Raw genomic sequence first — 138827 nt, 5'->3', positions numbered from 1 at the left:
TTCTGTTTCTCACTACACCCAGTACCTGCGCATAATAGGTCCTCAAGTAAGGGCAAAGAGATACTGGGAGTTGTGATGTAACCCATAATCCTAACTTCTGGGAAGCCGAGGCAGAGGGATCACCATGAGTTTGAGGCCAGTTTGGGAGTGAGACCGTGTCTCAAAAAAAAAGCAGAAACCGGAGGAGAGGATGGCCCAGTGGTTAAGAGCAACACTCACCACACTTGTGGAGGGGGCCTAGTTAAATTCCCAGCATTCAGATAGCAGCTCAGGATGTGTGTTACTTCAGTTCTAGGGAATACAGTAGTGGCACACAAATTGTGCACAGAAATACACATAGGAGAAACACCCGTATACATAAAATTTAAAAATAAAAAGCTGGGCAGTGGTGGCGCATGTCTTTAATCTCAGCACTTGGGAGACAGAGGCAGGCAGATTTCTGAGTTCAAGGACAGCCTGGTCTACAGAGTAAGTTCCAGGACAGCCAGGGCTACACAGAGAAACCCTGTCTCAAAAAAAAAAAACCAAAAATAAACAAACAAACAAATAAATAAATAATAAAAATAAAGATAAGATAAATGAGCGGTGAGCAAAAGTTACAGGAGACATTGGTGTCACAGCTCCCAAGTGACAACGTGCTTGCTCAGAATTGTAAGCGAACCCTGCACTAGACTCCAGTGACGCAGAGCGTCGATAGTCATTACTGCTTCCTCTGGGTTATCATAGATCCCACTTTTTCCTCTACTTTTCAGAACTTATGGAGAGGCTCAAGTGGACGAGGGAAGAAAGGCTTGCCGGCTTGCGCAGGTTGCTTTTTACTTAAGAACGAAGGGGAGCTCTGTGGACACTGGAGGGGAGGGGACAGCCAGCCGGGGTCATTCCCTGCATCCCCCGGCTCACCTGTAACAGCAGCCTTGGGCTTCTCTCACTGCCTGGCAGCTAGAGTTGTGAGTCTGGGCCCAGGGAGGTTGTTATGGCAACGCCAAAGCTGACTGGCAGTGCCCGCCTCTTCCTGCAGTGGCCGGGTAGCGGGAAATTTTAAGGGCAGGGAAAGTCCCATTTGTTCTTAATCCTAGGACTGCTTTGAGCTCTTCGGGAAGCTCTGGAGATCGGAGACTGTCTCCGTGGAAGTCGCGCGGTGTACATATTACAGATGCAAATTCTTGCTCTGCTCACAACGCCTTGAAGATCCTGGAAGACCTGCCTGGCCCCCTCACGGTTCACTTCGTCCTGTCCCCCTCAAGCTTCCCATTTAGCTTTTTGTCGGAGCTAGGGTACACTTGCTCCTCTGCTGTTCCTGGAAAGTGCGCCATGTTCCCGCCTCAGGCATTGGGCTCTTCTGGGACAGCTGCCAGGACATCTCTTCCTCTACGGGAGAGCATGGACCGTGCCTTCCTTTCCTTCAGAGGTTTGCTCAGACGTCAGCCCCTCACCCAGGCGTTCTCAGAACTGCCCTATTTAAAATTGGAATCTCAGTGTTTCATTCCTGTCTATTCTTTTTTTTTTTAAAGATTTATTTATTTATTATATGTAAGTTAAGTAAGTACACTGTAGCTGTCTTCCAACACCAGAAAAGGGTGTCAGATATCTTTATGGATGGTTGTGAGCCACCATGTGGGTGCTGGGAATTGAACTCAGGACCTCTGGAAGAGCAGTCAGTGCTCTTAACCGCTGAGCCTTCTCTCCAGCCCCCTCCTGTCTATTCTTAATACGACTTCCATCTGAGCCTTCTCTTTCCTGCCCATCCCACAGCCTTCGATAATGTCCACCTCTAAAGGCAAAGATTTGGGTTTTTTGTTTGTTTGTTTTCATTCTCAGGGTTGTTTTGTTTGGTTTAGAGACAGGGTCTCACTCTGTAGCCCGGGCTGTCTAGAACTCACTGTGTAGATCTGATTGACCTCACCAGAGATCTGCCCACCTCTGCCTGTCAAGTGTTGGTATTAAAGGCAATGTCACCTTCAAAAACAAAGAAACAAACAACAACAAACCTCTCAAACATAAAAAGAAAGTAAAAGGGAAGCCGGTGGTGAGATGGCTCAGTGGATAAAGGCACCCACTGCCAAGCCTGGTGACCTGAGCTAGATCACTGGTGCACACTGTGGGAGGAGAGAGCTGACGCCTGCCGCGTGTGTCTGACCTCCACGTGGCGCGCACGCACACGCACGCGCACGCGCACGCGCACGCGCACGCGCACGCACAGGCAGAATAAAAATTTATTCGGCTGTTACAAACACCTGCGACTTCCTCTTCCTGCACTTAACAGGCGCTGCCACTCTGCCTAATCTGAAAACAGAGGATCTGTAGGCTTTTATTGTTGGAACCCTGAGAGATCTACCTGCCTCTGCCTCCATGTGTTGGGATCATAGGATGATCCCATGAGCCACAAAGCCTCTCTCCTTCCACCATCAGCCATTAGATGTTCTTAGTGAAGAAAACAACCCCCTCCTTATGTGGGTTACTACGTCGTTTTGTTTGTTTGTGTGTTTTTGCTTTTCAAGACAGGGATTCTCTGTATCATCTTGACTGTCCCAGAACTCACTTTGTAGGCTGGCCTCGAACTCACAGAGCTCCACTCACCTCTGTCTCCCAAGAAATAGGATGAAAGGAGTGTGACACCACTGCCTGACATCACTGTGATTTTAATTAACTGCAGAAATTAACTGTTTCCAAATTCCTATCTCAAGTACTCAGTAGGCCCAGCTAGTTTCTAGAGCCTTCCTTGGCTGACTCTGGCTCTCCTTACAACATTCTGCTTTTCCCTTCAGGCACCTGGCCAGCAGCTGCAGCCAGCCTTTACCCTGGGTACAAACTGTCCTTTGGCCGGCGGCCCTGTCCTGAGCCTCCTTGCCACCTGCAGAGCTGCGGCTTTGTGTCCTTGTCCTTTCTAGGCTAGACTACATTCCAACATGCTGCGTCTCAGTTCCACACGGTGAGTGACACAGCTGTACAGTTTTAATAAAATTTGGAGGAAGGGGCTGGAGAGATGCCTCAGTGGTTAAGAGCACTGACTGCTCTTCTGAAGGTCCTGAGTTCAAATCCCAACAACCACATGGTGGCTCACAACCATCTGTAATGAAATCTGATGCTCTCTTCTGGTGTGTCTGAAGATAATTACAGTGTACTTACATGTAGTAATAGATAAGTTATTTATAAAAAAAAATTGGAGGAAGCTAGGTCTGTCTGGAAGAGAAAGATCTGAACTGTGGTTTATCTGTAGTACAGTCCAGCCACGGGGGCAGGTTGTAAGCACACGAGTCTGTTCTCCTGACTGTATGTCTGTGTACCACGTGACGTGAGTCAGTGTCCATAGAAGCCAGAAGAGAATGTCAGACCCCCCACACCCAGAGCTGCATGTAGACAGTTGTGAGCCACCACGTGGGTTCTGGGAATGGAACCCTGGTCCTCTGGAAGAGCAGCCACAGCACTTTACCTGTTTGTTTGTTTAATTTTTTGGTTTTTCGAGACAGGGTTTCTCTGTGTAGCCCTGGCTGTCCTGGAACTTACTCTGGAGACCAGGCTGGCCTCGAACTCAGAAATCCACCTGCCCCTGCCTCCCAAGTGCTGGGATTAAAGGTGTGTGCCACCACTGCCCAGCTGTTAAAGACTTTTAAATTTTTTATTTTATGTGCTCGGGTGGTTTGCCTGCCTATATAAAATTCACTGTAGTCCTGTCTGCTGACTGCAGAGGCCAGAAGAGGGCGCCAGATGCCCTGGAACTGGAGTTATACCCCATTGTAAACCTCCATATTGGTGCTGGGAACCAAACCTCAGTCCTCCGTAAGAACAGCAAATGCTCTTCACCTGTAAGCCCTCTCTCCAGCCCTTAAATACCTTTATAACAATCACTTGCCAGATCTGCAAGGTCAGGATTTGCCTAGACTCTTCTGAAAGACTTCATTTACAGCTTGAGAGAAGGGTGTTCCCATGGGATGCAAAGTGAGAGAGGCTCCCACACACACCACTCGTAAATAAATGTTTCCTTGGGGAGGTGTGGTCCTGTAGACATTAACCCACTCTGAAGCTTTGGCTTAAGGCTGGATGATCTGTCCTAGCAAAGAAAGACCTCATTCAGAATTGTCCAGGTTCAGTAGGTGCCCTCATACTAAGTATGCAGCCCAAAATGACATGGAACGTGGGGTTTCCTGTATCAGAATAACCTGGGTCTCAGCCTTCCCAGAAGGACCAGGAAAGAAAGACCTACCTGTCTGGACCAGCCAGTCTCATTGAATACAAAGGACAGATGGTGGAAACAGCCCAAGTATCCATCAATGGATGAACACATAAACAAAACACGGTTTATCTGTACAATGGAATATTATTTGGCTATACAATGAATGCAGTCGTGACGCTACACATGTTGCAACCTGATGAAACTTAAAGACTAGATGCCGGGCAAAAGCGGCTGGTCACCATAGGACACATTATGTCATCCCATTCATTTGAAGAGGCCATGGTGGGCCAATCCACCCAAACAGAAAGTAGATTCGTGGGATCAGGGAGTAACACCTAGTGAGCATAAGTTGTTTTGTTTGTTTATTTTGACAGAGTCTCATTGTGCAGCCTCGGAACTTGATATGTAGACCAGGTTAGCCTCAATCTCATGACATCAGCCTACCTCTGCCCTCTGAGTGCTGGAATTAAACACATGTTCCTCAAGCTCTCTATGTAGCTGCAGATGACCTTGGATTTCTTTTTTTTTTTTTTTAAGATTTTTTTTAAATATTTATTTATTTATTATATGTAAGTACACTGTAGGTGTCAGATCTCTTTATGGATGGTTGTGAGCCACCATGTGGATGCTGGGATTCGAACTCATGACCTTTGGAAGAGCAGTCAGTGCTCTTAATCCGCTGAGCCATCTCTCCAGCCCTTTTTTTAAGATTTATTTATTTATTTTATGTATGTGAGTACACTGTAGCTGTCTTCAGACACACCAGAAGAGGGCATCTGATTCCATTACAGATGGTTGTGAGCCACCATGTGGTTGCTGAGATTTGAACTCAGGACCTCTGGAAGAGCAGTCAGTGCTCTTAACTGCCAAGCCATCTCTCCAGCCCAACCTTGGATTTCTGATCCTCCTGTCTCAGCTTCCAGGGTGCTGGGATCAGAAGTATGTAGCAGGCCAGGCTTATTGGGACTTCCCTTGTGGGGGAGGTAAAATTGTTCTAAAATTGACCCTGGTAACAGTTTCACAACTCTGTGAGAAGACTGAAAACCAACTGTTTGCTTTAAATGAGTGAGTGCCCTTAGTGATATATGAGTTGTAGCTCAAGAAAGCTGTTTCCTGAGTCTTCAGTGTGGAAGGAACGCCCTCTAGGGGTTCTCAGAATTTAGAGGTTTTGTTTTATTTCTTTTGGAACAGGAACTCACTATGTCGCTCTAGCTGGCCTAGAAGCTATACAGGCCAGGCTGATATTAAACAGAAATAGATTTGATTGCCTTTCCCTCCTGAGTTCTGGGATTAAAGCATGCACCACTATGCCCTGTCAATTTTTTTTTTAATGGTGCTAAGCATAGAAGCCAAGCCCTTCACAGGTTAAGACAGCTACAACTGAGCTGTATCACTGGATCTTCCCCCTTCCCTTTTTTTGGAGATTTATTACTAAAAAGAAATCACAGAAATATTGAAAGAGAGCAATATAGTAGTTTCTGGGCCAGGCAGTGGTGGCGCACACCTTTAGTTCCATCGAGCACTTCAGAGTCAGAGGTAAGTGGATCTCTGAGTTCGAGGCCAGCCTGATCTACAGTGAGTTCCAGGACAGCCAGGACTCCACAGAGAAACCCTGTCTCAAAACAAAACAAAGCAAAACAATACAAATCCAGTGTAGACTTGGTTTTATTTTTGAGACACTTGCTTTGTAGCCCAGGCTGGCCCAGAACTCATGAGTCTACTGAACGCTAGGGTTACAAGTGTAGGCTGCCCCTGGTAACTGTCTTTCTTTTAATGCTGGGGATGGACTCCAGGACCTTGGACATGCAAAGTACACATTCTAGCAATGAATTCCAGTCCAAGCCCTTGTCGACCATTCTACTGAATATGAGAGATTTATTTTTCCTAACAAGGTCTCATATAGTTCACAGTAGGCTCAAACTTGTTTTGTAGTTGAGGATTTCTTTTTAATTTTTTTTTTTTTATTTTTGGTTTTTCGAGACATGGTTTCTCTATATAGCCCTGGCTAGCCTGGAACTCAGAAATCTGCCTGCCTCTGCCTCTCAAGTGCTGTCATTAAAGGCATGCACCACCACTGCCCCCCCCCCCCCTTTTTTTAAATTTTTTGTATATGAGTACACTGTAGCTGTCTTCAGACACACCAGAAGAGGGCATCGGATCCCATTACAGATAGTTGTGAGCCACCATGTGGTTGCTGGGAATTGAACTTCGGACCTCTGTAAGAGCAGTCAGTGCTCTTAACTGCAGAGCCATCTCTCCAGTTCGAGGATGAGCTTAAACTCCTGACTCTCCTGTCTCTGCCTCCCAAGTGTTTGGATTGCAGCTGTGCACCAACATGCACTTCAGCTCCTTACCTCCTGGGAAAACCTACGCCCTCTGCGACGTTCTCCTTCAGGATCAATGTCAGAAGTCATTATTCTGAGTTCCTTTGCAGCTACGTGCGACACCTCCTAGTAAGACTGTAGATTCTTTCTTCTCCCCTGCGTCCCATTCTTTCCTCTGTTACTAATCTCTATGGTGCTGGGTGCTATGGGAGAAGGCAGGCTCAGAACTTTCCTTCTTCTTGGAAAGTTCTACTTTGCAGAACTGCTTTAGAGGGATGGGGGATGGGCTTGGTCTGCTAGCCTCCACCCCTTTTCCATGTTTGCTTCTCTTTGTCTCCCTCTCCCTCTCAAGATAGGATCTCACATAGCCTAGGATGGTCTTGAATTCTACATAACCAAAGATGAATTGGAACTCCTGGTTCCTCTGGGCTCTAACTCCTATGTGCTGGGATGTCAAAAGACTGCCAACACCATGCCTGGTCTCTTCCACATTCTGGAAAAAAAATAGCAAAGCCAGTGAAAGCCAAGAATGATTGTCTACAGGAAGAAGCCACTGGAGAGTCCAGTGTCCAAAAATAGTCATAAGGCAAAGCAATAAAACTAATAAGGTATCCCAAGGGAGAAAAATGCATGGCCCCAATAGCAATTAAAAGAAAGTTAAAGTAACCCTGCCCTGCGATTACATACTGTCTAGACTGGAGAACCTACATAAAAAGAATGGACCATAACGATGGCTGCCCTATGGACTGAGAGACCATGACACACCGGGCCATTCTTGCAATTAGGTAAACCCTTTTGAGGAACTTTCTGGAAGCCTGCAGCTGGAAGAGTACTACTTCTGGGACAGAGCCAGGCAGGAGATCTGCCTGGGACGATGTGAGGAAACAGACGAATAAGACCTGAGCACAGGTAAACCAGCATGTGGTAGAATATACATTAAAATAAGTGGGTTATCTTAAATTATTATTCTAGTCAGAGGAAAAGCTTAGCTACATGGCCAAGGTATTTGTAAGTCTGTTTTGAGTCTGAGTCTTATTTCTGGGAACATGGGACTGGGAGGAAGAACCGACAGTTCAGTGGTTAAGAGCACTGGCTGCTCTTCCAGACAACCTGGGTTCTGTTCCCAGCACCCACGTGGCAGCCAACACCCGTCTGGTACTCTAGTCCCAGGGGCTCTGACACCCTCTCCTGGACACCTCTGGCACAAGGAACACACGTGGTTCATAGTGCATACCCCCCAAACAGCCATACACATAAAGATAAATATTAAACAAAACAGTTTGTTGTATTTAGCCAACCACACTATGCGAACTTACAATTTTACCAAGAATCATAGTGAATTTTGAATCACAATAAAATAAAATTGTAAGTCGAAACCACAATCCGGTAGAGCTAGGCTCTACCTCTTTAAAAGCCAGACTGTGGGGAAACGGGTTACAAACAACAGGACGGTGTGGCTGACGTCATAAACTCCGGCGGCTTTAAATGAGCATGCGTAAAGCTCGCCTCAACCACGCGACATTCCTGCACTCAGCGCGCGTGCGCATAGTGGAGCAGCTCCGCCTGCTTATTTAATTAGGTGGGAGGAGCCAGTCGCCAGTTCTCGAGACCCACCTGCTCCCGCGTAATCACCGGGCCTAGCCCCTCTGCACATGCGCATTCACCAACACTAGCCCGGGAGGTCTCCGAAAGGCGGCCCGACGTTGCGCCTGCGCTCTGGGTGCTCTTCGCGGAAGTGGATGGGAGAAGGGAGGTAATCGCGTTCCTACGCTGATCCTATGGAGGGCGGGCCAGACAGCAAGGCAGAGGTTCGGGACTCCGCCTATGCCGCACTCCCAGGTCACGTGAAGACCGGAAATTGGACTCAGAAATGTATTAATCCAGGCAATTCTCGAACTCCATATCTTCCCCCTTCAGCTTCCCAAACGCAGGGATCCTCAGTCGGAAAAATTTTAGTTTTGTACTTATCCCTAATAATTCCTTAAGATTTTTAGAATGCTGAAACATCACGAAGCCACATCTTAGGAAGCAAGCACGGTAGCTCAGGCTAGTAATCGCAGCACCTGGGAGGTAGAGGGAGGAGGATCACTCAGGAGTTCAAAATCCTCTGCTACACAGGGATCTGAGAGGCCACGCGACACGTGAAGCCAGGTCTCAAAGCAGAACTCACTTCGGATGCCTCCGAGTGTTCAAAGAGATGAACAAGTATTATTAGTAAGTGGAAGTCTGGTTCTTGTCTGTTAGGCAGATTTATTGCAGAAAGGCTAGCAAAGAGGTCTGCAGAGAATTATGTGTGGCTTTTTTGTCCTGAAGGTTGTCGGTTCATTAATATGTTTCCATAAACAAGTATGGGAAGTAGATAATGTTCAGTGTGTGAATGAATACTGCTCTGATGGCCGGAGACACTAAGAAGTCTGTGATTCGGCCGCTGTTCTTTTTTTTTTTTTTTCCCCCCCCGAGACAGGGTTTCTCTGTACAGCCCTGGCTGTCCTGGAACTCACTTTGTAGACCAACCAGGCTGGACTCGAACTCAGAAATCCGCCTGTCTCTCCCTCCCAAGTGCTGGGATTACAGGCGTGTGCCACCACTGCCTGGCGGTTCTTGGGGGGGGGGCTGGAGAGATGGCTCAGTGGTTAAGATCACTGTCTCATCTTCCAAAGGTCCTGAGTTCAAATCCCAGCAACCACATGGTGGCTCACAACCATCCATAACGATCTGACTCCTTGTTCTGGAGTTTCTGAAGATAGCCACAGTGTACTTACATATAACAATAAATAAATCTTTAAAAAAAAAAAAGGTTCTTGGGAGAAGGTCATGGATCCGGTTCAGCTGTAGAGGTGGTTTTGGAGGTAGGTGTGGGAGCATCTTGACATCTGCGAATATCAGAGACTGTCCAGGAAGTACGATGGTGCTGGACTTGGGGAGAGGAAGTCCAGATGCCAGGAGAGCGTATTGGGACCAATGTGAAGGGTGAGAAAGCATGTTTGTTCCCGAACATTCAGTGGCGATAGGGAATGAGGCAGGGAGTGACTGCTAGACCAAGATCACCTACTTAAAAAGGGAGAAATTAGTAAAACTGCCTAAGAAAGATCATTTTCATGTTTATGTTTACATGTATTCGTCTGTGTGTGTGTGTGTGTATATGTGTGTGTATACACATGCGTGTTGCACCCGTGCCGAGGTATGAACATGGCATTTAGAAGACAACTTTCCAGAGCTGTCTCTCTCCAGTCATGGAAGTCTCAGTGTTTGAACTCTGCAACTCCACGCCTCAGCGTGGTGGCAAATCCTCTCTACACACTGAGCCTTCTCTCTGCTCACACATTCTTGGGCCCTTCAGGCTGATGAGACCTGTGAATCCTTTTTTTTTTTTTTTTTTTTTTTTTTTTTGGAGCAGGGGAGGTTTTGGAGGTTTTGAAATAGGGTTTCTCTGTATAGCCCTGGCTGTCCTGGCACTCAGTCTGTAGACCAGGCTGGCCTTGAACTCAGAAATCTGCCTGCCTCTGCCTCCCGTCTGAATCCTAATCACTCTCCTAAAAAGCTAGAAGGTTAGGGATTCATGGGCATCCTGAAGAAGTTGCCCAGGCAGGCAGTGTGTGGAAGAAAAGACTTTCTTGGTATAGGTCCCATCTCCCTAAATTGTATTCGCCTTGAGGAAGAGGGGTTTATAAGAGTCTAGGACAAGAGAATGAACTTTAAAAGTACTTCAAACATTGCACAGAAAAATAATTAAAAACTCATTAAAAGGAAACTCTTAAATGTATCAACAAAATATAATCCACTATGTAGTATAATACAAACTGTTTTTTTTTTTTTTTTTTTTTAAGCAAATTTTATTCCTCCCAACCCAGTGATATTCAAGTGTCGGATGGAGGTGGCTCAGGTGCACATGTAGCTACATTTGCACACACGTACACATACACAACAGACAATGGCGTCGAACAAACTGGTTTTACGGACTTGCTCTCAGCCATTTTGCCTTGGACCCTGACAAATTATGTAATAAGTATTGTTTCTTATCTAACAAAGGCTGTCTACATTATACCACCACAACCCTGAGGGATTTAGGGTTGTAAAATGTTGGGGGACACAAAGATTCAGATCTTGATACAAGATATCTAAGTGAGAGGCTGGAGAGTTGGCTCCGCAGCTGTAGATATAGACTGTCCTTGCATAGGTCCCCGGGTTAGGGTCTAGCATCCACCTCGGGCTATTTACAACGGTCTGTAACTTCTGTTTCAGGGGATCTAGTGCCCCCTTCTGGTCACCACTGGCATCTATATGAGCTTGTCTCAAAAATCAAACACGGAAAAATAGAATTTTCCGTGCGGGAAGATTGTATCTCAGGTTCCTAGCGAAGGTGTGATAAAGTGAAATGATCTACAACCAGGGAGGGGGAAAAAGGGGAGAGAAAAATAAAATAACGTTGTGTACAAACCACAACATTGCAGCGTGGCTGACTCTCACGGCCACTAGACAGCCGCTATACTATTATTACTATTTTTCATGCTAAAAATACACAGTGACCACTCTGACCTGTCTGACCAGCTACAGGGATTAAGTGAATTCGTGTGTGGAGCGTGTTGTAAACAGCTAGCGGTTATTCACAGGGAGGTGTGTGGGAAGTGTACCGGTAATGGTGTTTACCCTGTTGTCAAACACAGGGCTGAGCTGCAAGGCCTGAGTTCCCTCAAGTCTTCCAAGTGCTTTTCTTCTGGCAAGTGGTACTTCTCCACTTTAGTGCAAATTAGTCCACCGGCAGCTTTCAGGAAAACACACTTGGATGTTTTTAAAAACCACTAACCAAAATGTAACATGCTCTTGGAAGGTAATTAGAACAGGAGGCTGGGATCCTCTGCGGAGCGTGAATCACCATGACAGACAGGTTAATGTCAAAAGGTTGGAGACCGGAGAGAAGCCTGTCTCCAATTAGGGATCCAGTGAAAGGGACACTGTAGTAAGTTCTTTAAATCCTTAACCGGAAACCACCCGACTGTGTCAGAAATTGCGGAGAATGTCAGCTGTGGGAGAGGTGGGCTGTCCTATGCAGTAGGCCTGCTAGTGCAAAAGGAAAACGGAAGCCTGGTGTGTTACTGCATGCCTGTGAGCCCAGCGAGATTCAAGCAGGCTGACCGAAGAGATGGCTCAGCAGTAGAGAACATGCTACATTTGCAGAGGACCCACATTCTGTTTCCAAAGCCCATACGTACTGGGCAGCTCCCAGCTTCCTGGACCTTCTGCTCCAGGGGATCCAACACACGCACATGACGTAGTCTTCCCTCATATAAATCAAGACAAACTTTAGAGAGTCTCGCTTATGAGGAAAATTCTTGGGCCACATAGGGAGATCTGGGTGGCTCAGTGGGGTAGGGGCACGTGCACACAGCCTGTCCTTCATTTACTGTAACACTGTCAAGTTTTCCAGTGGGGCAGTACGTATATCACCGGGTTCCACTTAATGATGGAGAGGCCCGGAGAGAGCGCTGGATCTCCTAGAGCGGCAGTTGTAGACCGCTGTGAACCTTCGGACTCGGGTTTGGGGAAGTGAGCTCAGGTCCACTCATGAGCAGCGAGTGCTTTGGACTTCTGAGTCATCTCTGCATCCAGCACTTGTTTCCTCTTTCTGGTGATCATAAAAGATAATTCTGGGGGCTGGGGAGATGGCTCAGAGGCTAAGAACACTAACGGTTCTTCCAGAGGTCCTGAGTTCAAATCCTAGCAACCATGCATGAGTTCAAATCCTTACAACCATCTGTTATGGGATCTTATGTTCTCTTTGCTGTGTCTCAGCACTTGGGAAGCAGAGACAGGAGGATCTTTGAGTTCAAGGCTTAGCCTCTTCTATGGAGCGAGTTCTAGGACAGCCAGGATACCCTGTCTCGAAAAACAAACATGTTTTTATAGCATACACGGGTTTTCATGGGGATATATGCATTCTTTTTTCTTGGTCGCACACTTACAGCTACAAGTGGAGTTTATGTGTCCTATATTTAAATTTGTCAAATTGTTTTCTAAAATGTAATGGTTTTCATTTTTGGTTTTTATTTTTTTATTTATTTATTTTTTTGGGATTTGGTTTTTTCGAGACAGGGTTTCTCTGTATAGCCCTGGCTGTCCTGGAACTCACTCTGTAGACCAGGCTGGCCTTGACATCAGAAATCCGCCTGCCTCTGCCTCCCAGAGTGCTGGGATTACAGGCGTGTGCCACCACCGCCAGGCTAGTTTTCATTTTTATGTGCCTTTAAAAATGTATCATTTTACTGCGCAGTGGTGGCGCATGCCTTTAGTCCCAGCACTTAGGAGGCAGAGGCAGGTGGATTTCTGAATTCGAGGCCAGCATGGTCTACAGAGTGAGTTCCTGGACAGCCAGGGCTACACAGAGAAACCCTGTCTCGAAAAATAGAAAAAAAAGTATTATTTTATATATATGGGTGTTTTACCTGAGCTCTCAATGCATGTCTGGTGCCTGTTGCGAGCTCCCATGTGGCGCTGGGCATTGATCTTGGGTCCTTTAGGAAGAACAGCCAGGGGCACAGCTCTTAACCACAGGGCACTTCCCAGCTCCCCTCCGCGTCTTTCACGGTTGGCCTTGCCGTTCTCCTTTGTGACCTAGCATCTCACTGCAGTTTGGTTTTGTGTTTTCCAGATGCCTGTTGATGCTGACTTCAGATTGCCTTTGTGATTGTTTGCTTTGTTTCGTTTAAGGTGGGGTCTCAGCATGTCCTTAACTCACAGAGATCCTCCTGCCTCTGCCTCCTGAGTGCTGGGATTAAAGGCCCAGCCAGAAAGTTTGTTGAATGCAGGATTAACTGTGGAAATTTACAAAGTAAATAGCCACACTAAATTTTTAAAATTTGTATTTATCGCTGGGTATGGCAGTACACACTGTTAATCCCAGCACTAAGAGGGTGTGGGCTGGCAGATCTTTGAGTTAAGGCAAACCTGGTCTACACTGTGAGTTCCAGAACAATCAGGGCTACACAGACTTTTTTTGTCTTGTTGTTGATGTTGTATTGTTTTTCTTTTTCTTTTTAAGATTTATTTATTTTATGTATGTGAGTACACTGTTACTGTCTTCAGACTGGAAGGGGGTATCATATCCCATTACAGATGGTTGTGAGCCACCATGTGGGTGCTGGGAATAGAACTCAGGATCTCTGGAAGAGCAGTCAGTTCTCTGAACCACTGAGCCATCTCTCCAGCCCTGTTTTATTTTTCAGTACAGAGTTTGGGTACCAAACCTCTGCTTTCCTCTTTGGCTTCAAGGGTACCAGCACATACACTTACACGGACATGTCCGCAGAAATAAAAAGTAAATAAGTCCCTTTTTAAAAAGCCAGGTGTGATGACATATTTGGTAATCACAGTGCTCCGGAGTTGGGGCGAGGAGGAACCCTTGGGTTTGCTGGTCAGCCAGGGTAGCTGCGCCTGCAAGCTCCAGTTCAGTTAGCAACCTTGTCTGAGAAAATGAACTGGAGTGGAATTGAGAATGCCCAGGGTTGAGCTCTGGCATGACACATGTGCATGTACACACACACACACACACAACCTAAAGCATAATTGAAACTAGAGAGATGGCTCAGACACTAAGGGAACACAAGGTCTGTTCCCAGCACCTAGATTTGGCATCTCACATCTGCCTGTAACTCCAGCTCCAGAGGAATCCTGTCCCTCTGTGGGCATCTGCACACATATGCACACAAATACATAATTTAAAAAAGCTTTTAAAAAGATATACTTGGGAGTTGCATGCATTGAGGACATGAAAATATAATAAAACATAATAAAATTCATTATGTTGTAGGCTAACTGAAATAACTTTTCAAAAGGAATAAGAAATGAATTCATGCCGGATGGTGGTGGCACACGCCTTTAATCCCAGCACTTGGGAAGCAGAGGCAGTCAGATTTCTGAGTTCGAGGCTAGCCTGGTCTGCAAAGTGAGTTCCAGGACAACCAGGGTTACACAGAGAAACCATGTCTCGAAAAAACAACAAAAAAGAATTCATTTTTCTTATCGTTTTTTTCTTTTTCTTTTTCTGGTGTTGTGTCTCAATCTCAGCCTTATTCAGTATTCAGGAATAAATTTGTGTTGAACATTTATACTTTTTGTTGGTAGGAAATAAATTCTACAAAATTGCCGGCAGGGGGCGCAATGAAACAAGATTTAAGCTTGTATCCTTAATTTAAAACAAAAAACAAAAAACAAAAAAACGGAGCCTAGCCAAAACTGTACCTTGTTTTTGTTTGCCTGTTTTTGATACAAGGTTTCATGTAGCCTGACCCAGGGTGGCCAGGGACCACTCCTGATCTTCCTGCCTTCTAGTGCCGAGATTACAAGTGTCAGCCATAACCCCCAGCCTTGGCCTTGTGTTTGGAAAACATTTCTCTTGAATTTCCCTTTCTTCTTTTTTGTAGTCCTGATGGTGGGACCCCAGGCAAGCTCTGTACCACTGAGTCAGCATTAATTTACTATTATTTTACGTGTGTGTGTGTGTGTGCGCGTGTGCGTGTGCGTGTGTGTGTGTGTGTGTACCATTGCACATGTGCTGAGGTCAGAAGACAGCTTGCAGAAGTTGGCGCATGCCTTTTCCCATGTGCATCCCGGGAACTCAGGTTCCCAGGCTTAGAGGCAAGCATCTTTATCCATTGAGTAATCTTTTCTTAATTTCTTGCCAATTTGACACAAACTAGAGTCACCTGGGAAGAGAGACGTTTTACTGAAGAATTGCCTCCATCACCTGGCCGGGGCATTTCCTTGATTAGTGATTGATGTGGGAGGGCCCAGCCCTCTGTGGACAAAGCCACGCCTGGACAGGTGGTCCTGGGTTGTATAAGAAGGCAAGTTGATCTAGATGGAAGGAGCGGGCTTGTGAGGGGTTTCCCTCCACACCCTCTGCTTCAGCGAAAGTTTGTGTCTTAGCTTCCCTCAGTGATGAAGTAACCTGTAAGATGAAATTGTTTCTTCTCCTAGCTGTGCTTAATTTATAAAAATATTTTATTTTATGTGTATGGGCACTTTGCATGTATGTCTGTGCACCACGTCAGTGCCCACTGGACGCTAGAAGAGGACATTGGATCATGTGGGATTGGAGTCACATGGGGTTATGTGATGTTGTCTGGGTGCCAGGCACCAGAGGGTTCTAGGTCAGAACTTACACACATAATGTGCACAGACAATAAGTTTTTGGGTTTTTTTTTTAAAGATTTATTTATTTTATGTAAGTACACTTTTTATTATTTATTTATTTTATGTAGTTGTCTTCAGACACCAGAAGAAGGCATCAGATCTCTTTATGGATGGTTGTGAGCCACTATGTGGGCGCTGGGATTTGAACTCATGACCTTTGGAAGAGCAGTCAATGCTCTTACCAGCTGAGCCATCTCTCCAGCCCCTTGTTTTTGTTTTTTTGCATTGGTTTTTTTAAAAAATTTTTTAAATTTAATTTATTTATTTATTTTTTCTGAGACAGGGTTTCTCTGTATAGCCCTGGCTGTTCTGGAACTCACTCTGTAGACTAGGCTGGCCTCAAACTCAGAAATCTGCCTGCCTCTGCCTCCCAGAGTGCTGGGATTACAGGTGTGCGCCACCACTGCCCGGCGACAATAAGTTTTTTTAATGGAGTATTAGTGGGTATGAGTTTGTTTAGAGTGATAAAACTGTTATAGAATGGGGAACCAGTGGGGGCTGCCGGGGGAGGTCTGTGAATGCTCTGAACAGCTGTGAAGTGTGGATTTTAAAACTACTTTCAGGGTTCAATTCCCAGCACCCATATGGTAGCTCCCAACTATCTGTGTCTCCTGCTAGAGGGCATCTGACAGCCCCTCATGCAGACATACATGCAGTCAAATCACCAATGTACATTCAAAACAAAACAAAAAACTGGTGCTAGGGAGATGGATCAGTGGTTAAGAGCACTGACTGCTCTTCTGAGGATCCTGAGTTCAAATCCCAGCAACCACATGGTGGCTCACAACCATCTGTAATGGGATCTGATGCCCTCTTCTGGGGACAGCTACAGCGTACTTACATATAGTAAATAAATAAATCTTAAAAAAAAAAAAAAAAAAAAAAAAAAAAAAAACCGACCTTAAGGCAGGGTGGTGGCGGCACACACATTTAACCCCAGGAGGCAGAGGCAGATGGATTTCTGTGAGTTTGAGGCCAGCCTCATTGACATAGTGAGTTCCAGGACAGACAGGGCTACAGAGAGAAACCCTGTCTCAAAAAACCAAACCAAACCAACAAAAACCTCTACCTTAAGGACAGGATTTTATGCCACATGAATAATATTTGATAGAGCTGTTATTTAGATACCCATATATACCTTCAAAGGTGTCGTGGCCATGATGAAAGAGAGAAAATGCTTTCTCAAATCAAAAAGGACATGATGTCTGATGTCACGTCTGTCACGTCTGCACCTGGGACAGAAAATGACACCAATGAAAAGGAGCAGTCACATCCAAGTAAACACTGAGATTTAGTTCATAGCAATCTACCAGTGTGAATTTCTTTTTTTTTTTCTTTTTCCGTCATGGTCCCATGTAGTCCAGTCTAGCCATCAACTTGCTGATGTCTGTCCAGATGTTTCCTAGCCCTGAGGCATCCATTGTTCCCCCTGGAGCATAAGACTAGACTCCTCTGGTATGAAGAAGGCCGGAAGATCTAGCCACCGGGTGAATCGGAACATTTTTTAATGGCCAGCACCAAGACAGAAGGACCATGGAAGTTGTGTTAGTATATCATATAGTTAAAAAGTCCTAAACTGGGTTGGAGAGATGGCTCAGCAGTTAAGAGGACTCTTATGAAGGTCCTGAGTTCAAATCCCAGCAACCACATGGTGGCTCACAACCATCTGTAATGGGATCCGATGCCCTCTTCTGGAGTGTCTGAAGACAGCTTCAGTGTACTCACATATAATAAATAAATTAATTAAAAAAGAGTCCTAAATTAGCTGGACATTTATGCCTGTAATTCCAGTACTTGGGAGGTAGCAGAAGGGTCAAGAATTCAATGCTGGAATGGTTTAGTAGTGCAAGCCTTTAATCCCAGCACTCAGAAAACGGTGGAAGCCAACTCTGAGTTTAAAGCTAGTCATCTCTATAGCAAGTCCCATGCCGGCCAGGACTACACAGTAAAACCAGCAAGCTTCCCTAAAATGGGACTTTTAATTTCAACCAAACTACTGAGTAATTTTGAAGAAAAAAAATCCATAAATTGATAAAATAGACCACTTATGTTACATTAAATTTACCTGACCTTTTTCAGGGTATATGACTGTCATATATCTTTAATCAGTGTTATTTTGGGTTCTACTACTTTCGGGGTCAGGGGAGCATGGTGTTTTGAGACGAGGTCTCCGTATCTATCCCAGGCCTGCCTCCAAGCTCACAGAGATCTGCTTGCCCCTGTCTCTTGGATTCTGGAATAAAAGGTGTGCACCATCGCACTGGACTCAGACTCTACTTTGCATTTAACTGTTTCCCTAGCATGGGGGTATTTGGGACGGTTCTAGTTTGTGCTGCTATAAATATCTTTGCAAAAAGGCTTGGTGTCGTCTGTGGGACTATTTTGAGCAAGCGTGCTTGTGGAAAATGGACAAAGAGAGAGTCCCTGGAATTTTAACTTGACCCCAGCCAGACACTTGTGCTCCCAGAAAGGACTCTGGCAGTTTTGCAATGTGAGCTCCTGGGTAAGTTTTAGCACCGGGCTATGCTTAGCCTGAAGCACTATTTGGGAGCCTATAGGATGATAGGATTTTGAGTGTTGAAACAGAGTCTGCATTTTAACAAGATTCCCACTAGGGGGATTCAGGGTACACTGGAGGTTGAGAAGCCACAGGTTTGTGGAGGTTAGAGCTGGACTGCCATACATTCAAGGTCATCCTGGACTACATATATCTTTTTTTTTTGACAATACAATGAATTATTATTATTTCGGTATGCACCCATATTTCAACATTCTATGCCAGGCCAGGCCCACAGATCTAAAAATGCAAGGACATTTTGGCCCCTGGGCCTCCTGGTCCCCTGAGGAGCCCCAGCAATACCGAAACCCGAGTCTCCAGGGTCCAGGCCTAGTATTCCAGCTGCCAGGCTCGACATCAGACCAGATGGGTGGTCACAGAGAGGCTCACAGAGAGCCCTGTCGAGACCCATTCAATGTGTAGAATCAAAACGATTTTTGGGAAGAGGAACCGACTCAGAACTGTGTGTGTTTAGGACTCTCCAAATGCCCTTTAAACGGAACCCTGAGATTGGCCAGTCTTAGCCGCCCGCCCTCTTCAGTTGGAGATCCGAGGTCAAAGCACAGAGATTGATGGCAGTAGTGGAGAGGACCCGGCACGCCCTTCCTAGGCTGTTCGAAAATGAACAGATAATCCGGAGCTAAGTAAGGGAGGCCAGATTCTCCCAACTTCATCTGATGGCTTCTTGCCACAGCGAGTGTTGTGTGGGCAACAAGAGGGTAGAGTAAGGGCGCTTGCTGCAGCACTGCTTGGTAAAGGCGGGGAGATGGGATCCCTGAATCTCACCCACGGTGGATTTCAGAGTGGGTGGGGTTTACATTTTAAGCTTTGGCTGAGGGTAGGAGTGGAAGAGTGGGGACGATGGCTTAGATGGGACATCACTTAAGACTTAAGAAAGCAGGGGTAGGGCTGGTGAGATGGCTCAGCGGTTAAGAGCACCGACTGCTCTTCCGGAGTGGGAGAAGGGAAGGGGAAAAAAAGCAGGGGTACAGCCAAAGCACCCCCAAAGCCAGCAGTTGTCCCAGGGCAGCCACCTGAATCCTTTCTATTCAGTCTAAGGGCTGTGGCACAGTCTAGTGGGAGGGTGGGGCAGGCAAAGACATAGGGCATTGTGTCTGCCACAGGTGATTGTGGGAAGGTTGACAGCCGCCTGAGCTGTGCCCACCCGGAGGAAAATGATCTCAACACGATTACTTTTTGTTTTTGTTTTGTTTTGTTTTTGTTTTTTAGAGACAGGGTTTCTCTGTATAGCCCTGGCTGTCCTGGAACTCATTCCGTAGACCAGGCTGGCCTCGAACTCAGAAATCCTCCTGCATCTGCCTCCCAAGTGCTGGGATTAAAGGCATGTGACACCACTGCCCAGCTCAACACACTTTCTTGATCACTGAAATGTAACCAGGCAGAACGTGGCTATACACCACAGATGCTGTTACTTCTGTTACACGGTACAACCTGGGTATTCAAATGGCCAAGAACACTCTCAGGGTCAAGTCTGACTGGGTCTCCCTCTCCAGTCCTTGAGGTCTTCAGATGTATCCAGAAAATTCACTACTGTGGCAATGAAGACTTGGGTTGGATTCGGGAGGGGAAACTGGGGCCAGGTGACAGATTGCTGTAACTCTCCTTCTGGTGGCTGTGGCAGCTTCACCAAGGGCCAAAGCTCCCGCAGGACAATTTTGATGCTGTGGGACATCTGTCACTTGACGGGCACTGCCGTGGCTCCTGGATCTGCCGATTCCTTTGAACTAACCATGCCGCTCATACTGACTCTTGGTAGGCATCTCACAGGTGAGGGGTGCTGCTGGGGAATTAAGCTCGCCCACAGTCTATTTTAAGGCTGTCTATTCCCTTTGCTTAAATGGTTACTGGAGGCCCAGTTACCATCCCTGCCTGTCTTGTAAACATCATGTCTTTGTTACCCTCTAGATCCCAGCTAACTGTGCCCTTGCCTGCTGCTTTCTGGCCTTCTTCCAACAGTGGAAATTTTGAGAAACTTTACCCCTGAGCCTGTGGTGGCTGCATCTTGCATCGCTGTCTTTTTTGTTGTTTTTCAAGACGAGAGTTTCCCTATGTAGCCCTGGCTGTCCTGGAACTCACTCTGTAGACCAGTCTGGCCTTCAACTCAGAGATCCACCCATCTCTGCCTCCGGAATGTGGCAGTAAAGGCGTGCGCCACTATGCCCGGCCCCAAGACCCTTCACGTTTGATTTTTGTCTCAGTTAATTCTGTTAATTAAATCTTTCCCTCTTTTTTTTTTAATCTTTCATTTTCTTTTCTCACTTTTTTTCCCTTTCTCTTAAAAAAAAAACAAAATCAGTCAAGTGTAGTGACATGCATTCGGCACCTAGGAGACTTAGATAGGCAGATCTAGGGCCTGCCTGCTCCGCAGTGTTTTGCTTACATGTATGTGTTTGCACCATGTGTGTGCCTGGTGCCCTTAGAGATCAGAAGAGGCCATTGGAATCCCTGGAACTGGAGTTATAGATGGCTGTGAGCCCCTGAGGACCAGGTGGATCTTTTGCAAGAATTGCTACTGAGCCATCTCTCCAGCCCTTCAACTGATTATTTTTTTATTAACTAAAGGATTATTCCTCTTCAATTACTTGGGGTTTTTCAAAAAGATTTTATGTATTTAAGTATGAGTACCCTGTAGCTGTCTTCAGACACATCAGAAGAGGGCATCAGATCCCTTAGAACTGAAGTTATAGATGGTTGTGAGCCACCATGTGGATGCTGGGAATTGAACTCAGGACCTCTGAAAAAGCAGACAGTGCTCTTAACTGCTGAGCCATCTCTCTGGCCCCCAATTACTTATTTTGTTTTGTTTTGTTTTTTTTAAACTTATTTTAGTGTGTGTGTATGTGTGAACTTACAACACACATGTAGGGCTCAGAGGACTTTGGGGGCCGGTGTTCTTTTCCACTTTGTTTTGAGGCAGGGTCCCTCCTTATGCTGGTGCTGCCCCGTGAGTGCTCCAGGCTGTGTGGCCTGAGGGCTTTCAGCCTATTCCTTCTTAGCTATCCATCTCATCACCCTAGGAATGCTGGGATGGCTGTGGGATGCTCACCCCTCCAGGATTTATGTGAGTCTGTGGGTTCTGAGGGCTAAAATCAGGTTGTTAAGCCTGCTTGGCAAGCACTTCTATTCACTGAGCCCATCCATCCATCCATCCATCCACCTATCCATCTGTCCATCCATCCATCCATCCACCTATCCATCTATCCATCCACTCACCCACCCATCCACCCATCCATCCATCCATCCACCCACCCATCCATCCATCCATCCATCCACTCACCCATGCATCCATGCATCTGTCTGTCTATCTGCAAGTCTCATGGTGTACCCAGGTTGGTCTTGACCTTGAGATCCTTCCTCCCATGGTCTCTGCCTCTTCTGTGCAAGAATTACAGGTGTTTTCCACCATAATCAACTCCTATTCAAACTTTCACTTCCAGCATTAGACCATCTGAAGAAAAAACAATCTTCACGGCCCCGCGTGCCTTCCTACCTTCCCGTCCCTCAGGAAGGGACTCACACTCGCTTGCAATGCAATAAGTGGTTTCTGGACTTGTTTGCAGCCCACTCCTGAGTCATAGGGACCTCATTCACTGATGGAGCACCAGGTTAGGACTCAGAACCCAATTCAAAGTGGGTGATGTATTTGCATTTTGAATAGAGAGCACACTCCTCTTCTGCTCTCAAGTAAGAACTGAAATACACCTGAGGTGGTGGCTGGCCTTTAATCCCAGCACTCTGGAAGATCTCTTACTTTCTTACTCTCCAACTCTCTTACCCTCTCTGTCTCTTCTCTCTCCATTCCCCTCCCTCCTTTCTCTCCACATGTCCCTGGCTGGCCTCTACCCCCTCCTCTCTCTGTCTCTCTCTCTGCCTTTTTCTGTCTCTCCTCCCTTCTCTGCTTCCCTCCCCATGTCATAAATAAACTCCATTTCATACTAAAAAACACAAACAAAATGAGTTGCAAGTTAGGAGCCAGTTGTAGCATCATGTTGTGTAAATTTTTTTTTCCTGAGAGACATGGCCAAACCTCTCCTCATCCTAGTTAGAGCACCAAGGCAGACCAAGGAAAGGATTCCATGCAAGTCTATCTTGGCGAAGAAGCAGTGACTTTACTGACGCTGTTCGCAGGAGTACGGGAGAGAGGTTACTTGAGAGTGCAGATGACTCCACCCCAGCACAGGTGAAGACCCATCCGCATCCCCGGAGCACCTGGGAGCCTGGCAGGCAGCTGGGCTCTGTGGGAAACCTTTTTTCCCAGCGGCTATTGCTATTCTATAACGCTGATATGGGGGTGGGAGGTGCCTTGTGAATCTTGTAAGTTTCCGGATCTTCCTGAGGTCTGTAAATGCCTTAGAAGTCTCATTTCAGGCCAGAGGGAATAGCTACATAAACACTGGAGCATGCTGGTAATCACAGTGGGAGGTGGAGGCAGGAGGATTAGGAGTTCAAAGTCATGCAAGTTTGAGGCTAGCCTGGGCTACACAAATCCCTGTCTCAACCCCCTTTCACACTTCCTAAAAATAATCATACATTCCTTCACACTTGTGGGAGTTTTTCCTGGGTTCTAAGAGTGATTGATCTGTGAACTCCAAACATCGTGAGCCTCCACAGTAGATGATTCTATAATTCATTCCTTGTAGGCTTTCAGCGAATAGTTACTGAGACTCAGTTATTCTCCAAGCTCTTGGGATCTAATGACAATGAAGACGAAGACAAGTTCTTTGCTGTCTCAGAGAGATCACTTCCCCCTGGAGAGAAACCTACACTCGACAGGACAAAACACTTCAAAAAATGACAACTTGCATGAAGGAAATAAAGCGGGTGGTGTGTTTGTAAGTAATTGAGACGGGTGTGGCTTGGTGTTTTGAGAAAGATTTTTTTTTTTCTGTGTATCCTTGGCTGTCCTGAATCTCACCCTGTAGACCAGGCTGGCCTTGAACTCGCAGCGATCCACCTGCCTCTATCTCCTGAGTGTATTTAGGGCATATGTCACTACCACCTGACTTTGACTTATTCTTTTAATTAAAATTTTATTTTATGTCTATATGCATTCGCCTGTATGTATGTCTGTGCACCACATGCATGGGCACATGTCTGGTACCTGAGGATTCAGAAGAGGCCATCCGATCCCTTGGAACTGGACTTACAGATGGTTGTGAGCTGCCATGTAAATGCTGGGATTTGAACCTGGGTCCCCTGGAAGGGAAGCCAGTGCTCTTCACTGTTGAGCCATTCTGTCCTGCCTGTTTTGTGGCTATTTTTGGAGAGTCATTGCTACACAGAGGAAAATGTGTTGATGTGCAAATATTCTGCCCCTCACAATATGACCTTATATGGAAATAGGGTATGTGCAGGTGTGATTAGGGGCAATGAGGTTGTCCATTTAGAAACACAGCTCACACAGGACCTCAGGAAGTTCCTGAAATTTACAAGATTCACAAGAGATAAGAGAGAGTTAAGGGCACTTGCTGCTCTTGTAGGACCTAGGTTTCATTCTCAGCACCTACAGAATGGCTTACAGTTAGTTCCAGTTCTAGGTGGTTCTATACCCTCTTCTGGTTTTTTTGCGTGTCAGACATACACATTGTGCACAGGCAAGCAGGCAAAGCATTCATATACATAATATAGAACAGTAAACTTTTTAAAAAAAAGAGATATATTATTTTGGAGCCAAAAATCTGAATGCCCATGGCACAGGAACATAGGTTTAGTACCTCAAAGTCCATGTTCCAGAGAAGTCATAGTTTGATGAAATTTTTACAGTAACTGAACAAAGAAAATCTTAAATCAAGACATGTGAGAATACACTGTAAAAATCATCAAGTTACACCCAAACAGAGACATCCCAGCTCTAGGCCTGAGCTGTTATCTGACAACACTTTTAGTCTTTTTTGTTTTTGTTTTTTGTTTTTTTCAAGACAGGGTTTCTCTGTGTAGCCCTGGCTGTCCTGGCCTCGAACTCAGAAATCTGCCTGCCTCTGCCTCCCAAGTGCTGGGATTAAAGGCGTGCGCCACCACTGCCTGACTAATTAATTTTATAGGGTCTTACTGTGGAGCTGGCCCTGAACTCATTATGTAGACCAGGCCAGTCTTGAACCTTCAGAGATCTGCCTCTGCCTCTTGTGTGTGTCAATGAAAGGCACGTGACACCCAAACCCTGCCCGCGGAACACGCCCTTAACCATTGAAGTTTTCCTCCAGCCCAACAGGCATCATTTGCTGTTTTATTTGTTTTTGGAGACAAGTCTTACTACGTGGTCATGGCCGGTATGCAATGTCGCACCCAGCTGCAGGTGTCATTTGAATGAGGTTCCAGGGATGATCATCGAGAAGTCACCGCATGATGATTCAGAGGGAAGAATGCCAACACAGGATGAAAACAATGGCCGGGGAGCTGGATTTAGGGCAGTGAGATAGGAGGTGTTCTTGGAACAGCCAGGTTGGTGCAACTCTTTTCAGACTTTGCAGGGAAAGGGAGGGAACTGTATTCCATAAACTCGGTGGTTGTTATCCTTTGACTGACAGCACCAGCTGTCAAGAGTCGCCCCGTGTCTTAGAGGACAGGGATCTAGGTTGTATTGGTTGCAATAAATATCAACACCAGCGTGAGATGACAGAGCCAAGTCTGCATTTTCCCATCCTGCCCTTGACCTTTACTACAGGGTCACAGTCAAATCTGTCATTCCAGGGCTTTGGCCTAGGTCAGACAATGTTAAGGAGTACAAGAATTCTCCTTTACCTCCCCCAAAATCATTTCCACCTTACTCTCCCACAAGGACAATCTAAGTAACACAAGCTGTAAATGCAGCTTACAGATAAACCCTCTACCCACTCCGAAGAGAAACGTACAACACAACGAAGAGTGAAGACAGAGATCCAAGAGTTGCGCCCTCCACGCAGCCGGAGCCGGGGGAACTCGTGCGCATGCGCGGCCCCCACCCTCGGGCGAGGGGGTGAGGCTGGCGCCGGGGCGGGGCCCGTGACGTCAGGGTGCGCGCGTGGCTCCGGCTGCGCAGGAACAGCTGGTGCCTCGGGAGGCGGCTAGTGAGCGGGCGGGCGTGGGTTGCCGGTGGCCGGACGGGCCACGCTGCGGGAGCCGCCGCCGCCTTGCACCATTGCACCATGTCCGACCAGCTGGAGCGTTGCGAGCGCGAGTGGCATGAACTGGAGGGAGAATTTCAGGAGCTGCAGGTAGGACCGGGCCACCTGGTCCCGCAACTCTGCTACCTGCGGTGCGGTGCCTTCCCCTTCTAGCCATCCCAGAGCGGGAGGTGGGGCGATAGGACCCAGAGGGTGGCCCAGGCCATGCGTCCGATGGGCTGGTGGGTGGCCTGGCACAGCCCCTTCCTATCTTCCAGCGCTCCAGCTCCTCAGCCTCATGGGGCGCCCCTATTCTCGCGCCCTCTCACCCGCTCTTTGCTTCACGTTTTCCCTTCGCTGCAGAAAGTTGGTCTCTGGCCCCCGAGGCAAGTTGCAGGTGTGTTCACGAGGAAACAGTGACACTCAAAGGACACCAGACCAACCCCCACACAGGGATCGCCCCCCAACCCTGCTACTTCTCCAGCTGCAGTTAGTTGGCTTTCAACTACTACTCGCTCTGTGCTGGCGGGGCAGCCCTCGCCTGCAGCTGCAGTTTGAGAGTTGTAACTTGGCTGCTTTCATCTTGGCCCCTTAAGCAGTTCTTAAGTCTCAGGGACCCCTTGTCTTTGGGGGCCCTGATGGGGTTCTGCGTGTAAGCTGCTGCAGGCTTGAGTTTGCCATCGTGAATGGCAGGCACCTGTCAGTTCTGACAGCTGGCCGCCTTACCCAGTGATAGAGGGCTGCACTCAACCCTCACCCGTTTGGCTCAGAGCGTTTCCACCTGGTGGGTCGAAGGTGGATGTTAAGAGCTGGCTCTTGAGAGGATGGCGTCGTCACCAGGTCCTATCAGGAGGGTCCAGAGAAGCCTCAGCTGTATGCTCTAGGGACTAGAGACTCAGGAAACCTTGGGGACGGCCAAGAGGAACAACACATGGCTCCCTCGCATGCCCCTGGGTGGCTTCGCATCATTCACACCCTCCTGCTGTCCACGGATACATTGTTACTCCCCTCGTCCCTGTGGCTTTCCCAGTAGGGCTGCTCTCCTATGATGTCCAGAGGAGGATGTGGTCAAAGGGTGTCTGTGATGGATCTTTGTAAAGCGAGGCTGTCGGTCCTGACGGAGTTGCAGAAGGATGCTGGTGTACCCGAGCAGGAAGGCATGGGCAGAGACTTAAAGGACCCAGGGCTGTCTGTCGTCCCTTCGTGGTCCCTCCAGCATATGTGGATAGGTTGGTGCCTTCTCTTTCAGATCAAGGTCCTGGGTCCCCATAGTTCCCAGAGGATCCTTTTGGTTCTGCCCACTGAGCCACATCTTAACAATTTGTCCCACTGGGCTGGCTGTGAGGCCATGCCCAGCCACAGAGGCAGTGAATGGGTCTTAGAGTTGGGAGCTGGACAAGAGATTTTCCTGTGTGGGGCTTTTGCCCGTGTTTCCTTCCTTCATCTTGCTTTAAACTCCGAGGAGGAGGAGGAGCCTAACACTGCAGAACTATGCAATTAATGCAATTATCAGCGATTAGGTAGCGAGTCTTGGCAAGCAGGTGTTGCAAAGGAGTTCTTTGATTTGTTATGATCCGGCTTGGACAGGAAGATGTCATGATGTGTCAGGCAGGTGCCGGGGTGGTCAGGGGTTCTGGAGCTCATCATCTGGTGGTGAGCAGCAAGGGCTACTAGAAGGACCTGGTTCTTTAGGTCCTCCTTTGAGGAAGGGGAACCTGATCGGTGTAGGCTTGACGGTCAGCCTCTGGGTCTGAGTACATAGTGGGTGGCTTCCTAGGGGTTAAGATCATAGGCTGAGCCGGGCGGTGGTGGCGCTCGCCTGTAATCCCAGCACTTGGGAGGCAGAGGCAGGCAGATTTCTGAGTTCAAGGCCAGCCTGGTCTACAGAGTGCGTTCCAGGGCAGCCAGGACTACACAGAGAAACCCTGTCTCGAAAAACCAAAAAAAAAAAAAAAAAAAAGGCTGGAGCAAAATATATCTTTATAACATACACTTATAACATATTTAACATATATGATGTTTATATGTAAATATATGCTTATAAATGTATATTTAAAGGTTTATTGTTTTTATTGTTTTTATTTATGTGTATGGATGTTTTACGCGAATGTATCTCCATGTACCACATCCATGCCTGGTGCTAGAGGAATCCAGAAGAGACCGTCATCAGATCCTCTGGAATCTGAGTTATAGACAGCTGTGAGGCACATGTGGGTTCTGGGTTAGAACCCACAAGAGTAGCCAGTGCCTGAAACCACTAAGACATTTCTCCTGCCCATTTATTTATTTACTTGTTAGGTTTTTTTTTTTTTTTTTTTTAATGTGTGTCTCTGTGTGGGTGCCCGTGGAGGACAGAAGAGGAAGAAGGTTTCAGATCCCTTGGAATTGGAATTACACCATCTAATGTTTGTGAGACAGTGTTTCACTGTAGCCCTGGCTGGCTGTGTATACCATACTGAAGTCAGACTCAGGGATAAGCTTCCTTCTGCCTCCCAAGTGCTGAGATCAAAGCTGTGTGCCACCCACGCTGGCCAGGAGGTCCGTCCACAATTTTTATTCTAAGATGAGGAAGTTGAAGCTTAGAAATGTTGATTGTTCTGGTTGTGATCACCAGCTGTTCCGTGCTGAGAATTGGTGCTAGATTTATTCTGGAAATGTCTATAGAGTCCTGTCCATTCTTCGTATACATGGGAATTCTGAACTCCTGGTAAAAAAGTGTACAAGTCCTGGGTGTATGCTGTGTATATGTTGGACAGAGACTCTGACATTTGTGGGGAAACAAGGAGATGATGTAGCCAGCCTGGTCTACAAACTGAGTTCCAGGACAGCCAGGGCTATACAAAGAGACCCTGTCTCAAAAAATCCACAAAAAAAAGAGAGAGAGAGAATGTGTGTGTGTGTGTGTGTGGTGTAGGTGTGTGAGTTTGTGTGTTTATGTGTGTGTGTGTGGTGTAGGTGTGTGAGTTTGTGTGTTTATATGTGTGTGAATGTGTGTGGTGCGTATGTGAGCTTGTGTGTGAATGTGTGTACACAAATGTGTGGGTAAATGTGTGTGGTGTGTTTGTGTCTATGTGTTTGTGTGTCTGTGTGTGGTGTGTGTATGTGAGTTTGTGTGCACAAGTGTGAGTATGTGTGTTTCTGTATGTGTGTGTGAATGTATGTGGTGTGTATGTGAGCTTGTGTGTGAATGTGTGTACACAAATGTGTGGGTAAATCTGAGTATGTGGTGTGTTTGTGTCTATGTGTTTGTGTGTCTGTGTGTGGTGTATGTATGTGAGTTTGTGTGTGTGTACAAGTGTGAGTGTGTGTGTGTGTGTGTGTGTATGTGTGGTCTGACTGCAACTGGAAAACTTAATAGGAGGGACTTTTTTTTTAATGTCATCAGGAAATCCTGATTAGCCAGTTCTCCTACAACTGCCTAAGAATCTGGGATGTGGGTTTCAGCTTTGCTGGGTTTCTTCATTTCTGGGAAGATGAATTGGGTCCACATTTTACCTTTCCTTCCCTTTTTGGAATGGAAGAAAGAGGAAGCCTGCGTCCTTTGAAAAGGTCTTTGGAATCCCCCTTCACCTACAGAGAGCCGCAGAGTAATGCCTGAGCCTTGAGGAAAAATCTTTGTGCCGTGATTTACATTTCCTGGATTCTGGGGGAAGCTGAGCCTCCGGGAGGACTTGGTGTTTAAGTGACTGAAGTGAGTGTCCGTTGAGATCAGCATGTACCTGGCCCCTTGGCCTGTGGGTGGATCACAGAAGGTCACTTACAGACACTGGGGCTGAGGATTTAATAATGATCAGTTCTGCCTTACGTCACTGGAAACCTGACCCCTCTAGCACAGGAAGCAGTCTTTTTCAATGCCTGGGCTTCCCGGATCACTGCGGTCTTGTCTACCATTGTAAAAAGTGGGAGTTTTTAACTGCCAATGAAATGGCATGACTCTGGCTCCAGCACCCCAAAACATAAAAAGGAGGGGTAGACCGAGAAACAAAGTCAGTGTTTTCTCAGCAAGACCCCATGAAATAGAGCTAGGGTCTTGTGACTTAGGAATAACTAATGTCAGAATTTAAGCATTTGGCGGGGTACATTCCTCTCCCTGCAAAGGTTTATGTTTTTGTGCTGATATATATATGTGTGTGTGTGTGTGAGAGAGAGAGAGAGAGAGAGAGAGAGAGAGAGATAGAGAGAGTGAGAGAGAGTGAGTAGGGGGTCATCAAGTCTACCAGAGGGTGTTAGGTCTTCCGGAGCTGGTGTTGAGTCACCCCGCATGGATACTAGGATCTGAATTCGGGTCCCCTGGAGGAGTAGCAAGCACTATAAATGGCTGAAATGTCTCCCGATCCCCATTTAATTATGAAAATGTACATCTGTTCGTATGTGTGTATGTGGGTCTCACAGCACATGTGTAGAGGTCAGGGGACAGCTGTGGGACTTAGAGTGTGTCTTTAAAACCCCGAGGATTGCATTCAGGTCAACCTCTCTTCTGGAGTCTGTTTCTGTCCCTGCGCGCCTCCCTTTCTCCCTGGCATGGTCTCTGGGTAGCCTTAGGTGTCATGCAACTGTCTAGGGAGATCAGACTGGCCTCAAACACACAGAGATCTCCCGCCTCTGCCTTCTGAGTGCTAAGGTTAAAGGCGTGCGCCGCTATGTCCAGCCAATTGTGTACTCTTAACCACCACCCAAGGAAGATTCCTGTGGAAGAGTTCTTTTACTGGTCCTGGTTGCGCTTTCATTTTGGTTGCCCTGGGAACCTCTCGCTTTAGAAGCAGGTAAAGTAGAATGAACCCCAGCTGGGGGAGTCAGGATTCCTGAGCTCAGGTCCTTGCTATGTGTTTGTCTAGTATCTGGCCCGCTGTAAGCCAGCTTAACCAACACTGACAGTGATGTTACTCAGTTACGTTACTGTGTAGCAGTAATGTTACACAGCGAATTGATTGACACGTGGCCTCCGAGAAGGAGCTTGAAACAGAGGAAGCTGAAAATCATCAAGTTGGCATGGGTATGGTGATACACGCCAATCTCAGCTCTCTGGAGGCAGAGGCAGGAGGACCGCTGTGAGTTTGAGAGGTCAGCCTGGTCAACTTAGCGAGTTCTGGGACAGCTAGGGCTACACAGATAGAGAATTTGTGTCTTTAAAATTTGAAAAAAAAGGGGGGGGGGGCTAGAGAGATGGCTCACGAGAGGTCCTGAGTTCAAACCCAGCACCCACATGGTGGCTAACCACCATCTGTAATGGGATCCGATGCCCTCTTCTGGGGTGTCTGAAGACAGCTATTCACTCTGTAGACCAGGCTGGCCTTGAACTCAGAAATCTGCCTGCCTTTGCCTTCCAAGTGCTGGGATTACAGGCGTGGGCTACCACTGCCCGGCTTTTTTTCACATTTATTTATGTGTGAGAGGGCTTGTGTGCCATGGCAGGCATGTGGAGGTCAGGACAACTTGCAGGGGTCAGTTTTCTCTACCACATGGGTTCCTGGGGTTGGTGGCAAGTGCTTGTTCTCACTGGTCCCTAGAAGAAAAGTTTTGAATTTGCAGAGTCTCCTTTCAGCGTCCCCATGCCTGGCTACGACTCAGTCATGACTCTCAGTGACCAAACCCAGCTCTACTGGTTTTAAGCCAAAATGGGAGTTCATGGACTCCTGAATTAGGAAGTCCAGGTAAAATGACTTTAAACAAGGCGGCATCCAGGGGCTCAGGCTAGCTTTGTCTGTGTTTCTCTTCAGTTACCAGCCCCTGTCCTTCTTGGTGTGATCAACGCAGGTAACTAAGGAGAGTTTTGGTGGCACACACTTCTCCTCTCCTAGGAGGCTGAGGCAGGAGGATCATGAGTTTCTGGGAGAGCTCTGAGTGAATGAGACAGACAGACAGACAGACACACACACACACACACAGATCCCAGCTTGTTTCATGTGATTATTCCAGGTATTGATCCTATGTCTGTCTGTCTACCTCTGGAACCTCTGAGTGGGGTTAGTGGAATAAGAGGGAGGGGTGATCCTGTGAAGGGAAACCAAAATAATAGAGCATTTAAAAAAACCAAAATCAAACCAAAAACCAGAAAGGGATGATGGACAAGCCTTTTTTTTTTTTTTCTTTTTTGCTAAAGCCTTGTAATATAAATTGTCTTTATCTGTGATTCTCACCTGTAATAAGGATAATTAAAAATACCCAGGGAAACAGTGAAATGTCAGATCCGGGGTAACGTACCATTCATTTTGATGATGTCATATCTTGGTATCAGCCAAGAAACCATTTTGCACAGACCTCACCTGTTCAGCCTTATCTCCAGCTGAGGATACTGAGGCAGGAGCGGTGACATAAACTCAGCTTGTAAGGGCAGGCACAGATCTGAACTCCGCTCGTCTGATTGCAAAATGGTATCACTTAATCATGTTCTGACCCCACCTCCCTTCAGAGCACCTACGCATGCAGTCGCATGCAGTCCCGTGGCAGACAGCACCTGTCAACCTTGACACATGACTCAGAATGTTTCCCCGTAAGGGAACGACACACTTGAGGTGGAAAGGAACTTGTCATGTTTGGTTCTGTTTTCATGGTGATAGGTCCTCCTTAGGGACAGCAAGAAAAAGTCTACTTGAAGATACTCTCTTGGACAGCAAGCTGTATGAAAGTAATCTCTTAAAAGTTGACTACCGGCTGGGCAGCAGAGGCTCACGCCTGTAATCCCAACACTTGGAAGGCAGAGGCTGGTGGATTTCTGAGTTCGAGGCCAGCCTGGTCTACAGAGTGAAGCTGACCTGCTACTGGCACTGATATATGTACGGCAGTCTGCAGCCTGGTGGTGGCCCTGGCTCTGATGCGGTTGGCTGGATTGCCACCAAGTTCCAATGCCTCTGAGCCAGGGCTTGTGAAGAGTGCTGTGAGAGTCATCTGCTGAGGTCTGACTCCCTGTTCTGGATCTTGGGCTGCCGATGTGCTGAGAAGGCGGTTCCAGATGTTTCACATCTTCTGGGACCTGGAGTCATAAGCTCACGTTCCCACTGGGGTGGAGCATGGAGCCTCAGAGGATGAGAGACGTGGCCTGGATTTGTGCTTCACTTGTTTGTGTCTTGTCCCTGTGGCAGGTGGTAATTAGGCAGGACGGAAAGATGCTGGCGGCATCCTGGCCCTCAGAGGAATGTCATTGGCCTTTTGGTTTCTTTCATTTTTTGTTTTGTTTTTGTTTGTAATCCAAATGCAATTTTTTTTCTATATTTTGTTGTTGTTACGTGTTCAACAGGGGAGGCATGCGCTGTAGTGTACTTGTGGAGATGAGAGGATGTGTGTGTGTGTGTGTCCGTGTCCATGAGTACGTGTGTATGCACTTGTGCGCGCGCATGCGCATGTGTCATAGTGCATGCGTGGAGAGCAGAGGACAGCTTGTCGTAGTAGATTCTCCCCTTCTATCCCATGCACTCTGGGAACTGAATTCAGGTTGTCGGGATGGGTGCCAGCATCTTTATTACTGAGCCCTCTCTTCATATAGCTGTCTCCCAGGCCCAGAACATGGCATTTATAATGAATGTCATTATATAGGAGCTAAAACTATTCAAAACAATATACTGTCTTGTTTAATGATGCTGCGTATGTAGTTCAAGTACTTGCATCTGATGGTAGAGACCTAATTCAGCTTGGTAGCAGAGCGCATACCTGAAATCCCTACACTCGGGAAGCAGAAGCAGGAGCAAGTCAGGAGTTCAAGGTCATCCTCAGCTGTATTAGCTACCCTGGGCTACCTGAGACCTTGTCTCAAAAATGGAAGCACCACATTTAGTATAGAGGGAGCTGGAAAGAAAGAAACAAATAACTCTGTTAAGAATATCAGTGAAAAAAAAAAAAAAAAAGAATATCAGTGAATGGGGCTGGAGAGATGGCTCAGCGGTTAAGAGCACTGCCTGCTCTCCCTGAGGTCCTGAGTTCAATTCCCAACAACCACATGGTGGCTCACAACCATCTGCCATGGGATCTGATGCCTTCTTCTGGTGCGGCTGAAGACAGCGACAGTGTACTCACATACATGAAATAAATATATAAATCTTTTTAAAAAAGGGGGGGGGGGCTGTGCGGTGGTGGTGCACGCCTGTAATCCCAGCACTCTGGGAGGCAGAAGCAGGTGGATTTCTGAGTTCAAGGCCAGCTTGATCTACAGAGTGAGTTCCAGGACAGCCAGGGCTACACAGAGAAACCCTGTCTCAAAAAAACCAAATCCAAAACACCAAAAAAAAAGGGGGGGTGGAAGGTTGGTCTTCAGGTGCGTGTAGTTTAGATGGCTCTCCCTCCCCCTCTGAGCTCAGGAGCTGTCATAGGCGAAGGATGCTTGAAGCAGGAGGAACCAACACCCAGCCTCTTTCCTTCTGCCCTGCAGTCCTCTTGGTCAGATCCAGTGACCAAGGCCAAGGGCGCAGAGCAGAAGAAGGGGGGGGGGGATCAAAGAAAAGCAGAAATGACCTGGGGTAGGAGTGGCACACAAAAATAGCCAGCAAAAGTGAGTCACCTCTTTGTGTGGGGACGGAGGGAATCCCATCTAGGATGGATGTGAAACTTCTCAACACCCCGTGCACTGCAGGTGGTTTTTGTTTGGGGGACGGAATCTCATGTAATGATGTATACATCATTAAACATGATATATAACCAGGAATGACCTTAAATTCCCAATCCCCCTGCTTCCACCTACCAAGAGCGGGGATTCCAGGCACACACTAACACCTCTGCTATATCGAGTTCTGACACCCAGGCGGCAGGTGGTTGCTAATCATGGATTGTCTGTATAGTTGTGTTTTCTTCTTCTTCTTTTTGGGTTTTTTTGAGACAGGGTTTCTCTGTGTAGCCCTGACTGTCCTGGAACTTACTCTGTAGACCAGGCTGGCCTCGAACTCAGAAATTCATCTGCCTCTGCCTCCCAAGTGCTGGGATTACAGACGTGTGCCACCACAGTTATTTTTGGATTCATTCATTTATTTAATGCGTGTGGGTGTTTTGCCTGCATGTATGTATGTGTATTGTGTGTGCGCCTGGTGCTCTCCAAAATCAGAATAGGGCATAGGATCTCTTGGAAATGGAGGCACAGATGCTTGTGAGGTCCCATGTGGGTGCTGGGAATCAGACCCAGGTACCCTGGGAGAGCAACCAGCGCTCCTAACCTCCAAGCCATCTCAGCCCCTGTGGTTTTTTGCTCTTGGCAAATAAGGGTCTTAGCATCTGATTCTCCCTTTCATTATTTCCTCCCTCCTGGCACCTCTATCTTTAGGTGTTCTAGGAGAGGTTGCATGCTTTTGTTTATTTGTTTGGATGACTTTTGAACAGGACAGTGGGCACCTGGGCTTGCTGTGAGCTGTAGCGTAGAGTCCTCTCCACAGCTGTCTGCCACCTTACTCCCAACACTCTGGGTTATTTTTAGAAGCAGCAAGTTGACGTGGGAGTCAGTCATGTTTAATAAGCTGGTTTAAGAAGCAAGTGGTTATGTCTGCCGAGAACCCGCTCCCAGCTCGAGGTGAGATCTCCCATGTCCCTCTCCACCTCTTTGTTAAAGTTAGAAGTAAAGGTGAAGTCCAGTAGTTGGGCTTCTCCTTTAAGAGTTAGTAATTTATAAGAAAGAAAAGTCTGAGCCGGAGGGTGGTGGTGCATGTCTTTAATCCCAGTACTTGGGAGGCAGAGAGGCAGGCGGATTTCTGAGTTCGAGGCCAGCCTGGTCTACAGAGTGAGTTCCAGGACAGCCAGGACTACACAGAGAAGTCCTGTCTTAAAAAAAACAAAAAAAACCAAACCAAACCAAAACAAAAAAAAAAAAAAAAAAAAGAAAGAAAAATCTGGGCGTGGTTGCCTTTAATCCCAGCACTTGGGAGTCAAAGGCAGGCGAGTTAAGGCTAGCCTGGTTTATCTAGCAATTTCCAAGCCAGTCAAAGTCACAGGATGATGATACCCCGTAATAAAAGAAGTGGCAGGGTGGGGGCGGGACTGACTTCCCATCCCAGCCTTCTATTACTAAGTGTCTACTTGAAAGCTCACCACACCCAGATGATTCTTGAAGCTCTCTAATCCTCTGGCCTCCATCTCTGGAATCCTGAGACTGTTTTAGAGGTGTGGTGCCACTGTCAGCCCCCAAGGAAACTGCGATGCCAGTCAGCATACCGAAGGGTTCTTTCAGCCCTCCTCACCCCACCCCTGCCCTAAACTCCAGCTCCTGGGCTCACTTCCCCCAGCTTCTCCTTCCTGTAGAACCCTGCCAATCAGCCACGCGCCATCAGTGCACTCAATGGTGCCTGTTCTCTCTCTCTCTCTTCCCCCTCTCCCTCCCTCTCCTTTGTACCCCCATCCTCTCCTGCATCCCCCCCGTCCTCTTCTAGTATGCCCCGTCTGCTGCCACACTCAGTCTACTACTTTCCCTCCCTGCTCTGGACTCTTCCAGATGCCTCTGGCTGGCCTCTCCCTCAGATCTACAGCAGAAACCTTCCCCTCAGCCATACCTCAGAGCGGTCCTGTCCCCATTCATTCAGCCACCACATTCTACTTAGCAGTGCCGAGGATGATGAAATCCAGGGCCTCTTGCTTGCTGGGCAAGCATTCTAGCGGTTAAGCTGTATCCCTTAGAAAAAGACACATCAGTTAGAGGCAAGAATGTTAGCGGTAGCCAGGGCCCGGGGAGAAGAGACACGGGCAGTGACTCCTAAGAGAACGCAGGGGTCTTACTGAGGGACAGGATGTCAGAAATGGGATTGCACCTTGGTAGATGCCTAAAAGTCACTGAACTGGTTCAGGAAGATGCCTCAGGAGGTGCAGTGTCAGACAGCGAGAGTTTGATCTTCTGAGCCCACATAAAGGTGAAAAGAGACCTGACTCCATAAGGCTGACCTCTGACCTCCACCAGCATGCCATGGCATGTTCCCCACCGACACACCATGTCACACAACCACACACACACACACACACACACTTAAAGTTAACAGATGCCACTGAACCATCCATGTAAAATATTTCTGTTTTTTGTGAGCTTGCACGCGCACACGTGTGTGTGTGTGTGTGTGTGTGTGTGTGTGTAATACAAATGTTTGTCATGATGTAACTTTAACATATTAACAAAGTCGTTTAGAAAAAGAATGCGTTGGTTTCTGAGGTTGGTGGAAAAGCCACCCTACTGAATATCTAGGGATCTGCATGTTTGGTTGTCTCCTTAGCTACTGACCTGATGAAGGACCCACTCAACCGGCTTTCCAGTCCTTATTTGTGGCATTTTCTAGAGGATAGCGCTCTGGGCAGGCGACTGGTCATTAGATCAAGGCCTGTGGTTTCTCTTCTTTCCTACTGTGGTTAACGTTGTCCAGATGTTCCCTTCCGTTCCTTGTCCCGTTAGTGTGGATGCTGGCACCCGCCTGTGAGGGGAAGACACACAACTGGTAATGCCTGGCAGGGCACAGTGGAGTGCGTTTGTTTTGCTGTTGGGAATTCAAGGGCATGCTCTCAGAGGAAGCTGATGCTGGAGAGGGCTGGGCCTTCATCTCCCCCTCAGCTTTCTTCTGCTCAGTCGGGTTTGTTCTAGGTATCCAGACACTGGTAGGACAGCCCTGTAAGCTCAGTTCTCTATCTTAGCTTCCTTCCGAGCTAGTGGGAGCAAGACCACTCCGCTCTGACAGTTTTCTTCTGAGCCCGACACTATCTTTAGTCCTGGATGCCCATCTGTGCATCAGCCCCCTGCGTTGGTGGGAGGGGCGCTGAGGTTCTAGCTAGACCCAGGCCATATGCCCTTGAGTCTGAAGCAGGACCAGCCCCATCCCAAGCGAGATCTCATACATGGAATGTGGGGAGAGATTAGTCTCTATAGAAATGCACAGAAGTAGAAACCTCTCACACCGATAAAAACAAAACAAATCAAAAACAAAAAACCCAACAGAAGGTCTCTGTCTGGCCAGCTGGCTCCACTGGAGGAGGCCAAGGTTGCTTGGAGGAGAGGAAGTTATGGCCACTGTTGTCATTTGAGTCTGAGGTGTCCCCCACGGACTCTGTTCCTAACAGTTGAACTGAAGGTAATTATGCTGTTGTGGAGGCTGTGAAGCCTTTGGGAGCTGGGGCCTGCCTGGTAGAAATTGGGTAGCTGGAGGTGGGACTTTGAAGGTTATACCCACCTGTCTTAGGTTGGGTTTCTGTTGCTGTGTAGAGACACCAGGCCTATGATAACTCTTCTAAAACAAAACATTTAATGAGGCTGATTTACAATTCAGAAGTTTTGTCTGTTCTTGTCATGGTGGGAAGCATGGCAGCGTGCAGGCGAACGTGATGCCGGAGAAGGAGCTGAGAGTTCTGCATCTAGGTCCACAGGCGGCCAGGAAGAGACTGTTCCACACTGGGCATGGCTTGAGCGTAGGAGACTTTAAAGCCCGCCCCACAGTGACACACTTCCTCCAACAAGGCCACACCTCCTAATAGTGCCACTCCCTATGGGCCAAGCATTCAAACACATGAGTCATTGGTCAAAACCAAACCACCTAGGTCACTAGTCAGACCACCACACACACTCCCTTCTAATAGCATCACTTCCTAGGGGTACGGGGCCATTTTTGCTCAAACTGTCACACCACTCCTGCTTCCCCTCTAGTCCCCTCTACCTCATGATCCTCAGTTATCCTCTGATGTGTGTTCAGTCATCATGAAGTCCACCATGCCTCTCTGCCGTGATGAGGGGAATCCTCTGAAACTGTCTGTATTTGGTTAATGTCACAGAAGAGGACAATCTCAGCCGCTGAGCTAGAGGCCATTCCTGGCCACCTTATTAAAGAAACTGGCAGTCTTCTGCTGGTGACTTAAGGACTTGCCTGAGGTTAAGTTAAAAAATAATGGACTAGCTGGGCGGTGGTGGCACACTCCTGTAATCCCAGCACTCTGGGAGGCAGAGGCAGGCAGATTTCTGAGTTCGAGGCCAGCCTGGTTTACAGAGTGAGTTCCAGGACAGCCAGGGCTATACAGAGAAATCCTGTCTCGAAAAAACCAAAAATAACCAAAAAAAAAAAAAAAAAAAAAAGCAATGGGCTGATTTCCTTGGCCCAGGCAATTTCAGGGCTGTGTAAGGTTGTGCCTCCGCGTGGCATGGTTATTATGAATAACTAACTCATATATGTAGGTCTACAATGAAAATGAGCAAAATGTACAATTTGCAGAGAAAAAGAGCACCAGGAAAGGCAGCGTTGCAGCCAAGGCTGGTGCTGAGAGGGGAGAGACGTGAAGGACAGGCATCCCTGCGATACCCTGGAGTGAAAGGAAGGGTGCCCTGGGGTGGGACCCCGCCTCCGCCCCCGCCCCCGCCCCCGCCCAGCTAAGCTTCCAGCCTGGGAAAGAGCACAAGGAATTTTTGCTTCAGGAAGCAACCGGAATAAAAACCGCTTAAGGGGGCCCAGGATGCATCCCAGCTGGTGGTGGCACTTGGCCGGTTACCTAAGTGGTGTTGGCTTTTAGAAGCATGATGGGTAGACATGTGAAGAAATGTGGATTCTTTCTCTGTGGCTTCCGGGCGCCCCAGAGGTTAGGCCATGTGGTGGGGGAGTCCCCGCATGAAGGCTGAGCTGTTCTAACAGAGGTCCCTCAAGTGAGACAAGATTCAAGGGGGCTGCTTCTTCCTTTCCTTTCCCATGCAACTGAGGTAGGTTCTGGGCGGGGACATGAATGAGGGTTCAGTTATCCCCAGCTATCCCAGAACTTTCTCTAGACCAGGCTGGCCTCAAACTCTCAGAGATCCATCCACCTGCCTTTGCCTCCTGAGTGCTGGGATTACCAGCAGTCACCATTCCCCCCAGTTTTTTACTTTTTTGGAAAGGGTCTTTTGTATCCGGAAGTGGCGTTGAACTTGCTGTGTAGCTGGTTGACCTTTGAACCCAGATCCTTCAGACACCATATTTTTTTGCAAACGCTGTTATTAGAATTGCTTGCCACTATTTCTTGCTTGTAATTGATTCTGCATTACTGAATAGAGTAACAGTAACTGTCTCAAGCCCCTGGGTTGTTGGGGGTTGGAAATTTGGGCAGGAGTTTAGAGTTGGTGGATAGGCCTTACCTCTAAGGTCTCAACTGGAATTTTTTATTTTATTTTATTTATTTATTTATTTATTGTTTGTTTGTTTGTTTGTTTTTTCGAGACAGGGTTTCTCTGTATAGCCCTGGCTGTCCTGGAACTCACTCTGTAGACCAGGCTGGCCTCGAACTCAGAAGTCCACCTGCCTCTGCCTCCCAAGTGCTGGGATTAAGGGCATGTGCCACCATTGCCTGGCTCAACTGGAAGTCTTTAATGAGAAATGTAGTTCAGACCAGAACTGTAGGGAGTTTTCTTTTTTGCAGGTGTCCGGCTGGAGTAACTTGTCTTTATGTCAGTGCCCATTCTGACTTTTGGATTCTCAGTGTAATTAGGGCCTTAGAGTGGTTGGACTCTTTGTTCCAAGAGCAAATGTTCCAGTTAGTAAGGTAAAAGCTATGTAAGTCTCTGTGACTTTTTCTCAGAATCTGCGCCACATTTGCTCGGCCAGCATTGCAGTGCTACTCAGATTGAGGTGGAGGGAGCCACGTCTCCACTGCTCTCTTTTCTTTTAAAATAATTTAGTTAACTATGGTGGCGCCCACCTATAATCCCATCACTCGGGAGGCAAGTGAATCTCTGTGAGCTCTAGGCCAGCCTGATCTTCGTAATGAGACATTGTCTCAAGACAAAACACCCAAAACTATTAGGGACAATTACTTTCTGCAACAGTATCTATTTCTTTGTATGGTATAGAAATAACTCTATCTTGAATATAGAAACAGGCTGATAAAGAGAAGGAGGAGGGAGACACTACTCAAGTGTACAGGTTTCAGTTATCCAGAACTGGTGCAGCGCAATGATAGAGGCTAGTCTAGCATAAACCACATCCCGGGTTCCAGTCCAGCACTCAGAAACTAGAGTGGGGGAGGGGTTAAAGAGGGCACGATGAGTAAGTCCTAGCGGCCTGCCCCGAGCACCAGGCCAAACGTGGGGCATATACCTTTAATCCCAGCACTCAGAAGGCAGAGGCAGGAGGGTATTTGTGAGTTGGAAGCTGGTCTGTTCTCCATAGGGAGTTCCAGACCAGCAGGGCTATACGGTGAGGCCTTATGTTTTTTTTCTTTTTTAAAGATTTATTTATTTGAGCCGGGCAGTGGTGGCGCATGCCTGTAATCCTAGCACTCTGCGAGGCAGAGGCAGGTGGATTTCTGAGTTTGAGGCCAGCCTGGTCCACAGAGTGAGTTCCAGGACAGCCAGGGCTACACAGAGAAACCCTGTCTTGAAAAAAGCAAAAAAAAAAAAAAAAAAATTTATTTATTTATGTTAGTACACTGCTGCTGTCTTCAGACACACCAGAAGAGAAGGCATCAGATCCCATTACAGATGGTTGTGAGCCACCAGTGGTCGCTGGGATTTGAGCCTAGGACAAAGGGCAGTTAGTGTTCTTAACTGCTGAGCCATTTCTCTAGCCCTGAGACTCAATATATTTAAAAAAAAAAAAAAAAGCCGGGTGGCCGTGGTGGAGCACGCCTTGCCTTTAATTCCAGCACTTGGGAGGCAGAGGCAGGTAGATTTCTGAGTTCAAGGCCATTCTGGTCTACAGAGTTCCAGGATAGCTACACAGAGAAACCCTGTCTCAAAACACCAAAAAAAAAAAATGCATATATTATATGTGTAAAATTTATATTCGTGTATAATTTTAATATTTTATATAACATATATTTATATCATATTTTAATATTCATTCATTTATTTATTTTTATTTTTATTTTTTTAACAAGTCAGTGTGGACTCTTTATTGCTTCTGGGGTGTGGGGCTCAGGAACTCTTGGTGGGACGGGTCCGTTTCCTCTTCACCACCACAGGCTTCTGGCTTCGAAGGATGGCACTGGCCCTGCGGCTGGCCGCCATTCACACATCAGGGCGGGTACTTGTTCTTCCGGATCACGTGCCTGATGCTGCTGAGGGTTGCTGGAGCATTCTTCTTGATGGTGGTCCGCACGTAAGAAGCGGCAGGTTTTCGCTGACCGGATCTGCGTTTCATAACCACCACGACCCCTTTGCCATCAGCCGTGGACCCCACTCCGACAGTCTTGCGGTGAATCAGCCCGTTGTAGTGGAAGGAGTTTCGGGCCTTCAGATTATCAGGCTCCGTGCTGTAAGTCTGCTTATTCCTCTTGATCAAGAAACTGGAGCAGTACCGAACGACCATCCATTGCAGATGCGCGGACATGGCGGCGCCTCCTCTCCCAATGGCGGCTGGAGACGGAAAGAGCTATATTTTATTTTTAAAATAGAAAATATAATAAAATTACCAAGAGGGTAGCTTGGGTAGCTTTTATGTCAACTATTCATTTTCTCACTCTACCCCACCCCCCAAACCCCGCCCTGTCTGTAGCCCTGGCTGGCCTGGAACTTGCTAAGTAGACCAGGCGGAACCTCAGGCTTGCCGGATCTCGCCTCTAAGTGCTGGGAGCACGCAGGTCCTCCACCACCCCTGCCTTGGATGTTCTTTTACACAGGAGTAAAATAGCAATAGTGGGAGAGACCTTTGGAGGGCAAGGCAGGGTCATAGCGTAGACAGCGGGCAGCGGCTTATGGCTGTACACTAGTCTGTACTAGAGTCTCCTGTAGACATTAAATTTGCTCGCTCTTTTCTCTGTATATCAGCCATAAAATAAAGTGCTTTGTTCTGGTGCTGGGCGTCGAACACAAGGCATCACACACAAGGCATTTTTTTATTTTTATTTTATTTTAATTTTTTTTAAAGATAGATTTATTTATTTATTTATTTATTTATTTATTTATTTATTATATGTAAGTACACTGTACCTATCTCCAGACACGCTAGAAGAGGGCGTCAGATCCCATTACAGATGGTTGTGAGCCACCATGTGGTTGCTGGGATTTGAACTCAGGACCTCTGGAAGAGCAGTCAGTGCTCTTAAGTGCTGAGCCTCCTCTCCAGCTCCTACAATGTATTTTTTTAAAGAAAGGAAGATGGTAGACACGCAGAGACACACGGATTCAGCCTGGAAGAACGTGGGGGCAGAGTGGTGAGAAGATGAAGTCTGTAGCAGCCAAGCGCCGTAGCAGTGCCTGTCATCCTGCGCTTGGGAGGCAGAGGAGGAGCCCTGCTTGGGTTCGAGGCCAGCCTGGGCTAGGTGTGCAGTGATGTCAGCCAGGACTACATAGCACGATCCTGCCTCAAAAGCAAAGGGGAGAGGCTGGCAACAGGGTGGCTTCTGGGGAAGGAGGAGATTGATGGCCGTGGTCCTCACCCTTCCTAACGCACTGACCCTTTAATGCAGTTCTCATGTTGTGACCCCCCACACACACACACCATAATATTATTGCTGTTGCTACTTCATGATTGTAATTTTGCTGTTAATGAGTCATAATGTAAATTTGTGATGTACAGGATATTTGATATGTGACTTCAGAAGCATCCAGACCTACAGGTTGGGAACCACTGGATTAAGGGACTATTTAGAGGCGACCTCAGCCGCGTCTGGCATTTTAATTTTTAACAAGGATAATGTCTTCATGTTTGACTTGTGAAATTAAATATTAATTCACTCTGAAGAGGGGCCTGGCCAACATCTGGCTGCTGAGTTTCCAGCTTTGTCATATCTCTCCAAGGTAGAACCTGACACCACAGAGTGCCAGGAGGCTGTGCAGCCTTTATCAGGCTGCAGCCCCTCTTGTGAAGGCCCCGCCTTCTAGAGTGCCAGCTCAGCCCCGCCCTCCCTGTGATGTCTCTGAGCCGTTCCTTGGCTACACACGTGTGCCACATCAGAAACTCATCCTCACACCATCTCTCTCCCTCCAAGAACTTACTTCATTGCATTCATTCATTCCTTTCTGTTGTTGGGGCCTCATTTAAAGCAGGCATGGAACTGTGCAATCCGTCCAGCCCTGAGAATACTCATTAATTACAAATAGCAAAAGTTGATCACTCCACAGTAGCTCCTCCGAGGGACACTGTTACCAAGCACTCCAGGCTGATGTCACAGACATCTTGTCCCTCCTGACGGGAAGCTCCTAGCACCAGTCATCACATCCGGGCCCACTACGAAATCAGAATCAAATCCTACGGAAACATCAGGTTGAGCCCAGGTTGAGAGACGTTCTCTAAATGATAGAAATGGACTTTAGAGCGGGGGAAGTAGTGGCGCACGCCTTTAATCTCAGCACTTGGGAGGCAGAGGCAGGCAGATTTCTGAGTCTGAGGCCAGCCTGGTCTACAGAGTGAGTTCCAGGACAGCCAGGGCTATACAGAGAAACCCTATCTTGAAATGTGCCCCTCAAAAAGCAAAAGAAAAGAAATGGACTTTGAAGATGTCAGTTCATTGCCAGGCAGTGGTGACATATGCCTTTAACTCCAGTAATCAGGAGGCAGAGGAGTTCAAAAGAGGTGGAAGTGTTGAAGTTCTGTCCCAGGTTAAAAAGAAACACACAAGCCAGGCGGTGGTGGTGCACGCCTGTAATCCCAGCACTTTGGGAGGCAGAGGCAGGCGGATTTCTGAGTTCGAGGCCAGCCTGGTCTACAGAGTGAGTTCCAGGACAGCCAGGGCTACACAGAGAAACCCTGTCTCGAAAAACCAAATCCCAAAAAAAAAAAAAAAAAAAAAAGAAGAAGAAACACACAAATACTCAGTGTAAAATTGAATGAATAAGGTCTGAGGGACAAATTTGGCAAAAGAAACAGTTTGGGCTGAGAGATGGCTCAGCAGGTAAAGGTGCTTGCCACCAAGCCTCACGGCCAGAGTTCTATCACGGGGACCCACATGATGGGAAGACAGAACCACCCCATCTGCACCCTGCCCTCTGACCTCATGTGCACTGTGGCAAGTAACGAAGAAACAGAAAAATGTAATTGAAAACATTTAACAAAGACAGTTGGCAAGTGGGAGTCGTGGTGTCTGGGTACGGAAGCCTCAGGTTACCTATATCAAGGCTCTGTAACGGCCTCTGACTCTAGCTGGTCTCATCAATCCCAGCTGACGCACACAGATGCTCAGCTTCGAAGTACCACGGTTACTGCCGACTCCCTAATGGGTCAGCACAAGGATGGGCAAACTTGCTTGGCAAAGCGCCATACGGTCTGTGTCACTGCGGCTCGCTCGGCTGCTGCAGTACCAAAGCAGTGACAGGCCATGCGTGACAAAGCAGGAGTAAAACCCTCGTATGTGTCTGCTGCAGTTCCAGTGTCCTGTAATGTTCGCAGCGCGTGGAATGTTTTAAAACTTTTATTATTTTCAACCCTCCGACACCCACTTCGGTCTTACAGCCTCCACAGGCTTGGATGGCAGGCTTTGCCTGCAGGTCCCTGATACCGGATAGAGAGAAAGGTGGGCACACGCACAGGAGATAGCGCACCCAGAGGAGAGACACGCCTGTTATGGGGGCGGGGCAATCTCTAGAGCGTGGCGTTCTTCACACGGCTTTTGGAAGTCTCCAAGTTTGAAATCATTTTAGGATACATAAACCTATTAGGAAACTTGATTTTCCTCCCTGAGAGGCCCTGGAAGGAGAGGGGATTGCTGGCTATGTCCCCCACACCCCCTTGCAAATGAATTGTCCAAAGTGACTGACTAATTGTCCCCCCCCCTTTTTTTCTTTTTTTTTGCTTTTTTGAGATGCAGTCTCACTATACAGTCCTGTCTGGCCTGCACCCTGCTGTACAGACCAAGCTTGGCTTGGACTGGTGATAATCCGCCTGCCACTGCTTCAACTCTAGCCTCTGCCCCGCCCCCCGCCTCTGCTCCGCCTGGTCCCCTGAGAGCTGGAACTGATTCAGGGATGTCCATTATTCATGTTTTGTTTTCTATTTTTCTTCCTTTACTTCCTCCTAATTTCTGCTTTAACTTCCTCTCTTGCGTGGCAAACATAATAGTTTAGACTACTTGGTACCCATTCCTTTCCCCCTCTGCTAAATATGCTTCTGTATCAACTAAGAAAATGACTGTTTAAGCCAGGCATGGTGGCACATGCCTTTGATCCCAACACTGGGGACACAGAGACGTCTAGATCTCGTGAGTTCGAGGCCATTCCTATCTGCATAGAGCTTCGGGTCAGCCAGGGCTCTACAGTGACGTTTGAAGTCACATGAAAGATGCCGTTTGAAGAAAGAAAGGAAGGAAGAAAAGGGAGAAAGAAGAGAAATGGGTCTCTGAACTGTCTGCTGCTCACTGATTTTAGCCCCATGTTCGGCGTTCTCCTGTCAGCTCCCACCACCTCCGTGGTCAGTACGCATACGGAGCTGAGTGTGGTAGCAATTTGAGAACTTACTGTGTTCCTTTCTCCCAGCACTGGGATAACCCTCTTGTAATGACTCAGAAGGGTTATTTCCAAGAATGAAATACCAAATTTACTGAGCGATGTTGTCAGGGGAAGGGAAGACGACTTTTAGGAAGGAGATGGGGAGCTTTGCAAGGGCTCTCTTCACAGCAAAGATCAGAAACCCAAAAGTGGGGCTGGAGAGATGGCTCAGTGGGTAAGAGCACCGACTGCTCTTCCAAAGGTTATGAGTTCAAATCCCAGCACCCACATGGTGGCTCACAACCATCCTTAAAGAAATCTGATGCCCTCTTCTGGTGTGTCTGAAGACAGCTACAGTGTACTTACATATAATAAATAAATCTTTAAAAAAAAAAAAAAAGATGGGCTGGAGAGATGGCTCAGCGGGTAAGAGCACCGCCTGCTCTTCTAAAGGTCATGAGTTCAAAACCCAGCATCCACATGGTGGCTCACAACCATCCGTAAGACATCTGACACCCTATTCTGGTGTCTGAAGACAGCTACAGTGTACTTACATATAATAAATAAATAAATATATTTAAAAAAAAAGAAAGAAAGAAACCCAAAAGTGGAAAGAACTTATAGTCGATACAACCCATGACACATTCCCAAGAGCTGGAAATCATGTCATGTTGTTACCATAAAATACTTGACCCTGGGTACTGTGTAAGAAGAGATCTGCTTTGGCTTACGACTGGAAAGGCTGAATCCACACAGTGCTCATCCTATGGTAGATAAGATGGAACACCATCATAGTGGTGGACGAGCGGGTGCATAGAGAAGAACATGCGTTGAGAGACTGAGGAAGGAGCACCCGACTTAATGTCCAGTCTGGTCTTGTAAGCACTGATCCGGTCCCATGAGACTCCGCAGACCAACCCCTGTCCTTTAGTCACCCCTCACACGTTCCCAGCTCGTAAAGATCCCAGTTCATCTCAGTACCACGGCATTGAGGACCCAGCACATGCACCTTTGGACAGCAAACCCTTGCCATAGCAGATGCTGTGACAATTTCACCTTATCACCTTGGGTTTTCTTCGGTTTGACTCTTTCAGACCTGAGGTCTGGCTTCCACCCAGTGAGCATGCTCGGGTGTCAAAAGCATCTCTCATCTGGCCCAGTACCAGGACTGGCTCTCATTGGGCCAGTAGGAGCCATGTGTTTGCCTCTGAACCAATCAGGAGTCTAGAGGATAATGATTGGATGGGACTGGGCACGTGACCAGCGGAACTGGGCAACTTTCTTCCAAACCCTGTACAGGCTGTAAGAACTGTCAAGGGGTAGGCTGCGGCTGTAGTTCAGTTGTATGCCTGGCATGCACAAAGCTCTGGGGTCGCTTCCCAGTATCACATAGACTGGTTGTGCTGGCACATGGCTCATACTCGGGAGGCAGAGGCAGAAGACTCAAAAGTTTAAGTTTATTCTCGGCTACAAAGTGAGTTCAACACCGTCCTGGGTGAAACCTGGCTTTACAAAATCAAGAAGGAAGAATTGGCAGGGAGGCTGAAGATGTCGAAAATGTACCTAGAATGCACACATTCTGTCTACTTGTCTGAGGACTGAGGCATTGTGCTGGTCTCAGTCCTCAGACAAGTAGACAGACAGACACACCTATACACAATGCATCTCAGTCCTCAGACAAGTAGACAGACAGACAGACAGACACACAATGCATGGCAACCCTTCTACACTATGTTTGGTTAATATAAAGAATGAGATGGGCACAGTGCTGCTAATCCCAACACGGGAGAGGCAGAGGCTGGGGCATCTGTGTGTTCAAGGACAGCCTGGTGTACAAAATGACTTTTTGTTTTGTTTTTCGAGATAGGGTTTCTCTGTGTAGCCCCTACTTACTCTGCAAACCAGGCTGGCCTTGAACTCAGAAATCTGCCTGCTTCTCGCTCCTGAGTGCTGGGATTAAAGGCGCATGCCACCATTGCCCAGTCCACACAGTGATTTTTAGGACAGCCAGGGTTACATAGAGAGACAATCTTTAAAAAAAAAAAAAAAAAAAAAAAAAAAAAAAAGGCTTGAGAGATGGCTCAGCAGTTAAGAGCACTGACTGCTCTTCCAGAGGTCCTGAGTTCAAATCCCAGCAACCACATGGTGGCCCACAACCATCTGTAATGGGATCTGATGCCCTCTTCTGGAGTGTCTGAAGACAGCTACAGTGTACTCACATATATATAAAATAAAATATTTTTTAAAAAATCAGGACTAGCACCTGGGGAAATTATAAGTTAACTTATCTCACAGCCGCTGTGTCCTGCTGCCTTCCCCGGTCAGTCGCAGTCCTAATTTTCAAAGGGTCATCCTTGATAGCTGTACCATTATAGCGTCCCCCAAGACCTCACCCATCCTGACTACAGCGGTTCCCCCTCCCACTGTGCTGCTTTATTTTCCAGGAGACACACAGGATCTACAAGCAGAAGCTGGAGGAGCTGACGGCGCTACAGACACTGTGCAGCACCTCCATCAGCAAGCAGAAGCGGCGCCTCAGGGAACTGAAACACACACTGCAGAGGTAAGAGGGCTGAGGCTTGAAAGCTCCTCCAGGGTCTCCGTGGGGAGCTGAGCGTGACCTCGAGTTTCTGACCTTCCTTCCTCCCCGCCTGAGTTGGTATTATAGGTGTCGGCCACCGCATCTGGTTTACACGGTGCCGGGTTTGCTGAGAGGCCGGCACTCTGCCAACAGAACCACACCCCAGTCCTCCCTCATTCTAAGGGACAGAAACCCAACTCAAAACTGGTTTAAGAAGAAAATGGAAATGTGTAATGGAAAAAAACCCAGAGGTGGCTTCAGGCATCACCGGATCCAGGGGTCAAAGTGTATTTTTAGGACTCTGTTTTTTTCCTCTGAATCCTGCTTTTCCCCGGGGTTGGCTCTGCTCTCTTGGTCACTGAGGCAAGTCACTTAGGTGGCCATCTGCGACCTGAGGTTAGACCCTCCAGGATTCCTGACTGAGGAATCTGGGGCTTTCAGTCTTAGTCTTATTAATAATTGTCTACTGCTCTGACTGTTTGGACACTGTGGGTGCCCATCAGAACCCCAGTAAATACCAGTAGAGCTCCCCCGTCCTGCTGTGACTCCTTGAGTATCCACAGATACTGCTTGGCTTTACCACAAGAATCATCAGCTGAAGAAGGCTGACCCAAGAGTTAGGGTCCTAGACTGAGAAGCCCTCCTGTTCCAGGGCATCAGGTTTCCTAATGTGGTTCTTTTTTTTTTTTCTTGTTTTTTAAAGACGGGGTCTCATGTAGTCCAAGCTGGCCTCACAGTGACTATATCCAAGGATGACCTGAATTCTCAGGCCTGCTTCCACCTCCCAAGTGCCTCTGCTGCTGCTGCTGCTTCCTCCTCCTCCTCTTCCTCTTATTATTATTGTCTGTCTTGTTTTTTGTTTTGTTTGTTTGTTTTTTTTCCGAGACAAGGTTTCCTCTGTGTAGCCCTGGCTGTCCCGGAACTCACTCTGTAGACAAGGCTGTCCTCGAACTCAGAAATCTGCCTGCCTCTGCCTCCCAAGTGCTAGGATTAAGGGCGTGCACCACCACTGCTCGGCCTATCTTGGTTTTTTTGAGCTGGTTTCTCTGTGTACTCCTGGCCGTCTTAAAACTCGCTCTGTAAACCAGGCTGACTTCCAACCCAGAGATCTCTCCACCTCTGCCTCCTGAGTGCTAGGATTACAAGCACGTGCCACCATACTGACCTCCAGCTTTTCTACTTTTGAGAGTTGCTCCTCTCCAGAGGGCGACAGGGAGACCTCGATGGTCTGGCGGCTAATACCATCTCCTGCCTCTTGGTCAGTCCTCTTAGGAATGTTTGAGTTCTGTTACAATAGAAGAAAACGGCTTAGCACAGCCACTGTGCGCCGAGTACCATTCCAGACGGTGCCTACTTACGTGACCTCTGCATAGCTGCCCTGTGTGAAGTGCCCCATGTATCCTCATCTGCCGGGTATGGGAAAGGAGGCAGAGATTCAAGGATGTCGCCTCCGTCTCAGGCTACAGAAGCTCAGCATCACTCCCGTTACAGGTACAAGCACCACTCCAGCCAAGAGGAGGCGGAGCTTATCCAGCAGATGACCGCCGACATTAAGGAGCGGCAGAATGTCTTCTTCGACATGGAGGCCTACCTACCGAAGAAGAATGGGTACGAGCCCTCTGATTTCCTACTGAAGGCCCCCACGCCCTGCTGGGGTGTGAGACTCACAGGACAGGGGAGAACAGGACAAGGTGGGGGGGACACTTTTGTCCCTGCTCCTCCCACTTTAGGAAGAGCTGCAGTCCTTCCCCTGTGGCTGGGAGTGACGTCCCTGGGGCAACTCTTTTGAGCTGGCACCTGGTACCTGCATGTGCCACCTGGTGTAGAAGGAAAGTGTTCTCTCTTAAGAGAACCAACATGTAGTGAGTACATTTTGCATGCCCAGTATTGTCCTTGTCATGCCTGTGACAGCAGTGACTTTCTTTGTCCTCAACAATCTGCTGTATTACACTGAAGTGTCTCCGACATACACTTTGTTTCCCTCAGGGATTGGAACCAGGGCCCCCTGGTACACTGGCAGTGTTCTAGGCTCAGCTAAATCCCAGCTATCTGTTTATTTGTTTTTTTAAATCTTTTAAGGCAGGGCCTCATTATTTTGCTCTGGCTGGCCTGGGACTCCCTGTAGACCAAGCTTCCCTTGAGCTCAAGGTGATCCCCCTGCCTTGGCCTCTGGATAGCTGGAATTACCGGTGTGTGCCACACTGTGTCCTTCTTTCTGTTTTTGAAGCAGGGTTGAGCCCAGCATGGAGTCAGCTCTTTTCTTGAGGAAAGGTTGCTTGTGAGCCTCACCCAGATGGGTATTATACGGTAGCCCTGGGATGTTATAGCCCATCTGTCCTTTTTGACTTTTTGCTGTATTTGGATTAAACACTTCCCAAGTTAACATTTAACATTTCCCATTTAACAGCATCTCCTCTATTACCCTCTAGCAGTGTGTTGCTTGAATTCATTTCCCCAGCTTTTCTCTCCGGAGCCTTTTGGAGATGTTATGTTAGCTGGGAGTCTGTGTTGCACAGGGTAGCCAACACAAGAGTGGCTTAAGAAGAAATGAGGGGTATGTAGCTAAGATATTAGAACAAATATAGACCAGGTATGGATGGATCCTGCCACTTAGATGCTCTTAGAACCCACCGCTCTGTGAGCTTTCTTTTTAACTGTCTTTTCTATTGTGTACATTTATTCTATTCATAGACAGGTCTTTTCTATAAGCTGTCACCCACCCCCACCCAGCAATGCTAGGCTTGCTTCTACCTGCCTAGCCATTCTAACAGAAAGAACAAATCTGGTTCCTCAGTGGTCTTGAGGATTTAAAAACCTAGGGTGGGTGTTCATTGGGTTAGATTTTGTGTGTGTGTGTGTGTGTGTGTGTGTGTGTGTGTGTGAGAGAGAGAGAGAGAGAGAGAGAGAGAGAGAGAGAGAGAGAGAGAGAGAGAGAGAGAGAGCACGTTCATGAGAATGGACTTGGATGTTGAATAAATGTCTTTGACTCTTTGGCCTTACGTTAGTCATACTTGGGCTACAGGTTAGTGACATGCTTGCATCTGGCTGCAAAGGAGGCTGGGAGATAAGGCCTATAAGTTAGCTTCAGAAGCAGATGGGCATGCTGTCATATATGTAGTTACTGTGCTTCGAAGCTCCTCCATGATGAAGGGGATGCTGTGAAATGGACCGTTCTCACGTTGTGGGGCCCATTTGACCATCGGCTTAGCCTCCTGTGTCTGTGATGTGAGGCACTCAGCGTGCATTCACTAAACTTGAAAAGTGTTGGTTGCACCCTCACAGGTCTTTCCTTCCAGGCTCTACTTGAATCTGGTTCTTGGCAATGTGAACGTGACCCTACTCAGCAATCAGGCCAAGTGAGTGCGCCCAGATCCTGTGTGCCCGACCCGATCCCCTGTGCCCGGATCCTGTGTGCCCAACCCGATCCCCTGTGCCCAGATCCCGACTGACTCTTTATTTGGGGACGATGGTTTGAAGCTAGGGATTTTGCATGGATCAAAACTTGTTAGCAGTTGGGCCCTGGCTATCTGGCTTTCTGACCCTGCCCACCTCAGTCGGGGAGCCTTTGGGGGAATCTCTCCTTTCTTACTCTCTCAGAGTCAGTCTGTTTGTGGATAGGACCGTGATGTTTTCCCTGACATCAGCTCTATCCTAAATCTTAGCACAGCGTTTGTCCAGGGGGTACAGAGAGTCCTGTCTAAATTAATCTAGGTGACATTTCCAGCTGTCATTAGCCCTCATTTTTTGCTGCAGTCTTTTTTGTTTGTTTGTTTTTTCAAGACAGGGTTTCTCTGTGTAGCCCTGGCTGTCCTGGAACTCACTTTGTCCTGGAACTCACTCTGTAGACCAGGCTGGCCTCGAATTCAGAGATCCGCCTGTGTCTGTCTCCCAAGTGCTGGGATTGCAGGCATGCGCCACCACGCCCGGCTATGCTGCAGTCTTTAGGTAAGGGTAGAGAAAACTAGTCTGTGTGACCCATGCCTGTCCCCAACATGGTGTCAAAACCCAGGGACAAGGCCCTCTTGTAGTTGATCCTCTTTCCCTCAGTAGACGTCACCAGGTCAGGTACCCATGCAGATCAACGGGCAGGACATGGCAGCAAAGGCAGGGGTAGGGGCTGGCGGGGCACTGTGGCATGGTAGCGATCTGAGACCTTTCCTGGGGTGTCTGTCGTGGCAGGTTTGCCTACAAGGACGAGTATGAGAAGTTTAAACTCTACCTGACCATAATCCTGCTTCTGGGTGCTGTGGCATGCCGCTTTGTCCTTCACTACAGGTAATGGGGCACGGTGGTGTGTGTGGGTGTGTGAGGAGGCATGAGGAGGGGCTCGGGGAGGAGGGGCTCGGGAGGCGGGGCTCGGGGAGGCGGGGCTCGGGGAGTTTGTCTTTTCTGTTCCCCTAACCCATGGCTACTGTAGGGCCTGGGAAGGAGCAGCTCTGACAGGAAGCAGCATTCCTCCCCACCCCGTATCCATCTAGCAAGCTTTATGGATTTAGCTGCTGCCCGGCAGGGCCTCAGGATGTGGCAGCGGGCAGAGTCTAATGTGGTCTGTGCACATTGCTGGGATGTGATATAGCCTTAGTGTGGGGCCCAGCACTGACATGCTGGAGCACGGATGAGCTTTGACAGTATCATGCTACGTGAAAGAACACGGATACACATGTATTGTACATGTCCGTTAGTATGAAATGCCCAGAGGGACGGGATCAGAGAGACACACAGTGGGGTAGAACTTGCCAGGGGACATAGGAAAGGGGAATAGCAATTCAAGGGTGCCAGTATTTTTATTTTATTTCATTATTTTATTTTAATTTTGAGAATGCTGGAATGCTCTGAAATCAGCGGTATAACAGAATGAACAAAAGACAGCAACCCACATGCCTTTTTTTTTGTTTTTTTGTTTTTGTTTTGTTTTGGTTTGGTTTTGGTTTTTTGGATTTGGTTTTTTCGAGACAGGGTTTCTCTGTGTAGCCCCGGCTGTCCTGGAACTCACTCTGTAGACCAGGTTGGCCTCGAACTCAGAAATCTGCCTGCCTCTGCGTCCCAGAGTGCTGGGATTACAGGCGTGTGCCACCACCACTTGGCAAACCACATGCTTTTTAAATTTTTGTTTATTTACTAATTTACTTATTAAAGATTTATTTGTTTATTGTATGTAAGAACACTGTAGCTGTCTTCAGACACCTCAGAAGAGGGCATCAGATGCCATTACGGATGGTTGTGAGCCACCATGTGTTTGCTGGGATTTGAATTCAGGACCTTTGGAAGAGCAGTCAGTACCCTTAACTCCATCTCTCCAGCCCTTAGATTTTTATTATTTATTTATTTGTTTGTTTATTGCTTTGATATAGGGTCTCTTTGTAGCCCTGGTTGGCCTAGGACTCACTTCGTAGACCAGGCAGGCCCTGGATTCACCGTGATCCACTGCCTGCGCCTCCCAAGTGCTGGGATGAAAGGCCTGTACTATCCAGCCTTCAAATGATACACTTTAAAAGGGAAAATTTTTATGGTGTGTGAATTAAATCTCAGTTACAAAATAAATGAATCAATAGGGCTGAGGATGTAACTCTGTTGGAAGGGTGCTTGCTTGGTATGCAAGAAGGCTTTGGTCCAGTCTTCAGCACCGAATAAACCAGGTGTGGTGGTACTACCCTATAATCCCAGCTCTCAGAGAGTGGAGGCAGGAGGATCAGAAGTTCAGGATCAGCCGGGCGGTGGTGGCGCACGCCTGTAATCCCAGCACTCTAGGAGGCAGAGGCAGGTGAATTTCTGAGTTCAAGGCCAGCCTGGTCTACAGAGTGAGTTCCAGGGCAGCCAGGGCTATACAGAGAAACCCTGTTTCGAAAAAATCAAATCCAAAAAAAAAAAAAAAAAAAAAAAAAATAGAAGTTCAGGGTCATCACTGACTTGGAGAGAGTTGGAGGCCAGCATGGCATATATAAGACAATTGATAACGTAGAAAGATTGATGCCCAAAAAACCAAGAAGAGCCAGCCAGGCTATCAGGGTTTCAATCCTGGCCTTGAGGCAGAATGGCTTTATCTCTGCGTAGATTCCCTATGGGGTCCCCAGTCCCTCCATTTGTCAGGCAGCGGCAAGAAGCCACACCTCATGGGGCTATAGCCTTTCACTATGTGATAGTACCCAGTGCCTGCCCATCACTGATGGAGCAGAGAGAGGAAGGGACCATATACCACCAGGAGGGTCTGGTCCATTCTCTCTGCTTGGGTTTTCTGTTGTAAGCAGAGAGGCAGCCAAGTATGGTTTAGGCATTTGGCCTAAATGTCAAGGGTTTATATCCTGGCATGCACTTTGCGGAGAGAGTCCAGCTGCTGTCTTGGCTACTTGAATTTCCCAACAAAGGTCCTTGCAGGTTCTTAGTCCATGCCTGCCTGCTGCCACTGCTTGGCCTGTGCCCCCGAGGGCAAAGGCTGTGCACACCAGTAATGCCTGCTCCTCCTCCCCTCTGGAAGAGAGTTGGTGTTCTTGGTATGCCGTCACAGGTCCTTACACTGAGGCCTCTGGGTTCCTGGGGTGGGGAGCAGCCTGTGGTGTGTCCTGTTCTAATCCAGTGTCTGAGCTTCCCCCTAGAGCCTGGGCATTTTCCTGTTTCTCCCCTCTGCTTATCCACAAGTCTCCTAAGATCTTCTCTAGTGACGGTTTGCCAACTAGAAAACATAGCAGCCACTCTGGAGGCTGAAGTGCGAGGTCAGGATGTGGCAGGACCGACCATGCTGACTCTTGAGTTCCGAGAACGCTCTTGTGTGCCTCTCACTGCTTTCATCAATCCTTGGTGTTTTATAGCTTAGACCTGATGCACTCGGGTTGCTGTGTGGACTGGATGGCTAGGGAGGAATCCTCAGGTAGAGATGGCACGGGGTCTGGGCATAGGCAAGAGAAGACACCCGAGAACTGATGTGGGCAGTTCTGGTCCTGGCTGTCCCCTCAGCGAGGGGAGGCTCAAGCTGTTCCCTGGGGGATGTTTCTTCCAACCAGGGTGACAGACGAAGTCTTCAACTTCCTGCTCGTGTGGTATTACTGCACCTTGACCATTCGGGAGAGCATCCTCATCAGCAATGGCTCCAGGTAACTAGAGGTGCGGCCTGTGGGGACGCATGGTCATTTGCAGGAACAAGGAACCAAAGAGAAATGTTGACATCCAGGGTGGGGAAGACCATGCCTGATGCTGTGGTGTAATGACACCCACTCTATGGTCAGTCTCTTGGTGACAAGCGACAGAAACTCCAAGTCAGGCTGATTAGAAATCTGTCATCTCATAAAAATACAGGAGGTTCACTGGGACTGATCTCGGGCAGGGTACATTCAGGGTCTCAGACTCTGAGTGATCCTTGGTCTCCCTCTTATCCTTCACCCTCCCGCTCAGTACTGTCTATTTGTGGGCTGATCCAGCAGCCCTGGGCCTTTGCCATCACTCCTAGCAAACAGGACACGTTTTCTTTCTGCTGAGAGTTTTACCAGCTTTGCTCCACTGGCCAGGAGCAGGCACCGGCTGGACCGCACACCTGTCTCTGAACCAGTCCTTGTTACCAGCGAATGCAAGGCTGTGACTGGCCAGGCTGGAGTGCTGCAGTTATCACAGTTCCGGGGACCTGACTGGGACAATGAGGGAATGAAGAAAAGACAAAGACAGTCACATGGACACACAGACAGACACCTGGACACACAGACAGACATCTGGACACACAGACAGACACATGGACACACAGACAGACACATGGACACACAGACACATGGACACACAGAAATAACTGAGCTTGAGTGGAGTGGGCTCTCTGATGGAGACTGATACCACACCCCAGAAGCTCAGAGTGTTTCTAATGTAGAGCTGAACACAGATGTGTGGTTATTGCATACAGCTGGACCAATGAGACAGGTTTAGCTGATAGCAAGAGGAACAGTTTCTGCAGGGGGAAACAATCTTCAGTCTGTAAATACCCGGGGGTTGGGGGGAAAAGCTACAGCGTACATTTCTTGCATATTCTATCATCATTTGTTCTTGGATCAGGAAGGAAGGCTTTGTAATTTCTCTGATCCTAGCCTGGGATGGATTTGCCATTTCCTCCTGGGTCTGACACTTGGCCTCTTTGACACATTCTTGTAGATCCATCAGCAAGCAACATAGATGCAAGTGGGGTGGGTCCGCAGTGGGACATTGTTACTGTCGGGGTGAATGGACTTTGGTAAAAGGTGTAGAATGTCTTGCACAAGAGATGAGGGTCTTGTGGAAACCCTACCTCATACCAGGGTGTCCCTGAGCAGCTCTGAGCACCGGGCTGGCCATGGCCCCTCTTTGGACTGTTTCGCTGTCACACTGTCACTTTGGGAGAGTTGCCGTATCTCAATGCCAGTGTCTGAATCTAGGCCTAAGGAGGTTCCCAGTGGTCCTGAATTCAGGAAGCCCCCTGATTTCTTCATTTTCTCTCAGCTCTGCCTACCTCTGAGCAGAGTCCCGGGACCCAGTCACGATATCCATGATTTGGGGACTGGAGAGATGGCCCAGCAGTTAGGAGCATTTTCTGCTCTGGCAGAGGGCCTGTGTTTGGTTCCCAGCACCTGCAGCCATCATTCCAGCCCCAGAGGATCCGACATCCTCTTCTAGCCTCCAAGGACACTGGGCACAGATGGATCACACCTACATGCAGGCCAAACAGCAATGCACATAAAATAACAGCTACATTTTTTTAAAAGACTAAAAAAATGTGTTTTAAAATGATCCATGACTCGGGGCTGGTAAGATTGTGGTGGCCAAAGGCTCTTGCCCCAAAGCCTGACCACCTGACCTGTTCCTGGGACCCACAAAGTGGCAGGAGTAAATCACCTATAATAAATACCTATAATTAAAATATACTTAAAAGATCCATAATATGCTAAGAGCAGGAGTATACGACTTTACTCCCAGCACTCAGGAGGCAGAGGCAGGTGGATCTCTTGTGAATTACAGGCCCACCAGGGCTAAATAGTAAGATCCTGTCTCAAAAAAAAAAAAAAAATTCATGACTTGCCACCTGTGGGGCCTGTTTTCAAAAAGTCTGATTCCTTTTTTGGTGACCCTTAACTTACTACCCCCTCTCCGTATTTACCCTCTCTCCATATTTTCTTTTTAAAATTATTTCTTTACCTTAGGCAAGGAATATATAACACCAGTCTAAGTGTGGAGGGCTAAGAATAGCTTTGGTTCTCAGGTCTTCCTTGGGAGCTGAGCTTACGTTGGTTAGGCCTGGTGGCAAGTGCCATTACCCTTGAGGTCACCCTGTCGGCCCCACGCTCCTGAGGGCTAGTGAGGTTCAGCCTAGAGCTGAGTTGTTAAGCTTGGTTCTTCTACTGGGCCTTGTAGCACACACCTTTAATCCCAGCACTTGGAAGGCAGAGGCAGGTGGATCTCTGTGAGTTCGAGAGGCCAGTCTTGCCTACAAAGCTAGTTCTAGGACAAAGTCACCCCTTCCGAACCCTCAAAACTGGGGAACTGGGACATCATCTGCCAACCACCCTCCAAGTCACGTGACACCCTGGTTGTCTCTCGTGGCAGGTTCTTCCCCCTGTGTGTTCTCACCCTGAACACTGAGCAGAGAGGTAAGGACCAGAGCTGCCACCCCACCAGGGGACAGCAGTGCTTAGGGATGGCCTGTAACAGGTAGATGAAGTCAGTGTTTCTCAAGCCGTCCTCGTCCCCTGTCCTGTCTGTGCCAATGAAGCCATCTCCATGTATGACCTGGGCCATGAGTTCTTCACGTCTCAAATCAACCTCCTCCCCATTTTATGTGCTCGTTTCTTTTTCTTTCCTTATGAGACAGAGTCTTCACTGTAACCCAGACTGGGTTCTCCCTGCTTTAGCCTCCTCTGTTGCCAAGGTTACAGGTGTACCACCATGTCTGGCCACAGTCCTACTTTTTTTTTGGATAGTTGTTGAAATAGGGTCTCACTATGTAGTCCTGGCTGGCCTGGAACTAGCTACATAGACTAGGCTGGCCTTGAACTCACAGAGATCCTTCAACTGCTCCCAAATGCCGGGATGAAATGCATGTGCCACCACACCAAGTTCCATCTTCTCCTCCCCTCCCGGTCTTTGACTTTCTGGTTGCCTGCTCTCTTCCTGTCTCCCATGGGCTTGCTGACAGTTTCATTGTTTCCACTGAACACCTTAAGAGTATGGGGAGGGCAGGGCATGGAGAGAGGTGACTCAGTGGTTAAGAGCATATATTATTCTTGCAGAGACCTGGAGTTGGATTCCCCACACTCACATCAGGCAGCTCACAACTGCCAGTAATTCCCGCTCCAGGGGATACAACACTTGGGCAAAGGCATATAGGTGCACCCGTGGATGGGTGGATGGGTGGGTGGATGGGTGGATGGATGGGTAGGTGGATGGGTAGGTGGGTGGATGGATGGATGGATGGATTGATGGAGGATGGATGGATGGGTGGGTAGATGGATGGATGGGTGGATGGATGGATAAAAAGACAGATGGGTAATAGATGAATTGCAGATGAATAGATGGATGGGGATGTATGAATATAGGGATGATGGATATGGATGATAGGTAGATGGATGATGGATGGATGGATGGGTGGGTGGGTGGATGGATGGAGGATATAGATATAATAGGTGACAGAGAGACAGACAATAAAGGATTGCTGAGAGCACATTGGTAGTAGTTATTTTAATTTTGGGTTTGTTTTTTGTACACCAAGCTGTGGACTGGCCATTACCAGAGCGTAAGGAACAGAATTACAAGAGAGGGTCCCCTGGAGAGATGAGGCTCACCAGGGGCACTAAAGTGTCAGCTGTGTGGAGCTCCAGACCACACCTCACTTGCTTATTAAGCTTAGCAGGAGCTTTCTGGGTGCCATGGAAGGGGCGACTGCTTTGCTGCGTTTGTGGGTCTGCCCTGCCCACGCCCCCACGCCCACTCCGCACTCGTTGGGTTTGTCCCACAGTGTCAGACGCTGGGTTAGAGATTTTGACATAACTCATTCTTTGCCTCTAGGGATCACTCTCAGACTTTTTAAAAAGAGTAACTAGAGCTCAAGGCCTGGGGGCGGGGATGGCAGGGGGCGGGGAGCCTGACTAGACCCAGTGGGCCCTAGCTGCTAGAGTGGCTACAGGAGCTGTGGCCAGTCTGTGGGGAGACGGGCATACGGAGCAAGGCAGGAGGGCAACTCCATCTTAATTTTTTACATTAAGTTTATTGTCTATTTATGTATTACTTAACCATGTTCATCTTAATCAGCTACATATATCTTACATTTTTATATTTTTTCTTGTCTCTGTGTCTATGGATGGGTGTGTATGCAGTTGTGTCTTCATGAAGGCTCTGGGGATCGAACTCAGGCTGTCAGGCTTGGCAGCGGGCGGCCTTCCTACTGAGCCGTCTCTCTGGTCTCTTTCACCCCTTAAGCACCACAGGGCCTGTTGAGGGCAGGTACCCAGTAAGCACCCCATAAGCAAGCCTTGCTGAGATGAATGGAATCTGGGGCCTTCGGTACAGAGAGGTCTTTGGGGAGGCCTAGATGTCCTGGGAGAGCAGGCCTGAGCCACATAGGCCTTCTGTGGTGGGCTCCTGGAAGCATGAACACAAACTTCATCCGTGTTCCTGCTTTGTAACCTGGGGTCATGGAAAGCAGGTCTGGGGTGGCACGGTGGGGATTGTCCTACTTTGAGAAGGAGACATCAGCTGGGCAGTGGTGGCGCACCCTTTAATCCCAGCACTTGGGAGGCAGAGGCAGGCAGATTTCTGAGTTCGAGGCCAGCCTGGTCTACAGAGTGAGTTCCAGGACAGCCAGGGCTACACAGAGAAACCCTGTCTCGGGGGAAAAAAAAAAAAGAGAGAGAGAGAGAGAGAGAGAGAGAGAGAGAGAGAGAGAGAGAGAGAGAGAGAGAGAGAAGGGGACATCCTGGGTGATTCATTAGCTCAATAAACAGTCAGCTTTTCTTTCGTTTTAGAAATGTGGGAAACCTATCAGTGACCAAATCTGAAGGGTGTTTATTGCTTTTTTAAAAAATTAAATTTATTTATTATTTCAACTGTAGTTGTCTTCAGACACCCCAGAAGAGGGCGTCAGATCCCTTTACAGTTGGTTGTGAGCCACCATGTGGTTGCTGGGAATTGAACTCAGGACCTCTGGAAGAGCAGTCTGTGCCATTCTCCAGCCTGCCGTGACTGCTCCTTATCTGGGAAGTTTAAGGAGGCAAGAAGGGCTCTAGCAATGTCAGTACCCCAATGGCTACCCGCTTTCCCCTGGATCGTTCCCCACAGCCCCTGCTGCCTTCCTATCCCATCCACAAAGCGGGAGCAGGAAGTCCTCCAGTCCTTCCCACCAAGCCAGCAAGAGTCTTGACACAGACTTCTGATTGGCTAGGCCTGAGTCACTTGCTTACTTGTCAGCCAATCACTGTGGCTGGAGGGCTGCGGAACCCAGAGGGCTGGCTCGAGCTGTGTCCAGATTTATTCTTCCTCTCCATTCAAACCCCTCACTGGGTGAGGTGCCACCCCATAAGGAAGCAGAGGTCTGGGAGCCAGGATACCTGATGACTGACAGGTGGCAAACAAGCCTTCCCTTCTGGATCAGAATGACTGCAAGGAGCCAGCCATGGTTCCCCGGCTCCCACTGTTTTTTTTTTTTTTTTTTTTTTTTAGGGTTTAGACTTAGAACAAACATTTTGAGGGTGGTGGGCAGGGAGAGAGTCTGCACAGCAGAAGTCATCCCACAGGCTCTCCTGAAAATCCAAAGCACAAAGCCAGAGGCCACCTGGTGTTGAGCCGCGCGCCTGGTGCACCCTCTGCTTCTATGCAGGCTAACGTGTCCTGCAGGGAGAAGCAGTGGGCTCTCCCACGCGCAGTTCAACAGCCAGTTCGTTCTGTCCCTGCCTTCTAGACGCAGGCGTACCTGCTCTCCCAGGAGCCCGCGGTGCCCCTGCAAGCTGCATTTCTATAGCAAACGGGTCCAGAAAGTGATGCCTACATGGTCCAGGTCTAGTGGGGGTGACTGTAGTGATGGTTTGCCAGCTCCGCAGAAACCCTTAAGCCCACCGAATTGCATAGTATCCGAATTCTATTTATAATGAAAACTGTTACATAAACGCGGATGCAGAGAACCGGCCTGGAGCCTTGGGCTATGGAGAGGACTGTGCTCGTGAATGCGAAGCCGGAGAGGAAGGTGGATTTCTAGTTTCACCCGATGTCGCCTGGCCGTGTTTATTGGTGGCATCTGTCAGAGCCGGGCTCTGGGCACAGCGAGCTGTGAAATTAAAAGCCGCTGCTCAGTCAGGCTTGCTGCCCAGGGTCTGCATCCAGCCTGAGTTGCTCCCACACCGGGAGGGAGAGTTTCTTGCGGGAGCTTTGCATGGAAGTAGGACAAAGGGGCCTCGGGAGCAGCCAAGGGCTGAGGGCTGTGGCGCGGCCCCGCAAGGCTCTGGGGAGGCTGCAGCGAGACCTCTTGGTTGATTGTTAAGTGGAAAGTCTTAATCTGGCAAACTGCCTTTACTGTTAAGAAACCGGAGCTGGAGTCTTTCAGAATCTGAAAGGCTGCAAATCCATTAGGGCTGCTGGGGACAAAGGAGTTCGTGTCTTACCCTGACCCCCTCTGTGACATCCGTGTGTAGGAGCATGGAGGACATCTCTAAGGGAGTGTTTGCAGAGGCCAGAGGTGTTGAGTCGGCCGGAGCTTGGAGCTTGGGTTATAGGTGGGCTGTGAGACACCTAATGTGGATGCTGGGAACCGAACTCTGGTCCCTTAGAGGAGCAGCAATTGCTAGTAACCTTTCTTTATATTTGAGACACTTTCTGATATATTGTCCAGGCTGGCCTTGAACTCCAGAGCCTCCAAGACCCTCCAGAGCCTGTCTTGACCTTCCGTGTGCTGGGATTACAGGCATATGTCACCATACCTGGCCTCAGACTGCTTCTCTCAATAGCCACAGGTCTTGGACATTATTTCATTCATGTTATTTACCTGCTGTTGGGAGTGGTGGCAACATAGAGCCAGGTCACCTGCGTGTGGTAGATTGTTTTTCCTGTTGAGAAGAAAGTCTTAGCGCCCCCTTCCTCCAATGGCAGAGTCTCATGGTCCCCTTGATTTTTTTTTTTTTTTTTTTTAAAGACTGGGTCTCATTGTGTAGACCAGACTGGTCTTGAACTCAGATATCAGCCTGCCTCTGCCTCCTGAGTGCTAGGATGGGAGAGATAGCTCCTTGGATCCATCTCCTTAATCCTCTCCGAAGAGGGTTCTGAAGTGAAGATCAGGGCTCGCCATTCCCATTGCCGGGTCTCTAAGGAGCTTGCAGCTCCCAGGTGTTTTGGCCACACAGGTTGCTACAGTGTGGTGGAGAGGAATTCCCAGAGGCCAGCTGGAGAAGCCAGGGAGGCCAGAAGCAGACCTGGGACTTGCAAGTTTGAGGACCCAGCCTCTCTTCTCTGGGCTGGCTCTGATGCTGAGGTGGATATAACTAGGTTCAGGAACCCCAAGCTGAAGGAGCCCCAATTTCTCACAATAAGATTCCTGCACCTTTTAACTGCATACAAGGCCAGGCCTGGATCTTTGACAGATGATAGCAGATAAACTTGGGATGTGTGGGAGACACCACTGTAATGTCATATCTATGCCTGTGTGGGGTAACACTGACCATGTGTGTGTGCTTGTGTGTGCGTGTGTGTGCACACACACAAATGCACAATACATGTGTGATTATTACACATTTACTAAGCAGCTGCTGTTTCCACTGCCACAGGTGAGCAACAAGGACACACCCTGCCCTGCTCCTCTGAGGCTTATATCTGTATGGGAAAGAGGCTCTGCTCACAGATGAGAAACAGTCACGCATAATAAACACCATAAAGAAAATGAAGCCAGGGATGAGTGATTATTCAGCAGTTAAGAGCGCTGTCTTTGGGGCTGGAGAGATGGCTCAGCGGTTAAGAGCACTGACTGCTCTTCCAGTAGGTCCTGAGTTCAAATCCCAGCAACCACATGGTGGCTCACAACCATCTGTAATGAGATCTGATGCCCTCTTTCTGGTGTGTCTGAAGACAGCTACAGTGTACTTACATTTAATAAATAAATCTTTAAAGAAAACAAGGAGCACTACCTTCTTTCAGAGGACCTAGGTTCAATTCCCAGCACCACACAGAAGCTCACAACTGTCCGTGACTCTAGTTCCACAGAATCCAACACCCTTTTCTAGCTTACACACACACACACGCACTCCCAGTACATAGACATCGTGCAGACAAAACATTCATACACATAAATTTAAAAAAAAAAAAAAAGCCCAAAGTGATGGAACTCGCCTCTTATCCCAGCACTTGGTGGACAGAGCCTGAGTATCTGAGTTCAAGGCTATCATGGTCTACACAGTGAACTACATAATGAGACCTTGTTGAAAGAAACAAACAAACAAACAAAGGGGGCTGGAAAGATGGCTCAGCGGTTAAGAGCACTGACTGTTCTTCCAGAGGACCTGAGTTCAATTCCCAGCAACCACAGGGTGGCTCACAACCATCTGTCATGGAATCTGATGCCCTCCTCTGGTGTCTGAAGACAGCTACAGTGTACTCATATACATAAAATAATAATCCTTTTTAAAAAAAAGAAAGAAGAAAGAAACAAAATGAAGCTCAGACTTACGTTTGTAACGTGCCTCTTGTTCTGTTGTAGACATGGGTTAGGCAGTGTAGTCAGGAAAGGGCTTTGGGGGAATTGACATTGGATCTGAAACTCACTTTGGGACCCCAGAGCCTAGCAAGGAAAGGAGAATGGAGCCTAAGGACAGCGCGTACAAAGGACTTCTTGCTGCCCCAAGATATACACGGGGCATCCTAAGCAGCAGACGTTTCTTTGCTGTGGCTCTGGGGCTGGGCGTCCTCATCAGGTATCATCAGTGCCGCTCTCCGCCTCTCCCGGCGTGCGGATGGCTACCTTCCCACCCTGTGTTCTCTACAGCCCTCCCTCTGCGCTCCATCTTCCTGGTCTGTCTCTTACAGAGACAGTAGGTCAAAGATCCTCGGTCCTCTGCCTGGTATCCCCGTAACCTCGCCAGATTAGATGGCAGTGCAGAAGTTGGAGACGTGGTTCAGTCCAGCATAGACCCTAGGCTTGGGGTATCTCAGTGCTGGGCAGCTGGAGAGGTGGGGCTTTTGAGGGTCCTGTGCAGATAAGGATGTGTTCTGTAGGTCACAGAAACTCCTGGACACCAGAGCAGGCCCCTGGACCAATCAGCAAGTAGTTTGTTTGGGTTTATGGACCTGTGCAGGAAGGGTTAAGGTTTGGTTGGGCTATTTCTCAGCCACAGGGCAGCCCCTGCTCATGGAGGCTAGGCTAGGAAGGAGAAAGCTTCCTGCCTGCCTTTCTCTTTCCATCTGAGCTCCTTCCTTTCTTCTCTCCAAGAATCAAGGGCTGGTGGGTGTCTCACCATTACGTCTCCACGTTCCTGTCAGGAGTGATGCTGACATGGTAAGTCTTCCCCGTCCGCTGGAGTCAGGGCGAGGGCTGGTACTCGGGGAAAGGGGTCTCAAAAGTGACATGAAAGCAATCGTCAACTGAAAACTGGGCCAGAGGCCCGTGCTGCCAGGGTCCTGCGGAGCCAGCTGGGAGCTTTCTGGGGACTATTTCATAGTTTCTGTTGACCAGGGCAGAGGTGACAGGGAACAGCACGGGGAACGAGAGTGACCACGATGTCCCTCCATTCTAGAAAGGGTGGCGGGTGTGACCCAGTCAGCTTGAGGACAAGGGACAGAAATGTTTTCTTCCTTTTGTGGTAAGGATGAATGCCTGGTTTTACAGTGTGTCCACCTTTCTGGTTGTTTTTCCAGGCCTAATGGACTAATTTATCAGAAGTTTCGAAATCAGTTTTTAGCGTTCTCCATTTTTCAGAGTGAGTACTCGAGCCCAGCTTAGCGGGAGAGACCTGGTTTCTCCATCTGCGGCCCCCCTTCCGCGCCCCCCCCCCCCCCCCGCCATACTGGTCCGAACAGGCTTTATCCCTTGGAGTACAGACAGCTCAGACATGTAACGACCCAGCAAAGCACTGACCAGATTAGAAACCTCTGGGCTTTTCTGAGGCTTGCAGTGGGCACTCAGTAAACGCTTCTTGGAAGGGAAGCAATGGGGAATTATGCTGGGTGCAGTGGGCAACCTAAGATGGAAAAGCAGTGGCCCCACGCAGAGGGAACACAGCTGCTAAAAAATGAGGTTGTCACATAGAAGCATAACTGGTAAATGATTAAAATCAAAGTTAAGCAGGTACGCTCGTCCTGCCCCTCTGCACAGCCCACCCACACCTACACTTGTCTGCTTTTAAGGACTTAGGATTTCGGGGAGAGGCCTTGGGTATGATGTTTTCCTTGAGCCCGGGTATTGTGCTCCTTCTACAGGCTGTGTTCAGTTTCTACAGTACTATTACCAGAGGGGCTGCCTCTACAGACTGCGGGCCCTGGGGGAGAGGAACCACCTGGACCTCACTGTGGGTGAGTAGCTGGGCACCGGGTAGATTTGGGAAGGCCGGTCCACCCCACTCCAGTGGAGGAGGCCCAGCGTCAGAAGGTCATGAGGACCTCCATGCCGCAGGGTCCTCACCCGCTTGCTGTCATAATTGATCAGGGATCCTGTTTCAGCCACCAAGTGAGGGTTCTAGACACCTCGGTGCTGGGCCTGGACTCTACCCCCTGGGCTGCCTCTTTCTGGTTGGAATTTTATAATATACCCAATTACACAGCTGGGTGTGGCAGAGCATATCAAGTCCCAGCTATTGGTTGGCTGAACTGGGAAGATCACTTGAGCCCAGAAGTTTGAGGTCAGCCTGGGCAACAGAGAGATTGTGTGGTTTTTTTAAGCAGACACACACACACACACACACACACACACACACACACACGTACTCTCTTCTTCCCCACAGAAGGGTTCCAGTCCTGGATGTGGCGGGGCCTCACCTTCCTCCTGCCTTTCCTCTTCTGCGGCCATGTGAGTTCTTCTGTTTGCGGGTACCACTGTCGGGGATGACCTCTGGGAACAGGAAATCTTTGGGGCTCCCCTCCCTCACAAGGTGTCTGTCTCCGGTATTTGGGACAAGGTGCCCATCCATGCAAATATCACCCAAACCTAGCTCCCTATTATGACACACTTATGCCGGAGACTCACAGCTTCCTGGGGCTTCCCCACTGCTTGCGGTCATAGCACAGGATGGGCCTTTCTCTCTGAAGGAGAGGTGGAAAGCCTCAGGTAGACTCCCACCCCACCCCACCCCCGTGGTCCCATTTCCTCAGGATCTAGGACTTGCTGTACCCGAGACACTTGCGGTTTCACGGGGTAGGGATGCCCATGTCTTGGGTAGTTGGTCTGGGGTGCTGGGGTTCCTGGTCCATTTCCCTGGCTTTTCCACACGGACCTGCAGGGAAACTGATGGGTGAGTGGTGCCTGTCTCCTTGTCTCCAGTTCTGGCAGCTCTACAATGCCGTCACCTTGTTTGAGCTTTCCAGCCACGAGGAGTGCAAAGAATGGCAGGTATCATGCCTCCCTCCCTCTCTCACGTGTCTGTCTGTCTGTCTGTCTGGCAGTAGGGAGTAGGGAGCTTAGAGGGACCTGGGCAGCCCTGGGAACCCTCGTTTCTCTGCTACTGGGACCTGAAACTGGGAAGGGGTTCAATAGCGCAGGGGACCCCCTAAGTGTCTCTGAATGAAGGGTCATCCCGTTGAACCCTCTTCTAGAGCCCTACCTGATTGGGGGTCCACCTCAGTCAGCTGCTCCCACCATTTGCTGGTCACTTCCATAGCTTGAGAGAGACTCTGGGGTTGAGGCTAGCGTCAGGTTCTTCCACTGAGGAACTGACTACTTCTCCTTCCTCGCCTGCCCTGGCCATTGCGGGATGCTGCGCTCTGGATGGACCAGGTGTTCGTGCTGGCTCTCACCTTCCTCATCCTCTTCCTCGGCAATTTCCTGACCACGCTCAAAGTCGTCCACGCCAAACTCCAGAAGAACAGAAACAAGACAAAGCAGCCATGAACCTCCGGACTCTTGTGCCTGGGGGGCCTTGGGACTTAAGACTGCTGGGCATTCCAGTCAGCGGCAGCTGTGGGCAGCAGCATCTCAGGGGCCAGCAGCATCTCTGGGAGCAGGGCCAAGGCCTTGGTTCTGGGCAGACATGAGGAATGTGAAGGCTGCCTGTGCGCACAGTATTAATGTCCCAGCTCCCTATTTATATAACATATTTAATAACGCATCTTCCCTGCTTCCCTGGAATGCGAGGCCTTCCCCAGAGCTCCGTGTAATGGCCGTGGGCAGGTCTATGTCTGTCTTCCAGGGAGGGGCAGAAAGCCTCAGGGAACCCCTCTCTCCCTGCTCCTGTCATTTGAATCCCTCACTGGGGTTTGGATGTGCCTCACTGGGGTTGGCTTTAGCTGACCTGCTACTCACTGTGTCCCAGGCACCGGGTGGAATGAAACCTTCGGCATCCTGTGGAGCCCGCCCCGTCCTGGGCCGCCAGCTCTGCTGTACGCCTCCCACAGCCCCCACCCTCTGTTGTGGGGAAATATTTAAGTTCTCAGAGAACCTACCTGTCTCATCTCTTGCCTTGTGACTCCCAAACCTCCTGTTGGGCCACTGGGGGAAAGTGATGCAGCCTCCTGGAGACCTCAAAGTCTCTTCCCCTTGGAGCCGAGCGCCGGGGGTTTTAAGGACAGCCTCCACCAGAGGGCGCCCAGCCTCTGGGTCGTCGGACTTCCCGCGGACTCTTGGGCCTTCCTCACTGCACCCTTCAGCCGCCTTCACAGACGGAGAGTCCTTGGCACAGGACCCAGACCCTCATTGTAACAGCCATTTGGAGATCACCCAGTCCCTTCCTCTCTCAGAGGCTTTTTGTGTGGGAGGGGGGAAGAGTTGGGGGGGTGTCTAAGTGGGCCTGTGAGGTCCAGGCAGCATCAAGAGTGGAGGGGCAAACAGGACCAGAAGAATGTTCTCTTGTCCCTGCCCAGCCTGCTCGGATCCGACATCACAGCTGGCTGCCTCAGACACAGTTCATTTAGTCCTCACAGGGCTTTAAAATTCTTTAGTTATAGGAATCCAGATTTCTGTTTACCTTAAGAAAAAGTGGGAAGGCCTGGCTACATTCCCAAAGGGCACGGTCAGGCACCAGTTCCCGTTTGCCACAGCCCGCCCCGCCCCTCATCCCTGCCCTATTTCTGCCCTTGGTCTCCTGTCCCTGGATCACCTGGGTTGTCCTTCGCAGGCACCTGGGATTGCCACAGATTAGGACTTTTCCCATCAAAGCCCAGAAGATGAGTATTTTGGGCTTTGGGGGCTAGTCCTGTGGGAACTTCAGTCGGCAGTTGTAGAGCAAAAACTGCCATTACATAATTGTGGCTGTTCAATAAAACTTTATTTACAAAAACAGGCAGTGGCCACATGTGGCCCACAGGCTGTGGTTTGCTGACCGCTGCTGTATTTCACAATCTGTCCACAGGCCTTGGATTCTGAGAAGACAAGAGGTCCTTGGTTGGCTCCACGGGGGACAGCAGGGCCTTAAAGCATTTGGGGAAGGGGACCAGAAGTCTCTCTCCTTAGCAGTCTGATTCTGGGGGCCAAGTCAAGTGGTGCTGGGGCAGATGGGCCAGCCAAGGCCATGGCTGCTTCTCGGATGGTGCCTTCATTTTGGAAGGCACTAAACCTACCTGGTATCCTGGGCTTGAACAGTTCTGAAAGGCAGACTCTAGACCTTCCAGAAGGAATGTCAGGACTCAAGACTTTCGCTGTCGGAGACACTAAAAGTGGTCAGCAGGCTAGTTCTGAGAAACTGTCCAGGGTGGGCAGGGGTAGCCATGTCAGTTCTGGAGCAAGGCGGAAGTAGGCCACTCCTGAGCTCCACGTCCAGTAGAAGCAGAAACAGAGTGCGCTGCTGAGGAGATTGACTTGTCTACTGACCCAATCCTGGCCACTTTCAGGTGGGCCATAGTCTAGGGAAAGAGCCCATTTGCCTGAGGCCCCTAGAGGTGGGGTGAGCCTGACCATCTGGAGTTTCTAGTGGAAGTCAGCCGGGGGTTTGGAGGTCAGACCTGGAGCAGGGGTCAGATGGGTGGCCTGGCTGGCCTGAGTATACTTTGACATTTTGAGAAATTGTTTCTTCTACTTCTGAACTGTGACCAAGCCTGAGGCAGAAGTCCTCACTGTGGTAGGAAGGAGAGGCTGGTGTCAGCCCCATGTCCGGCTTGATGCCTGTGTCCTCCTGATAGGCCATGGTCCCCAGGTTCCTGAGGGGAAGCAGGAAGGGACTGGAGACTGTAGCTGACCCTATCTCAGGAGCTCAGGGAGACTGTGACAGAAACAGTGGGCTTGGAACTCTGGTTGAACAGCGCTGCCTATCTGTGTTTACCCACAATCCTTGGTGCCGTTCTGAGTTTCAGGAATGAATTGAGTTTGGAAAGGAAGACACGCATGGCTTGGGGCAAAGAGGAGCTGTGGCAAGGGCCCTCCTGTGGCCTGGGACAAGTGCCAGTCCCAGGGTAGAGGAACATCTGTGGGTCCGGCACCCTCATTCACCAGTGCACCGCAGCCTGAACACAAAGGGGCCATTCTAGAATGTTCTGATAGTCTACCTCCAGATGCCAGACACTGCAGGGCTGTAATGGGGCAGACCTCAGGAGGAGCCTAGGCCGTGATAGTCCCACACAGGCCCTCTGTCCCCAGGGTCACAGCAGCAGGCAGATCCTGTGTTTCTTCTGCCTCTGCGCTTTCTTCAGGGCGCTGAGGGCCACCTTGGCGGCTTCCCTGAAGACGTCTTCCACGTTCTCCCGAAACTTGGCGGAACATTCCAGATAGAGTGCACCTCGCATCTGTTCACAGGCACTCAGGCCCTGGGGTTGGGGTGGGGGATGGGAGAGGCAGTGTTAATCAGATGAGGGGCCTGGGGCCTCCTGACGCCCCCTCAGAGTCTTAAGAGTTTGGGGCTAGCTTTGGAGGCTCTCCAGAGTTGGTGGGGGCCCATCTCTGTTCTGGCACTGGCCAGTCTGGTGTTTGGAAGAAGCCCCTCACTGGCCCCCACCTGCCCCCTTTTCTCCCCAGCTTTCTGCCGAGAGGAGAGCGGGATTCTGAGGACGGGGCTGCAGCTCATGCTTCTGTTCCTGTTGGTGGGGCAAAATAAAAATCTTGGCTCTATTATTAGTACCCATCCCTTATGTGAGACAAGGCCTCACCATGTAGACCAGGCTGGCCTCGAACTCATTCTGTAGACTAGGCCAGGTGCTGGGATTAAAGCTAAGCACCACCACGCTCAGTATTTTTTTTTAAAGATGACTCTTAGATCCTTGTTTGCTTCAGCTCCCCCCAAAGCCTGGTAAGATGTAAGCGGCTAGGTGGTTTCCAGCTACGGCTGTTTGGGGACTGCGGGCCAGAGCGGCGGGAGCAGGGACCCAGGGGACCCGGGGACCCTGACCTACCTGTGTGTAGGTGATGGGCTCCAGCTGGGCTGCCCGGAGCTTCCGCAGCTGTTCCTTGTCCTTCCTCAGGTCTGTCTTGCAGCCGATGAGCACCATGGGGGTCCCTCGGCAGAAATGTGTGACTTCAGGGAACCACTGAGGAGGGAGGAGGCAAGGGTATCAGGGCAGGGAGCACCGGGCAGGGAGCACTCTGGAGCTGAGCCCTCTCTGAGGCGGGCGGGTAGACCCATACCTTGATGAGGACGTTATCGTAGCTGGTGGGGTTCATGACGTCATAGCAGATGAGAACGAGGTGCGTGTTCTGGTAGGACAGGGGCCGCAGCCGATCATAGTCTTCCTGCCCTGGAATCGGGGCAGGGAGTGTCAGAGGCATGAATCCCTGGGCTGTCTGGGGTCCCCGTCTGGGTTTTGATGGCGGGATCACTTGGGGGCTAGTTTCCTCATTTATAAAGTGGGTGGGACAGGGAAAGGGGAGACAGGTTATGTGGGAGCGGTGATAGAGAAGAACTGTAAACTGTAGCCATTCTGCCAGGCCTGGATATTCTCCTCTGCCTGTCAAGCCCAAGCCTCGCATCTGGGGGTCTTTGCCATTTCAATATCCCCAAGGCCCTGAAGCGTCTGGGCTCCAGCTTCCTTGGTTCTGGGACAGCTGTCTGGATGCCTCTTGCCCATTCTTGCAAATGCTAATGAGGTCGGAACAGGCACCATTATAACCAAACCACATCTCACAGGGCATCAACTCCAAACTGCACCTGACACCCACTGGGGGTGGGGCAGGGAGGAACCTAGGACAGTCCCAGACACAGCTCTCCACAGCCCCAGTCCAATCAGAACCTAGAAGCTAGCCTCAAAACACAAAGTCGTTTGCCTGCCTCTGCCTCCTGTGTGCTGGGTGTACCATGATGCCTAGCTGGAGAGAAATGTCTCTTGTCAACTGTTTTAAGCTCCCAGAGAGAAGACACTGCAAGGGAGAACACAGGGAACCCTTCTGAGCTTTGGTGTTCATTTTTTCCTGCTCACCTGCTTGATCTGCAAGATCAAGCTGGAACTGCAGACACGCCCCCCTCACCCCTGGCCCAGCAGAGGGCCTCAGAACAGCCATCCCTTGCCCAGGAAGCCATACTGACTCCTTTACCTTGATCCAGGTACCAATGATTTGCACAGCTGATATTGTATCATGAGTAACCCATGATAACAGAAAGGATTTGTAAAGATGCTGCGCCACCTTATGTAAGGATCGAATGAGACTCCCAGGGATTTTACTATCAATGGGGGGGGGGGGGTGTCTTGGAATCCATCCTCTGTGAGTACTGAGGAATGAGTGCGCTCAGATTTCCTATACGAAGGGCTCAGAGAAGCAACTTACCCAAAGCCACAGAGCGAGCAGCCAACTCCAAACCACCCCATTCTAAGTGGAATTAATAGAAATGAACAGCTCTTATTCTGCACTGGGTAAAGATAGGCTCTAGGCCTCTAAAGTTGTAGGTGGGGGGGGGGTAGGGGTGATGTCTGGTGTGACAAACATTGTCTAGAGCAGTGGCTCTCAACCTTGCTAATGCTGCGACCTTTCAGTACAGTTCCTCAAACTGTGGTGACCCCCAACTATAAATATATTACCATGCTACTTCGTGACTGTAATTTTGATACTGTGATGAGTCACAGTGTAAATATCTGATATGCAGGAGATATGATGTGACCCCTGTAAAAGGGACATTTCACTCCCAAAAGGGGAAGAGAACCACTGGTCTAGAGGTTTCTACCAACAGTTGTAAAATGAGATCCAGGTACTGGTTGGTGCTTTCTCTACCATCCTTCTGATAGGGCCACCCTGCTCTCAGCATGTCTTCCAAGTGTGTCCGTCCCATTTTGCTTGTCCCAGACAGGTTCCATAGACAGAGACGCTCACAAGTAAACAGGGCTCACTGTCGGCGCAGACCACAGGTATCCTTAAGAATTCCTGCCCCCCCCCCCCCCCACTAGGGCACAGTCAGGAAATAGTGGCTGAAGTTGCTGCTTGATTCGGTTCAAGAAGCAGCAGAGATGAGGGCAGAGATGTGTGGGGCTGAGTAACTACACAGAAGTCCACTATTACATTAAAGCGAGAGATCTGGGTGGAAGTGGGCGGAGTCAGGCTGCTGTAGGTTGGAGGAAGTTGGACCAAAGTGGGCGGAGTGTTCACCTCCTGCGATTGCTGTTCCTTCTTCCAGAAGGTTCTCCAGCCAGGTTGCAGTTGGCTGGTTCTCTCTCCCTCCTTACCCCTGGGTCTAAGCAGAAATGTCACCTCCTCCAGGAAGGAAACCTTCCTTGACCACCCTGAAATGAATGGCCTCTTGGTGTCCTTCTGTCCCTTAACAAAGGTTCTCTTTTGCTTTTGCCTTAGGATCCGGATGCCCAGTATTCTTGAGACTTTTGTCCCTTCCCAGGTGGGGGTCTTGGAAGTCAGGTGAGCACAGTAGAAATTCCTTGAGCTGAGGGATAAAGCTAAGTCCAGCCTGGTACCCACACAGCCCTTTGGCATCGGATTTCACTTCCTGACCTGCGCTAATCCAAGCAGCACCCATGAGGTGACTCAGGAAGGAGAGCAAGTCTGTCAAGGTCACAGTAGGGTACTCTGTAAACTGCAGTACTGAACAGCTTCGTCCCCACTGCCAAGGTCGGCGGCCTGCTCCAGCTGTTCTAAAAGCACCCAGCATGTCCACAAAGGCCTCCCCACTAGGACTGAACCCCACGTTCGGTTTTCTTATCTGGGATAATGGAGCTGTAAAAGCAGGTGGGACTTGACGATTACAGAGATGCTGATTGATGGTAATATTCATCTGTGAAGGCCTACCCTGTTCAAAATGCTTTATTTTTTTTAATTGAATTTTGTATAAATGCGTGTATTAATAAAGCGGTCTTGGGGCTGGAGAGATGGCTCAACGGTTAAGAGCACTGACTGTTCTTCCAGAGATCCTGAGTTCAAATCCCAGCAACTACATGGTGGCTCACAACCATCTGTTATGAGATCTGATGCCCTTTTCTGGTATGTCTGAAGACAGCTATAGTGTACTTATATATAATAAATAAATAAATCTTTAAAATAAAGTGATCTATGCGCTTGCGAATGTGGGTGCCAATGGGAATCCAGGGGTATCAGCTCTCCTAAAGCTGGACTTACAGACAGTTGCCAGCCACTTGACAGGGGTGCTGTGAACAGGCTTAGGTCCTCTGTGAGTGTAGTACACACTCCAAATCCCTGAGCTGTCTCAGACTCTGTGACAAAGGATACTCAGGTGTGTATTGTAGTTGTTCAGACACCCCCAGAAGGCAGGAAAAGAGCTTCCTTCATTCTATACACCTTTAACAGCTAATTCTGGTTGTCACCTTGACACATCTGAGAAGAAAGAACCTCAGTTGACACTTCCCTGCATCAGAATGGCCTGCAGGCATGTCTGGGGTTCAGTTATCTTGATTGCTAATTGTGGACGTGGGATAAACACACTCTGGGAGGTACCGCCTCTGAGCCCATGGTCTGAGCCGGTGGTCTGAGCCCGTGGTCTGGGGTTAAAGCAATGAAGCTGAGTAAACCTGTGAGAATCACTCCGCTCCTCCGAGCACCCTGCTTCAGTCCCTGCCTCTGTCGGTGTTTCTCAACCTGTGTGTTGCGACCCCTTTGGGAGTTGACCAACCCTTTCACAGAGATCACCTATCAAATATCGTGCATATCAGATATCTACGTTACGATTCACGACACTAGCAAAATTACAGTTATGAAGTAACAATGAAATAATGTTCTGGCTGGGGGTTACCACCACATGAGGAACTGTATTAAAGGGTGGCAGTGTTAGGAAGGTTGGGCTCCACTCAGCTAGGTTCTGTCTGGAGTTCCTGCATTGGCTTCCCTCAAGGATGGACTATAAGTCAAATAAACCCTTTCTTCCCACAAAGATGCTTTTGATAACTGTTTTTGCTACAGCAACAGTACATTAAATTAGGACAACAGCCCAGCCCTGACAAGGTTGCTGGGGGGAAACAGTGGCACAAACAGCTGTCTCATGAAAGAGGGAGGCTCAGGGAGGGAACAGGGAGCCGGCTTAGACCCTCATTCCTCCTCAGCTTGATTCTGCCTGGCCTGACTTAGGATTCAGTGTGGGTCTTTCACAAAAATAAGGAATCTGAGCTGGGCTGAGGTAGCGGCACTCCTTTAATCCAGCACTGGGAGGCAGAGGCAGAGGCAGAGGCAGAGGCAGAGGCAGAGGCAGAGGCAGAGGCAGAGGCAGAGGCAGAGGCAGAGGCAGAGGCAGAGGCAGAGGCAGCAGATCTTTGAATTCTCAAGGCCAGCTTGGTCTACAGAGTGAGTTCCAGGATAGCCAGGGCTACACACAGAGAAGCCCTGTCTCAAACAAACAACAAAACAAGGACTAAGAGCACTGACTGCTCTTCCAGAGGTCCTGAGTTCAATTCCCAACAACAACATGGTGACTCACAACCATGCGGAATGGGATCCGATGCGCTCGGTGTGTCTGAAGACAGGGATGGTGTACTCATATAGATAAAATACAACCAAACAAAAGACAAGGAATTCAGGTACTGTGCGCTGTGCTTCCCTGGACGGTGGACACCCTCCATGGCCCAGGCACGAGGTGCACACACACTCTGGGGCCTGAGTCCTATCTTCCTAAGCCTCAATTTCTTTATCTGGGAGAGCGGATTTGTGTGCTATTCTGATTTGTGAAACAAAAAGACTTTGGGGCTGGGCGAAGGTGTGACCATTGCTATTGTGGTTACTACTGAACCAGAACCTTCTAAGGTAGGTTAATGACCTGGGTGCAATTCTAACCCCTAAATCTCTGAGTCCCTCAAGGGGCTCCCACTCACTCGATTGGTCTTATGAAAAGTCACCTGCCCATAGTCACAGAGGCTGCCAGCATCTCCGTAAGCGTGCCCTTGGTTCTAGAAAGGAATGGTGCTGTGGGCCTGAGCTCTCTTGAGTCTCATAGTCTGTGGGGCAGGTGGAAGTGAGGTGGTCACCCCACCTGATTGATTATATATTTCCTCTGCGAAGTGGGGAGTCCCCTTGGCAGAGTTCCTTTTCCGGGACAGGGCTCCTAAGTCGTAGAGCTGTGTTGAAGACCAGCCACCGTGCCCCTCAAATCTGTGGGAGGGACATTTACACTGCAGGAGATGAGCCGTTTTGACCAAAGCATTGCTTAGAGAAGGGGAAGCTACTGAGGGAGGAACCCACTTTTACTAGCTCACCCCACCCCCACCCCACCCCCTTTCCTCCCCAGGGACAGGAAGAGTCGGGGAAGTCCCAGCCTGACCTTAGACCATGCTCCCTGACTTGACTTACTCTAGGATCCAAAGCCCGTCTTGTCCTGACCCCTTGTCTTAGCAGCTCCTGCCCCTCTCCTCCCCACACCATTTTTCCTATTGATTCTCACGCACATAGCTCCCCAAGCCTGTGTCCCTCCAGTGCTAGATGAGAGTCTTTGGGTGGTGTCTAAACAGTGCCCCCATGACACCACCCCTCTGCTCAGGAACCTCCTGGCCTCACCACAGCTTCCTTTCTGAAGATGTCAGGGCTCGGGGAGGCTGCCAGCGCTGCGTGTGCTGGGCCCTACCCCCTCTACCTTAGCACCCAGTGCTCAGTAGAGGGCTGTGGTGTCTTTGACTACTTCCGCAGGAAGGGGACGAGATGCCAGACAGGCCTTTCATATGGGCCCTGTGGGCATGGATCTAACATCCCATTTGGGGTTTAGAAAAAAATTCAACTTTGGGGGAGTCATTCCTGTCCCATAATTCTGATCACAGCTGACTGGGGAGGCAGGCTCCTCTCCCCAGTTCTAGAACTTTCTACGGCATTTTCTAGATTCATCTCTAACTCACTGTTCTCACCCCCTTAGCCTCCCCTCTTCTCTAGTCTAGACAGTTACTGACCATCATTTTCTCCCACATGAGCCCAAAACCCAGCCACAGGTGGAGCTGACTCATCTCCCCGATGATGAATTCATTTACTCCACAGACACTTCTAGAACCTCCTCCTGACAAACCCTGTGCACACGGGAGAAGAATGACCCAGCCTCACACGCACACTGCTCACTGGTCAGGGAATTTCCTGCGACCATTAGAATTTCCCCAGTCACAGAGGGACACTTGAGGGGCTATCGAGATTCTCATACCCTACAGAAGGAGCTGGGGCCAGAGCCTTGAGTGCGGGTGCATCAGGAGGCCGAGGCAGGCTCAGGGGGCAGCATGGGCTACTCAGGATAGAACAGTGACCCTGCCTCCAACAAACTCACTCAGGTGGAGGGCTGGGGACACAGCTCAGCGGTAGAGCTTAGTATCACAAGAGTCTCATTTCCAGCCCTAAACAAAACAAAGTCTAAAGAACAGTATGTGCTGAGCCCAAGAGCCAGTCCCTGTGGTGGATATATGAAATTTGATTGACTTCCTTTGACTCTTCCAGCGCTGAGGAAAGATGAGAATGAGGGCCCAGAAGCCCTCAAAGGCACAACCAGTGAAACAGAGTCTCCGGTCTGTTTCCAAGCACGAAGCAGAAAGTCACAGACAAGATCATTACGCCAAGCAATCCTCACAAGCTCCGGGTGACAGCCACTGGGGTCTCCCTCCATCTCTCCACAGCCTCTCAGGACAAACTCATCCTTTGTCCCAGTAGCAGCTTTCTGACCCCTCGTTTGACACGACTACCTGTCATGCCCGTTCAGCATCTTCCTTTTTCCAAGAAGTGTCCAAAATGGTCTCTGCTCTGCTCTGGTGCGGGGTGGGGTGTGTGTATGTGTGTATGTGTGTGTGTGTGTGTGTGTGTGTGTGTGTGTGTGAGGAACTATCCTGAATGGGGAACTCTGGGATGTGAGTGGAAAAGCTGATGGCAGAAGGAGGGAAAACCAGACTTCCCGGCCTCTCTCAGAGTTCTGGGGCGGTAAGCAATTCCTCTGTTCAGCCAGAACCGTGCCCCAAAGTGTGGTCAATGGTCCTGGCCCTCCCTGGTTCCTAAGAAGAGGCTTGGGAAAGTGGGTTTTCCTGACGGACTTTTACAGCTATCTGGGCCACGCCTCAGGAATTCCTTCCTCATACACCTGGGGTTGGAAGAGATGGGTGGGGAGCCTCCGCCGTCACTCAGAGGGGTAGGGTGTCTCTCCAAAAGTACCTCCCTGCTCCAGGAATGAGATAAAGGCCTGAGGTGGCGACCGGCCCCACGCCCCTTCCTGACCCTCTCCAGGAAGGGTGGACAGAGTGCCTGCCTGGATTTGGGCTCCAACTAAGATGAGAAACTGTCACACGAACAAGGATGAGCTAGCAGGGAAGGGGCACTCAATGACGTGGTTCCAACAGTCACTAAACACTGAGTCACAGAGCTGGGTGAGGCGCCACCTGGTCCAACCTTTACCCTGCAAAGGCAGATGACGTCCCAAAGGGAACCACGGTGTTTGTGGACTATGAGCAGAAGTCTCCTCTCTGAGGGGCTGGCGGTAGCAGAGAGAGAGCTTTATTGTGATCCAGACGTTAGAGTCTTAGCTAAAGTTGTCTGTTTCTTCACAGATGAAAACACAGAATAAACGGGAGCTCTAGGATCCCAGAAGCCAGGGGCACGGGAAGAGGTACGTTCACAGAACCTTGGGGTCCTCACACACAGACCTGCCCAGCCATATGCGGAATTCTGGAGTCACAGCTCTGATCTAGACCTCGCTAAGCTAAAATTATAGGGCCGAGAAACAGCCCATTGGAATCCAAGCCCCAGGGGACTCAAAGCAAAGACCAGGCACCGTAGGTAAGTACCAAGCAAATTCTGCAACCCTGGGAGGCAGAAGTACAGCCCACGTTCTCTAGAACCACAGGAGAGGAACTAAGCGCTGGGGGGAGGGCTGGGGGAGGGGGCTCGATTGAGATAGATTTATCACCTCAATTGAGTTCACCTCAATCTATCACCTGCACTTAAAGCTGAGATGGCGGAGGTCCTTTTGGCTTCCAGAGTCTCGAGGCCAGCCGGCCAGCACCCTGCAGGGACCTGGCATGTCAGGGTGTCAGGAAGGAAATGCCCCAGAAGGCAAGAGAAACCTTGGGGATGTGATCACAGGGACCCTCTGGGCTCTGGTGCACTCACCAGCCGTGTCGTAGAGGTTCAGGGCCACCTCCTTGTTGCCCACTGTCACACTAGCCGTGTACTTCTCAAACACCGACGGGGCATAGTGCTGTGAGAGAGGGGGGTTGGGTTGATCTTGTAAGGGGTGGCAAAGGAGGGGTTACAATCCCAGACACATCCCCCCCCCCACAACTGTCTAACACCCTCACTCCAACCAGCTCAGACCTGGCAAGCCACTGGGCTCAGGAATCCTCAAAGGGCTGCCCGGAGGAGACATCTGAGACTCCATGGTCCAGGCTTGGGGAAACCCCTTGTTCCCTGCGGTCCTAAGCCCATCCTCACCCCTCCGGCCACCAAGCGGGCCTTACCTCGGGAAATGAGCCTTGGCAGTACACCATCAGCAGGGACGTCTTGCCGCAGCCGCCGTCACCTACGATTACTATCTTCAACTCCTTCCTCGCCGAGCTGGGGGCGGCGGCTGGGGCCGGAGCACCCGGGGCGTCCATAGCCCGGAGCCCGCAGCGGTGGATGCTGCGCGCTGGCTAGAGCCCAGTTGAGCGACAGGGCGGGGGCGGGGCTACAGGGCAGGGCTACGAGGCTCCACCCACGGGCAGCTGGCGCCACCTCTGCCAGGCAGCCTCCCAGGTTCACCTTCCTGTCTTAATTCCCCTCTGCTATGGTCCCGGCCCTGGGTATTTTGTCTTGCAGTCCCAGGGGAAATGAAGAACCTGAGGAAATGGATGCTGAACCGCAAGCGCAGTGCATCCCTCTTACCACGCGTCCCCGCACCCCCACCCCATCCCCTGCTTACTAGATTCGCGGTTTCTGCCTCTTCACAGGGACAGCCTTTGGTTGGCAGGCTCCGCCTTCTAGCAAGGACCCTTTGATTGGCCGGCCCCACCCCCACAGAGATGTGTTGATTGGCGGGCTCTGTCCTAACTCACGGGTTCGCATCCAGCCCTTGCTGCTAGTCAGCAGACACAGCCTATCTTCCCACAGGTTGTAGCCGCTGTCGTACGGAGATGATGCCAAAAAGTGACTTGTGTGTGTGCACTTAGTTTGACACTGGCCCCCGTCCGTATGCAAATGCAGGAATTCTGCTCACCTATCCTCCCCACCCATGCTGTTGGCTCGCACTGTGGAGCCTTGGCGCCCCCTGCCGGTGAGTGCCTTCCGCAGCACTGACGTCTGGTCAACAGTCTAGTTTTCAGGGTGGACTTAAAAATACCTGGCTCATAGGGGCGACCCCAAACATGACACGTCGCAAACGTGACAAGCCGAGAGGCCTAGTTGAGAATATCTGGCCCTTCCGTAAGCTTTGGAAACTGACAATCCCCGTCTCCACCGAGAAGTGTTCTGGTGTCCTCTAGCCTGCCCTTCACCGCAGGAACTCCACTTTCATCTCCATTCAAACAGCTACGGCTGGGATCCTATCACAAGCAAGTGCCAGCAATACAGTGGGCTCACGGCACTGTGACCCATCCTTTTCCGGTTACTATGTGCTGAGGGTCCACTTCCAAAACCAGGCCGGTGGTCAAGTAGGACCCCAGGAGACTGCCAGCTGTAGGCAGACCCAGAGGTTGAGTATAATCCTAGCATGAGTTCATTTCTTCCGAGTGTTGGCGAGACTCAGGGGTCTTCTTTCCCTGGGCCTCCCAATGCAGAGTCCCGATTTTCAAGTTCTCAGCAAACATCAGGAAAATTTTACTTTGTGGAGTAACCTACCAACCTCAGTTATTTCCCCCGCCCCCTCCCCTTTACTCCAGGAGACGCAATACAGAGCTATACCACCAGAGGGCAGCAGCGACCCACCGTGGAAACTCAAAAGACAGCAGAGGTGGAAACCCGAACCAACCCCCAGCTGTCAGGGAGAAGGCCCTCTAGTCGCTGGATCGAGGGCCCCATAGACAAATGTTCAGCAACTCATTCGTTCCTTTTTTGCAACGTGTTTATTGAGAAACAACCACGTTCCTGCCTGTGAGGAACTGAGTCTGGAGGAGGCCATGCGAAGGAGCTCCCGGGACCTGTGATCAATTTCCAGACTCCAGCTGAGGCACCCGGAAGGTTGTGTTTGTTATATTGGGTACAGTTGCACCGGGGGCGCGGGGGTGGGGGGGCGTGCCAATAGAAGCTGAAGGGGTTGCCTAACTTGGGCAAATGTACCGCAGCTGGAAAACCTTCTTCAGGTTATCAGTGGTGATGAGGGAAACAGGCCCAAGTGGTTGTCAAGGTAACGGGCTAAATCAGGGAGGGGCTAAGTGCTGGTTGAAGGGGGAGAACTGTGAAAAGACACCACAGATGGGACTTTCCATGGAGTCCTGTCAGAACCAGGCAGGGAGGAGGGCCCAGGTCTACCTCTCAGTGGCCCCAGAGGGTGGGGGGAACAATTTCCATTGATATGCCAGAGGTGAGGTGCAGAGCAGGCCACTCCAGCGTGGAGTAACAATCGCACAGAGAGGGAGATGTGGAGTCAGCTGGGACCCACCTACCTTCGCAGGACCCCGGGTTTCTTCTTCAGGCGTCTTTTGACTTGACTCTCGACCCAGGAGACTGGCTGGCTGTGTTTGCCGGGGGAGAATTGACTTCTAAGTAAAAGAACTTGTTCTGCTACACATGACCAAGAGAGGGCTCCTGGCTGTGGAAACAGCTTCCCAGACCCGTGTGTGCCCTCTCCATCCTCAATGACTGAGCAAGTCTGCAGGAAGCTGCAGGGAGGAAATGACCAAAAGCGACTACGTCTGGCTCGGGTGGGTTCAGGCTGCACACTGCCACCGGTTCCAGCCTGCCCTAGCCACCCAGCCCCACCTCAGCAGGCGACAGGCAGAGGCCCAGCAATACCAGGCCTAAAGTGTTGGATTTGGACTCAGCTCTTGTGGTGATGGTGGGGCTGTAGCTAAAAATACCCAGGAATCCAGCCAGCTGCTGTTAAGAGCCTCCTCAGAGGTCAGGCCGGGCCAGCTGAGGAGATACACACGCTCACCCACCCAGGGTGGCTTCCTCCCTCATTTGCAAGATGTTCTGGGGGCCTGGGTCACTCTCGATTTGTCCAGGAATTCCTGGAGAGCAGAGGAAAGCAAGAATTTCCTTCTACGGGGATTTGCCTCAAAACCCCTCAGGGCGCTTGCCAGGTGGTCACTGGTAAGACCAAAGCGCAGATCCAGAGAGGCAGAGGCTGACAGACTGCAGTCTTTCGGGACAAAGTACAAATTTGGGTGGGGGAAGGCCAAGGCCTCCACTCCCCTAATCAGAGGCCCCATAATTCAATTATTGAGCTCTCCGAATACAGACGGGATGACAGATAAAAGGGGGAGATAAAGACTCTAGCTAGAGCCTTGAGATAAAGCAGGGGTGAAGCCGGCTGCCCGGTCGCTGCGCTATCTTATCTACCTGGTTAGGCAGTCTCTCTCCAGGTCTTGGCTCCCTAACAGCTCTACAGAACGAGCAGAGGTCGGGCTTCTTATTTCTGGTTGCCAGGCTGAAAACCAGCTAACGCTGGTACAAAGGAGTGTACCTACTGTCCCAAACTGCCACTAAGGCTAGCCCGGACATGGCAAGACCCTCCTCCATCAAACGAAAATTTTAGAAATAGCTCGGAAGGTTTTCGTTCAAACTTTTCCCCCTCCTGCTTCGCAACGGCAAGAACTTGCCTGAGGGCTCGTAACAACCCGAGGAAACACTGGGGGTGGGGGGACCGGAGGGCGGGATGGCGGGTTCTCCGACCCAACTCAGTTGCAGGCTCCACTCAAGAGTCTAAAAAGGTCATATTCCAAACTTGGGCTCCAGGCCAAGTGGAGGAGCCGGAAGGGGCGGGGACACAGGAATCTGTGTAGTAAAGCTACTCCAGCCACCTCCCAGTCCAGGCAAGCCTTCCGCTGGCGTGGCCCTCTCTCAGCAGGCCGAAGCCGCTCCGCCCCCAAGCTCAGTGGGTGACCAGGGGGCGGGGCACCCCTCAGGGCCAGGAACAACAGCGGGACAAACTGCCCCACCCTACTGCCCGGGAGGTGATAAGGGGGGGGGGGGAAGGAGAAAGGGAGGTGCAAAGATCTGGAAGCAGAGCCGGTCACAAGTGGGCCCGGTCACTTCCAGCGCCCCCTTTTCAAGCGTCACAGCACAGTTTAGCTCCTAATTGCTCCCTAAAGCCTGTAGCCCTCCAGGGTAGAGCTGCCCGGCGCGGACTTAATTAGTAGGAGGCTGGGAGAGATCAAGACCCCAGACCCAAGGACTCTAACCCGAGCCCTTGGGTAGGGAGATGGCTGTGTTCGAAGGCTTACTGGGTATCTACAGTATGAACGAGACCAACTTCGGAGAGCGCTCCTCCCCGCCCCCCTTCTCAATTGGGGTGAGGAGTTCAGCCCTCCCAGCATAAAGCCAGCTCAGCCAGGGACTTGATGCCTGGTCCTCTGCACCACCAGGAGCCACAGGACCATTGTGGTGCCTTGCTATAGCAGACAGCTCTCTGGCGGTGACAGAGAGGCCGACAGCTGGCACGGGAGGGTGCCTAAAATAACCCAGACAGCTGGGCAAGGGGGTGTCACGGGCCCCGGCTCCGGGCTCAAAATCAAGACACCTGGAACCCCGTCCAGGCTCTCTGCCTGTGGTGGCCTCATAACCTTGGGTGAGACATTTCTTCTCTAGGGGCTATTGGTGGGTGGCCCTTGAAATCACGACCCAACCACAGAACAGTCCATTGAGCACGGAACAGCCTGGACTCAGACACTAGAGGGAAAACAGGGCTGGCTGCCTTCCCGAGCAGAGCCAGTTTTCTTCTTTGCCTGGAGGCTCCAGCACGTGCTTCAGGAAGTGGGCTGGCGGGGAGGAGCCCTGGAGACAGCCCAGCCCCCACCCGGCGCAGCCAGCAGCCACTCCCAGCAACAAACCTAACCACAATGGAGGCCAACTGGTTGTGAGGTCAGAGCAGGAGTCTGGCCCCCTTAATCTCACTTAATCCTCCCACCAACCTTTTCCAGCAGGTATTGTGGTCTTTTTTACCCGGGGGCGGGGGTGGGGGAGAGAGACACTGGTCCAAGGTCACTAGCTTGGTCATTTAACCCCCAGCTGCCAAAGACTTGAAGCACCCCCGATTAAGCACCAATATGCCTCCCAGGGAAGGCCTCCAGGCTCGCTAACGCACACGTCAGCACGAGGAGAAAAGAGGCTGGAAGCTTGAGGCCTAACTAGGGGAAGCCAGCAAGATCCGCGGCACCTGCGGCCAAATGGCTTATCAAAGTAACAAAACGAGAAACACATGAGGGGGGCGGGGGGCAGGGCCACACCAATTTCTGCAGCTAAGCTTCCTGCCTGGGAGGAGGGCGAGCCATCAAGCCCGGCCACGTCCCAGGTGTCACCTACTAGGGAGAGAGTCTGGAGACCTAGCAGAACCCAGGACACTGTGAGAGGGCAAAAGTTCTTAGATGTGCTGCCTAGAAGAGAAACTCGAGAGACAGACACAGGAAGGCTTAATGGGTCCCACGGCCGGGTGCCGCTGGGGAGGCCCTGCTCAGGCTACTCACAGACCTTGTTGACTAGGTACGGTCGCTACAGAGAGGTAAAGGACCAGCCTGCGTTCATGTCACATTCTAGAAACCAGGCTAGCGACGCCTGGCCTTGTTGAGAGCCAGGATCCAGGAAAAGGAGACGCCAAAGGAAACCTTTTCTCTCGGGAACCTGGCTAACACTTCAGGTCTTTTGGTTCTTTGTCTACCCAGCAAGCCAGATATCAGAAGGTGGTTCCATTGGTCACCCCAATGGGGTTCAGGAAGAAGGTCTGAAGCACCACTATCTTCAGAAGCTTCCAGAGCCCTCCCACCCACCATAAAACACACCACTGGGAAATACTTCATAGTCCTTGCTCTAGTAAGCTGCTAAATTCGGCAAGAGAATCGCCCGCCCTCAACGACCGACAGCAGAAGCTGACAGGCGGGGCTGGATGGACCCAGCAGGCCGCCCATTTCACACACACAACCGCCACATCAGCGTGGGGGAGGGGCCGCAGAACCAGCCCAGCGGGTTTGGGGATCCCAAGCCGCCCATCGAAGGCCGCAGGTCAAAGCCCTCAGCAATAGTTCTCTGGACTTGGGAAAGGGCTCTTACCTACCTTTAGTGGGAAGGCTGTCAGTCAAACTAGGCCTGCTCCAGATGTCCAGAGGAAGCAAGGATTGCCTACTGTGGGGATAACACAGACAAGGCTCCGCTCTCCGGCCAAGACCTGTAAATTCGGACGATCTGTTAGGGCAGTTCCACAGTTTCTAGGTCAGGGAGAGAATGGACGGGTCAAAAGCAAACCAACAGGGTCTACTAGACAGAAAGGGAGCCACAGAAATGCTGCCCCCCTTCCCAGCTGACAAGGCGGCCCTCACTCGGGAATGGGTGGGGGTGGGGTGAGGGTGGCTGAGTCACAAGAGTTCAGCCCGGGAGAAGAGCAGCAGGAGACGACTCATCTGCATTTCCAAAGACCCGCCCTGTCCGCATCCCCTCCCCCAGGAAGGCCAGGATCTAAGGCTTTACTCTCCAGCACTATCGCAGCGGGGGGTGGGGGGAGATCCCGAGGGGGAGGACCCGATCGGCTTTCCCAGGCCCCAGCCCCCCCCCAAAACACACCTCCAACCCACAGAGAGCTGGGTTGGAGGCTGGGCCCCTGGCGTCCAAGTGAAGGGACTCAGCTACTGTGAAGGCCTCTGACCCAAAGTGGGGACAAAAGGGGAGACCCGCCCCTCCGGCTCGACTATCAAAGGAAGACTGGGGGAGGCAGGGGTGGGTCTCCTAAAGCCCAGTGGGCAGGGAAGGGAGGCTGGGGCAGCCTCTTGGACCTTGGCTAACCACTGGCTCCTGTTCTGAGGGAGATCGGCAGGCAGTGCAGCCTGAGCAAGGCCTCGTGCCCGCGTGGGCCTTGGGAGTCTGGGGCAGCCACGGAGATCGGGGTCCTCAACCCCGCTCCAGCGGCTCGCCCTACCCGGCCTCGGCTCCCCCCAACCCCACCCCGCTGCCGCCAATGCCGGAGCCGCGCTTGGGAGGGGGGCGGGGGGGGAGTGCAGGAATTATGGTGTGTGACGCCCCCCCCCCCAAGCCTAGGGCCTCTTGAGACCCTTCAGGATCGCGGGCGCTGTGCCTTGCAGGCTCTTAGGGCCCGGGGCTGCCTCCCGGCTCCCAGCGACAACCGGGGGAAAAGCAGGATGGCGGAAGGAAGGAGGAAAGCCGGCCGCCATTAGCCATAGCAGTATTGAACGGCCGGGCGGCTTCAGCCTTGGCTCCAACCCGACCCAGCCCTCGGCTCGGCTCAAAACCCTGAAAATAAAACTCGTGTTTGGGAGGGAGGAGCGAGAGCGGCTCGGAGGACAAGCATCGCCGGGCTGCAGGCGGGAGAGATGCTGCGTCATGGTGCCAACATGGACGCCGGCCTTTTGTCCTTTTTCTCTTTGGACGAGCAGGCGAGCCCCGGAGCCCCGAAAAGCTGGCTTCCGGGTGCAGAAAGCCTCACAATCGAATGGGAGCGAGACCTTAGGATGTGTGGGAAGGTTTCCTCGCTTTTTCAGCCCCTCCATCTCCAAAGCACTTCATTTTCTTCTCTGCCTCCAAGGCTCAGACCTCAGGCGAGCCAAAGGAACTCGCGCGGCCAAGCTCCAAGGATGCCCCAGGGTACTGGGAACAGGCTCTCTCTCTTCGCCTTTGGGGCACAAGAGGCAGAGGGGTCTGGAGAGTCCTTGTCCCCTCACCCACCCACTGCAATCGGCTGCCAAACTCAAGCTCAAGAAACCCCAGCTCCCAATCATCTGCAGCCCATGGCCTGCTCAATCAAGAGTTCCTCGAAGGGGGCAAAAGACACTTTAAATTTTTTTCATTTTAGATTTTTTTTACTTACCCACGCAGCCCGGTGCCATGGAGTCTGGAAGAAAAAGCTGGGCGGTGGTTTTGGTGATGTTATTATAAAAATAAGGTTTTTTTTTTTTTTTTGAGGGGGGTGTTGTTTGGTTGTTTAGTTGGGGGAAAAATCTGGGGTTATGGTGTCCCCTTGTTACCTTTTTTTGTAAGTTACACTCGTGGTATTTCTGCTCCTTCCACGACTGCAAACTTTCCAGGGTTGGGCTGGCAAAAAGGCGGCTTCGCTGAGGACTGTTTACTGCTCAGGATTTACCAATGGTGTGATCGTCATTAAGAAACAAAAGGCGAAAACACAAGTCAAATCAAAAACAAAAGGCAAATAGCTCACCAGCCATCCCAACCGACATAGAAAATACTACCCAGATAAAGTAGGTGTTTGGCTTGAGCCGGCTAGGGCTTGTTTTCCAGTTAATCTAGTTTTCAGAGATGGCTTTCAGTCTTTTATATATATATATATATATGCAAAAGGTCTTCCTTTCTCTCACCCTCCGCCACCCCACACCCAAGTCGAGAAAAACTGCTGTTTTTCTTCAAATAGATCGATTTTCAAAGAAAGTGACTAGCTACTGGGAAGAAATCTGAATAGCAACTATGGCTGTAAACAATTTTTCCCCCAAAAAGCTCGAAGCTAAAAGTCGTAGCTTTATAGCAGCAAAGGTCTAAAAGCATTTTAACTGACTTACATCAGACAGAGACAAAGACACACATGCAGATGAAGATTCCGAAAATTCAGGACATCTCAGGCGACAGTAACACGAAAACGGCAGTGCAGTTAAGGACAGAATGGATTGGGTACTTACAATGTAACAAGGTTTTTAGAAAATTGAACAGTAACAACAGCTCACAGTTTTTTGTTAATTGTTGCCGTTTCGCTACAACTATACATTTAAAACATTACCTTGTTAAAAATAGAGTTAATAAGATGGTCAGGCTTAAGTGTTTAATAGAGGAAACTATATTTAAAAATTTATTGTTCAGTCAAGAGAATACAGATTAAGGCAGCTCCAAAGCTCTCCCCTCCACCCACCCGAGAAAAAAAGAGGAAAAAAATTAAATATGTCATTTACTTAGGTTTTTTTGAATTCAAAACTGTTAACTGCTGACATTAATAGTGTGCTATGACCTAGTTATACAAGACAAAGATGGATTCCAAGTCATAAGGAAAAATCCAGATCTTTTTAAAAGGTCTTCTTCATTCTTCCAAGTGTGAGTCCTTTGGCAAATGTTAAACACATTCAGGCGTCCTGAACTGGATGGTGGAGTCAAAGGAAAAGCATTCCCCATTTGCAACAAAGGAAAAACCCACTTGGCCATTTAATTCCATTGCAGAAAAATGGCTCCCTCATCTGTTGGCCTCTCCTTGGAGTCTGATGAAGGATGTTTTGAGATCAGCGTCTAATAACTCAAGCCCTATAGAAGCAGCGTGCTGATTGGCTGCCGCGCCCTGCCGCCCTGCTCCAGCCAATTACCTACCCACGGCCAAATTACAAACCCCGAAAAGAGCCCCAATATGAAATACACCACGACGAAGCCCCGGCGAGGCGGCTGCTTTGCCTCGGCAAGCCCGAGAAGAGAGACCGAGGGGTCTGCAAACAGGTCCACGCGAAAGCAGGGGAAGCCTCTGAGTTGAACTCACAAAATGGAAGCCGAGCGCTGATTGGCCGCCGCCACTCCCGGACCTTTAATAAAGAAAGGGGAAGGAAAATGATAAATGCAAAAAAGGGGACTCTCTGTCGCTGGTGGCTGGAGGAAAGAGGGAGGAAGAAGCATGTGTTCCAGACAATTACTGGGCGCTCCCCTCCAAAAATAAAAACAGAAAGGAAAAAAAGAAAAAAAAAATAAAGAGCTATCTTTCCCGTCCAGGCGAGGGCTGTATCCTCCCAGGAATGTGAAGGCTAGTGTGGTTCCAAATCTTGGTTTCCCCTCCCCAGCACGGCTCCAGGGAGGGAGGGGGTGTGCGGGCCGAAGAGGAAGCCGGATCAGAGATACCTCGATTGCAAACTCGTTTGGGGTCGACGTCTGCCTCCCTCCCTAGGCTCCTAGCAGTCAAGCACACAATCACCCCACTCGAAACCCAGCCCTTTGCGCCGAGCCTCCACGCGTCCACCTCCGGTCTGGGCAGTTTGGAAACAGTTTGGGAGGCCCTGGGGGCGCACGCCGTGGAGTGTTCCGTCGCTGGCAGGGTAGCCCCAGCCGCGGGGGAGGTAGAAGCCGCGGAGACCCCCTCTCCCCCCCGCCAGCCAAGCCCCCAACCTCAGTCCCAGCAGAATAAATAAATTAAAAGGCCTTCCCCCCGGGGAGGGGGGGGAGGCAGTGTGGGAGCGCGCGAGTGAGGGGTGGGGGGCCGCTGGGGCCCGGGGCTTTGGCGGCGCAGCTGCCGCCGCCGGGAGAGTGCCTGGGGAAGCGGCGAGGAAGGCGAGGGGAGGAGGAAGAGGAGGAGGAGGAGGAAGAGGAGGAGGGTGAGCGCTCGGGTCGGGCTCCTTAGCGGTGTATTGTGGGATGTGCGGCTACTGGGAGCCGAGCCTCCGCCGCCAGCCGCCTCCCGGGCAGCAGCAGCAGCAGCAGCGGCAGCAGCGGCGGCAGCAAGGGCAGCGGCAGCGCGGGGCCCGGCAGCCGCTGAGGCGGCGTCCCCCCCATCCCGGCCCCCGGTCCGGCTCCCGCGGGGGACACCATGTACTGGCTGGCGGCGCAGGGAGGCCGGCGCCCGGCGGGGATGTAAGCGCGGCTGGGGAGGGAGGAGAGAGGCCGCGGTCAGAACAGCCGGGCGGCCCGAGCCCCCGGCCCCCGCCCCGGCGGCCGACGCCAGGCCCTGCCGCGCGCCCCGCGCCCGAGCCGGGCCGAGCGCCACGCCGGGCGGCCGGCGGCACCATGGGCCGGAGCCCGCGTCCTCCGTGCGCCCCGGACCGCGCCAGCCCGCAGCGGGGGCCCCGGGCAGCCCCTCGCTGCCAGCCGGAGACGGTGGCCGAGCGGGCGGGCGCGTAAACCCTCCGGAAAGGGTTTATTCTCTCGCTCCATTCTTATACATATATATTTTTTTTCGGGAAGGAGGGGGGGAGAAGAACCAGCGAGACAAGCTTTCGGGGCGCGCTGGTAAGGTGGGAGGGGGTGGGGGCCAGCCGATCGGATTCTTGGGCGAATGTGTAGAAGCGGCGGAGAGGACAACAACTTGCTGGTTTTCAGGTTGGGTTAACGGCATGGAGAACAGTCACCCCCACCACCACCACCAGCAGCCCCCGCCGCAGCCCGGCCCTTCGGGCGAGAGGAGGAACCACCATTGGAGAAGTTACAAGTTGATGATTGACCCGGCTCTGAAAAAGGGGCACCATAAACTGTACCGCTACGATGGGCAGCATTTCAGCCTGGCGGTGAGTAGCCGGCGCGCCTTCCCGCCACCCCCACCCACCCTCGTTGGAGCCCCCAGACAAGAGGCGAACGGAGGGGGACCCCTCTCCCAGCCACCTGGCCAACTGTCAGCCAGGGCTCCCCCCCTCAGCCTGGAGTGGGACTGGTGTCTGGGGGGGGGTCTGCCCCTGCCCCTGGGGAGGGTGCCAGTCCTTCTATTCTGAACCCCCTATCTCTGCCCACAGATGTCCAGCAACCGCCCGGTGGAAATCGTGGAAGATCCCCGGGTGGTCGGAATCTGGACCAAAAACAAGGAGCTGGAGCTGTCTGTGCCCAAATTCAAGGTAGGACCCCTCCTCTCTGTCTTATGGTCCCTCCCCCCCTTCCCCGAGTTCGAAAATAACGCCAGTCCTGACCAAGCCCAGCCGGATTCTGAGTTCCCGCCGTCCAGGACTGGGAAGTTTTGGCGGGGAGGGGGGGAGAGGGGTGTCCCCTCCCGGCCACTGTAAACAAAATAACACTCAAAGAAACTGTAATGAGGGCACTGATACTGTATCCTGGCGGCAGTGCTGGGGGCTCCCGGTCCCCACCTGGGTCCTGCGCACCCAGGGCCCTGGCTCAGGGACCCGCCCCCCTCCCAGCCTTTTGGCTTTAAAGGGGGCAACTTCTTAGACCAGAGGGTCGTCCGGGATCCATCAGCAAGGATAGGAGGCCAGAATAGGGATGTGGGGAAAGAGAAACTGTTTCTTTTTCCCCCTTTCCTTTCGAACCCAGAGGACTTCCAGGTTCCAAACGATTTAATCCTCTGCTTCCCAGGCCCGCCCGCATGCTTTTTTTTTTTTTTTGTTTTGTTTTGTTTTGAAACATTAAAAGAAAAATAAATCTTTTCTTTCTGTTTTTTTTTTTTAACTGCTGGGCAAGTGAGGAGTGTTGTGTTTTCTCTTTGGTTTTAATGTTTTCCAAACTCCCTTCCCCCGCGGCCCCTGCCAGATCGATGAGTTCTACGTGGGCCCTGTGCCTCCAAAGCAGGTGACATTTGCCAAGCTGAATGACAACATCCGTGAAAACTTCCTAAGGGACATGTGCAAAAAATATGGAGAGGTGGAGGAGGTGGAGATCTTGTATAACCCGAAGACCAAGAAACACCTGGGCATTGCCAAGGTGGTCTTTGCCACCGTCAGGGGCGCCAAGGAAGCCGTCCAGCACTTGCATAGCACGTCTGTCATGGGCAACATCATCCACGTGGAGCTGGACACCAAAGGTTAGTGGTGGCCCATGGGCGGCCCTTGGGGGAGGAGCCAGAAGGCCACCTGTCAGTCTCACCCCTTGTCTTTGGAAATATCTTCCTTCCTTCAGCGTTAGGAGAACCCTCTACCTTTGTCTCTTCCTTGGGACTCCCCACCACCACCACCTTATTTATTTTTTGACCCCTCCGGAGGGCAGAGTCACATGGAGCCAAATGTGTTGTCTGTTGCTAGGAGACAGACTATAATTTACCAAATGTGCCAGTCCTTGGCCACCGCACCCTTAGGGACCACCCAGAGGCTTCCCCACCTATGACACCTCTGTGGGCCCCCTCTCAGAGCCCCAGTGGCCCGCGTTTAGACAGTCCCTAGTGTTGCCGCCTGTGTTAGGGGAGAAGGGAGGGTTTGTTTATTTGTTGGGGGCAGAGGAAGAATCATGTGCCTTTAAATTCATAAAAGTCATTCCTTAGGTCTAAGGGGCCATGCCCCTTCCCCCCCTACCGAGTGCCCCTTCCCCCCCTACCGAGTGCCCCTTCCCCCGAACCAATCTGAGCCCTGGAGTGTCTCATTGATAATGTTCCGACCACATTGATAGTGGATCTTGGGGGCGGGCTGCTCTGGGTGCTCATGGGTTGACACTTGTCTTCCCTCCTCTCTCTTAAAGAGACCGCAGCACCTCTGGTTGCTCCGTCAGCCTGGGGAGCCACACCTCCTACCTCCAGAGCTGTTGACTCCCTCACCCTGAGTTCTGGCACAGGTGGAAAGGCTTGCCAGACACTGAGGGCATTCCCCTAAGCTTACCTGTGTCCTTTCTAAGAGATTCCTGCCAATCTGAGGGAAAATGCAGGGGGCTTTGGGACCAGGCAGTCCTGTGGTCCTAATGTTAAGTCCGGAGTCGGGGGTGGGGGGCGGTACATGGTAGCACTGGCTAACCCGGCCTGGGAGGACTCCAGGGATGAGCACAAGGATTTTTATTTATTTATTTATTTTTTTGAGTAGCTTAGCACACACCAAAGGCGAGAGAGAGAGAGAGAGAGAGAGAGAGAGAGAGAGAGAGAGAAATTTACTTTGTTTTGCTTTTAATGATGGCTACATGCCATCTCTAAGACCATGCTAGGTGTTGTTGCAAAGGGTTGTGGGTTGTGGTAATTTTGAGTGGATTTAGTAATTTTGAGTAGATTTGCTCAGCCCACTTGCAAAGCCTGGGCCCAGTCATTTCTGTCCAGCCTACAGCTCTCCTGCTCCACTTGTCCCAGTTCCTTACACTCTAGTAAATCATCCCCTCGACCACGTGTGTGTGTGTGTGTGTGTGTGTGTGTGTGTGTGTGTAAACAGACTATTAAATCTACTACCTAGCCTTACATTAAGCTGAGGTTCGATTTCCCCCAAGACCGAAGCCTGTAGTCCCTCCTCCCCCATCACCTGCCCACATCTTAAGAAGCATTGAAGTCTCACTACAATTTCATTTGGGGGGGGGGGGAGGAGAAAAGAAAAGAAAGAAAAAAACACAATCCTCAGATACTCCCACTTCTGTTTGAGATTGTATTGTATTTTGAGAAAGTGTAGCTCAAGGAATGCACCTCCTTTGCATCTGTAAGTGGCTGCCTCCAAGGCTCTATAAATACCAAGAATCTGGGGCCTGGTTGATAAAAATCTCTCTCTGGTGGGTAGAGTTAGGCATAGGGCACCCTGGGACCTGGAGGCCTGGTAGTCCCTGGGCAGACCTGGGCACTCTCGGGGCCTAAACTGATGGAAAGCATCCTGTGGTGGGCTCACAGTAACGGGTTTGACAGACTTTGCTTGGTCTTTTGGCCCCAGATAGTCAACTCACCTCTGTCACCAGACTTCCTCACCAGACTTCCTCTGTCCTTGCTACAAGCTGTGGCTATTCTGTGGTGAAAGAATATGGGGGGTGGGGTGGTCATAGCTCCTTTTTGGGGGAACTGTAGTCCAAGTAATGGAAAGAACTTTTCATTGAGGATGGCATTTTGGTTTTTTTTTTTTTTTCCGGAGGTGGGGAGGGGCTCTGTCCCACAAAAGCTTTAGCCTCAGAATCTCGGGATCAGAAAGGTCAGAGTTCTGCAGCTTTGTCGGACAGATGAGAATCTTGCATGAGGTGAGAGGGTAGGAATCTAATCAGGGGACACGCGGTAGGTATCCCCAAGCCTGTGGTCCCAGGCCCAAGGGATCCATGACCATGCTAACAAGCGAGTTGGAATCCCCATGGGGATGTGTCACGCTGAAGCCTCCATGGATACCCTTGTCCCTTGCCTGTTTGTTACAGGGGAAACTCGCATGCGCTTCTATGAACTGTTGGTCACCGGCCGCTACACCCCTCAGACCCTGCCAGTGGGTGAGCTGGATGCTGTCTCTCCCATTGTGAGCGAGACCCTGCAGGTAGGTAGTCTCTGGTCTGCTTCTGCACCTCCGGCTTCAGAGACCTGACCACGCCTACTGTAGGTTCAGGGCTGGTCTAAAGGCCCTGTTTTCCTAAGATCTGCTGCAGCCTATCTCCCCTGGGATTGTTCCCTCCTCCCTGTAGCTTTCAGTCTACCTAGAGTTCCTCCTCCCTTCTGACCTCCCCCCCCCCCATCCTGACTGGGATTCCCACAGACTGTTTTTCCATATGAATGTCAAAACATCGCTATGTTTGGGCCCTAGTGTCTGCTATCTGGGCGCCCCCCTGTACTCCTGTTTCTAGGAAGCAGAGTTCAGATCCTTTTCCAGAACAGACAGGCCCCTCAGCCCATTGTACACCAGGACACCTAGCTGATTCCACTCAGCCACAGTTTGAACCTAGGTGCTCCCCACCTACCCTCCACCCCTCAAACGGTGCTGATCAGGAGGCAGGGGTCACACCATTTAAATCTCTAGATTTTGTAAGGATAGTCCATCAAACCCATGGCCACAGTCGCTGGTCACATCTCTGTGTCACACACCCTTTAATGTCAGATAGCCTTAGACAGAAAGGAAATGTCTGTCTATACCAAGATGTCAGGGTCTTCTCTTTGTGCTGCCAGTATTAGGGAATATCCTCTATGGGTCCAGAGGGTAAACACCTACACCTAGGGGCAGGAGCTTCCGGGCACTCTGTTTTTTGCCTTGTGCCGGGCAGTTGTGGGCTCCGGACTCCCTAGCAGCCAGAGTTCCACCCGGGAAGCAACTCCCTTGCCCAGCTCTGTCCTCCCTCCCTCCACTGATGGTTTCTTTCTTCTCCAGTTATCCGATGCTCTGAAGCGCCTCAAGGATGGCAGCCTGTCTGCAGGCTGCGGCTCTGGCTCCTCCTCGGTCACCCCCAACAGTGGTGGCACCCCCTTCTCCCAAGACACAGCTTACTCCAGCTGCCGCCTGGACACACCCAACTCCTATGGACAAGGCACCCCGATCACGCCTCGCCTGGGCACCCCTTTCTCCCAGGATTCCAGCTATTCCAGCCGCCAGCCCACACCCTCCTACCTCTTCAGCCAGGACCCCACCGCCACCTTCAAGGCCAGGCGGCACGAGAGCAAGTTCTCAGATGCCTACAACCGCCGCCATGAGCATCACTATGTCCACAACTCAGCAGCGGCCTCGGTGCCCGGAGCCGCAGCAGCTCCTTTCCGAGGCCCCTCGGACCTCTCTTTTGGGACAGCTGGCAGTGGTGGCACCCCGTTCAAGGCTCAGTCCCAGGATCCCACCACGTTTGCCCATACTCCGCCGCCTGCCCAAACAGCCTCTGCTTCTGGATTCAAATCAGCTTTCTCTCCGTACCAGACTCCAGCACCCCCATTCCCGCCACCCCCCGAGGAGCCCGCTGCCACAGCAGCCTTTGGGAGCCGTGACAGTGGCGAGTTCCGGAGGGCACCTGCACCCCCACCCCTGCCGCCCGCCGAGCCGCCGGCCAAGGAGAAGCCAGGCACGCCTCCCGGTCCCCCGCCTCCTGACAGCAACAGCATGGAGTTGGGTGGTAGGCCTACCTTTGGCTGGAGTCCTGAGCCCTGTGACAGCCCCGGCACCCCAACTCTGGAGTCCTCTCCAGCGGGGCCAGAGAAGCCCCATGACAGCTTGGACTCCCGCATCGAGATGCTGCTCAAGGAGCAACGCACCAAGCTGCCCTTCCTGCGCGAGCAGGACTCGGACCCAGAGATCCAGATGGAGGGTAGCCCCATCTCCTCCTCCTCCTCCCAGCTCTCCCCGCTCGCCCACTTCAGCACTAACTCCTCGCAGCCTGGCTTCCGCGGTCCCTCGCCACCCTCCTCGCGCCCCTCCAGCACGGGCCTAGAGGACATCAGCCCTACACCACTGCCCGATTCTGATGAGGAGGATGACCTGGGCCTGGGCCTGGGGCCTCGGCCCCCACCTGAGCCAGGCCCCCCAGACCCTATGGGTCTTTTAGGCCAGACTGCTGAGGTGGATTTGGACCTGGCAGGAGACAGGACCCCGACCTCAGAGCGGATGGATGAGGTACCACCATGCCTGTCTGCCTGTCTGTCTGTCTGCCTGGGATTGATTTTTGTCTGCCTGTGTTTCACTCCTTGCCCCTTGATACATTTCACTAGCGGAGACACAGGAGCAATGGGACCCTGGAAGAGTCCTCTCTGGAAGAGTCTAGACTTTTCAACTTGGTTCAAGTTCTGATTCTGAGCTCTAGCCGGGGTTTGCAGAGACCCTAGGCTGTGTTCATGGCTCCAGGTCATTTTCTCTGTTAATGGCTTAGGGTCGATTAATCCTGTCACTCTGGCGTACTGGAGGTTGGCCAGGGTGCTGTGTGAGGCTGGCTCAGCACACACTCCCAAGTGTTGACTCTCAGAGCCTCGTGCACTGAAGAGATGAGAAAGCGTGCAGGTGGAGCAGTCCGTCTGTCCGTCTTCCTTCTCCCCGTGGCTTTAGGCTCTATTAAAGTTTAGGAGGAAAGGGTTAGGATTAACTTTGGAGGGGAACATAGCGTAACTCAGGTGAAGGTGTCTGCCCTGGGCCTCCCGCTTTCTTTCTTCACTCTCTCTTGTTACCCAGACCTCCTGTCTCAGAAGTTTCGAAGCCGGGAAGGTGAAGGTTCCACTTTCCAGGTTTTCTAGGGGAGAGCATTGTGTCATTTTTCTGGGCCCAACACTGGGAGTCCTTGGACTGGGCCCAGCTCACCTTAACAAGAAATACAGGCTCATGCATGCACCTGTGGACACAGAATCGAGTGTCCTCCCTTCCCCAGCCCCTCTGGGTGCCTGGAAAGGAACTTTGGGAGTCAGGGGAGGAGGTGGGGCCGCAGGTGGTTGAGGCTCCTGAGAGCCTGCCTGCAAGCAGTTCTGGGGAAGTGGTTTCTGGCTTCACGGGTCAAGGCGGAGGGAGCTGACAGGTGTACTCGAGCTAACTAGGCTGTGGGCCCTTCCCCCATCCCTTCTCGGCGGCCTAGGTTTGGCGGATGTTTACCATGCCAGCCACCTGGTCCAGGCTTGAGAAGCTCAGAGTAGCTGGAGGGCACAACACTCACACACTCATTCCCAGGGCATGAGAGGAAAAGAGGAAACGAAGGCTGGAAGGCTGGAGTGCCCCAGGACAGAATCACAGACAGGCTTTAGAATAGAGCGGAGCATCAGGTCGGCCCTCCAGCGCCCCCTGCTGGCGGCAGTGCTTAGGTTCTGTCTGGTGGTGCGTGGTGTCTGTAAGATAAAGAGCTCTGTCCCCACAAGGCTGAGGTAGAGGGGGAGCTGCAGCTTGGGGAGGACCGGTGGGAAGGGACGGGCCAGGCAGAGGCTGGTGAGTAAAAATAATACCGGTTTCAGCCCGAGAGCCTTAGCTGTCTTGTCACACGGACTATGTGACCTAGGGGAAGGCATTTTTTTCTCTCTCTAGTCTCAGTTTCCTCATCTGTTGAGTGGGTCAGCAGGAGCCCTGCCTCACCATCTCCATGGAAACGAGGTATCCCTTCATTCACCTGACCTACCAGAACTGCAGCCAGCTGGTTCCCACTCGCTGTGCCCAGGGAGAGGGGGCAGAGCCTGCTTGCCTGTTTCCCTGTGATTGGCTGACTATTGCAGCCGGAGTTAACCCTCTAAGCGCCGCTCGACGGTGCTGGGTGCTGTCCGGATAGGGTATTCTTTCTCTTTTTGCTCCCCTTGCCTGGCCCTCCTCCCAAGAGTCCTTGAGAGTGAGCTGATATGTAGATGTGTGTACTGGAGGGAATGAGAGTCTAGACACTTCTTCCCCTGCCTGGCGATGACTCCTCTGAGGCCCTCCTCTTCAGGTGGTGTGTGACCTCTGACCTCGCGCTTCCAAAGCACTTACTGTCTGTCAAGCCTTGTTTTCTTAACATTTTCACCCAGGGTGAGGTGTGTGTGGGTCTGACCCACACAGGAGGCCCGTGTGGGACTGGAACTCACCTTTACCACCTTTCCTCCTGCCCCCAGCTCTAAACCATAGGAGCTCAGTGCCTCTCTCCAGTTCCTAGAGACCCAGATCTCAAAGACTCCTCCCTCCTGCATGGAGTTTGACCCAAGTTGCCCTTGGCTCCTCCCCCTTTGACCTCCTCGCAGTCTTAACGGAAGCTCTCGGTGGGGCAGGTGTCTGGTGTGTGTGTCCCAGCCCGGCTTCTCACGGTCTGTTGTGGGACCCAGCCACGCATGTCAGTAGCTCTCAGCCCTGCCAGCCCGTTCTAAAAGTCAAGGAGACTCAAATGAGAAAACTGAGAAAAGATTGAACTGGCCCGTGTGTGGGAGCCTTCTTGCCCAGCTCTGGGACTGTAGAGCATTTGCCTAGCCTAACTCAAAACAAACAAAACCCCTCTCTAATTTATGAGTCCTTAATGAGGGGCTACCTACCCCCCCACACACACACACACACACTCCCCGGCAGCCAGCACTTGCCCAGTGAGTACCTTTTGCCCAAGGCCCTGTTAGCCTCAGTGAAGATCACACACTGACTGAACCCAGGCTGGGGAGCCACTTCCTGTTTCTATTCCCCCCGCTGTGTCTCTTATTGATTGCGTGGTCTCCGGGAAGTTACTTAAGCCTTTCTGCATCCCAAGTTCCTCTTTGGGGAAAGTAGAGAGAACAGACCTCCTCTGCCCTGAGTTGTTCTAAGAACTGGCTAATGTATGTAAATTTTCCTGGCACACTGGGAACAACAGCACTGAGTGTTAACTCTTTCCTGTGATCTCTCGGATTCTCAGACCGCAGCTGAGTTTTTGCCATCCTGTTCCCTTCTCTCCTACCTCTTTCTCCTTGCTGAACTCTTGTTCCGTGTATGCCTGACCGACGCCGGTTTTTTAGAAGTTCAGCTCCATACAAATCAAGATTTGCATCTGTCTTTGTTGCTTTTGGGCCCTCTACATCTAGAACAGTGCCCAGCACACTGGTGTTAAGTGACAGCTATTTTGATGCCCCTTGTACCAAAGGGGGAAAAGTATCATTTGGGATGGATGACTGATTTGCCCAAGGCTGTCCTGCAGCTGGGCGTCTCCCATACTGATCCCCGATCCCAAGCCTCCGACTCCTTGGTGCTTGGGGAGTGCTTACGAGCTCTTGTCTCCCTTCCCTGCTCTCTTCCAGGGCCAGCAATCCTCAGGAGAGGACATGGAAATCTCAGATGATGAGATGCCCTCAGCCCCTATCACCAGCGCTGACTGCCCCAAACCCATGGTGGTGACCCCAGGGGCGGGGGCGGTGGCAGCCCCCAACGTGCTGGCTCCAAACCTGCCCCTGCCCCCACCCCCTGGCTTCCCTCCATTACCCCCTCCCCCTCCCCCACCACCACCACAACCTGGCTTCCCCATGCCCCCACCTTTGCCTCCACCACCGCCGCCGCCGCCACCAACCCATCCTGCAGTGACAGTGCCCCCACCACCCTTGCCAGCACCCCCGGGTGTCCCACCCCCACCCATCCTCCCACCACTGCCACCCTTTCCGCCGGGACTGTTTCCTGTGATGCAGGTGGACATGAGCCATGTGCTGGGAGGCCAGTGGGGTGGCATGCCCATGTCCTTCCAGATGCAAACACAGATGTTAAGCCGGCTCATGACAGGCCAGGGTGCTTGTCCCTACCCACCCTTCATGGCCGCCGCGGCTGCCGCTGCTTCTGCTGGACTGCAGTTTGTCAACCTGCCCCCCTACCGTGGCCCATTCTCCCTGAGCAACAGTGGCCCAGGACGTGGACAGCACTGGCCACCCCTGCCCAAGTTTGACCCCTCCGTGCCGCCACCAGGCTACATACCTCGCCAGGAGGACCCGCACAAGGCCACGGTGGATGGGGTCCTGCTGGTGGTCCTCAAGGAACTTAAGGCCATCATGAAGCGAGATCTCAACCGCAAGATGGTAGAGGTGGTGGCCTTCCGGGCCTTTGACGAATGGTGGGACAAGAAGGAACGGATGGCCAAGGTATGCAGGTGCTCGCTCAGGGAGCCTCGGGGTGACAAGAGGGCCAGGTGGGTGGTGGCTTCCGCAGCCAGCGTGAGACACCTTTTAAAGTCGCCAGTGAGCCAGGTGTTAGTGCCGCACATTTTTAATCCCAGAGCTTGGGAGGAGAGGCAGGTGGATCTCTGGAGTTTCAGGCCAGCCTGGTCTACAGAGTGAGTTCAGCCAGGGCTACACAGAGAAACCCTGTCTTGAAAAACCTGGATGGAGGGAGAGATAGAGGGAGAGATGAATGGATAGGGATTGATGGATGATAGAGTGATGATGGGTGGAAAGATGGAGAGATGGAGGGACGGATGGAGAGAGGGATGATGGGAGATGGATCAGTGGATGGAGGGATGGAGAAACGGATTGATAGATGGATAGACAGATGGAAAGATGGAGAGAGAGGGATGGAGAGATGGATGGATGGTTAGAGGGATAGACAGACAGATAGATGGATGGAGGGATGGAACGGGCGGCTGACTGAGCAGGCTGGACCCCTGGCCACTGGCTGCATGTGGCTCCTCCCCCTGAGATAACAGGAGACAGCACACATCAGACACGGGTTCTCATCGGCCCACGCAGAGTTCCAGGTGCTCAGTGACTTCTGACCAGTGGCTGCCAGGCCCGGTGGTCCCACAGCCGAGCCCTCTGTGACCTGACGCCACCTCCCTTTTCTCTTGTGATACATATGGCATAAAGTCCTCTGGTGGGGGCCTCCGCTTTCCCCTTTTCCTGGAGGCTCGCCTATCCAGACCCTCTCAACCACTCCCTACCTGCCCTTTCTCCACACACAGGGGGACATTGTCTTGAATCCTTTTCCTTTAATAGGCGGAGTCTCAGCCTGTGCCAGCTCAAGGATGTTCCTGCCTCAGCCTTCCTAGTCACAAAGACAGGCGCTTACCTGGCGTTAGTGGTTTTCAGTCCTCTCAGTTAAGCTGAGAGTAGCTGCTCATGTCTTTAATCCCAGCATGGGGGAGGGGGAAGGGGGAGGCTGCAGGACCTCTGTGAGTTCAAGGCCAGCCAGGGTTACTTAGTGAGACCTGTCTCAGAAAAGCAAATAATGATCAAATCATTAAAAGGAATGCCTCAGTTGCTGCCCGTGCCCCCAGTCCTCACTGCCCCCACCCCAGCCGCTGAAGAAAGCGGGCTTGCCGGTTTTGCTTTCCCTCCCTGCTCTGCACTTTAGGGAGCCCTGTGACTAGGAACTTGTTCCCTGCAGCGCAGGTAAGGGAGGCCTGTCAGGACTCCTGTTATGGGGTCATAACGCCAGAGAACTGCCTGCCACACAGTTCTTTATTGTTTGTTTGGATTGTGTCCCCCCCCTCCCCGCCTCCTGGTGTGTAAAATGGTTCACTAAAGCTGTGTCACCTGTAACTTAAAGCGCCTGCGCTCTGAAGGTGGCTCGTTCTATCCAGTTCTTGTTCGTCCTCTCAACCCAGTATGTCAGAGCCTCGGGTGGCCAATGGGCGAGCACTGAAGTGATAGCTACGCAGGAGTGTTTGCTTCTTGTTGTGTTTTGTTGTTGCTGTTGTTGTTTTGTTTTAGTTTCTCTCTTTGTTTTTGGTTTTTTTCGAGACAGGGTTTCCCTGTGTAGCCCTGGAGCTCACTCTGTAGACCAGGCTGGCCTCGAACTCAGAAATTCGCCTGCCTCTGCCTCCCAGAGTGCTGGGATTACAGGCAGTGCGCCACCACCACCCTGCGATGGTGTTTTTTTAAGACAAGGTTTCACTATGTTATCCTAGCTGGCTATTACTTGCTATGTAGCCCAGGCTAGCTTCCACTTCAGAGATCCACCTGCCGATGCCTCCTGAGTCCGGACTTTAAAAGTGTGCGGTGCCTCACCTGGCTCTCACACACACTGTAGACAGTCTCATTTTAACTAAAACTGTATCTGGTTTATGTTTAAGTAAGATCCTTACTGAAACCAGGTGATGCATACCTTTAGTTCTGGTACTCAGGATGGAGAGGATGGTGAGTTCAAGGTCAGCCTGGTCTACATAACAAGTTCCAGGACAGCCTAGACTACATACAGAAACCCTGTCTCCAAAAGAAGCCCAAAAAAGAAACAAACGAAAAAGAAAAAAAGAAAAAACACAAAAATCAGAGTCTCTAACCCAGGCTAGCCTCAAATTCCCTTTGTAATAGAGAATGATTTTGAGCTAAAAATTTTCCTATTTCGACTTCTGGGGGGTTAGGATCCCACGTGTGCCCTACTCACAGTGTAGCAGACTCTGGGGCAGAAGCCAAGGCTGCATGCTTGCAAGCCCTCTTACTGCTGAGCCGCATCCCACCACGTGGTTGCTGGGACTTGAACTCAGGACCTCTGCAAGAATAGTCAGTGTTCTTAACTGCTGAGCCATCTCTCCAGCCCTCTGGATAAATTCTTTAAGCTATTGGCCAAGCCTGGGCCAGATGTGAAGCACACCTGTCATCCCGCAGTGGGGAGGTACCTTTGCCACCCTGGCCGGGAATGTCAGGAATTTAAGGCCAGCCTTAGCTACACAGCTCCATGCATAAACCAACAGAAGTGGGTTAGAGAGCTGTCCCTGCAGTTACAGGCACTGGCTACTTTTGTAGAGGACCCATGTCTGTTGGCCAGCAACTACATGGCAGGCCGAAACGATATGTTAATCCAGTTCCAGGGCTCCAGCTCCCTCTCCTGTCCTTCACAGGTACCCGACATACACACCACACAGACATACATGGGGACAAGCAGCTGTACCCATCAAGTAAAAACAAACTTTTAAAAGAAATTCTGTAACAAATTCAAAAGGCTAGGAACTTGGGTTTGATATTTTATTTTATTTTATTTTGAGATAGGGTCTCATATAGCCCGGGGTGGCTTTAGTTTTGCTATGGAGCCAAAATTATCCTTAAGTGCCCCCATCTCTCAGGTGGTCAGGATTGCCAGTGTGTGCCACCAGACCCAGCTCTGTTGTTGTTGTTGTTGTTAGCGTTGTTTGTTTGTTTGGTGGTGGTATTTTGTGTGCATGGGTGTTTTTGCCCGTATGTATGTAAGTGCGGTGTTTGCCTGCCAGAGGTCCACACAGGAAGGCGTTAGATGCCCTGAAACTGGAGTTACAGATGGTTGGGAGCTGCCACATGGGTGCTGGGAATAGAACCCAGGTCCTCTGTAAAGGCTGCCAGTGCTCTTAACCACTGAGCCGGCTCTCCACTCCCAGCCCTCCCCCATTTGTCTTTTGTTTTTTTTTTTGTTTTTTTGTTTTTTTGTTTTTTTGTTTTTTTTTTGAGACAGGCTTTCTGTGTGTGGCCCTGGCTGTCCTGGTACTGGCTTTGTAGACCAGGCTGGCCTTGAACTCAGATCCACCTGCCTTTGCCTTCCAAGTGCTGGGATTAAAGGCAGGAAACCCCCCCTGGCCGGCCTTTTTTTTTTTTTTTTAATTTTTTTTTTAATTTTTATTTTTTAAAGCACTAGCTCAAGAGATACAATTGGTTTCAATCAATTTCTGAAAGAGCAGCCCTTAGAGCTCCAATCCTTCTGTTACTGATATATCGGGTCAGCCGTGTAGACAGACACTGTGGACTGTATGGCCCAGGGAAACTGGACCTTGGCCCCTGTGATAGTGAGGCAGACTTGTCCTTACAGCACACGGCTCTCATTCCTGCCTCCCACGCGTGGAGGCTATGCTCCAGGAACTGCGGCAGTGGTCGTGTTTTGGGGGGAGGCCATGATGGAGGGGGAAGGGAGTGAGGTGTGGCCCAATGCGTGGGAAATCAAGTGTGTGCCATTACCTCGGGCTGCCTGCAGGGGGCAGCAGCAACGCCCCTGCCTCTGGTCACTGTCCCCTTCCGCCCCATCCAGGCCTCACTGACCCCCGTGAAGTCTGGTGAGCACAAGGACGAGGACAGGCCAAAGCCCAAAGACCGCATCGCCTCCTGCCTGCTGGAGTCGTGGGGCAAGGGCGAGGGCCTGGCTTACGAGGGCCTCGGCCTGGGCATCGGACTGCGGGGCGCCATTCGCCTGCCCTCCTTCAAGGTCAAGAGGAAGGAGCCACCGGACACAGCCTCCTCTGGTGACCAGAAGCGGCTGCGGCCTTCAACCTCCGTGGATGAGGAAGATGAAGGTCGGTGCCTTCGGCTGCTGGCTGGCAGTTCGTTCCCGCTCCTCCCCATCTCGGCGTCCCTGCTCTGACTCCTTCTGTTCCCACAGAGTCGGAACGGGAGCGTGACCGGGACATGGCCGAAGCCCCCTGCGAACTCACCAAGCGGGACCCCAAGAGCGTGGGTGTGCGACGCCGGCCGGGACGGCCCCTGGAGCTGGACAGCGGCGGGGAGGAGGACGAGAAGGAGTCCTTGTCGGTGTCCTCGTCTTCCTCCGCATCCTCACCGTCGGGATCTTCCACCACCTCACCCTCATCCTCCGCCTCAGACAAGGAGGAGGAGGAACGAGAAAGCTCCGAGGACGAGGAAGAAGAGGAAGAAGCAGAGGAAGAGGAGGCAGAGGAAGGCCCCAGGAGCCGCAGATCCTCGCCCTCATCTTCATCCAGCTCTGATAAGGTCTGGATCAGAGAGGCTACCGGGTGCAGGGTACCGGGACATAGGCCTCCAGCTCACCTGTGTCCCTCGGTCCCCCTACCCCAGGATGATGACGATGACAGTGATGACCAGATTGATTCCGACATCGACGATCAGGGTGCAGCCGTGTCCGTGGCCAGTGAGAAGGACAATGGAGATTCTGAGGAAGGTAAGCGGGGGATGTGGGCGCCCTGGCTCCGCCCCCAGCCTGTGCTCCCAAGGTGGGACCAGGATTTTAATGCCTTTGAGAGGCGTGCTCATTTAAAGCACATACCTCGTCTGTGTTAGGATTCCAGCGACACTAAATGGTAGACTGGGTGAGTCCAGAGACCCAGGAAATAGATCTGTGGGTCTAGGTGGGGGAGGGGTGCGGGCGGAGGGCTACTGAAGGGGGGTGGCTTCTGTCTGTTGATGGGAGTGCTTAAGAACTGAGTGGAGGGATGGTCACCGAGATTGCTCACTTGCAAATATACAGTCTTATGTTAATTTCACCCTGCCCTTTTTATATTGAGGGGTAGTTTCCTCCCCTTCAGCATTTGAAGGCTGTTCTCAGACCCGGCTTCCTGTTCAAGGCCTTTGGGGAAATGTCCAGCGTGGGGCGGGAGCAGCCGGGGCTGTGAAATAATCCTGCCCAACTTGTGTCCCTCACCCAGAGGAGACTGAGAGCATCACCACCTCAAAGGCCCCGGCCGAGTCATCCTCGTCCTCCAGTGAAAGTTCTGAATCTTCTGAGTTTGAATCCAGTTCCGAGTCTGAGTCCGAGTCTTCATCCTCATCCTCGGAGGATGAAGAGGAGATGACTGTACCTGGGGAGGAGGAGGGGGAGGAGGAGGAAGACGAGGAAGAGGAGGAGGAAAAAGAGACAGCAATGGCTACAGCAATGGTGGTGGCGATGGCCGAAGAGAGCGTGCCTGCAGCGGGTGGCCCGGACTTTGAGCAGGACAGAGCAGAAGTGCCTCTGGTCCCACGAGGCCCCATGAGGGGGTCCTTGGGCACAGAAGAGGAGGTGGACATTGAGGCAGAGGACGAAGTCCCCGAGATGCAGACTCCCGTGCCGGAAGAGCCTCCGTTGCCCATGGGAGCTCGGGAACTGGAAGGGAGCCCGGAGCCCCCAGAAGAGCCAAGCCCTGACACACAAGAGGACATGTTGCTCTCTCCAGAGCTGCCTGCCAGGGAGACAGAGGCTCAACCCCCATCACCCCCTGAGCGCGGTCCAGGTAATCTGCAGCCTCCTGGGTGGGAGTCAGGTGGGGCATGCGGCAGAAAGCTGGTTAGCGTCAGAACCCGTCCTTCGGGAAGGGCCTCAGCAGACCCCTTCTTTGGGATCAGATGAGCTCAGTATTCAATGCCAGTATGCCCACGGGTTATTCCTTAATTCGTGTATCCCTGAGGTACCCCATATACACACTTGTCGGAACCCATGGTTCGTTTAGTGGCAGTTAAATAGGACCACCTGTGGGTGCCAGGTCAGGTGAGAAGACAGTAGGACTGTCACCCTGCACCACCTCTGGGGCGAAGCCCAAGAAAGGCTCATGGGGGGGTGGAGTTGGGCTGGGAGTGCCAGCATCAACAGAAATGGTCCCTCTGCCAGACACAATGTTGCTATGAGCTCCTCTGGGGAATCAGTACCTTTAGTTAATTATAATTCATTTTAACATTTCAGAATATTTAGCATAGCTGCATGTAGCTAGTCAGTACCATTATGAGATCAGGGGAAACACAAACTAGGTTTTGTATAATGTCTCACGTTTGACTGAGTCCAGACCACAGGTCTTTAAATGGTCAACTCAAAAAGAAAGTCCTTTTGGCTCCAGCACCGTTTTTTGTTTTTTTGGGTTTTTTTTTTTTTTTAGGCGTTATTAATACAGTAGTAGATGAAGTGGACATAGATAACTGTCCTCCTGAAGTACATACGCTAGGTCAGAGAGACAGGTTACCACAAATGCCTGCGACTAGAGAGACTAGGGAAAATTAGATCCCGAGAGTGAAGATAAAGGCCAGGAGAAGTCTGTGAAGACTGTAAGGGACTCAGCTGAGACCGGGACGTTGTTCCGCCATGAATAAAGCAGGCGGGCCTGAGGAGTCCAGACCCAGGGCCTTCCTTGTACGCGCAGGGCATTACTGCACCACAAAGCTGTGCAACTTTGCAGACATGGGGCAAGTAAGCTAGCATTGCCCATCATGGCACTTATAGAAACCCCTCCTGGGTCCCTGACACTGGGCTGGTTACTGAAGAACCTTGCATGGTAGGGTCTGTCTGTGTGGGAAGCACATAGGTCTGTAAGAGAGATGTTTGAATTAAATAACAATGTCCTGGTTTTCCTCTCCACAGAGTCAGACCTGGATGTGGAGCCCGAGCCCCCTCCGATGCTCTCCTTGCCCTTGCAGCCGCCATTGCCACCCCCTCGACTGCTCCGGCCACCCAGCCCGCCACCTGAGCCGGAGACCCCAGAGCTCCCCAAACCTCCTGTCCCCCTGGAGCCTCCCCCTGAAGACCAGCCTCCACGCACCCCAGGCCTCTGTGGCAGTCTGGCCAAGTCCCAGAGCACAGAGACAGTGCCAGCCACCCCGGGCGGGGAGCCCCCACTGTCAGGGGGCAGCAGTGGCCTGTCGCTGAGTTCCCCGCAGGTGCCCGGAAGCCCGTTCTCATATCCATCCCCCTCCCCTGGCTTGAGCAGTGGGGGCCTTCCTCGGACACCTGGTCGGGACTTCAGCTTCACACCGACCTTCCCTGAGCCCAGTGGGCCCTTGCTTCTGCCTGTCTGTCCCCTCCCAACTGGTCGGCGAGATGAGCGTGCTGGGCCCCTGGCCTCCCCAGTGCTCCTGGAAACTGGTCTGCCTCTCCCACTTCCCCTGCCTCTGCCCTTACCCCTGGCATTGCCTGTCCCTGTCCTGAGGGCCCAGCCTCGGCCGCCTCCCCAGCTGCCTCCCCTGCTGCCTGCTACCCTAGCTCCATGCCCAACCCCCATCAAGAGGAAGCCAGGCCGGCCCCGGCGATCCCCTCCGTCTATGCTGTCCTTGGATGGGTCTTTGGTCCGGCCACCACCAGGACCTGCCCTTGGGAGAGACCTTCTGCTCCTGCCAGGCCAGCCACAGGCCCCCATTTTCCCCAGTGCACATGACCCTCGGGCCGTGACCTTGGACTTCAGGAACGCGGGGATCCCAGCCCCTCCACCGCCCCTCCCACCCCAGCCTCCTCCACCCCCACCTCCCCCACCAGTTGAACCCACCAAGCTGCCCTTCAAGGAGCTAGACAACCAGTGGCCCTCTGAAGCTATTCCCCCAGGACCTCGCCGTGATGAGGTCACTGAAGAGTACATGGACCTGGCCAAGGTGCGGGGACCGTGGCGACGGCCACCTAAGAAGCGGCACGAAGACCTGGTAGCCCCGTCGGCCTCCCCCGAACCCTCACCACCCCAGCCTCTCTTCCGGCCCCGCTCAGAGTTTGAGGAGATGACCATCCTGTACGACATCTGGAACGGTGGCATCGATGAGGAGGACATCCGCTTTCTGTGCGTCACCTACGAGCGCCTGTTGCAGCAGGACAATGGCATGGACTGGCTGAATGACACGCTCTGGGTCTACCATCCCTATATCCTGCCGGGTTTGGGGTTTGCATCTTCAGGAGCGGGGGAAACCCCGCTAGGCCTTCCACCTTGTCGGTCAGGATCATGGTACTAGGGAGACAGTAGTATGGCTATCGGCACCTATTGAACGGGTGCCCTGCCCAGCATCAAGCACGTCTCACTCCCAGAGGCAGCTGAGCTGGTCTCAGGTACAAACATGAGCGTAAACATAACAGCAGGGCAGGGGACAGAGCGGACTGAGCTGGACCCTAAGCGTGGCTCTGCCTGGTTGAACTGAATCCCCAGTGGCCCGGTAATATACAGGGTAGTTAGTGGTCTCGTTTAACACGGGAAGAAGCTGATACTCAGAGAGGCTAAGTGATCTGTCCAAAGTCACACAGCTCCCGAGTGGCAGAGCTGAGGTTTGAAGACAAAGCAGCTCTGGAATCTAGCTCCCATCCGAAAGCTAGGTAGGTTCCGAACTGCCCTGCCACAAGGGCGGAGCTACCGTGATCCCCATGGTCCACACTGTTTTGAGCATTTGCTGCCTCGGGAGCTCTGCCACAGTACTCTGATGATACCGAACTGCCCATAGCGTGCTCATTGCCCCTGTCTTCCGGAGAGAAACAGGAAGTAGTAGTCAATATGACTCGCGTCTTACAGCTCATCAGAACCGGCTAGGTGGCGTGGAGGTGGGTGGTGGACTTGGGCATCTTTACCACTAGAGATGGAGCTGAGGCTGGAGAGGCCGGGCAGAGGGGCCAAGAAGGGGGGGATCTCTGAGAATGTCCATGTGGCCCTTGACCCACACCCACCCACCAGCCTCTCTTCAGCCAAGAAAAAGAAACGGGAGGATGGTATCCGTGAGCACGTGACCGGCTGCGCCCGAAGCGAGGGCTTCTACACCATCGACAAGAAAGACAAGCTGAGATACCTCAACAGCAGCCGTGCCAGCACAGACGAGCCCCCCATGGACACCCAGGTACCGTGAGCAGGGCCGGTGTGAGTCTGGATTCTGAGTCAGGCAGGGGTCTCCCGGCAGGGGCCCAGGCAGCATCCTTCCGGCCTGTGAGTTGGGGCTGTGGGAGGGGAAAGGCGTAGTCTGGCAACGTAGGTGGTGGACGTTACCGCAGAATTTTTTAAAAGGCCGCTTTTTATTCTGTGGGTAACCGCAGAGTCCCAAATGGTTTTAACCTTGGACATAAACACATTCCCCAAAAGTTAGCACGCCCCCCTCCCACCCTCTATTCAGGACACACCTATGGTGTGATACTAGGTATCAATATAACAGCTATTTGTGGGGGCAACATTCAAGCAAACACACAGTCGGGAGCAAATGATGTGTGGATAAGAGGAAGGTTGGTGAGTCCAAGGGGGTCAGAGAAGGTCACACTGGATCTGTGTGAGAGAGAGAGAGGAAGCCACCGAATAATAGAGACCACGGAGAATAGAAAGAGGGCTTGATAAGGGGGGGGGGGGCAGGGAGCGCTCAGTTGTGAGAAGGAAAAAGCACTTCAAGGTGCTGACAGGTGGCTCTGCCCTTTTTTTTTTAATACTTATTTTTTGTTTTGTTTATGTAAGTACGCTGTAGCTGTCTTCAGAGACACCAGCAGAGGGCATCAGATCCCATTACAGATGGTTGTGAGCCACCATGTAGTTGCTGGGATTTGAACTCAGGACCTCTGGAAGAGTAGTCAGGGCTCTTAACCTCCTGAGCCATCTCTCCATCCCGGAAAGAACGCACTTCTTTAATCACAACACTTGGGAAGCGGAGGCATGCCCTGTCTACAAAGCGAGTTCCAGTCCTGCCAGGGCTACAGAGAAACCTTAAACCTTGCCTCAAAGAAACCAAACCAGAGACTGACTGGCAAAGCCAGATATGCGCCAAGCCAAGAGGCAGGGGCGGAGCCGGGGAGGGTGTGACGGGGCCACCTCTGACCCTCTTTGACTTGTCACCCCATCGGGTCGTGCCAGCAGGGTATGAGCATCCCGGCACAGCCCCACGCCTCTACTCGGGCGGGCTCCGAGCGGCGGTCTGAGCAGAGGCGCCTCCTGTCCTCCTTCACCGGCAGCTGTGACAGTGACCTGCTCAAGTTCAACCAGCTCAAGGTGAGGCTAGACCTCCTCTGGGGCAGCCGGGTCACCCGTGGGACAGTAGAGTACTCACTCATCCCGTCCCCCCTCCCGTGCCTCTAGTTTCGGAAGAAAAAGCTCAAATTCTGTAAGAGTCACATTCACGACTGGGGCTTGTTTGCCATGGAGCCCATCGCCGCCGATGAGATGGTGATCGAGTACGTGGGACAGAACATCCGACAGGTAGGTGCTGCGGGTGTGGGGGGGGGAGGAAGAAGGGGGGAGTGGCCGGGGGCGGGGCGGGGTGGCCCGGGCTCGCCGCAGGCCCAGACCTAAGGCTCCTTCTCCCACCAGGTGATTGCGGACATGAGGGAGAAGCGGTATGAGGACGAGGGGATCGGGAGCAGCTACATGTTCAGGGTGGACCACGACACCATCATCGACGCCACCAAGTGCGGCAACTTTGCACGCTTCATTAACCACAGCTGCAACGTGAGTGCCCAGCGAGGGACCGAGGCGTCCCCACCCCTGTACTGAGGACCCAGGGTCCTGGCCAGGCCACGGCAAGGCAGTCGCGTTCAGTCTCCCCTCCGGGCTCCGGTTGGCCACGGGTGGCGGGGAGGAGAGAGGAGAAGAGAAGCGTTTCTCCTGGGCTCAGTGGTTATGTCTGTACAGTGGGCGCAGTGGGGATTTCTGGAGTCATATAAAAGACAGAAGGTGCTCAAGAGGCAGGCTGAGTGCCGGGCCCAGCACTTGGGAGGCAAAGGCAGGTGGATTTCTGAGTTCCAGGCCAGCTGGTCTATAGAGTGAGTTCCTGGACAGCCAGGGCTACACAGAGAAACCCTGTCTCGAAAAAAAAAGAAAAAAAACTAAAAAGGAAAAAAAAAAAGAGGCGGACTGAGGCCAGGTGTGATGGTGCATGCCTTTAAACCCAGCATTCAGGAGGTGGAGGCAGGTGGATTTCTGTGAGTTAGAGGCTAGCCTGGTCAACATAGCGAGCTCTGGAGCAGCCATGATAAAACACAAGTAAGACCTTGTCTCATTGGTCAGTAAACGGGTTGCCTTGCAAGCACAGAGCCCCCAGTTCAGCCTTCAGAATCCACATAAAAAGGGTGTGGTGTGATACCAGTGCTGGGGAGTGGGGGTAATCTGGGGAGCTCCGGCCTAGGGAGACAGACTGCTGTGACACTGCTGCCAGCCAGGGGAGTGATGACAGGGTGACCGTGCTTGACTTCAGCACGGGAAGTGATGGGGAGGAGCCAGAGCCAGCAGTGTTAGAAGGGAGGACCTGGGGAGAAGGGAGGACTTGGGAAGAAGGATTTTAGCTTCAGGCTCCCCGTGAAGTGCACTTGATGATCTCTGTAGTAAATGTTTACCTTGCTCTCCAAACAAAAGCAGCCTTATTGATAGGCCAGTGAGAAACAGCAAGGCTGTGCCAATAAAACTTTATTAAAATAGGCAAGTAGGGCCTGCAGTTTGTAGACCTCTTATCAAGGTCTCAGAAATAACACCCCGAGTAGAAGTGCAGATTCAGGCGTCTCCTGCAGTATATCTGATGAAGAATAATTGTCATCTTTAAGACTTAGTTATTTTTTAAGCGTATATATGCATGCACACTGCACGTGTTCCTAGAGCCCAGAGAAGCCAGAAGAAGGCACCTGCCTCTGGAGTCAGGGGATGGTTGTGACCCTCCCACCCCCACACACACACCATGGAGGTTGGAACTAAACCCAGGTCCTCTGCAAGAGTTGCAAGCTTTCTTAACTGCTGAGCCATCTCTCTAGCCCCGCGTCATTTTTATTTAGTACCAGGCGTGGGCAGAGCTAGCTGGAGAGTCGACCCCTAGCTGGTAACCAGGAGTCAGGCTTGGTTGGCTTCCCGAGCTTGGTGGGGAGGACTGGGCGGGGCCCTGACCTGGCCTTACCACATCCTCACCTCGCCTTGCAGCCCAACTGCTATGCCAAGGTGATCACGGTGGAGTCCCAGAAGAAGATTGTCATCTACTCCAAGCAGCACATCAATGTCAACGAGGAGATCACCTACGACTACAAATTCCCCATCGAGGACGTCAAGATTCCCTGCCTCTGTGGCTCCGAGAACTGCCGGGGGACCCTCAACTAGTCCCCGGGTGCCAAAGGCCAAGGATGTCAGCCGTAGCCCAGGAGGACCCTCGCCCTGGGCCAGGCTCCACCCCCCACCCATTTCAGGTGCTGTCCTTCTCCCCAGCAGCCGCACTAGGGCCTGGCGCCCCCAAACACTATCCCAGGACCCACCCGCAGCGGGAAAGGGCTTCTCTGTCTCTCTCCACCTGCGTCTTTCCGTTTTATAGATGCTCTTCGCGGGCTTTGTATCCTTGTGTATCGATCTATCTGGCTTTCCGTTCCCCCCTCTGTCCATCTTCCCTCCGGGTCTCCGCCGGCCTCGGTCTTTTCCCCCACCCAGCGAATGCTGCTCTGTGGTGTCGCCTCTTTATTTTCTCCCTTGTCTGAAGAAAAGACATTGTAACTGTTGAAAATGTGAAGGCAGAATGAGGAGGAGCCCCGTGGGGGCCTGGAGACCTCAGTGAAACTGTGTGTGGGCCCAGGGTCCAGACTGACCCTGGACTAGGTGCTGCAGGAGGAGGGGGCTCCCTCGGCCTCCGCCTCAGAACACTACATACCCGAAAGGCCCCTCCCTGCCTGTGGATGCAGTGAGCAGACCCCACAGTTTCTCCTGGCCTGTGCCCCAGTCTGTCCCTTCCCCTGCGGTTGTGGGTGCCCTCTCCCTTTGGTAGACCCTGGGGGAGCCACGCTGGTCCCAGACAGGAACTTCCTCTCTGGGTGCTCCCAGCTGCCCTACTACCCCCAAGTCCTTGGGTTCAATGTTTACTTTCTCATCCGGATGCCAGCAACGATGGAGCCTCCCAGCGTGTCCCCAGTGCGCTGGGGGCTCTGGGAAGGGTGTCCCCACACTCTGCAGCCTTGGCTCTGCCAGGGTGGAGAGGGTGCCGGGCCCTCAGGGCCTCCCCCCAGCCCTGCCATTACGGGTTGTCTGACCGTTCGCATGTGACATATTTGTTGTTGATAAGCTTCGCCCCATTACCCCGACCCCCACACCCACCCATGTCACCCTGCTGGAGGCCCCGACCTAGGAGGCCAGGGCGTATTTATTTCCATAGTGAGCAGGTTGTTTCTCCTAGAGAAAGGAAGATAGTCTGGGAAATGGTATTAAAATTCAGATCTCCATCTTGGACAGCTCCTGCCCCCTACCCCCATCCTCTTCAGGGTTAATTTCCATGAATTTTTTTTTTCTTGCTTATAAAATCAAACCGAAGGGAAAAAAAACTTATTATTTTGGCGTTCAGAACCAATCCCTGTAGATAGACTGCCATAACAGACTTTTTCTTGGGAACTTTGTTTCTTGTAGAAACAAGTGAAAAGACTTTTTTTTTTTTTCCTCTCCTCATTTCTTTGTACTTAAAAAAAAAAAAAAGAAAGAAAAAAAAAGGCAAACCAACCAACCAACAACAACAAAAAGACACACACAAAAACAGCAAGTCCCATCCTCCCCAGAAGGCGGAGCAGGCGTGTAAATACTTCTGGACCGTGACTGTTGTGACCCAGAGTCCTCACCGAGATGAAGTGCTCCGGGTGGGACTGTCCCCACCCGAGGACCAGGCGGCGGAGCCTCTTGGTATCTCAGCTTGTGTCAAGCTTCCTTATCATGTAAATTCTGTACAAAGAATTGTTATTTTTTCGCCCTTTCTCTCTCTGTCATTGGTGGTTTTGTTGTGGTTTTTCTTTTTTTTTTTTTTTTTTTTTTTTTAATTTTCCACAGGCCCTCTGTTTGAGACTGTGCCCACTGGTCTGTAGGTCAGGAGGATCTTTATCATTGGCAATTAAGACCCAAGGGGCACCTGGGCACAGCGCCCACCTTCTCTTCTACATGCAGTTTTCTGCATAATTGTGCAAATGAGAAAAATTTATTTTTCACAAGAAGAAATGTGTAGCGATGTAGTGATGGCTAATCTTTTTGAGTTCCTTGTGCAGCCCATATCGCTGGGGGCTTGCGTCTTACTAATGTCCATCACAAAAGGATAAAGATGCCCGAAAGCCAGGGAAGAGGTGCACTGCGGCACCCGGCAGCGCCTCACGGAGCCCCGTCCTGGGATCCCTCCATGTGCATTAACCTCGGGTGAGGTGTTGAACTGACTCTTCCCCAAACTCCTGGCTTCCTCCCCAGCACCCCAGGAAGGGTTTGCAATAATCCTGATTTGTGGGCCCATTTTTCTTTGAAAGCTTTTGTTATCATTGAGTAGATCTCTGCTTTTGAAGGGTCAGGGGTTTCTTGATTTTTTTTTTTCCTCCTCTCCCTGCCCCTTACAAAGAAGAGAACCAATAAATTTTAGGGTTGTCTGTGCGTATAGACTCTGTCATCTGTATGTAACTTGTTTTTGAAGAGAAATGTTTCCGTTGTGGGTGTGTCTTGCTGTAAATATTTGTTCATATTTTTGTGAATTCAATACTATGTACCATTGTATTATAGTAACTTTTATAAAGCAAACCATAAATATACTGACTTTTCTTACAGCTACGCCGTCTCTCTTGCTCTCCCCCACCCCACTCTGCCCCACCCCACCCCCGGCCCCTTCTCTACGGTGAAAGTGCACCCTAGTCATGAGGGTGGGTTGGCCAAGCTCAGGATCTGGAGGGGACAGGGTGATAGACCACTGAGAACATTGTGGGTTTGTTTGCTTTTGAGATTGTTTTATTCTCTAGCCCAGGCTGGCCTAGAATTTCTAGCTGTCTTCTGGCCTCAGCCTCCTAATGTGCAGGGGCTGTAACTTAGAGCCGCCATCGGTTCTCTCTTTTGTCCTAAGGCTCAGACAGAGTTCGTGGTTGGTTCTAAATTCTGAGCTTGTCAGTGGGTTCTGAACTGGGCCAGACAACAGCCAAGCTAGACATTCCACCATTTTGGGTTGGGTTGGGTTGGGTTGGGTTTTTTTTAAGAATTTTTTTTTCTAGATAATTTTTCTTAAGCTCTTATTTAGGTATCTGGAGCAGCTGGTGATCTGTAATTAAGCAGAAGCGACGCCATGAGCATGTCATCCCAGTTACCCCAGAGGTTGAGACAAGAAGATCACTGGTTCAAAGCGTGGGCTATGCAGTGAGTTGAAGCCCAGCCTAGGCAACTTTGGACCTGCCTCTGGATAAACCGTATAGAAACAGGCTGGGAGCGTGGCAGTAGTTAAAGGTGCTTTCCGCCAAACCTGCTGACTTGAGTCCCCAGAACTCACGTGCTGGAGGGAGAGAACTGACTCCTGCACATTGTCTTCCGACCTCCACAGGCATGCTGTGGCCTGTTCTGGGTAATGGGATTGATCTCCAGGGGGTCTCTGAGAAGACTCAAACCCAGAACAGGGCTGGACACAGTGGCACATACACTCAGTAATCCCCCACTCGGGTACAGGTAGAGGGGAGACGGGCCCCAACAGGGCCCGTGAGATAGACAGGAACACTCAAGCTGGATGTGACTTGAGCTCAGTCCTCAGAGTGGGAGAGCAGGCTTCCCAGAGTTACCCTCCAGCCTCAAAATGTGCGGTGTGCGTGTCTACACGCTCACGTGTGCGTGTCACACACACTAATAATTCAAAACCAAAACAAACCTGGGCATAGAGCCAAGAGAGGTGATTCTTGCCTGCGATCCTGGCACCTGGGGTGCAGAGGAGGCAGGAAGATTTTGAGTTCAAGGCCAGCCCTGGCTATACATTTAAGCCTAATTCATGTGGCATAGTACTGGCCAGTGTTTTAAGTGTGTTCAGTGAGAAAGTCACCAAGAGTTCTGCTAGGAGCTACGCGTTTTCTCCATTCACCAGATGTGGCAACAGGCACTGAGAGGTAATCAGCCGGGTCCAGCCAGGGTCACCTGGTTAACAAGTGTCTGGTGTGGGATGTGGCCCTGGCATTCCCAGACAGCTGTGGGGCGACAGGTGTCTTCTGTACCGAGGCAGGGGTGTCTTTGTAAGAACCAAAACCCCCAAATGTGTATGTGAAATGGTTCAGCTCTCTAAAAATGCTAACTCGAGTAGAGTGGCATATGTGTATAATTGTAGCACCTGCAAGGCAGATCCACAGGGACTTAGTGAGTTCCGGAGCAGCCTGGTCTACATAGAGCGTTCCGAACTGGCCAACCAGGGCTCCGTGACTGTCTCAAAACAACAACCAAAGACAAAACAACAAAAAACGCTGACTCTTTGGTTTAAAGACATACAGACAAAATATGTCCAGATGTGGCCCACAAGCTGCAGGCTGCAGCCTTCTAGGTTAGAGACATTTTTTGCATGCGCCATGGAAATCGGGAGGTGTTTTGCATCAGCTGCTGCCTGATCTTCTTCATTTTCTCCCACATTTTTTGTTTTTGTTTTGTTTTGTTTTGAATCTCAGCCCATCATAGAGACTGTCTTCAAACATCTGATCCTTCTGCCTCATCCTCTGGAGTGCTGGGATTACAACCGTGCACCACCACATCTAACTTATTTTTCCGTTTTCTTAGTTCATGATCTTAGAAGCCCTCCCTGACTTTGCCGGGTGGTGGTGGCCCACGCCTGTAATCCCAGCACTTGAAAGGCAGAGGCAGGCGGATTTCTGAGTTCGAGGCCAGCATGGTCTACAGAGTGAGTTCCAGGACAGCCAGGGCTATACAGAAAAACCCTGTCTCAAGAAAAAACAAAAACAAACAAAAACAAAAAAAAGAAAGAAAGAAAAGAAGAAGAAGAAGCCCTGACTTTTTCTCTATTGGGGAGTGGGGGGAAACAAACTGGAATCGAAACCATCTGGATTCTCCCCCATAATACCGATACCGCTTTGGATTTTTTTTTTTTTTTTTTTTTTTTACTTATGGAGATCAAAGTGTATCTAGTTTTGCCATGGCACGATGCCAAACAACTCTGAGTCCCAGCCCTCTGGGAGATGGAGACAGAGCAAGCCAAACTAGAGTTACAGGTTAGCCTGATCTACGTAGCAAGTTCCAGGTCAGCCTGGGCTACACACTTAGAGCACCCATCCCCACCCCCAGCCCCAATCTCAAAATAAAGTGAACCTAATTTTAAGCTGATTAGTGCTCAGTGGATGGTGTCAGACGAAAACAAAAGGAAAAGGAAGTGACGCCCACCCCACTCTGTCCCTGGTGCTGATGACAGCACTCGTGTGGTAGGTTGGATATGCTCTGTCTCTGAGATGCAACCCCAGGGTTTTGAAGAAATCCAACAGTTTTCCCACCATTCACCCTTTTTCCGGTTGCCTTGCTTTTTCATACAAGTATGCACAAGGCGTCAGGAAATGCAGCTTTGGGGTTTGGGGGTCTGGTGACTGCCATACTCAGGATGCAGGGCAGGAGCCAAGAGACTCAGAACACTGGGGTCTGGGCTCTGTCATACACACCAGGAACAAAGATGCCCTGTGACTGCTGAGGAAGGACGCCAACCCTAAAGTCCCTTGACCTCTTTCGTGTGTTCCGAGGGATGTCATTGAGGGCTCGTCTTTAAAGATTTTAAAGCCATCAGATGAAACGCCGCCACATTCCAACCCACCTCAGGACCCAGTCTGTTTCTGTCTTTCTAGGATGGGTCTTACCAGCAGGGTCCCACTTAAAGTTCTCGCACCCTGCACCTGCAGTCCGCACACAGGCCACAGGCAGCTTAGCGGTCTTGGTCTCCCCCTGGTGGCTAAGTGACGCCACTGCTCCTCGCGGGGCCCAAACACAAGACACAATCTTGGACCTGGGAGGGTAGCTTTACTCAGCAGGAAGGAAGCGAGCAAGGAGGACCCTCGCAATGGAAGGGGCGTGGCCACGATGTAGGTGGAGCCCTGAGGTTCAGCCTTTCAGCCAGTTGGAGATGATTGATGTGTCCAGCGCTTTGCGTGGTCTGTGGGTGGGTGGGGCTTACTTGCCGGACCTCACACCATTGGTCTCCAGGTCAGTGAGGTTGCCCCTTAGGGCTTGCTCCTCCTCGAAAGCCTTGAACAGAGAGTTGAAGTTGCCTGCTCCAAAGCCCTGTGGTGACAGAAGGCAAGGATAAGACGGGGGATTTTAGCAAGCCGCTGGTGCTACCCGTTGGGCGCAGGCCGTGTACCTGGTGGTTGTGGCGTTGGATGACTTCCAGGAAGAGTGTGGGCCTGTCCTGCATGGGCTTGGTGAAGATCTGTAGGAGGTAGCCTTTCTCGTCATAGTCGACTAGGATTTTCAGCTCCTGGGAGGGAGACAGTGGGCTCTGTTAAAGGAAGGTAAACTGGGCCTTGTAGGATCCTTGTGGGATCCTTAGAAAGTGTAAAGGGTCGTGCACCATCAAAACCAATAAAAGACTCCTTTCTCCAACAGTTCCAGCTTTCTCCAAATATGTCCCCAGACTATTCTGTCTAAGCCACCCACAGCCATTCCAGCTTGAAGCCTGGCCTTTCTTCTAGAGCCCCCATCAGATGGCTCTCAGTGGAAACCAGGACTTTCTTTGTTGCTGGGGAGAATGTAAAAAAACGCTGCATGTACTTTGGAAAAACAGCCCCCCTCCCGGGGGGGAGGGGATCGGGATGGTTTCTCAGAATGTTAAACATGTCTTCCGCCCCAGAAATAGTTCAGCGTGTAAGAGCGTTTGCTGCTCTTGCAGAGGAGGATTTGACTCTGGGTTCGCACACACACACACACACACACACACACACACAGCAGCTCACAGCCATTTGTAACTCCAGCTGGAGGGGCTCTGTACTCTCCTCTGGCCTCCTCAAGCACATAGCCTGTATACATACAGAGACACACACTCATGTATATCTTTACCCAGGCCAGCCTGGTCTACAAAGTGATTCCTGGCCAGCCAGAGCATATTCAGTGAGACCTTGTCTCAAAAATTAAAAAGTTAGTCGGGAGGGATGCTGCACGCCTTTAATCCCAGCACGTGGGAAACAGAGGCAGGCAGATCTCTGAGTTTGAGGCCAGCCTGGTCTACAGAGTGAGCTCCAGGACAGCCAGGGCTACATAGAGAAACCCTGTCTTGAAAAAAATCTAAATAAATAAATGATAGATAGATAGATAGCTGTGAGAACAATTGGCCTCAGACAAGCTGCCTGACTTCCGTCACACTTCAAATGTGTCCTTCTTTCTGTCTCTCACACACTTGACTGTGCCTGCCTCAGGACATTTGCACACTTGATTCTCTTTGGAATTATTCTTCTCTGCCCAGCTCTTCACGCGGCCAGAACCTTCTCATAGAGGTTTCAATTAAAGTCACCAGTCATCCTTTCTTGGTTCCTCTTTGCAGAGCAGCCTCCCGCGGGTCTGCTTCAACTCTCTGCCTGGTACCAACTCTCTCTTGGCTCCGATATCCCAGTACACAAGTCCCATGCTGGCCGGGATCTAGTGTGGGTTTTCATTCTGTGTGTGGCCCAGTGAACTCGGGGTCCCAGTTCTTCTGGCTAAGCATCGGGCCCCGGCCTCACCTCCAGGACGTCCATACTCTCCTTCACCTGGATCTTGGCTGTCTTGAGGTTCTCCCGAAGCAGTTTGTAGTAGGAAGATGGGACAGCCAAGAACTCCATGCCTCGCTCCCTCAAGTGGCGGATCTGTCATGGAGCGGAGACAAGGTCAGCTTGATTGTTCAACTTCTATTGTTGGGAGGAACTACAGGGGCAGGAGGTGGCGGGGGTCCCTGTCCAAGCTCTGTCGGGGTGCCACCAGGGTCCCTATTTGTCTCCGTCTCCACTCTACAGAATACTAGTGATGCTCTTCCTTACAGAATGTGCACTGTGTACCTGCCTTTCTGAGCGTTGCTGGGGAAATTGAGGCAGGCATCGACCTATATCTGTCTCAGTATAGCAACCAGAATGACATAAGTGTGTCTTTGCTGCCTAGCCCATGATGATGTCACACATCAGGGTCAAAATTTAAGGTGCCATCCATGGCACTTAAGACCCACTCCTGTTCCCACCTCTTCCCGGCTCCCTCCCTTGTCCTATCTGAGCCACACCCTTCTTGCTGCCTCTGTAACCTTCCTGGCTTTCTCATCTTTGTCTTGGTGGTCCCTTCTGCCTGGGGTACACTCCTCATTTCTATGTGCATCTCTTCCCAAATGCCTTCTTCATGTGGCCCTCCATCCTGGTTAGATTTGTGTCAACCTGACACAGGCTGGAGTCGTTAGAGAAGAGGGAACCTTCCTAAGGTGGGACTGTAAGCCAGCCCGTAGGGTGTTTTCTTAATTAGTGATTGACAGGAGAGGGCCCAGCCCACTGTGAGTGATGTCATCCTGGCCTGGAGGTCCTGAGGTGTAGAAAAAAAAAGCAGACTGAGCAAGCCAGGGGGAGCAAGTCAGTAAGCAGCACCCTCCACGGCCTCTGCATCCGCTCCTGTCTCCAGGTTCCTGCCCTGTTTGAGTTCCTGTCCTGACTTCCTTTGAGGATGAGCTGTGATTGGACGCATAGCATAAGCCAAATAAACCCTTTTCCTCTCCAGGTTGCTTTGCTCCTTGTGTTTCTTCACAGCAATAGAAACTCTAAGGCTCCTGATCAGCCTGTTTATATGCTATGCCTTCTCTTCTGCCCTCCTACTTTTCCCCCATAGCTTTTACCACCACCACCACCACCACCAGCAGCCCCTGCCACATTGTCTGTCCTTCAGACCAGGACTGAATTAGCCTTCTTGAAGGCTGCATCCACAGGCAAAACCTGTTTAATCTGGTTAACAGGACATATGTAGTCTTGTAGTCTAATCTTATTTTTAGAGAGAGGCACACTGAAGCCCAGAGACAGCACTGAGTCCCCTGGGGCACACAGCAAAATACCAGCGGAGCCTGGACCAGAGCTCAGCCTTGCTTACACTGGGACTGGATTGTTCTGCACAATGAACTTCTCCAGCATGGTCGGGGTAACTGCATGAGTTTGCAGGGGCTGGAAGGGAAGCCCTGTTTCCCTTCCGGGAGGACTGCCGCCACCCGCTACTCTAACTGGCAGAGACTGTCCCTGTGGTTGATAACAGAGGGCACTTGGGCCAGACACAGGGTTCTAACCGTTGTAATGATGTCTTCCGTCTTGAGAGCGATGTGCTGGACCCCAGCACCCCCGTTGTAGTCCACATATTCCTGGGGGAGGGAAAACAAAGACGAGAACCACTCTCATTTATCCGTTTGACGGTTTATCATTTATCTCTCAGACCTCTGCCCCCTCGGAGCCCCGCAGGCCTCCTCCTCCCCCCCCCCCCCCCGCCATCTCCTACCCCACCTGGATCTGAGACTTCTTCTTGCCCGGGGCTGGCTCATTAATGGGCATCTTGATGGACTCTTCGTAGTTGGCCACCACGATGGAGCGCAGAGAGCTGTACTCCGTGTGCACCTGCGTGTCATCCACGGACCAGAAGCGGTGGAACTGCAGGTTTTTCAGGTACCTGCGGAGCGGCCGGGGGACACACCCCTGAGTGCCTTCGGAGACCCTCCAACCCCCTTCCCATTTCCACCATTGAGCGTGGGATCCCCAAAAAGTGACATCACGCACATCATAGATTTGTGCTTTTGACAATTTTCTTTTAAGAGGAAGGAAAGGGTTTGTTTTTTTTTTCCCGTTTATTTGTTTGTTTGTTTTTTTGGGAATCCAATGCTCTGTCCGACAGAGGGTCAGCTGTTTGCTTCTGGTGTAGATGAATGTGATGTCGCTATAACTCTATGGCTCAGATGTGTTCCCTGAACTCGTTTAAATGTCACTGTGATGTTTTGAAAAGCTAGGACCCCCCCCCCCCAAGGCTGGTTTTAGATCAGTGGTAGACTGCTTTTGTAGCTGGCTCCGCTGTGCCTAGTTAACGTCCAGGTTAACTAGGTTATGTGGTTGGAGGAGTGGGCTTTGCCGTGTGCACGCGGGTTAGTTCGCAATCGTCAGGTAATTCTCAAGAGTCTTCTCGGGGATTAGGTTTGTTCTCACAGGACTGGGGTTTGCTATAAAACCTCATTTGGGTGACAGGCGTAGTGGTGCACACTTTTAGTGCCGGTACTTGGGAGGCAGAGACAAGCATATTTCTGTGAGTTCAAGGCCAGCCTGGTCTACATAGTGAGTTCCAGGACAGTCAGGAAACTTTGTCTCAAAGGATAGATAGATAGGTGATTGACAGTTGATTGATATATAGGTAGGTGATTGATATATAGATGATTGATAGATAGGTGATAGATAGATAGATAGATAAATAGTTAGATAGATAAGTTGTGGATTGCCCTGGTGCTGTTTGTATTCTGATGGTAATTCCACTTCTCCGTGAGGGGCTGTCTGGGACTAGGAGCGAATCATGTGCTCAGGTGACTTCTTGTGATCCTTCTGCCCATTTTAACTTGGAAAATAAAGTCTAGAGCCAGTGATTGGGCAGTGGGAGGGAAGGTAGAGCCGAAAAGTTTGGGGGGGAAGAATGGGGGAGGGGAGAAAGGATGACAGAGGAGGAGGTAGAAGGAAAATAGAGCAGGAGCACGCAACCTGGAGAAGCACAAGTTATACGGGGTCTCGTGGCTGGGAATAGTAGTGCAGTGGTGGACCCGCCCCACCCAAGCGCACAGCTTGTATTCATATTGATTGAGGTTTTTTTTTTTTTTTTTTTTTTTTTTTTTTTTAACACAGGCTTATTTGGGTTGGAGATTTTACCACAACATAAATGTTAGATAGGTAGGTAGATATATGATAGATAAATAGATAGATGTTAGGTAGATAGATAGATAGATAGATAGATAGATGTTAGGTAGATAGATAGATAGATAGATAGATAGATGTTAGATAGATAGATAGATAGACAGATAGATGTAGATAGGTAGATGATAGAATGTTAGGTAGATATAGATAGACAGATGATAGATATATGATTGATAGATGATAGGATAGATAGATGATAGATAGACAGACAGACAGACAAGTGTGTTTGACTATATCTTTCTCACGAGCAGGTCTGTTTATTCTCAGTGGCCTCGTACAATGATAAACTACTTCGGGGTAGGTCAGGGGACTCCTGGATGAGGGTAGGTGAATATTTCACAGTGAATACGTGAATCTGTAACCTCAGGTTAGCCTCCTGCCACCTTGGGCCTATTTTCCTCTTCAGTTCAAGAACTGGGAGACGGGACCTGGTGAGGGCATTCGGTGGACAGAGGCGCTTGCCACCAAGCCTGATGACCCAGGTCCATCCCCAGGACCCGTGTGGTAGACCCAGAGAACCAGCTCTTGCCAGTTCTTCTCCGATCTCCCCACATGTGCTGTGGGATGGTATGTGCGCGACCTCACATGTGAGCACACGGCAAAAATAAAAATTAAAAACAAAAAACCAGTAAGTAGATCTGGCAGGAGGGCCTGTCTGTCTCTAGCAGCATAGAGGGGCAGGCCAGGGACTCACCATTCTGATGCAGACTCCATTTCCTGGTCGGGTTGGTTGCCTACAATATGGTCAATGATCTCGAGTTTACAGCTCGGTCTAGAAGAGGGAGGGAGTTGGAAGGTGAGAAAGCTAGCCCCTAAGTCTCTCCATTCCCATCCCTTCACCTACACTAGTAGCTCAGACAGAGTAGTAGGCCGCGTTGAGCGGCAGCCGCAACTAACTGAACACCTGTTATGAACAGTTTCTTTGTTTTGTCCTTTGTTTGTTCAACACAGGGGCTCACTGTGTAGACCAGGCTGACCCCCAAGTCACAGAGATTGGGGTGCCTCTGCCTTCCAGAGTGCTGGGATTAAAGACACGCACCCCCACGCCTGGCTACCATCCCCACCTTATGATGAGACAGAGACAGGACGTGGAGCTGCCTGCAAAGGGTTAACCGGTTAGGAGATGATGGAGCAGCACAGGAACCCAGGCGGCCCGGCTGGAGACCCAGGACCTCAGCCTCTGCGCCTCTGCTTGGTGCCTGTCCCACCTGATGAAGTCCCCCACCACATGCTTACAGATGTCCCAGTCCACCCGAGAAGCCCATTCCACAGAGGGGAAAGAGACCACAGCTTTCTGCCAGCCCCACACCAAGGGACACTCACAGTTTTGAAAGCAGGGTGTCCTTGTATGTTGGGGCCTCGAATCCAGGTAAGAAACGGCCGGTGTAGTTGATCTTCTCCACCAGGGTGTGTGTGGTATCTCCATACTGGGGGTGCGAAGCAGCTGGGATCAGGGTGAAGCCCTCACTGCACCAACCCTCGCAAGGCCCCCCCTCTTCTCTCAGCACTGGCACAGCCGTGAGTTCCACCCTAACTCAGTAGACGATCCTTTCTAGAATGTTCGACTACCTGCTGTTTTGCTTGGGAGTCTGCCTAGGATCACAGACTGTGACACATGGATGCTGTCCCTGTCCTCACGGCTTTATTATGTTTGAGACTGAGTCTATGCAGCCCAAACTGGGCTAAAATTCATGGAGATCCTCCTGCCTCAGCTTCCCAAGTGCTAAGACTGCAGGCATGGTCTACCATGCCTGTCTTCTGCTCTTTGTCAGTATCCTTAGCTGCTAGCTCAGTGCCTAGTACATAGTAGGTGCTCAGTAAAACTAACTAGGTGACACCATTGGATTAAATTATACTGGAGTTTTTTGTTTTTTGTTTTTCTACTTTCAGAGCACAGGACTTTCTGAATTCTAGGCAAGTCCTCTATTACTGACTTGTATCCAAACACACTTTCTCTCTCTTTCTCTTTTTCTCTTTCTCTCTGATTTTTTTTATTTTATTATTATATGTATGTACACTGTAGCTATCTTTTAAACACATCAGAAGAGGGCGTCAGATCTCATTACAGATGGTTGTGAGCCACCATGTTGCTGGGATTTGAACTCAGGACCTTTGGAAGAACAGTCAGTGCTCTTAACCACTGAGCCATCTCTCCAGCCCCCCAAACTCTCTTTTAACTTCCTTTGTTGTTGTTGTTGTTGTTGTTTATTTGTTTGCTTTTATGAGACAGGGCTTCTTTGTATAGCCCTGGCTTTTCTGGATCTCTCTTTGTAGACCAGGCTGGCCTTGAACTCAGAGGTCCACCTGCCTCTGCTTCCTGAGTTCTGGGATTAAAGGCATGTGCCACCACCTGGATCTTTTAACTTTTTAAAACTATTTTATCTTTTTAAAATTGTATTTGTATGTGTGCACTTGCCTCTACATGAGTGCACCTGAGTGCAGAGGTCAGAGGTCAATACTGGTGTTATGTAATCTCTTTCTACATTTTTTTTTCTGAGACAGGGTCTCTCACTTGAACCTGCAGCTTCTTTGATTCTAGGCTTTCTGGCCACTAAGTTCCAGAGATTGTCCTGTGTCAGTCCCCTAACCATAAAGGCTGGGGTGACAGGTGTGCATTGCTGTGTCTGACATTTTACACAGGTGCTAGAGATCTGAACTCCGGTCCCCAGGCTTGCGCATGTGACACGTCACCCACAGCCCCATCTTGTCTTGTCTCCCTCTCTTCACTGTCTGGACTTTGAAACCAAGTCTCACAGAGTTGCACAGAGCTCCCTAGGCTGGATTTGAGCCAAAGTGCCTTACATTTATGATCCTCCTGCATCAGCCTCCCAGGTACTGAGAAGACGGGTCCTCCACTGGGCCAATTTTAGCAATCTTTGCATTGAATATAACTTTGAGCAAGTGAGACTTGCAACTGTCTCACAGACTTGCCAACCTTGTGTGGCCCGTATCATCTTCCTAGGTGCTTTTCAGACATAGGAGGGGCATAGCTGAAGTGACCGTGGCAGAGGGAGGCTCAGCTTGTGCCCAGGTCCCATGGGATGTCCTGTCCCAGTCCTTGCTCAGAGACACCAAGCTAGTGTGACGGATGACTTCCTCAGACACGGCTCCTTTTCTTTTTCTTAAAGCCTCCACCTCACTGAAGCTTCTACCCTCAAGCTGTTATTTCCACAGGGGAAGATGGCTGCTATCTCCCAGAAGCCTCTGTGCACTGGCCAAGCATTTGCAAAGGGGAAGGCTGGACTCCGAGGCACAGGGATAGGGTGGCACAGTGGGTAGGTTGCTGGGGGAGGGGTCCTGGTGTCTCCTGGTGGGACATCAGTATTCACTTACCGTCTGCAGCACAGCAAACTTCACCTTCCCAAACTTGTCTTCCTCCACCCATGGCTCCCGCACAATTTTAGCGCCCCGTTCTCGGGCTTTCTGTGTGTGGGACCAAGTGGGGAGAATAGTGAGGGCTGGAAACTCCTGATGACATTGTGTGTGTGTGTTGTGCGCTGCTGCTCCCACTGTGGCCTTCTGGGTAGTCCTGATGTAAACCCGACACCTAGCTACCTTCAGCGGGATCCTTTGTCACTTGGCCTCATGCCCATTTGGCAGGTAGAGAGACTGGTCAGAGGCATGCTTGCTTATAGGAGACAAAGAGTGTGTATCCGGCCTCTGCCGACTGACTCTTTGAACCAGACCTCTCTTCAGTCCTCAGTTCCCCCCCCCCCCCTCCTAGAAAAAGAGTGATCACACAGCAAAATAGGAACTGCTGTTAACTGAGCACCTAGTGTGTCTGGCCCTGCACTGAGTGCTCCGGAACACAGGGTTTGCATATTTTCTTAGTACGAGCTCACTCGCTGCAGGAAGTGCTCATATCACGAGCCAGACATTGTGCTAGGGGTTAATCTTTCCAGTCCTGCAGTGGGTGGTATTGTCATCTCCATTCCGTAGGGGAGGAAATAAGCACAGAGAAGTTAAGTCACCTACTCAAAATCACACAGCCGCCCTAAGCTTCCTTTTTCTTTTGTTGAGTGCATTCCTAGGGATGCATGTGAGATAAGTGCTCTACCGTTGAGCCCAACGCATAAACAAGGAAACTCTTTTTCAAGTACAGTCTCATGTAGCTTTGGCTAGCCTCAGAACGTTATATATATAACTGAGGACAACTTCGAATTTCTGATCTTCCCACTGAGACTCTAGGCATGCCTCACCATGGCTGGTTTTTATTTTTGAGGACCCCTATGCTCCAAACACGATCATTTCAATCTATTTTCTTTCCAAGCTTCCCGAGAGGCAGCGGCTATCTCCATTTTGCAGATGTAGACAAGATGCTCACAGAGCAGACACACACACACAGAAGGGGGCGGGGCATGTGTCAGCGGAACTCAGACGGGGCGGGGCTGCTGGGATCCAGCCCTGCCCAGTGGGAGGTCCTAGCGGCAGAGGCTCAGTCCAAGAGGTCCTCACCTGCACAATGTGCTCGCAGTCTTCCACCTCGAATGCAATGTCCTTCACCCCGTCGCCATGCTTCACCAAGTGGTCGCCCATCTCTGTGGTCGTCAGGAGAATGCGGGCAGTGGAGTTTCTAGGCTCTATCCCGGCCCCAGCCCCAGCCTCACCTTTGCCCCAACCCATGCCCCGACGCAAATGTCAGAGCCATGCTGCCGCCGGACGGGATGCCCCTCACCTCTGTTCCAGGGATTGAGAGCAGAGCAGAGAACAAACACAATCTAAAAAGTGGACAAGGGGACGAGATGGGTGTCCAGGATAGCGGGGAAGAGCTTGCCCTCCATCTTCCCGGCTTGCTCTATGGCGCCCCTAGTGGGACACAAGGCTCCACCATGCAGGATCCCTGGACCACTACGTTTCAGCTCCTTTTCTGCTGCAGCTGTCCCCTGGTCCTCAAAGCGTGGGCACGCACTGGGTTCCCAGTGGTTGGTGCCTGGAGGACTCCAGCAATCCCACGGACCAGAGACCACTTTAAACGCCCTTCCCTGATATCCTAGGTTCCTAGAGCTTCAGTGGGTCCAATGCTGGGTGAGTTTGAGAAGGGTATACGAAACCAGGAAGAGTCCTGTGGCCCGGGAGGGACATGGGTCAGTGGCAGCTTAGCCATGCATCTTGGACCCAGCTAGGTGTGTGTCCTGACACAACCCATCCTGGACACACTTGGTGTCCCCAAGCCGCCTGGGCGTGTACTGACCTTTCCTTGCTTGATGACGTGACTGACCACCTCCCGGGAGCCCGTCTCCAGGCCTCGATAGGCCAGAGGTTCGAAGCCCATCTTGTTGCAGTAGAAGGAGGCAGCCTGCGTGGGTGACAGAGCGACAGGGGGCTCAGGGGGTTGTGGGGACCAGTCTGGCGATCCCTAGAAGGGAGCTCCTGCCTTCTGTCTGCCCCCATGTCTGTCGTTCGGAGACCCTCCCAAGAAGAAAGGCAGCTGGCCTCAGCCTCTGCAAGGTCCTTGCTGGGGTCTGTGGCCCTGATTGTGTAACGCGGTTCCAAAGTGCCGGACCTAGCCCGGCCTGGATCCTCCCCTCGCCCTAGCCAATCCCAGTTCCAGCTGGGTCCAGCCCCCTTTATGAGGCCCTCCGGCTTGCCCTCTGCCCCCTCCGGCTCGCCCTCTGGCCCCTCCGGCGTTTTCCTACCTGCTTCGCGTTGCCTACCCAGAAGGTCACAGAGTGGAAATGGAGGAACCGGCCTCTCTCGGGCTGCAGGAGGAAAGGAGGAGGAGGATGAATCCCTGGAAGTAGGTCACCTTTGTCACCTCACCCCAGCCTCGACCCCGAACCTCGGAGAATGTTACACACCCGGCTCCCGTCTTTGGCTAGCTCCTAAGACTTTTCTTGTTATAGGATTTGTGCCCCCTCGAGGGTTCAGAAATGGGAAATCCCCCCCACCCCCATCCCTGCCAGGAGGTCTTCCCAGGGTTCACAGGAAGGGGGAATGGTAGACCGTAGAAGGAATTTGACCAGGTTTAAGAGATCGCGAGGCATTTAAGGACGGAAGCTAAGATCGAATCCAGCTCTGCCAATGGGAGACGATGGCAGGGACGAATTTGAGTTTGCAGGCGTAGGTATCTCACATCTACGTCGTTCCCGTGTTGACATCCTGTCCTCCCCCTAGTCCGAGAACCTGGATTTCTGCTCCAGCTTACCTTTGGTCCTTTGTTGGTGTAGGTTGTCTAGTAGAGACAGAGAAAGCACAGGGAAAAGTTATGACAAGGGCAGTTCTTGAACAGTCACCATGGGCCGTCACTCACAGGAAGACTGCTAAGGCTCAGACAGACTTACCATGGTAGATGGTGGTCAGAACTCTACCAGCAAGACTGGAACAAGAAGCCCGGTGTGGTGCTGGACAGAGTATTTACCACCTGGAAGGGCCGGACCCGCCCCTGGCCTGGCCTCCCTGGGGGTGGGGTGCTGAGCTAACCCTGGGCCATCCTGGGCTTGGGAACGTCTGAGTCAGCTCTGGCTGTTCAGGGCAGGGTGACAGTGCCAGACTCAGAGAGAGAGAGAGAGTGACATGCCTCAGTCCACTGGCCAGGAGAGCAGAGCCAGGGCAGGAGGCCAAAGGCACATGCTCGCTCAGACCCTGGGGTAAGACTGTGATCTTTGCCATGTAGACTCAAGACTCTGAAAGCAAGGCCAGCTTGCATGGTCAGGGGATACCTGCTTCAGGGGGAGTCGGCTAGGCTGTTGGGGGTTGCTTGAAACCCAGCTTGCAAAGCAAACATGTAGATTTTATTTAGGGTAAAGGGTTTTTGTGTTTCATGGTCGTTAGAGACAAGGATATAGGGGTTTGCATTCTGGCTCTTCTGCGAAGAGTCGCCAAGCCTGGGAGCCACAGTTTTTCCATCTATAAAATGGGAACAACAGCCAGGTGTGGTGAGACATGACTGTAATCCCAGCTCTACAGCAGCTCAGGCAGGAGGATTCCTGCAGCTTAAGTTCAACCTGACTGCATATGAGAGCCCAGCCAGCCAAGCCAGGGATGCACAATAGGATCTTTGTCTTAGAAAAGGGGAGGGGGCAGTGTGGTGGTGGTGGGGACCATAGGGAGGGGCGTCCATGAGATGACCTGTAGTCTTTGGAACGGAGCTGGATCACTGTATCGCTCTATTTGTGCTGGTTGTAAGTAGCTATTATACTTTGACAGCTGAGGTGGAGCTGCAAAAGGAGGGGCTCTTATTCAAGCTATAACCTAAGTATTTATTACAGGGGAGTTACGGCTTTATGACCACCCCAGGCCCTCAGCATGGCAGACAGCAGATGGTTGTGAACTGATAGCTTTGTGGGAGACAAAGACCTGGGACACTTCATTTAAATCTTTGACTCTTATTTTCTAGGGAAGGTGAACTGGTAACAACTGGTGTTTACCCAAAGGCTCTAGGATAACACCCCCACACCCTGCCTTCACCCTGGCTCCACACCAGAGCCCAAAACCTCTTTTTGCTGTTGCTGGCCAACAGTGGAAAATCCAGCTGAGGGCTCGGGTCAGAGAACGTGCCCAGACCATGCAACTGGCAAAGCGGCAGAATGAGCCAGCTTACTCGAAGCTATAAATTTTGTTGTAACGCTAAGACATGGTGGCACACATCTTTAGTCCTGGAACTAGGGAGGCAGAGGTAGGCAGATCTCTGTGCGTTTGAGGGTTGGTCTACATAGCGAGACCCAGCCCCTGTCCACCCAAAAAGGGAGGTATTCTGTTATCCCTGACAGTAAAATGGAGAGACTGGGCCAGGGAGATAATGTTGGCACAGTGCTTGCCTGGCAAGCTTGAAGACCTGAGGTGAGCCATGAACCCACCAGAATGCGGTGGTGCACCCTGCTAATCCCAGCAGTGGGAAGATGGAAACAGGAGGATCCCCGAGTTACAGGCCAGTCAGAGACTCTATTCCTGGAAAGCAGGGTGGAGGGGCTGCAGAGATGGCTCAGTGGTTAAGAACACTGACTGCTCTTCCAAAGGTCCTGAGTTCAGATCCCAGCAACCACGTGGTGGCTCCCAACCATCTGTAATGAGATCTGACGCCCTCTTCTGGAGTGTTTGAAGATAGCAAAGGGCAAATCACATATAATGAATAAATACATCTTTAAAAAACAAAAAAAAGAAAGCAGGGTACACCTAAGGAACACCTCTGACCAACACATCTCACATCACACACACACACACCATACACATACATACATACATACACACACCACACACACACACACACACACAATACACATACATACATACATACACACACACCACACACACACACACCACACACACACACACACACACACACACCATACATACACACACACACACACACACACACACACACACCGAGCTAGTAGGAACAGAAAATCAAACCTGTTTGATTCTGAACTTGAATATTTTTTAAAAAGATTTATTTATTTTATTTATGTGAGTGTACTGTCACTCTCTTCAGACACACCAGAAGAGGGCATCAGATCCCATTACAGATGGTTGTGAGCCACTGCATGATTTGTGAGAATTGAACCCAGGACATCTGGAAGGGCAGTCAGTGCTCTTAACCACTGAGCCGTGTTTCCGGCCCCCTGAACTATCATCTATCCACTCCAGATATCAGTTTTTCCTTTGTTAAATCTCTATATTCGGAGCAGTTATGGAGGCAGGATAGGTGGCCTCGTCCCTTATTCTTGCCCCTCCTGGATGACTCTGTACGCCCCCTCACCCACAAAAGCTTTCCACTGGGGGAGGAGGCCATCCACTGCTCCGCTGCTCTGGCCAGCAGGAACACCTTGTCCTTTGTTTGCTGTGACCAACTCAACCCCCTGCTACTGGAGCCTGGCCAGGCATCAATCCTCGGCCTCAGGCCAGCCTTTCCCAAACCCAGCAAGCACGTCATGAGCAGCCTTGGGATTCAGAAGGCTGGAGTGGCAGATGTCTGGCCCGGCTGGACACAGTCCCTGTCCCTTCTGGACTTCCCCTTCAGAAACATGGCGGGTCTCAGTCATTTCCTGGATGTGCTGCGAGGCGCTCGTGCAGCTGTGGGCAGAGGAAGCCTCAGGACTGAGCCTCTGCAGCTCTCGTTTCTTTCCAATGCTACCTGGTCTAGTTGTGTCCAGTTGGACATCAGATTAGTGATGGTTGGATGTGATCATTTCTGCTCTTGATGCGACCCTGTGCTAAGGGGTAGGTTCCGGAAGCATTGCCCAAAAACTATATAGGCTCTTCTCCAGCCCCTCCCTTCCCCCCGAGACAGGGTTTCTCTGTGTAGCCCTGGCTGTCTTGAAACTAGCTCTGTAGACCAGGCTGGCCTCCAACTCAGAGATCACCCTGCCTCTGCCTCCTGAGTGCCAGGATTAAAGTTGTGTGCCACCACTACCTGGCAGTTGTTTTTAAAGGCATCATATAGAACATGTTACCATTTATGTGAGAAAAAAAAACCCATATACAAATTGTTTATGGTTGGTTTTATTTTTTTAAAGATTTATTAATTTTTTTATATGTAAGTACATCGTAGCTGTGTTCAGACACTTTTTCCTCTCTCCCCACTCGTTTGCTGTAGCTGTCTTCAGACACTCCGAAAGAGGGAGTCAGATTTCATTAAGGATGGTTGTAAGCCATCATGTGGTTGTGGGATTTGAACTCACGACCTCCGGAAGAGCTGTCGGTGTTCTTAACCACTGAGCCATCTCTCCAGCCCTTATGGGTGGTTTTAATTTTGTTGTTTCAGTGGATATGAATTCTACATGGCACGAACCTTGTCAAGGACTCTTAGCCACTTGACAGCTATCTTCCCTGGCATGTCAGGCTTGGCATCTCCTCCATTTCCTTCTCTGCACACCTGATCAATCTTTCTGCTTCTGCAACAAATCCGTACTCATGTGATTTTCATCCTAATTTACATGGCTTGCCAGCTTTGTAAATAAGGCTTTCAGGGAGTGTCATATTGATGGAAACATAATCTCATAGGTTGAAATTCAGTCTTTTCAGTGCAAATCTCTGTGACCTTCAAAAACACATACAGTCATTGAGGACTTTCACTGACAGGGACAGAACCTGGGATCTGAGGACCTGAAAGATCGGGGCGGACCAGAGTCGGCAGCTGTGGACTTCAGTTTCAGTGCACTTTTATACAGAATTGTAACGAAGAAAGCAGTGATCCAAGGAAAGTTATTTGTGTTCAGAAAAACATGATCAGAAAAGCAAGTAAATAAATAGCCAGTAAGCTATACTACATAGTATCAACAGAGTCGCCTTTTCTCCGAACTTTCTCAGGACAGACCAGTTTAAACCCTGTTGCCCGTCATACACTACAGGTTGTGTCTGAGAATGCGTGAAGCCAGGCAGAGGCCTGTATCCAGATTCAGGGTACACGGAGCAGATCGAGTTCTATAGCTAGGTCCTGACATCCAACAACAACACCCATATCTTATACATTGAATGTAAACTTCTTCACAGATTCCCAATGCACCATTCCCCATGGGTCAGTGGGGTCAGTCTTTTGACAGGGTTCCGGCTGTTACGGTACTATCATGTCATTCAAGGTAAAAACAGCCGGGCAGTGGTGGCACACGCCTGTAATCCCAGCACTCTGATTTCTGACAGAGGCAGGCAGATTTCTGAGTTCGAGGCCAGCCTGTTCTACAGAGAGAGTTCCAGGATAGCCAGGGCTACACAGAGAAACTCTGTCTCGAAAAAACAAAAACACAAAACAAACAAACAAGGTAAAAACAACTTGGGGACCCCAGGATGTCTGCACCCCACTTTTCCACTCCAGTCCTCCTCTTTCCCCATGCCTGGTGACCACTTTTTATATTGCCATCTATCTATCTATCTATCTATCTATCTATCTATCTATCTATCTATCTATCTATCTATCTATCTATCTATCTCTATCTACCATCTATCTATCTATCATCTATCTATCTATCTATCATCTATCTACCATCTATCTATCTACCTATCATCTATCTATCTATCTACCATCTATCTATCTATCATCTATATATATATCTATGTGTATATGTATGTATGCTTATGTGCTTGTGTGGATGTTTGTGCACCACATGCATGCCACGGTTCCTCTATTCTTGACTTTTCCAGAGTAGCGTGCAGATAGATCATGCAGTATGTAGGCTTATGAATCTGATTTTTCGTTTAATGTAATATATTTGGGGGTTTTCTGGGTTAATTGTACACAGACTCTGGTTTTTTGTTTGTTTGGTTGGTTGGTTGGTTGGTTGGTTTGGTTTTTAAAGTACAAGAGGTCGGGGCTGGAGAGTGGCTGATAGTATTTACTGCTTGCTTGGCGGCGGTGGCGCACGCCTTTCATCCCAGCACTCGAGAGGCAGAAACAGGCAGATCTCTGTGAATTTAGCCTGATCTACAGAGTGAGACCAGGGACAGCCAGGGGTGCACAGAGAAACCTTGTTTCAAAAAAAAATGAGGGGGGGAAGGACAGAGGGAGGGATGGAGGGAGGGAAGAAGAGAGGGACAGAGAGGGAGAGGAAGAGGGGGAGGGAAGGGGAGGGGAGGGAGGGAGGGAGAGAGAGAGAGAGAGCTTACTAAGCTCTTGTAGAGGACCCTGGTTCAGTTCCAACTCCTTACTGTGTAGCTCACAACTACCTCTAATTCCAGTCCCCGGACATCCTTTGTGGCCTCTGAAGCTTCCTGCACACACACAGTGCACATAAACTCACACTGGCTGACACGTATACACATATATAGAGCAGGGGAGGGGGCATAGAAATCAGGGCTTGATGCACTCTGGGCAAGTGTTCTACCATTTTGAGAAACGGTTCAATAATGTAAGCATTATTCAAAATTCTACTCGGCCACGAGTGTGTGCACAAGTACACACACACACACACACAAATAAGTAAATAAATGTAAGTATGTATGCTTAAGAATTAAAAATGAAATTGTACCAATGAATTATACCCTCAGACCAAATCATTTTTCTTACTTCATTTAAAGATTTGTTTATTTATTATATACACAGAAGAGGGCACCAGATCTCTTTACAGATGGTTGTGAGCTACTGTGTGGTTGCTGGGATTTGAACTCAGGACCTGTGGAAGAACAGTCAGTGCTCTTAACTGCTGAACAGTCTCTCCAGGCCGTTGTTTCTTTTCCCTCCCTCTCCTCCCCTCTCCCTCCCTCTCTTTCTCTCCCTTCTTGCCTTCCTTCCTCCCTTTTCATCTTCCCGTGTGTGAATCTGATATGGGTCTATAACTCCCCTATACTTCTGGTGTTGGTTCTTGCCGTCCATCTTTTGAGAAAGAATCTCCTTCTCTAGGCTGTGTAAGGCAGGCTAGCTGCTCAGAGAGCATTAAATAATGACTTCTCCTTTGGTGTAGCAGCTCCGGGGTTGGAGCCCCACTCTGACTTCTGGGGATCCAAGCTCCGGTTTTCCGGCTTGCTCAGCATCTCCCAACCACTGTCCTCTCCTTCAGAGTGCGGGAGGGCTTGGGGTTTTTGTTTGTTTTGTTTGGGGGGTTTCCGATATTTTTTTTCTGAGACAGGGTTTCTCTGTGTAGCCCTGGCTGTCCTGGAACTCACTTTGTAGACCAGGCTGGCCTCGAACTCAGAAATCCTCCTGCCTCTGCCTCCCAAGTGCTGGGATTAAAGGCTTGAACCACCACTGCCCAGCTCGGGCTCAGGAGGGCTTGTAAATAGTGATTCCCCTTTTAAAGATCTGCCTGTGGACACCCAGGAAGACTGAGTCTTGGGTATGAAACAAAGTATCGGAACAGAATAGTAGCCATCAGATCAGCCAGCCACATTTGTCTTTTCTTCCTTTTATAAAGAAGATAATTAGGAGTGGGCGTCTGGCTCAGTTGGTAGAGGGCTCAGGTGGTGCAAAGCCCTTGGTTTGAATCCCAGCATTCAAACCAGTACAGTGATGGAAGAAGCCTATAATCTCAGAAATCCAGAAGTAGAGGCAGGAGGATCAGGAGCTAAAGGTTAGCCTCAGCCACACGAACCCTGTCCCTTCATCCTGGGGAAAACAGGGTAATTGTAGCACGTTCTCTAAAGACAAAGAATCAGAAGTGTTTCCTAAAGTGGAAATGTCTGGTTTCTCTGGAGAGTCAGGTCATAATGATGATTTACTGATGCATACAGGTGAAAAAATGTTTTGCTGGAGTGGATGGATAAAAGAATGTTTTGCTGAAGCAGACACAGGTGAGAGGATGTTTTGCTGAAGCAGATACAGGTAAGAGGATGTTTCACTGAAGCAGACAAGTGAAAAGACACGTGATGTTTAGAGAGAATATTAACATGACCACAGATGGTGGAACAAGGCTCCTGCTTTGGTTTGCCCCCCACCATTCCACTCGTCTCCACTGACCACGCTCTGGCACTGGTTGGCCACAGACCTTGTTGCCAATCTTCACTTGTGGTGACTTCATAGAGAGCAACTCACCAAAGAACTTCTTGTGTTATTTCAGCTGATTGGCGCGTGGTGTCTGCCGAGTGGACTGGACTGCAGCTGCTGATTCGTGTTTAGTGTTTGCTAGTAGACTGAGCTGCTGATATCCTGACAACGAAGACTGGAATTGCCGCAAAGAACTATTTCTGAACAGGTCCCGTGTCCTAATAATCTTACTTTTCCACTACCTCTGGTGGGTGGGTGGGGCTAGAAGGGGGGTTAAAGCATTTCGGAACCCTTATTAAAGTAGGTTTTGAAAAATCAAGGCCTACAGTTTCTTCTGTGTGTGATGGTTTGTATCTTCAATCCCAGCCACTTGGAGACTAAGAAGCTCTATGTGAATTTGAGGCCAGTCTGGGGTACATAGCAAGATCTTACCTTTAAAAAAATTTATTTAAAGCAACTAAGGAACTGGGCATGGTGACTCATGCCTTTAAATCCCGCACTCAGGAGGCAGAGAAGGTCAGATATCTCAATGCCAGGTCAGCCAGAGCCACATGGTAAAACCTGTTTCGGGAGGTTGGGAATGGGAAGAACCACTTGAGGGACTGGAGAGATGGCTCAGTGGTTAAGAGCACAGTCTGCTCTTTCGAAGGACCTGAGGTCGATTCCCAGCACCTCCATCAGCAGGGTCACAATCACCTGTATCTCCAGCCCCAAGAGGATAGAACACCTTTGGCCTCTATGGGGATCTGTTTAGAGGTTTGCATATAGCCCCCCTCCCATATATGTAATTAAAAACAATACAAATAAATTTCAGAGCAAAACAAAATCCACCTAACTGGTTGCATGGTTACAAGAACCAGAACACAGACAGCCTATCCAAGGGTCCCTCGGTAACAAAATTATTCCAGGGGTGCCAGGGTGGCAGTGAAGAGATTGGGTTTGGGAATGTCCTTGGTCTGGGAATCATTAAACAAATGTGGACACAATGGGAAAATTCACTGAGAGTCTCAATGGGAAATCTGTGTACGTCCAGAGTAGTTGTCATATTTTAACCCAAAGAAATTTCATTTGGAGCCAGGCAGTGGTGGCACATGCTTTTTAATCCTAGCACTTGAGAGGCAGAGGCAGGTGGATTTCTGAGTTTGAGGCTAACCTGGTCTACAGAGTGAGTTCCAGGACAGTCAGGGCTACATAAAGAAACCCTGTCTCTAAAAGACAAAACAAAACAACAACAACAAAAAACCCCACAATTCCCAGCAACCTTATGGTGGTTCACAACCATCCGTAAAGAGATATAATGCCCTCTTCTAGAGTGTCTGAAGACGGCTACAGTGTACTTAGATATAATAATAAATAAATCTTGGGCCTGGAGGGATGGCTCAGCCAGTAAGAGCACCGACTGCTCTTCTGGAGGTCCTGAGTTCAAATCCCAGCAGCCACATGGTGACTCACAGCCATCTGTAAAGAGATCTGATGTCCTCTTCTGGTGTCTGAAGACAGCTACAGTGTACTTACATATATAATAAATAAGCTCTTTAAAAAATCTTTTAAAAAAAGTCTCAAGGGAGAAAAAAAAAGAAATTTATTTAAATTTGTTTGCGTTTTGAGACAGGACCTAGCGTGGAAGCAGGCCGGCCTCCATCTTAGGCTCTTCTTTCAGTCCCCTGGCACGCGGCCCTAGTGCCTCTGCATCCTTGTAAGTACCTGAGCATCCTGAGGCCAGCCACCTCACTTCTCCAGGCTCCTCACAGGCTCTATGCCTCTAGAGTCGGGATTGTCAGGGCGCCTCCTCCACAGGGTTGCCATGACGACTGTTGGGTGGGTTGGGCATAAAGCATCTGCCCAGCTTATTCACAGACCAAAGGCTTTGGTCTTGGAAGCAACCATTGTTCAGAGCTGAGGTTTTAGGGGAAATACTTGGATCCTGAAGGCTCTGCTTTTCCCAGTGGGTTAATCCATTGCTAGAATCCCATCCTTTTGAAGCTCTTATTTTTTGTCATAGTGGGTATTGACCTAGGACATCATACACGTACGTATGTAAGAGCACTCTGCCACTGAGCTGTATCCCAGTTAGGAATTTAAAATTTGTGTGTGTGTGTGTGTGTGTGTGTGTGAGTGTTGTGAGCTGGAGCTACAGACATTTGTGAGCTGCCCAACATGGATGCTGAGAACCAAACTCCATACATTATGCTCTTAAGGGCACTGAGCCCTTTCTCTAGCCCCTAATTTAAATTTTTACTAGATGAAAAGGAGAGATCATCAGACAGAAGTAGTTGTGTGTAGAATGTCTTTCTCCTTTGCAGGACATACACCCATCCCAAGCCAGGGCTCAAGTCACAGCTGGAGACGGAGAAGGTGAAGTGCCTGGCCACTCAGCTCATCCGTATCGGTGTTGGCACAGCTGGGCGAGGCCGTTCGGGTGGGGCTGCTTTTTATCTTTTGAGGTACAGTGCTTTTAGTCTGAACTTTGGGGTGACAGGCTACAGTATCTCCAGGTGTCAGTGAAGGGCCTGGAGGCTCCAGAGGGTTGATGACAGGGGACACAGGAGCTCTGGGCACTGTGGATTGTCATCCTAAACCGTCTTCAGCTTCTCGCTAGGTCTCAGTATCCCTAACTTTTAAGGCAGAGAGCCCCTAGATCTGAGAGCCCGTTCCCCCCTCCCCCCACCCCGTGCTTGAGGCACTGGGGACACTAAGGAGTCTCCAGGCTGTGTCATTTACCACCCTGCGGGACACTCCTGAATGCAATGGTCTCGATCCCCACCCCACCCCACCCCACCCCCCGTTTGTAGAATTACCCATCATCCTCTCTGGCCGATGGGTCACATGGGATAGAACAGGCCTATGAGAATCCTCGTGGCTGGATCAAGGATGGATGAGGTTTGCCCTGAGCTTGAGGAAGTCCGTTGCTGCCTGAGAGTTCTGGGTTGGCTGTGCTTATCAAATGGTGCTCTGATGGCCGTATTGAAGTCTGAGGAGGGAAGATCAGCACAGAGAAAGCAGAGCTGTGTGGAGAGCGGCCGCAGTTCCAGAGTCTTAGGATCTTGCTCCGCGTGCGTTTCTCCCTGGGCCTCATGCCCCATTTGCTAAAGTCTGAGCTGGCTCTCTAG

The 138827-nt window shown here is 50.7% G+C and overlaps 5 protein-coding genes and 1 long non-coding RNA gene across 16 annotated transcripts; 2 read left to right on the top strand and 4 right to left on the bottom strand.

Moving 5' to 3' along the window:
- The first annotated feature begins 25262 nt into the window (after window positions 1-25262).
- Window positions 25263-68568, top strand: Tmem120b (transmembrane protein 120B). Of its 3 annotated transcripts, XM_052167691.1 has the most exons (12): window positions 25263-25452; window positions 48037-48155; window positions 49665-49781; window positions 51470-51529; window positions 52353-52448; window positions 55169-55258; window positions 64573-64638; window positions 64998-65059; window positions 65559-65651; window positions 66080-66144; window positions 66616-66684; window positions 67069-68568. In XM_052167691.1, exons 1-12 carry the CDS (start codon window positions 25384-25386, stop codon window positions 67180-67182), a joined length of 1020 nt encoding a protein of 339 aa, XP_052023651.1. In that variant the 5' UTR covers window positions 25263-25383; the 3' UTR covers window positions 67183-68568. The 3 variants fall into 3 exon arrangements, with proteins under 3 accessions (XP_052023651.1, XP_052023652.1, XP_052023653.1); XM_052167692.1 differs by lacking the exon at window positions 55169-55258; XM_052167693.1 differs by lacking the exon at window positions 67069-68568 and having other exon boundaries at window positions 66575-66639.
- On the bottom strand, window positions 41146-41577 carry LOC127672537 (60S ribosomal protein L28-like). The gene is given in 2 exon segments (XM_052167696.1): window positions 41146-41254; window positions 41256-41577. Coding segments are annotated over 2 exon segments (414 nt in total). The 5' UTR covers window positions 41562-41577; the 3' UTR covers window position 41146.
- On the bottom strand, window positions 68533-79476 carry Rhof (ras homolog family member F, filopodia associated). 2 transcript variants are annotated; one of them, XM_052167694.1, is made up of 5 exons: window positions 79059-79468; window positions 78712-78799; window positions 70840-70949; window positions 70608-70742; window positions 68533-70025 (listed from the first exon to the last, which is right to left on the bottom strand). In XM_052167694.1, the coding sequence occupies exons 1-5, from the start codon at window positions 79194-79196 to the stop codon at window positions 69861-69863; spliced, it is 636 nt and encodes a 211-aa protein (XP_052023654.1). In that variant the 5' UTR covers window positions 79197-79468; the 3' UTR covers window positions 68533-69860. The 2 variants fall into 2 exon arrangements, with proteins under 2 accessions (XP_052023654.1, XP_052023655.1); XM_052167695.1 differs by lacking the exon at window positions 68533-70025 and adding an exon at window positions 70043-70292 and having other exon boundaries at window positions 79059-79476.
- Window positions 79477-80620: 1144 nt separating this feature from the next.
- Window positions 80621-88191, bottom strand: LOC127673118 (uncharacterized). Of its 6 annotated transcripts, none has more exons than XR_007975078.1 (3): window positions 86703-88191; window positions 86546-86582; window positions 80621-84895 (listed from the first exon to the last, which is right to left on the bottom strand). It is a non-coding gene; the product is annotated as an uncharacterized LOC127673118 (long non-coding RNA). The 6 variants fall into 6 exon arrangements; XR_007975080.1 differs by lacking the exon at window positions 86546-86582 and having other exon boundaries at window positions 80621-81395; window positions 84785-84895; XR_007975077.1 differs by lacking the exon at window positions 86546-86582 and having other exon boundaries at window positions 80621-81248; window positions 84785-84895.
- An 841-nt stretch (window positions 88192-89032) lies between these two features.
- Window positions 89033-113126, top strand: Setd1b (SET domain containing 1B, histone lysine methyltransferase). Of its 3 annotated transcripts, none has more exons than XM_052168708.1 (17): window positions 89033-89280; window positions 89746-89930; window positions 90153-90251; window positions 90898-91168; window positions 93436-93548; window positions 94371-95594; window positions 98672-99496; window positions 103341-103602; window positions 103689-104035; window positions 104120-104222; window positions 104707-105270; window positions 106386-107645; window positions 108435-108601; window positions 109597-109728; window positions 109816-109935; window positions 110047-110184; window positions 111640-113126. In XM_052168708.1, the coding sequence occupies exons 2-17, from the start codon at window positions 89760-89762 to the stop codon at window positions 111811-111813; spliced, it is 5970 nt and encodes a 1989-aa protein (XP_052024668.1). In that variant the 5' UTR covers window positions 89033-89280; window positions 89746-89759; the 3' UTR covers window positions 111814-113126. The 3 variants fall into 3 exon arrangements, with proteins under 3 accessions (XP_052024668.1, XP_052024666.1, XP_052024667.1); XM_052168706.1 differs by having other exon boundaries at window positions 109594-109728; XM_052168707.1 differs by lacking the exon at window positions 89033-89280 and adding an exon at window positions 89551-89655 and having other exon boundaries at window positions 109594-109728.
- A 4330-nt stretch (window positions 113127-117456) lies between these two features.
- Hpd (4-hydroxyphenylpyruvate dioxygenase) lies at window positions 117457-128679 on the bottom strand. Its single transcript, XM_052168034.1, has 14 exons — window positions 128651-128679; window positions 128515-128541; window positions 128006-128068; window positions 127561-127665; window positions 127045-127087; window positions 126825-126907; window positions 125703-125792; window positions 123693-123796; window positions 123064-123141; window positions 120930-121092; window positions 120719-120790; window positions 119157-119279; window positions 117803-117919; window positions 117457-117723 (listed from the first exon to the last, which is right to left on the bottom strand). The coding sequence occupies exons 1-14, from the start codon at window positions 128651-128653 to the stop codon at window positions 117613-117615; spliced, it is 1182 nt and encodes a 393-aa protein (XP_052023994.1). The 5' UTR covers window positions 128654-128679; the 3' UTR covers window positions 117457-117612.
- Between the last annotated feature and the right edge of the window lie 10148 nt (window positions 128680-138827).

This window comes from Apodemus sylvaticus, chromosome 22, assembly GCF_947179515.1.
Source record: "Apodemus sylvaticus chromosome 22, mApoSyl1.1, whole genome shotgun sequence".
Classification (NCBI taxonomy): domain Eukaryota; kingdom Metazoa; phylum Chordata; class Mammalia; order Rodentia; family Muridae; genus Apodemus; species Apodemus sylvaticus.
Note: the sequence above shows the minus strand (reverse complement) of the source record. Positions and strands in the feature narration are given on the sequence as shown.

What these genes read in the sequence shown, in the direction of transcription:
- Tmem120b (XM_052167691.1), top strand. Translation starts at nt 25,384, where the DNA reads ATGTCCGACCAGCTGGAGCGTTGCGAGCGCGAGTGGCATGAACTGGAG. An exon ending in CGCTTTGTCCTTCACTACAG is followed by an intron (nt 52,449 to 55,168) that starts GTAATGGGGCAC and finishes TCTTCCAACCAG; the next exon opens with GGTGACAGACGAAGTCTTCA. An exon ending in AGGAGTGCAAAGAATGGCAG is followed by an intron (nt 66,685 to 67,068) that starts GTATCATGCCTC and finishes TGGATGGACCAG; the next exon opens with GTGTTCGTGCTGGCTCTCAC.
- Rhof (XM_052167694.1), bottom strand. Translation starts at nt 79,196, where the DNA reads ATGGACGCCCCGGGTGCTCCGGCCCCAGCCGCCGCCCCCAGCTCGGCG. An exon ending in GCCAAGGCTCATTTCCCGAG is followed by an intron (nt 78,800 to 79,058) that starts GTAAGGCCCGCT and finishes CCTCTCTCACAG; the next exon opens with CACTATGCCCCGTCGGTGTT. An exon ending in ACGATAACGTCCTCATCAAG is followed by an intron (nt 70,743 to 70,839) that starts GTATGGGTCTAC and finishes CTCCCTCCTCAG; the next exon opens with TGGTTCCCTGAAGTCACACA.
- Setd1b (XM_052168706.1), top strand. Translation starts at nt 89,760, where the DNA reads ATGGAGAACAGTCACCCCCACCACCACCACCAGCAGCCCCCGCCGCAG. An exon ending in CGTGGAGCTGGACACCAAAG is followed by an intron (nt 91,169 to 93,435) that starts GTTAGTGGTGGC and finishes TGTTTGTTACAG; the next exon opens with GGGAAACTCGCATGCGCTTC. An exon ending in TCATTAACCACAGCTGCAAC is followed by an intron (nt 110,185 to 111,639) that starts GTGAGTGCCCAG and finishes CTCGCCTTGCAG; the next exon opens with CCCAACTGCTATGCCAAGGT.
- Hpd (XM_052168034.1), bottom strand. An exon ending in ACACCAACAAAGGACCAAAG is followed by an intron (nt 128,069 to 128,514) that starts GTAAGCTGGAGC and finishes TTCCTCCTGCAG; the next exon opens with CCCGAGAGAGGCCGGTTCCT. An exon ending in CGGAAGACATCATTACAACG is followed by an intron (nt 119,280 to 120,718) that starts GTTAGAACCCTG and finishes GCTCCATGACAG; the next exon opens with ATCCGCCACTTGAGGGAGCG.